Below are 144,179 nucleotides of genomic sequence, written 5' to 3'. Positions count from 1 at the left end.
AAGCAGCTTTGCCCAGAGGTCTGAAATAAAATAGAAACTGAAGGCAATTAAAAAAAAAAAAACAATCTTTGTTTTTTTGTATTTTGTATTACCAAAAATTGTGTTCCTAGGAGAAAAGAGACTTAGTTTACCTAACATGTGGCCCTGAGATTAATTTGCTATATATGCATGATATGTTTTGAATGAAATATTTAAGCACATTGTCTTTTCACTCCATAGAGAGGAGAAAGAAAGTGAAAGTTGCTTGGTCGTGTCCAGCTCTTTGCGACCCCGTAGGCTATACAGTCCATGGAATTCTCCAGGCCAGGATACTGGAAATGGGTAGCTGTTCCCTTCTCCCGGGGATCTTCTCAACCCAGTGACCCTTAAAAGATGTCTGCTTGGCGCTTTGAAAAGACAAAGGATGCTAGGTGTACCAGTTAGCTGCAGGAGATGATGCATGTAGCACTCTGAGTAGTAGCTGCTTAAAGGGGATTTTTAAACTATAATTCATTGTCAGCTGCCTACATTATCCAAAGTTTTAAAGTATATTCATCATCATCCTCTCTTGTCAGAGATTAGGATTTAAGACCAGGCTCTATTACCGAGTGTCAATAAGCAACTCATTAAACAGGAAATTGTGTCATTAGTAATTGAATTGGCATTTTATGATGATATTAAAGAATCAGTATTCTATACCCTACATTCATCTTGAGCGTAAACAAAATTTGACCTGTTCAACAGTGCATGCATGCTCAGTTGCTAAGTTGTGTCTGACTGCGATCCCATGGACTGAAGCCCGCCAGTCTCCTCTGTCCATGGGATTCTCCAGGCAAGAATGCTGGAGTGGGTTGCCATTCCTTTCTCCAGGTGATTTTCCCAGCCCCAAGGATCTCTTGTGTCTCTGGCACTGGTAGGTGGATTCTTTACTACCAAGCCACCTATGGTAACCTGTAGTATTATTCCAGAGATAATTCAATCTTGATTCAATATGTGTGAATCAATATTTATGAAATATTTCAAATAAAATAATTACTTAGATTAGTAAAATAAAGGATATGATTTAATGTATCCAATCATGATTCCTTTATAGTCGAACATTTTTAATGGGGCAAGGCAATTGTCATTTTATTAACCAATATGCATGTAATCAGGTAAGGGGTATAACAGTTGTAGAAATCCTCAGTGATATTTTACACCTGGAGAGATTTCATTCCCCAAATATCTATCTGTTATAATGTGCTACATTATATCAAGAATTGATAGAAAACACTGAGTCTCTCGTTAACCAAGTCTGAAACGAGTTGACCTGGAATGTCCAGGAACTCAAAGAAACTGTTAGTAATAATCCCTCATTATCCCTTATTCATACTTCATAATTCACCCCTCCAGGGCAAGGCTTGGGTAGAATGGTATAGTAAGTTGAGTTGATCAACTCAACTCAAATTCAATTTTTGACTCAATATGGGTGAATTAATGAGTTTCTTTTCTCTACTACCCCTTCTTTCTCAACTTTTTTATTAAGACCAATCATGTCATTTTCAATGCCATAAGTTCATTAAGAAAGGCATAGGATTTAGCCCTCCTTCAGTTTAAAACTTCTGCTATGTCCCCTTTCCTGCTTTCCTCTGACCACGCTTTGTGTCTCTTTTACCTCTCCTCTGCCCTTTCTCCTCCTATTTTTTTGTTTTTGTCTTTTAAGCAGTTCCTTCCTTCCTTTCTATTGTGATACAGTACAGAATTGGAGAGAGACTGATGGAGCTAAACTCCCTGGATATAGTTCCTATCCCTGCCATCTATTAGCTGCATAAATTAGTCTTGAGGATTTCATTTTTCCTTGCTCAAAGTATTCTGTCTTTTTCTCCTTTCCTTTTTCCTGTTCTTCAGCCTTTTTCTCTAAGAGTTCTAGTCTCCCTGAAAGATATTACAAAGATCCAACAATCAGGGATTATCATTGAGTATGGTCACTTGTCGCCCTTTCAGTCAACAGAATTAAAAAAAAGATTGTATCTTTAATCTCAGTTTTATAGGGTTTTTCCTGGTGACTCAGGTGGTAAAGAATCTGCCTGCAATATAGGAGACCCGGGGTTCAATCCCTGCTTTGTGAAGATCTCCTGGAGAAGGGAATGACAACTCACTCCAGTATTCTTGTCTGGAGAATTCCATGGACAGAGGAACCTGGTGAGCTGCAGTGCATGGGGTTGAAAAGAGCCGGATACTACTGTGCAACTAACACACACACACACCCAGTTTCATATATTGTTCAAAAGTCAAAACAATATGAAAGGGATATATTCGGGAAGTCTTAGTCCCATCCTTAACTCCACTACTTGTGTTCAGTTGCGCAGTACTGTTTGACTCTGCAATGCCTTCCTCCACTGTTTACAAGTCATTTAAAACTTAGTTTCTGATTTAATTTTCCTGCATTTTTGTTAGCAAAAGTAAGAAAAATTAGCAGAGATCTATTAGATATACACTAATTTTCTCATTCTTTCTTACAGACTTTTGTACATGTAGTTTTCCTTTTTCATTTGAAAACATATCATGGAAATTACCTCAGGTTATATCACAGAGAACTTCCTTATGATTACAAACACTTCATTGTGTAGATGTCTCATAATTCATAATTCTCTAAAAGCTTGATATTACAAAGAATAATATGGGAGTGAATAACCCAGTGCAAACACTGGCTTTAGATTTGTGGAGGAATCCTTAGTCTAAATTTCTGGAAGTTGAATTGTGGAAATGCACACGTTTTATTAGATGTTACTGAATTCCCCTCGGTGGAGTTATAGCTTTCCTCCTCCTACTATCATTTTATGAATATGCCCTTTTTTTTATAACTTCAAATTTGTGTTCTCAATATTGTTTTATTTTTGCCAAAATGAGAGGTAGGAAAAGATATCACATGATAGTTTAATTGCATTTTTCATTTATGTGAAGTTAAGCATCTTTTTCGTATAGTCAAGGCTATGGTTTTCCCAGTAATAATGTATGGATATGAGAGCTGGACCATAAAGAAAGCTGAACACTGATGAATTGATGCTTTTGAACTGTGGTGCTGGAGAAGACTGTTGAGATTCCCTTGGACAGCAAGGAGATCAAACCAGTTAGCCCTAAAGGAAATCAAGCCTGAATATTCATTGGAAGGACTGGTGCTAAAGCTGAAGCTCCAATCCTTTGGCTGCCTGATGCAAAAAGCCAACTCATTGGAAAAGACCCTGTTGCTGGGAAAGATCAGAGAAGGCAATGGCACCCCACTCCAGTACTCTTGCCTGGAAAATCCCATGGACGGAGGAGCCTGGAAGGCTGCAGTCCATAGGGTCACTGAGGGTCGGACACGACTGAGCGACTTCACTTACACTTTTCACTTTCATGCATTGGAGAAGTAAATGGCAACCCAGTGTTCCAGTGTTCTTGCCTGGATAATCCCAGGGATGGGGGAGCCTGGTGGGCTGCCGTCTATGGGGTTGCACAGAGTCGAACACGACTGAAGTGACTTAGCAGCAGCAGCAGCAGCTGGGAAAGATTGGGGGCATGAGGAGAAGGGAGCGACAGAGGATGAGATGGTTGGATGCTATCATTGACTCAACGGCCATGAGTTTAAGCAAATTCTGGGAGATAGTGAAGGACAGGGAAGCCTGGTGTGCTGCAGTTCATGGAGTCACAAAGAGTTGGACATGACTGAGCAACTGAACAACAAAGCATTAGGACCATTTTGTTTTTCTGTGAATTAATCGTGCCTTTTGCTCATTTTTCTATTGGGTTTGAGTACTTTTTCCTCTCACTGTTAAGGGCTCTTTATATTTTACTGAAAATAATTTTCTATTTGTAATATAAATTGAAAATAGTTTCTCCTAGTTTGTAATTTGTATTTTGACACTAGATTTGGTCTTTTGCCATTGAGGAGTTGCACACACGCACACATACATATGTATTTTATTTATCCAACTTAATAGTTTTATTACTTCTGAATTTGGAAAGATTTTTCTTTTATCTGGATGATAAAGGAGCCAACCAATGTTTTCTTCTAGTATTTTTATGACTTATTTATTTATTTTTTGTATCTTGGATCAATTTGGAATTTATTCTTGTATAGATACGAAGAATGAGTACAACTTTACTTTTTTTCAGATTGCTATCCATTTGGCTCACTGCCACTTACTTAAAATTCCATCTTTATCCGAGTGACCTGAGATGTCACTTTGATCTTATTTTAAGCTTTCCTGTGTACTTGTTATTTTTGGGCATTCCCCTTCCCACCCTACTCATTGTTGTGCATAATCTTGTACCATTACTACACTTTACATGAATTTTATAGTATGTTTTAATATTAGTGGGGTTAATCTCCCCTTTTAACCTATTTTTTCAAAATTTGTATTGTTATTTTTGCATATTTATTTTCCATGTTCCTAGTCCCAGGTATCTGCTGAAAGGAAATAGTCCAGAATGTAAAAAATTGTAATGAAACAAATAGAAACAAGTGCTAGCTCTTTGAGAAATAATCTAGAGCTAAAAACTGACATCTAGTGTTCAGTGCAGTAACTGCATAGTATTAACTAACATCTGACAGTCCTATTCAGTTCAGTTCAGTCACTCAGTCGTTTCCAACTTTTTGTGACCCCATGAACCTCAGCACACCAGGCCTCCCTGTCCATCACCAACTGCTGGAGTCTACCCAAACCCATGTCCATTGAGTCAGTGATGCCATCCTACCATCTCATCCTATGTTATCCCCTTCTCCTGCCTTCAATCTTTCCCAGCATCAGGGTCTTTTCAAATGAGTCAGCTCTTCGCAGCAGGTGGCCAAAGTATTGGAGTTTCAGCTTCAATGTCAGTCTTTCCAATTACACCCAGGACCGATCTCCTTTTGGATGGACTGGTTGGATCTCCTTGCAGTCCGAGGGACTCTCAAGAGGCTTCTCCAACACCACAGTTCAAAAACATCAATTCTTCGGCTCTCAGCTTTCTTTATAGTACAACTCTCACATCCATACATGACCACTGGAAAAGCCATAGCCTTGATTAGACGGACCTTTGTTGGCAAAGAAATGTCTCTGCTTTTTAATATGCTGTCTAGGTTAGTCATAACTTTCCTTCAAAGGAATAAGTGTCTTTTAATTTCATGCTGCAATCTCCAACTGCAGTGATTTTGGAGGCCAGAAAAATAAAGTCAGCCAATGGTTCCACATCTATTTGCCATGAAGTGATGGGACTGGATGCCATGAATGATGAGCTTTAAGCCAATTTTGTCTCTCCTCTTTCACCTTCATCAAGAGGCTCTTTAGTTCTTCTTCACTTTCTGCCATAAGGGTGGTGTCATCTGCATACCTGAGGTCATTGGTAATTCTCCCAGCAATCTTGATTCCTGATTCCAGCTTGTGCTTCCTCCAGCCCAGTGTTTCTCATGATGTACTCTGCATATAACTTAAATAAGCAGGGTGACAATATACAGCCTTGACATACTCCTTTTCCTGTTTGGAACCAATCTGTTCCATGTCCAGTTCTAACTGTTGCTTCCTGACCTGCATACAGATTTCTCAAGAGGCAGGGCAGGTGGTCTGGTATTTCCATCTCTTGAAGAATTTTCCACAGTTTATTGTGATCCACACACTCAAAGGCTTTGGCATAGTCAATAAAGCAGAAATAGATGTTTTTCTGGAACTCTCTTGCTTTTTCCATGATCCAGCAGATGTTGGCAATTTGATCTCTGGTACCTCTGCCTTTTCTAAAACCAGCTTGAACATCTGGAAGTTCACAGTTCACATACTGCTGAAGCCTGGCTTGGAGAATTTTGAGCATTACTTTACTAGCGTGTGAGATGAGTGCAATTGTTCGGTAGTTTGAGCATTCTTTGGCATTGCCTTTCTTTGGGACTGAATGAAAACTGACCTTTCCCAGTCCTGTGGCCACAGCTGAGTTTTCCAAATTTGCTGACATTGACTGCAGCACTTTCACGGGATCAACTTTTGGGATTTGAAATAGCTCAACTGGAATTCCATCACCTCCACTAGGTTTGTTCTTGACGTCACATTCCAGGATGTCTCGCTCTAGGTGAGTGTGAGTGATTACACCATTGTGATTTTCTGGGTTGTGAAGATCTTTTTGGTACAGTTCTGTGTATTCTTGCCACATCTTCTTAATATCTTCTGCTTCTCTTCAGTTCAGTTCAGTTCAGTCGCTCAGTCGTGTCCAGCTCTTTGCGATCCCATGAATTGCAGCATGCCAGGCCTCCCTGTCCATCACCATCTCCCAGAGGTCACTCAAACTCATGTCCATTGAAATGGTGATGCCATCCAGCCATCTCATCCTCTGTTGTCTCCTTTTCCTCCTGCCCCCAATCCCTCCCAGCATCAGAGTCTTTTCCAATGAGTCAAATCTTCGCATGAGGTGGCCAAAGTACTGGAGTTTCAGCTTCAGCATCATTCCTTCCAAAGAACACCCAGGGCTGATCTCCTTTAGAATGGACTGGTTGGATCTTGTAGTCCAAGGGACTCTCAAGAGTCTTCTCCAGCATCACAGTTCAAAAGCATCAATTCTGCTTCTCTTAGGACAGTCCTATTATTGCATTATAAATTAATGCCTTATAACAGTTTTCAATTGAGTACTGTATACTCAAGCAGCCTTGGAAATGCATAGATCTTTTGGAGAGAAAGCTCCACATCAATTAGTAATAAGGGTAACTCAATGTTAGGTATTCTTGTTTGTAACTTTTAAAATCATGAGAGCCTGAATAAGGGGGAGTGAGCAAAAGTTCACTCAAGAAGTGAACAAACTTGGAACAGGGTTGGGAACATACACGCCACCAGCACTGCTGAGGCTGGAGGGGCTAAAGGAAAAAAGGAGAGGCTGGGAGTGGCTTCCATCTCCTTTTCCTCTCATTGCCAGGTACAGTAAGGTCAGAAAAAGCAAAGAGCTATTAGCAATTGGGTTTTATAGTTGGAGCCAATATTTTTACCAGAGATTGAAAAACATGGGTGATTAGAAACCTGGGGAAAGGGAACTAGGCTGTTGATGCTGGCTAGACTGCTTTTTTTTTTTTTTTTTTCTTTTTTTAGGGCTTCCCTGGCAGCTCTGTCCAAAAGAATCCTGCGCTGCAGGGGACCTGGGCTCGATCCCTGGGTTGGGAAGATCCCCTGGGGAAGGGAATGGCTACCCACTCCAGTATTCTTGCCTGGAGAATCCCTATGGACAGAGGAGCCTGGCAGGCTGCAGTCCATGGGGCCATGAAGAGTCAGACAAGACTAAGCACAGCACAGCACAAAATAATTCCAATGCTAATATCCCAGCTAGAAGAGAGAAATCATCTTTGAAGGTGGTGTGGTGTGATTCCATCAGTTGTGTTTTACTTTCAGTTTTAATTTTTCCCTGCTCCTAGTGAGACCAAACAAACTGACACGTGGGAGTTTGTAGGAGAGAAAGGCTTACTGCAGGGCCATGCAGGGTGGTTCATACCTTAAGAAAGTCCCAGCTCCCCAAAGTATTTCAGCAAAGCACTTTGAAAAGCCAGGTGAAGTGGGGTGGGTTGCAGGGTCAGCTCGTGCACAATTCTCTGATTGGTTGATGGTGAGAGAACTGGTGGTATCACGTGGGTTAACATCAGTCCTTAGGCTCCAGGAGGCCTGGAGCTGTGTGCTCACAGTTGTCTGTAGTTAACTTCTTCCATTTGGTGAGGGAGGGGAGTGGTTTCATATTTGCAAAACAACTCAGGAAATGTACAGCAAGTACTATTATCTAGGTACTTCCAAGAGGAGCTAAAGTAGAGGACGTGGGGAAAGCCTTGTTCCCCTCCCCGCAAAGGCCCCATGGGGTCCTGCTCAGTTACATTAGAGTTTAATGCAATAAGGGAAAACTAGGTATTATCACAGACAACTGAAAGACAGGTAATTTATAGTTCTTTCATGTTTTTGTCAAAATTTAAATCACCACACAAAAATTCGTGACAGAATGGCAAAGTGAGTAGAAACAAAGCTTGTGGTGTTGGATGAGATTCTCTTCTAGAGGACGTGTAAATGTCCTCCAAAGTGCCCTGTCTTATCCTGCTCCCAAAGTCTGAGCAGACTGAATTCTCCATTCCTCCTCTGTATTTCTTCTCAGTGGGTCTGATGCAGAGAGAACTCTTGTCCTTACTCAGTGCAAAGATAATTGCAAAACCCAGTCAGCCTCCACCCTGAGCAGACAAGCACACACCTCACTGTAGCTGAGGATGTTGTCTCTACTGAGTCCCCAAAGAGTTCCAAGCTGCTCGAGAGGCCAATAATAATTGAAAGTACAGGCCTCATGGAACTTCCCTGGTGGTCCAATGATTAAGACTCCGTGCTTCCAAAGCAGGGGGCACGGGTTCAATCCCTGGTCGGAAACTAGATCTCACATGCTGCTACTAAAACCTGCCATGGTCGCAAAAAAAAAAAAAAGGACAGGCTTCAGAATCTGACAAACCAGGCTCTGATCATGACTGAATATCTGCATAACTCTTGATAAGTCATTAAACCCCTGAGCCAGATTCCCCATAATAAAATAAAGACATATATTTATTACACATAAGTATATATAAAATTTGGCACAATTATCAGCATGCAGTTACATGTTAAGTAAACAGTAGGTGAATTATCATTAGGAAGAAATAAGGCACAAGTCTGTAATAATGAGACCATGTACCAGGTTGGAGTAACCCTCTGTTCATCAGTGCTATAGATACTGCATGTCCCTGGGGTGGAAATTAGACCACATTCTCCTGAGAGACTTATGGACTCCAGTTCCTTAGAACTCTCCCCTCCGGCCCCAAGGATAAGTCTCTAGGTAACCACTGGCTCAGGATGACCTAAGCATATATTCACTCCCAAGGAATTGTTTTCATTATAACTGAAGCTCTCCTTCAGCCAGTTTACTTTTCTCAGAAAAGTGAAAGTGAAGTCGCTCAATCCTGTCCGACTCTTTGCGACCCCATGGACGGTAGCCTACCAGGCTCCTCCGTCCATGGGATTTTCCAGGCAAGAGTACTGGATTGGGCTGCCATTTTCTTCTCCATTACTTCTCCCAGAATAAACACCTAAAATTTAAATTTCCTCTTATCTTTGTAGTTGAGATTTGTGTGACCTCTGCACAATAAGAAACCATATAAGCCATATATTTTCTATACGGCTAAGTCAACTTTATCCAGACTAGACAAATCCAGCCATTGTTTGCGTCAGCCTTTATTGCAGATAAAAGAACACAGCTTGTGATGTTTAGCTCTTGCTTTACTGTCCTTGAAAGATACACAGACAGAAGCAATTGGAACCCAAATTAAAAAAAAATACTGACAAGAATAAAAGATGAAGAAGATGTTGATTTTATTATTTAATCATTTAAATTTCTTTTACATTTCCTAAAAAGATACATGGTCTAGTGAAAAGAAAACAGTTTAAAATCAACATAACACCATTCTGGCTCAACCTCTAGCACTGGTTATCTATATAATCTTGAAGAAGTCATTTGTTTTCTTTTGTCCACAAATATTCATATGTAATGAGAATAAAGTTTGTTATCTTACCATGATTCTCTGAGTATGTACGTATGCACACAGAAATAAGAAAGAAGTGAAAATATATGTATATGTATGTTTATATTTGCATACCAAATGCGCACGTACATAAACAGGCCTCTTAGTTTTCCATGAGAAAGCTGATAATGAACAAGGGGGCTGGAATAGCTGATAGGCAGTGTCCAGTCTTACGCTGATAGCATCTGCTTCTAGCTTTTTAAAATGCTCCATCCAAGGCAACTGAGAAATGGAAACTTGCTGGAAGTACAAATTTTCAGGCCCGACCTCAGACCCATCCTCAAACTTATTGAATTAGGGGCTGTGCGGAGAGACTCAGCTATCCTTGTTGCAACCTGCCCTCCAGGTGATTCTGAAGTGCACTAAAATGTGAGAACCACTACATTTAAACATTCCCAGGGAAGAACTATAGGCTAGAGGAGAGATAGGAATTAAACGGGGCAGGGGGGAAGGCGGGATAGTCTACAGAGATCCTGAGTTACAGGTGGTAGGAAGAGATCTGGGGAGACAGAGCAGTGGCAGGCGCAGGAGAGTGTTATTTATGGTTGTAGGACACCGGTGTGGTTGTAGAAAAGTGGGCATAAGCCCAAGGGAAATAATAATGCAGTTAGTCCCATGTTAGTCATTTGTTCTCATGCAGTCATTTCTGCTCCTGTGCTAAGACTGATGGCTTTAGAACCTTTTTCCTGCCGTGGATCCTAAAGGAAGATAGTTAGGATAACGATCCTGTTTCTAGTCACAGCTGTTTCTGACCTCTATCGTCACTACCATAGAAATTTGAGACAGGGAGAGTTAGGGCTTCCCAGCCTACACCTGTTTGTCTTCTGGTCTTTTTCAACAATTTAAAGTCCCCCTGATTCTAGTTTTAAGTGTCCCCTCACTGGCAGTCAAGGACTGTGTGTATATTCAGAAAAAGGAAGAGAACTCCTGGAGTTCCAATGGGTTAGAGTTGAACTTGCCTAGAGAAAGCTGGAGGGGTGAGAATCAGCCTATGGAACCGACAAGGCAAGAAGACGCCGTGGACGCGCTTCGCGAGATTAATGAATGCAGTGTTGTCATCCACGATGTTGCCTTGACAGGGGAATCCCCGGCTTTGCAACTTTCTGGCCAACGTGAGGATCACCAGCCGATTATAACCTTTCCTGCGATGCTCAGGCATGGTGTAGCCATGGCACATGGTGGCAAACTGGTCCATCATAGACCAAGACATGGGGTTCCCCTTGTCATCACGGACACACACACTGGGGAAGCAGGAGATGAGGTTGGCGATGTACCGGCGACACTGTTCACTGCCGCCCCGAGACCAAGTCTGGTTGAGTAAGTCAACATCAGCAACACTCAGGTAGGTTAGTTGTAGGGAAGAATTCATTCTTGAGGAAAATGACATGGGAAGAAATATGAACTCGGGATCATACGATGACAAACAAGTATTTATCTCTTTTTTATTCACTTTAAACCTTGGGGAATCTTAGTTCTCCCACCAGGGATCAAACCTGGCCCCAGCACTGAAAGCACCCCGTCCCAACCACCGGACCTCCAGGGAATTCCCCAATTACTTCTCTTTTTACTTTGATTCAAACTGAGAAAGCATCCTGGAGATCAGTTCAGTCCAGTCACTCAGTCATGTCTGACTCTTTGTAACCCCATGAATCGCAGCATGCCAGGCCTCCCTGTCCATTGCCAACTCCCAGAGTTCACTCAGACTCACATCCATAAAGTCAGTGATGCCATCCAGCCATCTCATCCTCTGTAGTCCCCTTCTCCTCCTGCCCCAAATTCAGTCTTAAATTGAAGAAAGTAGGGAAAACTGCTAGACCATTCAGATATGACCTAAATCAAATCCCTTATGATTATACAGTGGAAGTGAGAAATAGATTTAAGGGCCTAGATCTGATAGATAAGAGTGCCTGATGAACTATGGAATGAGGTTCGTGACATTGTACAGGAGACAGGGATCAAGACCATCCCCATGGAAAAGAAATGCAAAAAAGCAAAATGGCTGTCTGAGGATGGCTTACAAATAGCTGTGAAAAGAAGAGAAGTGAAAAGCAAAGGAGAAAAGGAAAGATATAAGCATGTGAATGCAGAGTTCTAAAGAATAGCAAGAAGAGATAAGAAAGCCTTCTTCAGCAATCAATGCAAAGAAATAGAGGAAAACAACAGAATGGGAAAGACTAAGACTAACTTTCTCTTCAAGAAAATTAGAGATACCAAGAGAACATTTCATGCAAAGATGGGCTCGATAAAGGACAGAAATTGTAGAGACCTAACAGAAGCAGAAGATATTAAGAAAAGGTGGCAAGAATACACAGAAAAACTGTACAAAAAAAATCTTCACAACCCAGATAATCACAATGGTGTGATCACTCATCTAGAGTCAGACATCCTGGAATGTGAAGTCAAGTGGGCCTAAGAAAGCATCACTACGAACAAAGCTAGTGGAGGTGATGGAATTCCTATTGAGCTATTTCAAATCCTGAAAGATGATGCTGTGAAAGTGCTGCACTCAATATGCCAGCAAATTTGGAAAACTCAGCAGTGGCCACAGGACTGGAAAAGGTCAGTTTTCATCCCAATCCCAAAGAAAGGCAATGCCAAAGAATGCTCAAACTACCGAACAATTGCACTCATCTCATATGCTAGTAAAGTAATGCTCAAAATTCTCCAAGCCAGGTTTCAGCAATACGTGAACCGTGAACTTCCTGATGTTCAAGTTGGTTTTCAAAAAGGCAGAGGAACCAGAGATCAAATTGCCAACATCCACTGGATCATGGAAAAAGCAAGAGAGTTCCAGAAAAACATCTATTTCTGCTTTATTGACTATGCCAAAGCCTTTGACTGTGTGGATCACAATAAACTGTGGAAAATTCTGAGAGATGGGAATACCAGACCACCTGCCCTGCCTCTTGAGAAATCTGTATGCAGGTCAGGAAGCAACAGTTAGAACTGGACATGGAACAACAGACTGGTTTCAAATAGGAAAAGGAGTACGTCAAGGCTGTATATTGTCACCCATCCTGGAGATAAGTGCCTAGCAAATACTAGAATATTTTCAATAAATAAGAATCTATCACTTACCACTTACAAACATCTTTAGGATTTCATTTTTAACAAGACAAAACACTCATTATATTGAGTCTAAGTCTTTCCTTCAAATTTTATGCCCACTTATTATTGTCCTCAGAATAGATGAAGGCAATTATTTTATTTTTCTGGAAAACAAACCTCAGACTTGTTCTTATTAAGTCCTGAGTCTGCTGACACCCTCTCTGAGGCCTTGAATAAGTCCAGATACTTGGGCCTCTAATCTTTTTCTTCATAATAATAAATGTTTTAGGATAGGACCCCTACATTTATGGAACCATGTCCACAAAAGAAATATAAACTGCTTAATGTTCTAGGCATTTGTAGGTGCTTAAGAAATGCTAGCTCTTTCAGACCTTTCCCTAAACACTCTGGAAAAAGATTTCAAAATCCATGGGTATTAAGATTAACAATAACAACAAAAAAAAGGACAGAAATTGTTGCAGTTTCTAAGAACTGAGACAGGTTACTTAGTTGCAAGTCTCTGGGGGCTGGTTGTGTTTTGAATTTTCTTTCATGCTTGAAGTTATTAATATCCTAAGATCATCCCCAGTTAAGAGGCCACTGATGTCATTCTCACTATGTCCTTTTTGAAAATGTTTGTTTGACTGCCCCAGGTCTTAGTTTCAGCATGTTGGATCTTTTACTTGCAGCTGGTGAGATATAGTTCCCGAGCAGGGATTGAACCTGGACACCCTGAACTGGGGGCGTGAAGTCTTAGCCACTGGACCACCAGGGAGGTCCTGTACCATGTCCTTCTTTATGAAGTAAAAGTTTGTGTTTTCTCATATATATGGAATTTAGAAAGATGGTAATGATAACCCTGTATGCGAGACAGCAAAAGAGACACAGATGTATAGAACAGTCTTTTGGACTCTGTGGGAGAGGGAGAGGGTGGGATGATTTGGGAGAATGGCATTGAAACATGTATAATATCATATAAGAAATGAATCGCCAGTCTAGGTTCGATGCAGGATACAGGATGCTTGGGGCTTGTGCACTAGGATGACCTAGAGAGATGGTATGGGGAGGGAGGTGGGAGGGGGGTTCAGGATTGGGAGCTCATGTACACCCGTGGCAGATTCATAGTGATGTATGGCAAAACTAATACAGTATTGTAAAGTAAAATAAAATAAAATTAAAATTAAAAAAAAAAGAAAACAAGAAGATTCATTAGTTGGCACATAATAACAAAAAAAAAAAGTTTGTGTTTTCTTTTATTAGTGGTTATGCAATGTTAGCTCATATTTCAGGTATTCTGTGGGACCTGGAGCTGGGCCATTCGCCTAACCACTAAGCAGGGGGAAAGAATATAAATAAATGCAAGCAATAACCGGCTTAACAGGATTTTTTCATTTAATTCTCGAAAATAAACTTTCGAACAAAGTCAAAGAAGCTTCAGGTAGTGATGTCACTACAAATGAAAACACTAAACCACGTGTTTCAGGAGGGACATTCGAGACAATGACCTTGTATGTGAAGGGCAGGTATCCAAAATAAAGTGTACAAATTTGGGTAATGATTTAGGTTTTAAAGATAAATTGTCTAACTTCCTATGCAGAAAGGAGCAATTCAAGTAAAAATTTGATTTAAAAAAGTCTGACGGGGGATTGAAGAAAATTTTAAATAACATCTCAGGGATACGATAGCAAACAGACTTGTTGAGTAGCTCAGTCATGAGTGGCTCTTTGCAACCCCATGGACTGCAGCATGTCAGACCTCCTCGTCCTTCACTATCTTCTGGAATTTTCTCAAACTCATGTCTATTTAATTGGACAGACTGTGGGGAAACTCTTAAGGACAAATAGTGTGATTTTTTTCAACCAAAAGTAACATGAGAAATAAAAAAAGATGAAAGGGGTATCTGTCTGTCAAAAGAAACTTAAGAGAGATATTAACCAGTTGCATATAATAACCAGGTGCTTATTCAAAACAAATAAAGTGCTAAAAGTTTTATGATAATTGGGAAAATGTGACTACTAACAGGTCATTTTATATTTAGGAAATAGTGTTCACAAAATTTTAAGGAAAGAGCTAACAAAGAAGGCTCAAGGCCACTGTTTTTAGAGAACCTGCTTGCCAAGCTGGCCTTTGGCTGCTGCTGCTGCTACTAAGTTGCTTCAGAAATGTCCGACTCTGTGCGACCCCACAGACAGCAGCCCACCAGGCTCCTCCACCCATGGGATTTTCCAGGCAACAGTACTGGAGTGGGGTGCTGCTAGGTGTCAGGTAATTTTGATTGCTGGAGGAGTCCTGCCATTCCCAGAACTGGTAAGAGTGGTTAGCTTGGCCTGTTTGTACAATCGATGTAATTTATGCTGAACACCTGTTTTCCTCCTGGGAGTCTAGGAAATTGGTCTAGTCAAGGCTATGGTTTTTCCTGTGGTCATGTATGGATGTGAGAGTTGGACTGTGAAGGCTGAGCACCAAAGAACTGATGCTTTTGAACTGTGGTGTTGGAGAAGACTCTTGAGAGTCCCTTGGACTACAAGGAGATCCAACCAGTCCATTCTGAAGGAGATCAGCCCTGGGATTTCTTTGGAAGGAATGATGCTAAAGCTGAAACTCCAGTACTTTGGCCACCTCATGCGAAGAGTTGACTCATTGGAAAAGACTCTGATGCTGGGAGGGATTGGGGGCAGGAGGAGAAGGGGACGACAGAGGATGAGATGGCAGGATGGCATCACGGACTCGATGAACGTGAGTCTGAGTGAACTCCGGGTGTTGGTGATGGACAGGGAGGCCTGGCGTGCTGCGATTCATGGGGTCGCAGAGTCGGACACGACTGAGCGACTGAACTGAACTGAACTGGCAGAAGGTACCTCCAGTAAAAAAAATCTTATTTGTGTTGTCACAACTCATTGCTGAAAATCAAACGCATACTGCATGACTCTGCTCAGGGAGGCCTCTGGGAAGCTTGTGCCCGGTTTCCTCTGGACTTTGCCAAAGCACCTTTTTCCCCTTGTGCTGATTTTGCTTTATATCTTTTCATTATAATAAGTTATGCTGCTAAGTCACTTCAGTCATGTCCAACTCTGTATGACCCCATAGACGGCAGCCCACCAGGCTCCCCCGTCCCTGGGATTCTCCAGGCAAGAACACTGGAGCGGGTTGCCATTTCCTTCTCCAATGCATGAAAGTGAAAAGTGAAAGGGAAGTTGCTCAGTCATGTCCGACTCTTCACGACCCCATGGACTGTAGCCTACCAGGCTCCTCTGTCCTTGGGATTTTCCAGGCAAGAGTACTGGAGTGGGGTGCTATTGCCTCCTCCCATAATAAGTTATAGCCACGACTAAATATATTGAGTCCTGAGTCCTCTTAGCCAATCACTGAACTTGTGGGTGGTCTGGGGGACCCCTGACACAGAGGTGATGTTACTATAGCACTTAAAAAAAAATTCTTAGGAATTCCCTGAGTGAATTCAATGTGTTCACTTTTGGGGACAGGGTTCGATGCCTGATGGGGGAGCTATTAATAAGATCCCACAAGCCATACTATGCTATACTTAGTTGCTCAGTCATGTCTGATTCTTTGCAACCCCATGGACTGTAGCCCACCAGGCTCCTCTGTCCATGGGGACTCTCCAGGCAAGAATACTGGAGTGGGTTGCCATGCACTCCTCTAGGGGATTTTCCCAACCCAGGGATCGAACCCAGGTCTCCTGCATTGCAGGTGGATTATTTACCATCTGAACCACCAGGGATTAATAAGATGCCACAAGCCGTGAGGCCTGGCTAATAATAATAATAATTCTTTTTTTGGAGGTATAATATTTAAGTGGCTTCCCTGGTGGCTCAGACGGTAAAGTGTCATATAATGGAATAATATATAAGATATTTCCTTCAGAATAAATCAGGGGGTGGGAAAGATAGAGATCTGGATAAAAGATTCCTAACATAATAAATCTTGTACTTTTTGTACATTTTTAAAATATGCATGTATATTTAATGAGCACAAGCTTGGTTATATTTTTAAAATTCAATTAATAGGAAAATGTCTTGTTGAAAAGGTTACAGTTGGATTGAACAACAAACAAACAAAATTGAGAACTGCATTATTTTGTGATTGAAAGAGGCAGGTGTTTAAGATTTTTTTTTTTTTTTAAGTATATTGGTGTTGGAGGTTAATTACACTAGTTTCTCAACTCTTGTGTTTGAAAATTTTCATGACTGAAAAAGTAACAATAAAATCCAGTTGCTTTATGTGACTTAAAATGTCCCTTCTTTTCTAGGTTTAGTCTTGTTTTGCTTAATAATTACTTCAACATACACCACAGAAGTGGAGAAAAGTAACATTCAGTGAAGTGGTTAGCTTCATTTGCTTACAAGAAACATGCAAAGAAGATATTATACATCAGTTTTTAAGAAGAATTGATTGAGGCTCAGAAAGGTAACATGGAGAAGAAACTGGCAACTCTCTCTATTCTTGCTTGGAGAATCCCATGGACAGAGGAGGCTGGGAGGCTAGAGTCCACAGGGTTGCAAAGAGTCAGACACACTGAGCGACTAACACACACACACACACACACACACACACACACAGAAAGGTAAGGCAAAATGGAAAGTAACTAGTGAATGAAAGATCAGGGACCACAAAGTAAAAGAATGCAGATATAAACTAACACACGTTCTGAAGGGCTGGATCCTGGAATTAGGCTTCTTTTGGTTGTTTCTGGCTCTACAGTTTGCCCCTAGGTGTTATTTCAATTCTATTCAAAAAGGGAATAATAATGGTACTGTTTTATAAGGTTGTAGAAAGGATTCAAGAGGCAATGTATTTAAAACTTTAAAACATTTAGTGCCTGGCATAAAAGACACGTAAGTCAGCTAAACACCTTCATCCCTGAAACAACAAAAAACAATTATAACCACCTTGGGCACAGACAACAGAAGTTATTTAGAATTATTTGGAGGAGGAGGATGCCCAAGAAATGATTTTTTTGTGTATTCTGTGAAAAAACTGTCCATAGTTAATTACTATGGAGAGAGACACAGATTTGATTTTGCAGGAAATTATGAGCAGTCAAGCAGAGCAAAAAGGAAAAGAGTAAACACATACACACATTTAGATTCAGTCATCTAGATCCAATATTCCTTAATGGTATTCAGTATTCCAGGCAGTTTGTACTGCCATGGCATACATTCTCCCCCAGAAGAAGCTTGTTTACGTACAAGAAACTGGTGTCTGCAGCTGAAATCGAAGGTAACCAAGCGGCCTTGAAGGAAGCTAGCTTTATATCCACCTGCTTTGAGTCAGCAACAGCTTTGGAAACATCATATAATTCACTCTGCAGCCCTGCATGTGGAAACACACAATGAAAAAAAAAATGTGGATGCTTTATCTGAAAATGCCAAAAGCAAATTTGTTTTAGTATTTCCATACTTGGTATCATCAATACCACCAGCTTCCCACCTTGTATTATCCTAACCACTTTGTATTCATACATATATTATCAGAGCTACTCCTTTGTCTGATTTTCAAGTCTTGTATGAGATTTTCAAATTTCCATGTTGATCATGATCTTCCATGGGAATTTCTGATGGGACTATCCCTTAAGAATTTGTAATGCTTTATGGGAACTTTTTATTTTCTTGACTTCTCAGATTGATCTTAAGCCCCTGAGGGTAAGGGATGTTCTGGAAGTATGAAAGAGCTTCAATTTATTTGGCAGGGCAATCTTACTTTAAAGACTGTCTTTCAGTCTCCTGCCTAAATGCCCATCACGGCAATGTCAATATATAAATTTAGACTGGTGAGGTTTATTCTGAACTTAACTTACCCAGCACTCACTCATTTGTCGTAGCTATACTGTATTCTCTATAAACCCTTATTCAGTACTTTTTGTATGTAAAGTGCTGTGCTGGGCATAGCTTCAGAGTGGGACATAAGAATGGCATGGTCTCTGTTCTGATAGTAATTACAGCATGACAAGGGGCTTGTTTACTTAGAACTGATTGTCCACTTCTCCAAATCCTGATCTGCTCTGTCCTTTCCATTCTGGCTGCCATTGCTTGAATGCTCTGGAAATTGACTTTCCCACTTCTTTTCATTTCTAATTGCTTGCTTCCTTCTCCTAGGAAATCACTTCCTCTTGAAGAAAACATGAACAGCAGGTCCTGGTGAACACAGACTGTGCTCTGAGCCTCGGCTTCTCCATCATGGAATTAAGTCTAAGAAAAGATAAGCAAGTCTTCAAGTTAATGCTATTAAAATTATAGATGCTGTGGCTAGCACTCCATATTAAAACACTGAATTACATCTAAGTGGTAGTGAGCCATGCTGACTCAAGGTGTGGCTGGTAGAAATTAAAAATTCCAACAGAATTTTTTTCTTCTAAGTTAGACTGAGTCAATTCTTTCTAAAGGTCATCCTAACATTAAAACAAAACCTCTTAGACTCATAAGATGTAACAGGTAACAAAAACTGCATAAAAGGGATAGCTTAATTAGAAATAATTTCATACATTTTGACTACTTCTAAAGCCACAGAATAGAATTTGATGAGCTCCCTTCTATGTATCACTCTCCCAATCTTTTAATCACAATTCTTCTCTCTCCTCCAAAAATAATCATTATAATAATTTTAAAGATACCCATTTTCTTGTTTTCTTTACAGTTTTATTATCCAAGTCTGCATCCTTAAACACTATAGTTTGATTTTGCCCACTTTTTGTCTTGTGAGTCTTTTCATCAACAGACCTTTCAATTCCCACTAAAATCCTCTCTCCCCCCTTTAAAAACTTCTTTCGTTGGAGAATCCTGGTGGTTAGGGCCCTCTAATCACCAAACAACAGGATTTGTTGTTTAGATTTTGCCAATCATCTCTCCATGGTGCTGTGGATCATGTCCTTCTATCTGTTGACAGGGTATCATTTTTAACAAATGATATTCTCCTTTCTCAAGGAGAAAGGAATCTCCACTTCTCGTTCTGCTATTGACCACTCCACCTCCTTAGAAGGGAAAGGGTTGCTAACTGAATAAGCCAGAACTTGGGACATTTTTTTGGTTCATAGTTACCAGTGAGCAGGCCTTTGAAACTTTCAGGCTGGTGCTCATGTAGACAAGCTCTCTCGTTCATGCAACTAGCAGTGAGCAACAAGCAGGGCCTGTCTGGGCAATTATGCATGTTTTTGTTTCCTGTGTACAGCAAACACAAGGAGTTTGGCTCCTCTGAGTCCATTAGAGGATTAACCCTGATTTAACATTGTTTATGGATGGTTTGTAGATTAAAAATGACAAAGGCATTCCTATGCAGGGTGTGTTCTTGCTCTAAATACCCAGTACTGAAGCAGCTTCACTGCCTAAATCCTGATCTATCCACCTGCCCAACTAGTAGTTCTGACCTCGCCTGCAGAAAGTAAAAGGCTATTTATATGTAGCTGATAGGCTTTTAGGGAGGCTCATGATTTAGAGATGTTATAGAAATGGCACCTTTTTAGGTTCTCTGAATAAGAATAGTAAAGACCCTGATGACTTCTTAGAAGCTATTCAGTGTCCTAAAGAGATTACAGTTCTTACCACAGAAACCTACAGTTGAGACCACATCAGAAGTCAAGAGCCTGTATGGCTCTTCATGGTAAACGAGGGGTTTTACCATTCCAGCTATACTAGGTGCTATAAATCACATCTCTCCCCACCAAACCCTCAGGAAAGATGACTATCAATTAAAATGAGTATAACTCACAACAAATAGCTCAGCCTTCTGAAAAAAAGTATTGTCAATTAGAGGGATGGTCTCTCCATAATGACGAATTCAGGGGATTTGAGGATATTAACCAATAATACCAAAATCCATCCAGTAACTCCCATGACTTTTCACATCAAGAAGGAGATATACTCATTTCCACATTAAAGTAATCCTGGTGAGATTTTTCTGAATTGTTAATTAGATAAGCAAGTGGTTGAATTATGCCTCACTTCTAACCAGCATAACAGGGGTAAATCTGTAAATGTGTGAGAGAGTTTAGAACTGCCTCTAGAAAGTCTTTTTTGAGCATTTGCAAGGGGATTTTTTATATATATATATATACAACATCCCAAGTTTTTAGGTTATGAATTTACATAAATCATTATAGGTGGACAGAAACTTTTCATGTAGAGGGCTTCAGCTACTTCTGGCTGGTAAAAATTACCAGAATTCATATATCTAACATGGGGGTTCCTACTTTCTTGTCAAATGATCAAGGAACTCATTTCACTAGAAGAGCTACACACAGTAACTTCATTGCCTATATCAACTCCCAATCATTATAAAAAGTTGAGAGAGCAAGTGATACACTGAAGTCAAAGCTATCCATCCAAATAATCAAAAGTCTTAATCTGTTTCAGTCTTGGCCTAACGTTCTTCTAGAAGCGTTGATGGTTATGCAGTTATCTCCTTGGAACCCACATATACTCTTTTCTTATAAAATCATTTCAGTTTATCCTATGCAGACCAGTTGATTATCTTTTTCAAGAATCATTTGCTTTAGAAAGAAGAAAGGCTTACCTATTGGCTTAGACTTAAATTAGATTTCCTTTAAAAGATTATGATAGGAAAGAGTTAGAAGTAATAAGGAGAAATATCCTATGATATTCACTGATACCATTTTTTGAAAGAAAAAAAAAAATCAGTTAAAAACAGCCTAATTTAAATGGCCTCTGCCAACCCCAAAGGCCAAGCCTCATAAAAAAAAAAGTATTGCTATAAGACTGTAATATATAAGCTGTTAATATATAAAATGTATGTAAGTGTATTTGTACATATATGTGCTTATATGTGTGAAAAGTGTGTCATATTTATATATCTGAGAGATATGACAAAAAGAAGAAAGAAAAAAAATGCCTGTCTATTGTCTTGTACTTGACCCACCTTGTATTTGAAAAACTTGGTCCCAGTTGATAACACCATGTTCTTCCAACAGCTGTCGGTAAGCATTGACATCTTTGTAGAACACAGCATAGGCATTAGTATAATGGTCCAGGTTGTCTGTCTCAGCCTAGGATAAAAGACATAACCACAAACACATGAAACACACCACCTTTGATCATGTGAGCCTCTCCTTTGTCTCAGAGGCAGAATGGGGAGGATGCTGTCTTTTTCAATCTTCTTTCATGTTTATCCATATGACCAAAGTCAATGATCATAAGGAATCATCAACCCAGCGGGAAAACTAGTATGTACAAGTGTATCTGCTTCATGCTTCGAGGGGTTATCAAACACTAGAGAAATCATCCTAGAGAACACATTTAGACTGGAGGTTTCCATATGTCTGATACTCCAAAGCTAGTCAAATTAGAAGCTAATAGTGAAGTGGATAGCTTGTTAAGCTATGATGGTTACGATTTCCCCTTTAGTTCATCTTTTCATTTCAGTTGGTACCAATTCTTTTTTGCCTTTTAAAACTGTACCTCTTTCTGCCGCCGTGTGATGATGGCTTTGAAGTCAGGCCATGAATCCAACACCACTTCCTTTTGAAAGGGATTCCCACGATTTATGTTCATCACTGCTCCATAAACCTGAGGCAGAGAACCCAGAGGAATAGCTAGTCATATTATTAACAGTTTGAGATGCTTATTGCTCTTTTCATTTCTTGTACTAGTGCAAAGTTATGGCCATGAGGGGTAATTATAAATATACACACATATATTCACAACCCACACACATATAGACTTCTCCCTTGTTATTTCATCAATGCACATGGAAACTGTTAAAGTGTCTATGACAATCTATGAAAATGCTCCCAAAACTTAGTTTTCTTTTTTAGCACAATGGTGAGAGGTACCAAATCAATAGGCTTACCAGACAGGGACTTGGAACATACGTCAGTAATACTTAATGAATCAGCGTCTGATATCTAGATTTAGAGTTCATATGCCTTTTAAAATTTCTATGGATAATTTTGATGTGCAGCTGCTTTTGAAGTTTACTACACTATCTTAACGGAGAAAGCAATGGCACCCCACTCCAGTACTCTTGCCTGGAAAATCCCATGGACGGAGGAGCCTGGTAGGCTGCAGTCCATGGGGTCGCTGAGAGTTGGACACGACTCAGTGACTTCACTTTCACTTTTCACTTTCATGCATTGGAGAAGGAAATGGCAACCCACTCCAGTGTTTTTGCCTGGAGAATCCCAGGGACGGCGGAGCCTGGTGGGCTGCCGTCTGTGGGGTCACACAGAGCTGGACACGACTGAAGCAACTTAGCAGCAGCACACTATCTTAAAATCATATGTGAAGTACAACTACTCTTTCAACCTTGAATTACAATTAACTATCACTTGAGACTGAGATACTATCCCCCAGAAAAAAGGCCAAAAAGCATATCCTGCATTTTAGATTTGATAGAGCAGGTCTGTATAAGCATTCCCTAAGGGTTGTAACTATGTCTTATTCACTGTTAGATCCATGGAGTCTGACAGAGCTGACCAAATGCTTATTGACTAAGCAATACTGAAGTATCATTAGAATTCTGTTCTGTGACTTTTCACATTTTTTTTCCACTAAGAATCAAAAATTCTGTCCCACAAAGCAACTTCCATAGGTTATCTCTGTGCTTCTAGAGAAAACAAAGTTGTGGTGGTAAGGAGGAGAGCTAAGATATAAGCCAGTGTTCACAGCAGTGTTTTTATAATATAGTAGACAGAAACTAGAAACAATATCCAGCAACAGTGGAATAAGTAAATAAATTGTGGCATATTCCTACCATGGATTACAAAAAGAGCAACATGGTATTGAGCTTGTCTAGCCAAAGAAGCTAAGTTCAAAAAGATACTTACTGTGTGATCCAATTTATATTACATTCAAAGACAAGCAGAATTAAATGATGACTTTAGAAGTTGATAGTGGTTACTATGGGAGAGCAGGGAAAGATATCGACAAGAAAAGAGTATGGAGTGGGGGAAAAACGGTGTTTGATGTACTGTTCTTTCTTGAATGGAATAGAAGTTACATAGATATTCACTTTGAGAAAATTCACTGAGCTATATCATTATGTTTTGTGCACTTTCTAGTGTTATGTGGGTGCGTGCCAAGTTGCTTCAGTCCTATCTGAATCTTTGTGACCCTCTGGACAGAGCTGTCCAGGCTCATCTGTCCATGGGATTCTCCAGGAGTGAAGAAATCCTCCAGGGGATCTTCCCAACCCAGGGTCTCTTATTAAGTCTCCTGCACTGGCAGGCAGTTTCTTTACCACTAGCACCACCTGGCAAACCCCTTCTAGCATTATACTTCAATGAAAAAAGTTAAATTATAAGAGCTTAAGAGCCTACATTTTACCTCCTTTATCACTGTCTTAATTCAAATCACTCACCTCATCTCAATGCCTAGAAGATGATCCAACTCTCTTCTGTCTTACCCAAACTGGGATCTCACTCAGATTTTTGCATAGACAGTATCTTTCTAAATGTAGTCTAATACTAATGTGCAACATGGATCACACTTAGTGAAAATCCACCAACTAAAGTAACCTGGAAGGGTCATGCTTGTTCTCTTCATGATTAAATTCTGGAATTGAAGATCTTACGTGTACAGAATAATACATTTATTAAAATGGTTTCACATGAGGAAAGCATAATCTGTATTCAAGAATGTAACTTAAACATGATTGAAATGTTCACAAGATTGGAAGAAAAAAGAAACCTCTTTACAAATATTCAGATTCTGAAAAAATAACTAGTTTGTAAAAGATCAGAACCAACTGAAAGCTTTGGCATTGGTTGAAACCACAGGGGGAAGGAGAGGGTAGGATAAATTGAGAAACTAGCATTGACATATATATGTTATCATGTGTAAAACAGATAATTAATGGGAAGCTGCAATATAACACAGGGAGCCCAGACTGGTGCTCTGTGACAACCTAGAGGTATGGGATGGGATTGGGGAGGAAGGCTTTACAGGTAGGGCCCCTAAAGAATCAGTCTATATAATATAGAATCAGTCTATATAATATAGAATCAGTCTATATAATATAGAATCAGTCTATATTATCACTGGTTCATGTTGTTGTATGGCAGACACCAACACAACATTGTAAAGCAATTGTCCTCCAATAAGAAAACAAACAAATCCTTTCAATAATTTATTTATCCAAAGAGTGAGTGTTGAGAGGAGATGCAAAGTGGCTAGGAGGGAGTAAAAATGCTAGAGAAATGAGCAGATAGAGCTTGTGAAGGAAATCCGGAAGGTTATTTAAACATTTAAGCCGTAAGATTTTCCTGGTGGCTCAGATAGTAAAGTGTCTGCCTACAGTGTGGGAGACCTGGGTTCGAAACCTGGGTCGGGAAGATCCTCTAGAGAAGGAAAGGGCAACCCACTCCAGTACTCTTGCCTGGAAAATCTGGTGGACACAGGAGCCTGGTAGCCTACAATCCACAGGGTCGCAGAGTCAGACACAACTGAGCGACTAAACTAGATTTTAAGCCTAAAGTGAGATTATAAAAATGCAGCCATAAATTCCAGTTGGTGGAGGAAGAGGAAACAACTGAGACTACCTTTTCTTTATCTTGTTTATTCACTAAAGGACTTAGTGTTTACTGAAAGGGTATTTTGAAACCATGGTCAAAGAACAAAGCCAGGCATTATATAACAAAGAAATCATTAAAGGAGGATAAAGAGATTTAGGGATAAAAAGACTCAGGGTAGGAGAAATAAGAAATTAGGAGCAAAGAGCTAAGCAGCTATTAAAGAGGAGATTTCTCAGAAAGGCATCTATCTGTGCCTATACGGTTCATTTCCTTAATTCTTACTTCAGATGGTGCTGTGAGAGGCAAGCATTTCCAAAAAACACTCAATTTGAAACGTGATAATCTGGATTTAAGTCTGAATTCTAGCACCTGGAAATGGGGAAGTTATTTAGTAATATTACCTGTACAATTATAATATAAATATCTGCCTATTCAGAGATTTTAATATTACAGGGGAATTAATTTTAGAGAGGGATTGATTAGGTGTTTTTGAAGCTCAAATGAGATAATGTGAAAGATATTTCAAAAAAATTATACATACCATTCAGGCCAAGTCAACTAATCTGAATTTAGAAGTCTTTAAAAAATAAAATTTTAACAAGTAAGAAATTACCCTTCTGCCATTTAATAAAATTTAGAACTGAAATTTATTTCATAAATAGTCCAATCTAGCACAGCCTGAATTTTCCTAGCAAGACTGTATCTAGCAAGACTGTCAAAAATATAACTAACTGCATTGTGTCCCCAGTCCATTGAATCAGTTTCTAGAAGGAGAGGATTGGGAAACTGTATGTTTACCAAGTACTCCCGGAGTCTTACCATTAGGAAAATTTGGGAAACAGCTATAAGTCTGATATTATTTCACAGATTAATAAAATAAAGATAGAACTATTCAATGTTTCATACCTTGAGTGATTCAGGAAAGTGACTCTTCAGCATTTTTTCCAGGATCAGTAATTTGGTAGAACAGTTAAGAACCTGCATCTTCTCTGTAGAGTGGAGAGCTAGTAATTCCACCCCTGTTTAAAAACATGAAAGGATGTATTTAATTTTTGTCTGTTAACATTTAAAGCTATCCTGAAAGATCCTTGAAACTTTTTGTTAGTCTTTGCTTGTTTAAACTGGGCTTCATTCACTTTTTCTCATATAATGATATGGTGGCTACAACTGGACCCGAGGTCTTCTGCAGAGAAACTCTGGTGTGGGTCTTAAGATGGTCGGTGAATTTCTAATATGAAGACTTGGTGAATACCATCTCTTTTAGGAGTGAGCTAGCTGTAGGTCTTGGAGATGGCATCAAAAGTTATTTACTGGTTAGAACTCCCTGCTTTCACTGCCAAGGACATGGGTTCAATCTTTGGTAAAGTAAATATGATTCAGCAAGTGCATCCAAAAAAAAAAAAAGGGAAAGTTGCCCATGGAGGCAGTACAGCCCTGGCAGAGGTACAGAAAGTCACCAGTTCAAGATATTGTCAGTAACTTCTTAGACACAGGGCCTGGGATGATGCTAGTGCCACTGGGACAGGGATGTGGTACTCAAGGACAAAGCCAGAGCAGCCAGTCACCTTGCAAGGGTTGATATGGGGCTTGTCAGTCTCCCCAGTAGCCTCACTGCATAGGGATAAGGGTGCAATTCTTTTTAACTGGAGTGTAATTGCTTTACAATGTTGTGTTAGTTTCTGCCATATAATGAGTGAATTAACTATATGTATACATTATCCCCTCCCTCTTGGACCTCCCTCCCACCCCCTCAATCGCACCCATTTAGGTCGTCACACAGCACTGAGCTGAGCTCTCTGTACCCTACCACAGGTTCCCAGTAGCTATCTATTTACATATGGTAGTGTATATATGTTGGGCTTCCCTGGTAGCTCAGCTAGTAAAGAATCCGCCTACAACACAGGAGACCTCAGTTCTATTCCTGGGTCAGGAAGATCTCCTGGAGAAGGGATAGGCTACCCACCCCAGTATTCTTGGGCTTCCTTGGTGGCTCAGATGTTAAAGCATTGGCCTGCAATGCAGGAGACCTGGATTCAATCCCTGGGTTGGGAAGATCCTCTGAAGGAGAGCATGGCAACCCACTCCAGTATTCTTGCCTGGAGAATCCCCGTGGACAGAGGAGCCTAGAGGCCTACAGTCCATGGGGTCGCAAAGAGTCGGACACCACTGAGCAACTAAGCGCAGCACAGTGTATATATGTCAGTCCTAATCTTCCGTATCATCTCATCCTTCTCTTCCCCCCACTGTGTCCCCATGTCTATTTTCTACCTTTGGGTCACTAGTCCTGCCCTGCAAACAGGTTCAACTGTACCATTGTTCTTTTTTAAGATTAATTCTGAATGCCACCTTCATCTGAAGAGGGAAGAAAGAGAGAGAGAAGGAGGCCCTGGGATGTGTCAATCAGAAGCACTGGAAATGGAAAGTTCACAAAACTGGATCCTGGGGAGATGTGAGTGTCTGCACTGGGTTAAGCCTTCGATTATACATGTTCACTGTACTCTGAATTCTTCCTTCAGGACATGCCAGCAGTTATAACTTTACATTTATTTGTGCTTTCTTTGGTATAAGCCTGTCTTAAGTAGCCTGTGAGCTGTATGAAGAAAGACCCACGTCTGCTCTGTGCTCCACTGTATCCCCAGCACCTATCACAGGGGCTGGCATACAGTAAGGGTCGTTGAAAGTAGTTGTTGAATGTATGATATGAAGCTCAGAGGAAAGTCTTAGGTTGAGTAGGGAAACTTCTTTTCACAATGTGGGGCAAAGACCAGAGAAAAACTTGAGTGGGTTAGGTGGCTAAGAGGAGAAAAATACCTAGCTGAAAGATGAATCAGATGTGAGCAAAGTCTGAGGCTCATTTTAATCCAATAAAATTAAGGGCCTAAATGTAATGTATGCAACTCCATGCATTCTTATATAATTGCATTTTGCAGATTTTGGGGGCTCTGTCCCATGGCTTTTTGTTTCCAAGAAAATTTTTTTTCCCCCATATTTCCAATCAGGTCTTGACTGAATTAGAGAAAAAAAAATTTTTTTTAATTTTAATTTTTAAAATTTAAAAATAGTGTAATAGAGCTTATCCAACTTACTCTTGTTCTCTACCCTGAGTAGCCAGGCACTTGGATGCAAAGATAACTAAACGTTGAGAACTTGGGCTTCTGCTGGATTATTTCTTTTTTTTTATTTTTTATTTTTTTTTTATGGATTATTTCTTTACAATACATTTTCCAGACAGAGAAAGCTACTTGACTTCTCTATGTGGCATCTCTGTGTGGCTATGAGACACTCAGAATGTATGACTGTAGATTTATTTAAAATCCATTGTCATAAAACTCTGTCATATAGTTTATGTGGGTCTGAACTTCTAAGAAGCATGTTTCTTATGATCTAGCCCCCTGGGCTCCAGTCCACTGAGGGTATGTCTGAAGTGTTTGCATTCCCAGCAACAGTTGGAAGAGATATGAAGGACTAGACTTCCCTGGTGGCTCAGACGGTAAAGCGTCTGTCTACAATGCAGGAGACCAGGGTTTGATCCCTGGGTTGGGAAGATCCCCTGGAGAAGGAAATGGCAATCCAGTCCAGTACTATTGCCTGGAAAATCCCATGGACAGAGGAGCCTGGTAGGCTACAGTCCACAGGATCACAAAGAGTTGGACACAACTGAGCGACTTCACTTCACTTCAAGGCAGTCAGCAAATCAGTCTTCTGGGCCTTAATGCTCGTAGTCTGAGCCAATATTACAAACTGAAACGAGGAAGTTTTCAGAGTTGAGGTTGAACAGAGAAAGAAGTATAGCCACTATCTCCTTATCCTTGGATCTGCTTGACTTTTCACTCACTCACCTCATCTCTAAATGCAATCTTAACTTCTTAGTAAATCCTTAGGTTAAACACATTCACTAATTCTAATCCAGCATCTTTTGAGAGAAAATGCAATGAAATGATTTTAAAGGGAAGTTGATCATATTTCTCTTACTAGGCTTGATGTTCAGAGATCTTTTTGTATACAAATACGTAGTAAGGTCGCCAGTGCAAAGAAGAGGAATTCTAAATACTTGTAGCTGATTTGATTATTAATTGCGTGGTTTGTTCCCCGAAGGATTCAAAACCACTTATACACACAGGAAAAATACATAAAAAAATAAATTAAAATAAAAATTCAGGCTACCAGAAACACAAAGAAATATGGAGTTACGAGTGAAGTAGGCAGGCAAGGCATATAGAGTACAATCTTGCATGTAGGGTTGATCCTCTTTATTCATGGATTTCATATTTGTGAATTCACCTACTTGTTAAAATTTATTTGTAACTCCAAATCTGTACTGATAGGGATCCTGAAGTCATTTGTGGACATGGACAGAACAGTGAAAAATTGGAGCCTCCCAATGCCACATTTTCAGTCAGTTGAAGCTGAAGAAGCTGACTTCTTGCTCAAGCTCTCCTATTGCAAACAAGTCCTTTACACGTCTAGTTAGTGTCAGGTTTTTTTTTTTTTTTTTGGTTAGTCTTAGTTGGGATTTAGTTCCCGCACCAGGGATGGAACCTGTAACCCCCTGTATTGGAAGCATGGAATCTTAACCATTGGACCACCAGGCAAGTCCCAGTGCCATGTTCTTTTGCATTTTTTTGCTTTTTGTTGGCTATTTCACTGTATAAAGTGGCCCCTGAGCATAGTGCTTAAGTGCTATTTAGTGTTCCTAAGAGCAAAAAGGCTCTCATGTGCCTTTCTAAAGAAAATACATATATTGGATAAGTTTCTTTCATGGGTTTATAATGCTCTTGATTGTAAGTTCAGTGACAATCAACAAGATACATTAAGTAATTTGTCTTTAAATGAAAATACACATATAACAAGGTTATGTATTGATCTGCCGATAAAAACCTTGTGACCAGAGGCTTGCAGGAAACTAATCTTGAATTTTCCTTAGGAGCAATGGTTCAAAAATAATTAAGACAGGTGACTTTTTCAACCTTACCACGAACAATGAAAATCAACTATACTTGCAGGTAAGGGTCCGTACTGTACTCTAAGCTTTCTAGCAGGTAACACAAAGAGAAATAAACATGATTAGTTACATGATTCAGACTGCCCATAAAATTATCCTTATACTTTTTACCAGAGCATTTGCTAAAATTTCACTTATTCATTTCTAAATTAAGTCCAGTTCTCTAACTTCTGTATAATCAAAACCTACCTTGCTCTGGCTTCAGTTTATCTTTCTAGAATACGCAGCTCTTTTGATTCACAAATTTTGCAGGGTCAAAAATTGGTGACATTAAAATCAGAGAGACAGTTCTCCCATGGGTTCACACAAAGAAAACACTGTAATTAATATACAACACTAGACAATATCGTTTAGTGAAAACAGTGATAAATTAAAGATCTTCCTTTTGTTTAAGATGAAGATATAAATTTTAAAGCTCACAAAAAAGAAAACAGAAATTCTCAGAGAATAAGAATGAAAAATTGTCTCATAAAGTATTTTTTAACATTTGGAATCCCATTAGGAAGTCGTAATGACAACTATTAACTCTGAAAACTGTAAGATCAGAATGTTGTATCCTCATAACTCAATTATAAATTCCCTATAATAAGCAAATGTTCTTTAAAAAATTATTTTATTGAAGTATAGTTGATTTATAATTTGCTAAATTCTTCTGTACAGGAAAGTGATTCATAATACATATATGTACATTATTTTTCATTATGGTTTATCACAGGATATTGAATATAGTTCTCTGTGCTATACAGTAGGACCTTTGTTTATCCGTTCTATATACGATAGCTTGCATCTACTAATCCCCAACTCCCAATCCATCCCTCCCCACCGCCACCTCTTGGCAATCACAAGTCTGTTCTCTATGCTGTGAATTTGTTTCTGAATAAACACCTGTTCTTGAATAGGAGAGTAAAGGTTTGTGCCTTCTTTAGCCACAATTTTATCACTAGCAGAGTCACTGTCTCAAGGAAAATAATTAAACTCACATAACTTTTAGGAACTGAGGTTTCTTGAGGCATTTGGGTGCCCATCAGGACACAGCAAGCAGCTAAAATATGTTATTAGTATTAATCAGACAAAGAAGGCATGACACGCTCCTAGAATTCATTCTTATAAATAAATAAAACATAAGGTCTCTGTTTTATGTAATATGCCATTTATGGGCTTCCCTGGTGGCTCAGATGGTAAAGAATCCGCCTGCAATGCGGGAGACTGGGTTCGATCCCTGGGTTTGGGAAGATCTCCTGGAGAAGGCAATGGCAACCCACTCTAGTATTCTTGCCTGGAGAATCCTATGGACAGAGGATCCTGGGATGCTACAGTCCATGGGGTCACAAAGAGTCGGACATGACTGAGAGGCTAGTGCAGCATACACCATTTATAATACAATAGTGAATGTTTGTTAAGGAGGAAATAAAGAACTTTTTACAGTACTTGTAATCCAATAATACTGATTATTTTTCAGATGATAGGTTTTCTGTATAGAGAGATTCTTATCTGTTTCTCTAGTGTGCCCATGTCACAGTCTTACATTTTGTAAGACTTTTTTTTTCTCCATATCAAAACTTAAGAGAGCAAAGAAATAAAAGCACCCCCAAACCCCAAAACAACAGCAAGAAATTATCTTTTCCTGTAAACTTAAATATAGTTTGATCTTCCTATACAACGTTGAATTTCACCTCTCCTCTTTCTGTGTCTCCCATTTCTGCTTGTAATTATAACCAATGACTCAATACTTGCTATTTTAATGAATAAATGCTTACCTAATGTTGAGAGTTCAGTCTGGAACTGAAGTCTTAAACTGTGTGGAAGTGCAGTATTTCCTTCTCTGTCCAAGTCTGGTTAATTCTTTAACCCTACCTTCCCTAATTAGTTCTACACGGAAAGAGGAGGGCAAGAGAAAGACAGGGTAGCCACAACAGGAGGAAGGGAGGAGTTTATGACGTCAGGTGAAAAAAATCACCACGAGTATTTTCATTCCTCCTCTTTCTACCACATTTAGTCTTATGGTGTAAAAGGCACTGAATACTCATCTTGATTGAGAGATGGACGTTCTCTAGACACAAAACCTATCTTTCTGACAGGATACAATGGAAAAGAATAAAAAAGGAATGGGACCCAGACAAACAGGATACAATAGGAAGACAGTACTGACTGTTTATATATTTTTATCTATTCTGAAGAAAATGATTTTGCTGCTCTAAACTTCCAAGTCTGAAAGAGAGTGATCTCTAAGGAGGCCCCTCATGGAACAGTGTTTTTTGAGAATTTTAATTCCTTTACCTTGGTCTTTCAAATGAAAATTTATTCAGAATTTACTTGGCTCCACTGGCTGCAATTTCAAGCACCACGGGCATCTCAGTACACAATACCTGAGCCTTAGGATAATAAGCAGTACGAATGTCTCAGCGGTATAGAGAGAGAACTTCAATGTGGTCACTTGGGAGGATACTGTTTACCATGTTTAAGTCTGACAAAGTCAAGATCAAACCTAGAGATGTTAGGGCATTCTTATTTGAAGACGTTGGTTTAAGTAATACAATGGGTAGTTGGTAGTTGAAAGTGACTGGAGGAAATTGTTTTAGAGGACAATTACTGGATATCAAAGCAAGAGCATTTTTGATTCTGGTATACTGATAATTTTAAAAAATTGATGTTACCCAGGGCAACCTATACCCATGCATGGTCCTAAGGGACCTATATAAATCTAATCTTTCTTGTACATTATTCGAGAAAAATGGATTTTAAAAAATGAACACAAGCTGTTATTTATAGAACAGAAACTGTTTTAGGTATGAAGTATAGTATCAGAGAAAACCTTAAAAAGTCAGGGGCCAAGTTATTTATGGACTTGGAGGACATATACCTGTCAGGAAGCAACAGTTAGAACTGGACATGGAATAACAGACTGGTTCCAAATAGGAAAAGGAGTACGTCAAGGCTGTATATTGTCACCCTGCTTATTTAACTTCTGTGCAGAGTACATCATGAGAAATGCTGGGCTGGAAGAAACACAAGCTGGAATCAAGATTGCCGGGAGAAATATCAATAACCTCACATATGCAGATGACACCACCCTTATGGCAGAAAGTGAAGAGGAACTAAAAAGCCTCTTGATGAAAGTGAAAGAGGAGAGTGAAAAAGTTGGCTTAAAGCTCAACATTCAGAAAACGAAGATCATGGCATCTGGTCCCATCATTTCATGGGAAATAGATGAGGAAACAGTGGAAACAGTGTCAGACTATTTTTTTGGGCTCCAAAATCACTGCAGATGGTGATAACAGACATGAAATTAAAAGACGCTTACTCCTTGGAAAAAAGTTATGACCAACCTAGATAGCATATTCAAAAGTAGAGACATTACTTTGCCAACAAAGGTCTGTTTAGTCAAGGCTATGGTTTTTCCAGTGGTCATGTATGAATGTGACAGTTGGACTGTGAAGAAAGCTGAGCGCCGAAGAATTGATGATTTTGAACTGTGGTGTTGGAGAAGACTCTTGAGAGTCCCTTGGACTGCAAGGAGATCCAACCAGTCCATTTTGAAGATCAGCCCTGGGATTTCTTTGAAAGGACTGATGCTAAAGCTGAAACTCCAGTACTTTGGCCACCTCATGCGAAGAGTTGACTCATTGGAAAAGACTCTGATGCTTGGAGGGATTGGGGGCAGGAGGAGAAGGGGATGACCGAGGATGAGATGGCTGGATGGCATCACCGACTCGATGGACGTGAGTCTGAGTGAACTCCGGGTGTTGGTGATGGACAGGGAGGCCTGGCGTGCTGCGATTCATGGGGTCGCAAAGAGTCGGACACGATTGAGCGACTGAACCGAACTGAACTGAACTGATACCTGTCTTCCCAGGTTTAGAGTACATGTTCCAGAACAGAAACTTCTATACTTTTTACAAAGTTCTTTATGTACCTAGAATAGTAGCTTTTTGCCATAGGAAAAATAGCTAAAAAGGAAAAATATATCTTTCCAGGAAAACTGCATTGGATGAAGATAATTAAACTTGAAATAGGTTCATCAAGTTAACCTAAACTTTTTTTTTTACTTTATTTCTGTACAGTCATTAAGCAAGTAGAAAATTAAAGACAAATTTTAATGCAGGTTATCTGAAGCAGAAGCTAAGTGATGCAAAGAGAAACGAGAATGGGTAGAAGAAAAAAAAATGAAACATTGATCATAAAATCCCACAATATGTGAGAATTTGGGTAAATATATATATATATATATTTGGATGTAAAGAAAATTTTTTCAAATACATTTAATTCTACAGTGGAATGATTACCAAATATCCATTGCCAAGTGAAAGAAAATTTTTAGAATTAATTGGAGGATAATTACTTTACAATATTGTGATGGTTCTGGCCATACATTGACATGAATCAGTCATGGGTGCATGTGTCCCCCCATCCTGAAACCCCGACCTGCCTCTCTCCCCACCCTAACTGAAACTTTTGACTCTTGAAATTAAAAGGAACAAAAGAAAAAAAGGAGGGAGGAAGGTTTCTAATATAAATTTAAGATTTTCTTCTAGAAATCCAACTGAACAAATTCATAATACATATTATCAAATATTTGTACATTGCTGTATTAGGATTCACTCATTAGCTTCAGAACTACCTTTTATTTGTAGCTTATCAGCAAATTCCTAAGAAGTCAAAATTATAATTTTTTTTCACATTCTAGCTCTATCACTTACTATTTGAGTGATCTCAGTTACTTAGCTTCCTTTGCCTCAGATTATGCAGGATGTGAATAATGCTACTACAGGGTTTGATCCCCATAATTCGGATTAAATATTGGTATAAATACATGTATACATGTAATGGGCTTACAACAGTGCCTGGCATGTAGCACAGATCAATAAATATCAGCCACTTTATCACTGTTATTTTTGTTATATAGCTTTCATTCCATTTGAAAATCTGCCTTAATTTTAAAGAACTCCTTAGGGGTGGAAATGATTAAAACTGATTTTAAGGTACATTTGTTTCTATTAGTTAAGAAAAAGTTCATTTAAAAAAAATAATAGTTTTTTTTTTTTTTTTCTTTTTTTGGCCTCACCATGCAGCTTGTGGTAGCTTAAAGCCCTGAGACTTGGGATGGAATCTGGGCCCTTGGCTGTGAAAGCACCAAGTCTTAACCACTGGACTACCAAGGAATTCCCACTTTGTTGTATTTGGAAAATGTCCCTCCTTTATCTTCCTCTTTGTCCAATTTTAACAAATGTAACCAGTGTTTGGATATGGTTTCTACAAGCAGCAGCCACTTTAATGAAAGTGGCAGTGAATGGCAAGAAATACACTCAGCAACTTTTTGATGTTTTAAATTAATTTTTATTGAGGTACAGTTGCTTTGCAATGTTGTGTTAGTTTTTCCTGCTTGATAAACTGAATCAATGAGCTATATGTATACACATATCCCCTCTCTTTTGCATTTCCTTCCTATTTCGGTCACCACAGAGCACACCCCAAAGTTCACTGCATTACTATTTACAATAGCCAGAACATGGAAGCAACCTAAACGTCCATCAACAGAAGAATGGGTAAAGAAGATGTCATACATATTACAAAGGACTGTCACTCAGCCACTAAAAGGAACGAAATTGGGTCATTTGTAAAGACGTGGATGGACCCAGAGACTGTCCTGCAGAGTGAATTTAGTCAGAAAGAAAGCGCAGCAACTCTTAACAAGAAAACTAATTAGGACAGAAAAATATATCAGTCACTTTAGAAAGAATAAAGTGCACACAGGAAACATGAATTTCTCTGTTTTTGCTTTCTTTCTTTCTTCCTTAAAGCTGAATATTTCTCGACAGTGAATGAAATCTGAGAGGATTTAGGAGACTTCTGTTTGGAAACTACGCCAATCTGAATGACTCAAGTATTAATTTTGACAGATGCACCTGTATTTATTTTCAGTAAACAATGCCAAGATATTCTATCCAACCAAATAAAAGAAAGCAAATCCTTTAATTTTAGGTCACTGAGCAGGTGTCTCATATTCAGGCAAAACCTGTTTGTTAAACATATGCCCAACTGAAAGTTGTGAGAATGGATGAATTAATATAAAATAATGACTTTAAATGACTGACAGTAAACCGTGCTTCTGTTAACGTATCTGTACAGGGTGCACTCCCCCCGGCCCCCGCCAAATGACATCATTTGCCCTCCTTCCTTCAGCAGCATTACCAGGTACCCATTTTACTGTATGTTCAGCAACTTTCCTTTTCAGTCCTTTTCAATCTTTTTCAGCCCAATAATTGAAAAAGTTTTGTCTTCATTTGCATTTACATGATTTTTCAGGTTGAAAAATCTTCCAAGTATTGATACTTATTGACTACTTATTTCCTTTGACAATTGCCCATTTTCCTACTGGTATTTAACCTGTTACTGGATTTTACAGCTTTATGAATAAAATACTATGTTTTATATATGTTGCAGATATTTTTCAGTCTGTGTTGTGCCTTTGGCTTATTTTTTTCAAAATTGTATCTTAAAAAGTTCAAAGTCTTATGTAGTGATCTACTGATTTTTTTTCCTTTATGGTTTTATCTTTGTTTATATGCATAATACAGGCATACCTCATAGATTCTGCAGGCTCACTTCCAGATCACTACAATAAAGCAAATCTCACCACAAAGTCACACCAATTTTTTTACTTTACAGCGAACATAAAAGTTCCATTTACATTATAAGTCTATTAACTGTACAACAGTATTATATCTTATGGAGAACAGTGTGGAGATTCCTTCAAATACTAGAAACAGAACTGCCTTATGACCCAGCAATCCCACTGCTGGGCATACACACCAAGGAAACCAGAATTGAAAGAGACATGTGTACCCCAATGTTCATCACAGCACTGTTTATAATAGCCAGGACATGGAAGCAACCTAGATGTCCATCAGCAGATGAATGGATAAGAAAGCTGTGGTACATATACACAATGGAGTATTACTCAGCCATTAAAAAGAATACATTTGAATCAGTTCTAATGAGGTGGATGAAACTGGATCGATTATACAGAGTGAAGTAAGCCAGAAAGAAAAACACCAATACAGTATACTAACGCATATATATGGAATTTAGAAAGATGGTAATGATAACCCTGTATGCGAGACAGCAAAAGAGACACAGATGTATAGAACAGTCTTTTGGACTCTGTGGGAGAGGGAGAGGGTGGGATGATTTGGGAGAATGGCATTAAAACATGTATAATATCTTATATGAAACAAATTGCCAGTCCAGGTTCGATGCCGGATACAGGATGCTTGAGGCTGGTGCACTGGGATGACCCAGAGGGATGGTACAGGGAGGGAAGAGGGAGGGGGGTTCAGGATGGGGAACACGTGTATACCTGTGGTGGATTCATGCTGATGTATGGCAAAACCAATACAATATTGTAAAGTAATGAACCTCCAATTAAAATAAATAAATTTATATATATATAAAAACAATGTAGACACCTTAATTTAAAAATAACAGTGTTCGGAAAATGGCCACAAACGTTTGTAAAAAATGCAGTATCTGCAAAATGCAATAAAGTACTACAAGACGAGTATGTCTGTAGGGGTTTAGACACACTAACATCAGTTATTCATTCATAAATCCTTTTTAGTTTCTATTTTTTCATTTAATTTTATTTACTTTCAATCTATTCTGTCATAAAGTAGGAATATTTACCACCACCACCCCTCTATCCCCTGGGCTTTCCAGGTGATGCTAGTGGTAAAGAATCCCTGGCCCCACATCAATGCAGGAGAGGTAAAGAGACATGGGTTAGATCCCTGGGTCGAGAAGATTCCCTGAAGGAGGGCAAGGCAACCACTTCGGTATTCTTGCCTGAAGAATCCTTTGACAGAGGAGTCTGATGGGCTACAGTCCATATGTTGCACAGTCAGACACAACTCAAGTGACTTAGTACATATGCACCCATGCTCCAGCTCTCTCCCCAGTGGACTTAGCTAGTTTCTTCAAGATCATTTACTGAATAATATATTTTCTCTACATTTTATTTGATATGCTATCTTTATCACAGCCTATATTTTTACACCATATATCCTTTGTTCCAAAATATTTACCTTTTAGAATTTAAAGTTTCTGCCATTGGTACTCATCAATCACTGAAGAGAACGTGTATCATAGTTGGCATAGCCTTTGTATGTGAGAATTTACAGATAAGAATATTTCAAGAGGATGATCATCTGCATTACCGGGACCTTGTGTAGCTGAATTTCAATTTTACTTGGGTCTGTTACTAACTATTTTTCACAAAGAGTACACACCAAAATTCAGCCTTTGAAGAAAATATTGTATATTTTGCCTACCTGCCAGAAGATACTGTAGATATCTCAAAATTAGATCATGTACTTTTTTAAGCTATGCATGCATGCATGCTAAGTCACTTCAGTCATGTCCAGCCCTCTGTGACCCCATAGACAGCAGCCCACCACGCTCCTCTATCCCTGGGATTCTCCAGCAGAGAATACTGGAGTGGGTTGCCATTTACTTCTCCAATGCATGCATGCATGCTAAGTCGCTTCAGTGGTGTCCGACCCTGTCCAATACCATAGACGGCGGCCAACCAGGTTCCTCTGTCCACAGGATTCTCTCTAGGCAAGAATATTGGCGTGAGTTGCCATTTCCTTCTCCATTTCTAAGCTACAAGAGGGTAATCTAGTCAAGGCTATGGTTTTTCCACTAGTCATGTATGGATGTGAGAGTTGGACTGTGAAGAAAGCTAAGTGCCGAAGAATTGATGCTTCTGAACTGTGGTGTTGGAGAAGACTCTTGAGAGTCTCTTGGACTGCAAGGAGATCCAACCAGTCCATTTTGAAGATCAGCCCTGGGATTTCTTTGGAAGGAATGATGCTGAACCTGAAACTGCAGTACTTTGGCCACCTCATGCGAAGAGTTGACTCACTGGAAAAGACTCTGATGCTGGGAGGGATTGGGGGCAGAAGGAGAAGGGGATGACAGAGGATGAGATGGCTGGATGGCATCACCAACTCGATGGACGTGAGTTTGCGTGAACTCCAGGAGATGGTGATGGACAGGGAGGCCTGGCGTGCTGTGATTCATGGGGTCGCAAAGAGTTAGACACAACTGAGTGACTGAATTGAACTGACTGATGGCCAGTTTATGTGTGATAAAGAACTACCCCTTAGCAACAATGGTGAACTGAAATTCTTGTTGACTTTTAGTCACCTGTTAAACAAACGTTCTGACAGGACAGTAGACTTTCACCAAAACTATTATAAACATCATGACTAATGACAGAAATCAGTGAGCTGGGGCTCTCCTAGCATTCTAAGAAACACAAGATTATAAATTTCCCAGATTTTTGAAGTTTTAAGACATTTTGTAAAATCTTTTTCTTTTAGTTGCTTTTCCTAGCACATAGTAGACAGTCCAAAGTATATACAATCATGTTCTCTTTAAATGCTCCACTACAGATTTCCTTTTTTGAAGACCTTTCTTCCCTTAAAATCTATTAATGTCCTTCTTGACCATTATTTCCTAAGAGGATATTGCTTCTGATCCTTTTGTTGAGCTGTCCAAGGTTCCCAATGACTACAGTGAGCACTAAATCCAATTTGTTTAACCCAACCTGTCTTCCCGGTGGTCTCAGTCTGGAGGGCATTACCAGAATTAGTGCACCTTCTAAATTAACTGACTAAACATCCTAGGTTAGACAGAAAAGTAATTAAATGAGTTATTTTATTCTACAAATACTTAAAAACAACCCAGACGATATCTTGTGATTGGTTAAAAATGATTTTTAATGTATTTAAGTGATAATTTCTTCACATGAATATGCATATTATCATGAGGAAAGGTTTAGAAAAAAATGTTTTTTTTTTTGTTGTTGTTTGGCATTTGTTTTAAGGGAATAAATGAGCTTGGGTTTCTTTTTAACAATTTTATGAAGTAAAGGTATGCTCTGATGAGAGTAGAAAATAAATATTTGGCATCTATTCACTAAACTAAAAAAAGAAACAAAACTTTCATGCTGCCTTTAAAGTTAAAGACACCTGGTTAATCATAATGATGCCGCATACAGTCTAGGGTGTTGTGTAAAAGAGCAAGGGCGATTGAGGATGTTGTAAGTTCCACATGACCAGACAGAAAATGCAAGTCATCAGCTAAAGAACAATAAGGAGAGCAAACACTTATGTTTTTATGCGCTAGGCACTATAAACAATTTACATATATTAAATCATAGTATCACACTTGCTTTGCATTAAACAATAAACAAGCTCTATCAGCTATTATAAACCATCAGATTGTGGCTATTCTTACTTTATAGTTATGGGCACATAACTGGAGATACAGTAACATAAATGTGAGTTCCTAGACTTGTGAACTGATAAAAACAGTCTTTAAGGCCTACATTAGATGCTAACGGTAGACCTATAGAAGTTAAAGTGCGTATCTGAAGAAGCCTCAGCCTCTGCAATATCACATAGATTAACATTTTTACAATTCATAAACATTAATATGGGACAATCTACAAAAAAAACCCCAACTCTTTAAGAGGCATCCAGTCTTTTATAGACTTCTTCAATGAAGGTGAACATGCGCTTCATCTGGTATGAATTATGGAGAACTTCCAAGTCCTTCAGAAGACTGTTCTGATTTGGAATTAGCGTCAGAATTTCTCTCTGTGGTCATGAGAGAATAATTCATTTTTAAAATTATTGATATGTAATTGACATGAACATTATATTAGCTTCAGGCATACAACATAATGATTTGATATTTGTATACACTGCAAAATGATCACCACAGTAAGTTTAGTTAACATCTATCACCAAACATGATATAAATTTTTTTTTTCCTTGTGATGAGAACTTTCAGATCTACTTTCTTAGCAACTTCCAAATATACAATACAGTATTAACTCTAGTCACCAGCTTGTACATTACATCCCCATGATATATTTATAAGTAACTAGAAGTGTGTACCTTTTGACTTTACCCATGTAATTAGTTTTTAACCTTTCACTATGAAAAATGTTATATGCATTGATATGTTATTTAGAGAGAATGATATAATAACAATCTTATATAATCACTCAACTGCAATTGTCTATCAACTAATTGCCATTCTTCTTTTAAATCTATATTATTTTGTTTCCTCTCTGCCCATTCCCATTCCTCAGCCTACGTAGATTTTAGATAGGAAAATTTTTGCTACTTTTTGAGAAAACATACAGACTTTCTACCAGGGTAAACAGTGACACTACAGTATCTATTGGGGTCCTTTGAAAAAAGATAAGTTACCAGTGTGCAGCCTACTACAAATAGGACATAGTATACTATTTTAGGAAAAGTTACATGCAATTATTAGAAGCATAAACAAAGCAACTGTCAGAATTTACTTCCAGAAATCTATCCTACAGCCATGAATATACAAATGTGTAATAATGCATATACAAAGGTGTACATAGCATTACCTGTACTAGAAAAATTATTTATTTCCAAAATCTCCACAAATTACATTATGGCACATCTATATAATGGAATGTTATACAGCAACTGACAAGCATGAGATGTTCAAACTCTACCATCATATGAGAAAAATAATTTTCCCTTACAGTTTATACCATAGATTTCATTTGTTTAAAAGAAGAAGTAGCATATAATTTTTTTACCTATATGAAATTTATAACTGGTGATGCAGTTAATATGGTAAATTGTAAGTACTTACCTGAAGGATGGGTGCTCTGAGACTCTTTCGAGAAAGTTCAGGAAGAGAGAGTACCCCACTATCTATATGAAACATCTAAAGTAGAAAAAGAAAGCTATAGATTATTTTGTAAAGTTAGACTGTTTCAAAAAGTTGATTTCTCTTATTATACTCAAAAGCTGTCTGGGTAAAATCTAATAATGAAAAATTATATCCAGATTCTAGTAATAACTTTTTTTTTGGTGGGGGACAATTACCTGTTTTATCTTCTTTTCTTCTTCTTCCACCTCACTTGTCAGAACACGAACTTTGTTCTTTAGGCTGTGAATATCCCCAGTCATTGACTCTATAGTCGCTACCATTTTATCTGTTTCTTTCTACATCAGAAAGAGAAAGCTAATGTTTTAAATTAAATATACTATTAAGTGAAACCCAAACAGTTTTAAAAACATCTTACATATTGAAACACTTCTGGAAGAAACTGGTAATTTTCATTTTTCTTTCAAAAGTCTCCCTAGAGATTGATTTACCAGTGGAACAAAGATGTAAATGAACTTTTTGAAACTTTCCTCAAAAAATTACCAAAGCTGCTGGTATCAGAGATCCTGGAAGACCTATGTGAATTTAGCAGAACCCAAGGATTCACAGCAGCAGGTATAGCAGCATTCCTTAAGCAGCATGTAATAGCAGAGAAACTCTAATTTAGGAACATCTGAGTGCTATTTTCATTTGCCAAAAGAAAAAGTACTGAACATTTGGGCAAAGATAATAACAGAAAATGAGTGGCAGTTTCTCACATAGGAATAACATAAAACGTTCAGAGGAAAACAAAAGAGAAAATAAATGAATGAAATAAATATGGGAATACCAGGGGTGTACTGACTGCAGGCCACACATGGAGTTAGCCAACTTCTGGGTTTTTAAATGGTATTAAGTACTGCATTGCTTTCAAATCAAGTCCTAGCAACAGCAAAGGACAGCGCGGCCTCTGGGGATCAGGGAACAAGTAAATAAGCCATACAGAAGCCACACGAAAGTAATGAAGTAATAACTCTGAAATCCTGATGAGCAATATGGTTGGTATTTACATTTAACATCATTTTCCAAATACTGAAAGCAGAATTGTTACTGTCAATTATAGTAATCTTCCTTAACAAATATATTATGGCTTCTAGAAACCATTAGAAAGGGTACCTACAGAGGTCTGCAACTGCTCATGGGCTGTTTTTGATTGGTTCAAGAGCTATGAATGATTTTTACATTTCTAAAGGATGTTAAAAAAACGAAAAAGACTGTGCAATGAAAACCAATGCGACTCATAAAGAGCAAGATGTTTATCATCTGACCCTTACAGAAAGGTGCTGATTCCTGGAGTACCCAAAACTCTAGGTCTGAGAGCTCCATTTACTAGGCCAAACAAGGTCACAGGATCTAATACAAAACATGGAGAACTTGTTATATAACTGAAATTTGTATTATATAATTGAAAGTAGAACTTAAATGTCCTTACCAAGAAAAAAAAACAAGAGTGAGGTGACAGATGCATTAATGAATAAGATGGGGGGGGGAATCCTTTCACAATGTATATATACATTAAATCACCATGATGTACACTTTAGATATCTTACCACTTTGCTACTTATATCTCAAACAAACCTGAAAAAAAAAAAAAGCCATATTATGCTTCCCAACTGTTCATTAAGCAGGGGAGCTAGTGACAGTACTGAAAATATACTCTTGCAAAGCTACACTGTAATGAAAGTTAAATATAACCTCACGCAATGAAGAAAGTGAGAAAGCCACTAACAACACCACTCTATAAATTTACAGTAGTCATGTATGGATGTGAAAGTGGGCAATAAAGAAGGCAGAGCTTTTCAACTGTGGTGTTGGAGAAGACTCTTGAGAGTCCCTTGGAAACCAAGGAGATCAAACCAGTCAATCTTAAAGGAAATCAACCCTGAACACTCTTTGGAAGGACCGATGCTGAAACTGAAGTTCTAGTATTTGGCCGCCTGATGCAAACAGCTGACTCACTGGAAAAGACTGTGGTGCTGGGAAAGGCTGAAGGCAGAAGGAGAGGAAGGTAACAGTGGATGAGATGCTTGGATGATATCACCGGGGAAATTCAGGGAGATGGTGAGGGACAGGGAAGCCTGGCGTGCTACAGTCCATGAGGTCTCTAACAGTCGGACATGACTTGGTGACTGAACAACAACGTAAATTTACAATATATATAAATTTACAAAATATATTAAGCTTACAATATATTTACAATATATACATTACAAATTTATAAATCTGTAATTTACAGAGCTACAAGTAGATCTGCTGCTTACAAATAAACTGTTCCATTTTTATTCTCAATCACATGGAAAAGCTGGAATGACCTATTTGTGAATGCTGACTCATTGGGGATGCAACCGCTGTTTAAACTACCACCACCTTGTAACAGATTAACAGACTTATTACTTTAGAAAGTTGACCTGCTGACAAAGACCAGATCTACAAACTACTTCAAAACAGCAAAAGTATATACGGTCCAATCTGTTTTAGTTTTAAATTATTTAATAAGCCCCTTAAGATTGATTTTCTTAACTGCTAAAGTATCCACTAATGAAAAGCCTGTTGTTTATCCTAACAGCAAATATTATCTCTCACTACCTTCCACAGGATAAAGATAAAAAACCACATGCCCTAAAGTTGGACTAATAGGACTGCATCACAACTGTGAGCAGTTTGTCTAAGGTTCAGCTAAAAATGCCAATATTTCTCTTTTTCACATTTGTAAAACATGAAATATAGCACAAGCCTCTGCAAGTCATTAAGGGCTATAACTGTAAAGTGCTTAGAACAGTGACTAGAAAAACATAGAAGGCTCTTGTTACAAGTTATCTATAATGATTATAAAAATAATGATGATGATTGTGTTCTTCTTGTCAATAAAGTAGCACTGAAGGACAGAAAAACTAATGTTTTGAAATTCTACAGCATTTAGTGATGAATTCCTATAACTTGCTAATCAAAAATAAGACAGTTCATTATATTTAAAGTCTGATAAAAAAATAAGGCTGCTACTTAATTACAAATATATTAGAAATAGTCAACTTTAGAGGACCAAAACTGAAAGGTTTTGCTTTAAAAAAAAAAAGTTAATAAAAAACCTTGCCCAAGATGTAATACTAGTTACTAGAAGAATAACATAATTTAAAAAACTTAAAATTAAATCTCTTCCCCTTTCCCCTGATAATGAATTCCCTTTTCAAACTTCATACCTGCAAAGATGCCAGACCTTCCTCATTATCTCTGTGCTGTGCCCTTTCCGTTTTCAGTAGACTTGACACATGAGATAAATCTTGCAGCTTTTTGGGAGGGACTTTCAGGGTTTCACACAGTTGCAGCAATCTTTGGGACAGAATAACAACATAACTGCTTATTTTTGAGTACCATTAGTATTGTTTCTGATTTGAAATACTGTAGTCCCCTTTTCCTTTCCCTCATATTTCTAAAGGCTGAAATATTCTTTTATTAACAGCGGCTAATCTTAGCAGTAAGCCTCCCCCCGACCAAAAGCCCTGACAAGTCCTCATTAAGTCTTTCGATTGATTAAGATTTACCACAAATCATGGGGTATCTAGGTTGCTTTATAAAAGGAAAAGTTTCTCTTTTACACATTTAACGATTGATTATTTATACACAGTTTAAAATAAACTAAAAATTTCCTTGTATCTTCTGAATGTGTTTCCTGGACTACTACAGTACATAAGTCTATCATTTAATGTGAATTTCTGGTAAGAGGTGAAACATTATTCTGTTAGTCTTAACTAGGACTCTGAACTTTAAATCTCCGTTGTTTCACAGAATGTGACCAATAATAGAGAATGCCTGTATCAGTTACTCTAAGTTAATGATATTTTTCCTAACTTAAAAAAAAAATCCCCTTCAAATCTTATGACTAACCTCACTTCCAGTAGACAGAAATACAAGTTTCCCAGATTTGATTCTTGAGTTCCATGAGGAAGAAATCAAGAAGCAAAATCTAAATTTGGTTCCTTCTGTCTAACAGCAGTGTGTCTGGATCCTAAAAAATCCTACTACTTGAGATTTGCAGGCAATTAAGTGGAACCCAAGATTTGTCTTCCCGGGATCATACTCAAAATATTAATTTTTATAAAGAAAAAAGTAGGTTGTTTAAACTCTACCAATCATACTTATTAAACTGTCAGGATAAACTTCAGCTATTCCCCATATCATCATTAGCCCATAAGCACAAAACCTGTCTGAATTTTTGGTTTAAGTAAAATAAAGATTCCCTTTATAAACATTTTCTAAAACTTTATCAAACCTGTTCTGCAGAAAGGTCATTCACCATTCCAAATGTTCTAAATTTGTAGGTTATTCTACAAAATCTTACTAAACTAAAAATATAACCAGTGTTTATCATGTTATAATATACATATCATAATACTATGTCAACAACATCTAAGCACATTTACAACATTGTATATCTATAAGTCAGAATTCCCCAAAATATGTTCCTCTAGAAAGTGTAGTGGTTAATTTTTGTTGACTAGCAACTCTATTGTTTCATGACAAGGAAAAGCATATATGATTCAATCTATGTCAATCATATCAGCTCTTGCCACAAAATCAGTACAACAAGAGGCAAATCACCCAAACCAATCAGAATCAATCACCCAGAATATTCTAACTGAAGCTAAGAGGCTAAGAGATTTCTTTTGCCTCTTTCTAAACAGGAAGCTATCTATATATACAGTTCTAATCTACTGAGGACAACTTGTCTAAAAGAATGAAGACAACATGAAGACAGAAGCAAAGACGAGACTAATTGTACAATAAAGAGTTCCTGTGGTAAACACTAACTTGGAAGATGCTGGGTTGGGAAGATCCTCTGGAGAAGGAAATGGCAACCCACTCCAGTATTCTTGTCTGGGAAATCCCATGGACAGAGAAGCCTGGTGGGCTATAGTATATAGGGTCTCAAGAGTTGGACATGACTAAACCTCTACCACCAGGTTAAACAAAATGAAACAGATTTACTTACTGTAGGATTTTAATATGTTAATATACCAGGAAACATAATTTTCTATCACTTTTATTCACAAAGTATCTCTAAGCACAAGTGTTCCAACTATATTTGGAGACATGCTGTGCTGTGCCTACTTGCTCAGTTGTATCCGACTTTCTGTGACCTCATGAACTGTAGCCCCTGCCAGGCTCCTCTGTCCATGGAGATTCTCCGGGCAAGAATACTGGAGTGGGTTGTCATACCCTCCTCCAGAGGATCTTCCCAACCCAGGGCTAGAACTGGGGTCTCCTGCATTGCAGGTGGATTCTTTAGCAGCTGAGCTACCAGGGAAGGCCACAGAAATGGTGCTAGAGGAAAATTTGTTCAGATTCTAATTAGAATCAATTTGCTAAGGCTACATTCTGTCACATCAGTAGAAGGGAAAGTATCCTGAGTATTGGTACTTTGGGAACTAAAAAAAGAGAGCTGTGAAAGCAAAAATGAGGAGACAATAAGCAGTCTTTGAAATATGTCTCTCCATGGCTGCTGTATTGTGAAAAAACAGGTTATCTGTTGAACAGAATTTAATCTTTTCTGATGAAGCAGTGTGATCGCTGTGAAGAAGAGTTATTACATACTAAAATATTCTCATTCATACACACCAAACATGGCTACCTGCCCCCTATTAAAAAGATCATATATAGCTATATTTTATTTATTTTTGCTACACTTTTATTATATATTAGTTTATCTATTAAATTTTTAGTCATTCCTTCTTTACTAACAGGTTGCCATTCCTGTAAACAGTTTACAAGTTCACTACTAGCTGTCTTTCTTTAATCTCTTCAACCTGTCTCCACAAACTCTCACACCCATCCACTTCATCCTATCTTCAGTTCAGGTCAGTTCAGTTCAGTCGCTCAGTCGTGTCCGACTCCCTGCGACCCCATGAATTGCAACACACCAGGCCTTCCTGTCTATCACCAACTCCCGGAGTTCACTTAGACTCACGTCCATCGAGTTGGTGATGCCATCCAGCCATCTCATCCTCTGTCGTCCCCTTCTCCTCCTGCCCCCAATCCCTCCCAGCATCAGAGTCTTTTCCAATGAGTCAACTCTTCGCATGAGGTGGCCAAAGTACTGGAGTTGCAGCTTTAGCATCAGTCCTTCCAAAGAAATCCCAGGGCTGATCTCCTTCAGAATGGACTGATTGGATCTCCTTGCAGTCCAAGGGACTCTCAAGTCTTTTCCAACACCACAGTTCAAAAGCATCAATTCTTCGGCACTTAGCTTTCTTCACAGTCCAACTCTCACATCCATACATGACCACTGGAAAGACCAGAGCCTTGACTAGATGGACCTTTGTTGGCAAAGTAATGTCTCTGCTTTTGAATATGCTATCTAGGTTGGTCATAACTTTTCTTCCAAGGAGTAAGCGTCTTTCAATTTCATGGCTGCGGTCACCATCTGCAGTGATTTTGGAGCCCCCAAAAATAAAGTCTGACACTGTTTCCACTGTTTCCCTACCTACTTCCCATGAAGTGATGGGACCAGATGCCACGATCTTAGTTTTCTGAATGTTGAGCTTTAAGCCAACTTTTTCACTCTACACATTCACTTTCATCAAGAGGCTTTTTAGTTCCTCTTCACTTTCTGCCATAAGGGTGGTGTCATCTGCATATCTGAGGTTATTGATATTTCTCCCAGCAATCTTGATTCCAGCTTGTGCTTCTTCCAGCCCAGCGTTTCACATGATGTACTCTTCATATAAGTTAAATAAGCAGGGTGACAATATACAGCCTTGATGTACTCCTTTTCCTATTTTTCCATCCTATTTTACCCTTTCTATTTTTTTACTATTAATATCATTGAGAATTATGAATTAAAAAAGCAGTATTTGTGCTCATGCTTCCCAAGAATAAAGTACTAGGTCACAAATATTTCCAGGCAAACCTGAGGAAACTAAGATGCAGAACATTCTTCTATAAAAAGAAAGCTGGAAGTAGGTGATTTTGACTTTCAGATTCTTTATAAGTTCTCTTAAGTTTAACTTCAAAACTTCATGCAGCAGCAGCTTAGGGCAGATAGTAGGAAAAAAGAAGTCACTGAAAATTATTGGCAGTGGTGACTTTAAAGAACACTTGGGGGCTTCGCTGGTGCCTCAGTGGTAAAGAATCTGCCTGACAATGCTGGAGATGCAGGTTTGACCCTGATGGGGAAGATCCCACATGTTTCAGAGCAACTCAGCTCCTGTGCCACAACTATTGAGAACGTGCCCTACAGCCTGGGAGCTGCAACTACTAAAGCCTGGGTGCCTTAGAGCTTGAGCTCTGCAACAAGAGAAGCCACCACAATGAGAAGCCCATGTCCTGCAGCTAGAGAGTAGCCCCCGCTTGCCACAGCTAGAGAAAAGACAACACAGCCACGAAGACCCAGTACAGCATATTTATTTATGTAAATAAATAAATAAAATTACCTAAACAAAAAAAAAAAACCAAAAGATACTTGAAAAGAAACCTCCACCTGAGACCTGCCAGAAATAAAGAGCAATAGTATCCTGGAAAATTATACTTGTTACAAATAAGGTTATATAATATGAAGTGAAGAGAAAACAGGGCAATAGGGTTAAGTATCAAATGAGAGTGGTGAACTGTTAACTTGCAGTTGGTCAAAATGAAGTTGAAAGGAGTTAAGAGTTGAAAATTTTTTTTTCAGACCTCAACACAGAAAAGTGAACTTCGGAAGTAGGTGCTTTGATTTTCAGATTCTTTAGAAATTCTCTTAAATTTAACTTACTTCAGAATTCCATGCAGCATCAGTTTAGGGTAGAATACATAATCCCAAACCATTCATCTTCTTAAAACGTCAACAACAAAACAAAACAAACAAACAAACAAAAAGACAACAATAAAAGAATAAAAACCCCAAATAAAAAACTTCTATATTCCATAAATATCTGTTCTGGTAACACAAGAACAGACTGGATTTTTACCAACTGTGTTTCAACTGTTTTTTTAATTGTGTAACTATATTACCTTTTCTTTAGGAAATTCAGATGATATTGAATTTGTTTATTTTCTCTAATACTGTCACTCAGAACTGATCTAGAAAAGAAAAAATAGGGATTGAATAAATACTGGGATTGAATATGTATTAGTTTCAAACATTACATTATATTTAATCTGTTTATTTTTTCTAATTTCTTTCAAGTGCCCCTTCTTACTAACCAGGCAGAATCAATCACTTTATTTTATGTCAAGGACATTTAAAGCAGAGGAATAATCTAAGTGAACTAAGATGGACTGGAATGGATACATTTAACTCAGATGACCATTATATCTACTATTGGGCAGGAATCCCTTAGAAGAAATGGAATAGCCATCATCGTCAACGAAAGAGTCCGAAATGCAGTACTTGGATGCAATCTCAAAAGTGACAGAATGATCTCTGTTCGTTTCCAAGGCAAACATTCAATATCACGGTAATCCAAGTCTATGCCCTGACCGGTGACATTGAAGAAGCTGAAGCTGAACAGTTCTATGAAGACCTACAAGACCTTCTAGAACTAACACCCCCAAAAGATGTCCTTTTCATTATAGGGGACTGGAATGCAAAAGTAGGAAGTCAAGATACACCTGGAGTAACAGGCATATTTGGCCTGGGAGTACAGAATGAAGCAGGGCAAAGGCTAATAGAGTTCTGCCAAGAGAATGCACTGGTCATAGCAAACACCCTCTTCCAACAGCAGAAGAGAAGACACTACACATGGACATCACCAGATGGTCAACACTGAAATCAGACTGATTCTATTCTTTGCAGCCAAAGATGGAGAAGCTCTATACAGTCAGCAAAAACAAGACCAGGAGCTGACTCTGGCTCGGATCATGAATTCATAACCAGACTCAAATTGAAGAAAGTGGAGAAAACCACTAGACCATTCAGGTATGACCTAAATAAAATCCCTTATGATTATACAGTAGAAGTGAGAAATAAATTTAAGGGACTAGATCTGATAGAGTGCCTGATGAACTATTGATGGAGGTTCATGACACTGTACAGGAAACAGGAATCAAGACCATCCCCATGGAAAAGAAATGCAAAAAAGAAAAATGGCTGTCTGAGGAGGCCTTACAAATAGCTGTGAAAAGAAGGGAAGCAAAAAGCAAAGGAGAAGAGGAAAGATATACCCATTTGAATGCAGAGTTCTAAAGAATAGCAAGGAAAGATAAGAAAGCTTTCCTCAAGTGATCAATGCAAAGAAATAGAGGAAAATAATAGAATGGGAAAGACTGGAGATCTCTTCAAGAAAATTAGAGACACCAAGGAAACATTTCATGCAAAGATGGGCACAATAAAGGACAGAAATGGTAGGGACCTAACAGAAACAGAAGATACTAAGAAGAGATGGCAAGAATACACAGAAGAATTATACAAAAAAGATCTTCACGACTCAGATAATCACAATGGTGTGATCACTTGCCTAGAGCCAGAAATCCTGGAATGTGAAGTCAAGTGGGCCTTAGGAAGCATCACTACGAACAAAGCTAGTGGAGGTGATGGAATTCCAGCTGAGCTATTTCAAATCCTGTAAGATGATGCTGTGAAAGTGCTGCACTCAATATGTCAGCAAATTTGGAAAACTCAGCAGTGGTCACAGGACTGGAAAAATCAGTTTTCATCCCAATCCCAAAGAAAGGCAATGCCAAAGAATGCTCAAAGTACCGCACACTTGCACTCATCTCACATGTGAGTAAAGTAATGCTCAAAATTCTCCACACCAGGCTTCAGCAATATGTGAACCGTGAACTTCCTGATGTTCAAGCTGGTTTTACAAAAGGCAGAGGAACCAGAGATCAAATCACCAACATCCACTGGATCATTGAAAAAGCAAGAGAGTTCCAGAAAAACATCTATTTCTGCTTCATTGACTATGCCAAAGCCTTTGACTGTGTGGATCACAATAAACTGTGGGAAATCTGAAAGAGATGGGAATACCAGACCACCTGCCCTGCCTCTTGAGAAATCTGTATGCAGGTCAGGAAGCAACAGTTAGAACTGGACATGGAACAACAGACTGGTTTCAAATAGGAGAAGGAGTACGTCAAGGCTTTATATTGTCACCCTGCTTATTTAAGTGATATGCAGAGTACACCATAAGAAACGCTGGGCTGGAGGAAGCACAAGCTGGAATCAAGATTGCTGGGAGAAATATCAATAACCTCAGATATACAGATGATACAACCCTTATGGCAGAAAGTGAAGAACTAAAGAACCTCTTGATGAAAATGAAAGAGGAGAGGGAAAAGGTGGCTCAAAGCTCAACATTCAGTAAACTACGATCATGTCATCTAGTCCCATCACTTCATGGCAAATAGCTGGGAAACAGTGGCTGACTTTACTTTTTTTGGGCTCTAAAATCACTGCAGATGGTGATTGCAGCCATGAAATTAAAGGATGCTTATTCCTTGGAAGGAAAGTTATGACCAACCTAGACAGCATATTAAAAAGCACAGACATTACTTTGCCAACAAAGGTCCATTTAGTCAAGGCTATGGTTTTCCAGTGATCATGTATGGATTTGAGAGTTGGACTATAAAGAAAGCTGAGCACCGAAGAATTGATGCTTTTGAACTGTGGCATTGGAGAAGCCTCTTCAGAGTCCCTTGGACTGCAAAGAGATCCAACCAGTCCATCCTAAAGGAGATCAGTCCTGGGTGTTCATTGGAAAGACTGATGCTGAAGCTAAAACTCCAATACTTTGACCACCTGCTGCAAAGAGCTGACTCATTTGAAAAGATCCTGATGCTGGGAAAGATTGAGAGCAGGAGAAGAAGGGGACGACAGAGGATTAGATGGTTGGATGGCATCACCAACTCGATGGACTTGGGTTTGGGTGAACTTGAGGAGCTGGTGATGGACAGGGAGGCCTGGCGTGCTGCGGTTCATGGGGTTGCAAAAGTCATACACGACCAAGCGACTGAAATGAACTGAATGATCTAAGTTCTTTTTATCACATTATATCATTGTAACTAATTTATATGCCTCTTCTCATGGATTTCAGCGCCTTGATGGCCGAGTCCTATCTCTGTATTCCTGTTAGCACTGCTTCCATATAAAGTATCAATTTGAGCAAATTTCTTCCTAAAGTATCCCTCTTGACAGAAAAAAGTTTTAAGTTTACAGAGAGCAGATTAGGCCATGTAGATTTCATTTTTATTTCAGCAATAAAATTCCAAGTTTCTGATATTAATAAAGGCTTTTTTTAATTGAAGGTGTAGGCCATCAAAAGACATTAAAAAAACCTTCTTGAGAAAGAGAAAAACACCATATCACCATAAAATAGACAAGAATATTTAAAAGGATACTGTTTGTAGGAAACGTAAGTAGAAATGAAAACAGTGAAATGTAAAATATTTCATACTCACATTGCTACAGATTCCATCATATTTTGCAAATGTTCTCTGCTACTCTTCGAAAGAGGTTGCCAGGTTTTTCTCTTGTTGGATGCTATTTTTACCTGTTTTAGAGTAGTATGCTTTGTTTGTCTTGTCACTGGTCAAAGAAGAGACTGTGGTTAATCTAGAAATGTGTATATTTTTATTTATAAATTCAAGGACAAGTTTATCTAAAAAGAGACAATGGAATTCTCAGAACCACAATACTATAAAGCTGTATTAGCTGTTTAATTTCTTTTTTTATTGCACAGTCATAAAATGCCAGGTGTTGAATATGTTGTTATTGTGTTAACTTAAATACCATTAGCTGATATTGCAGACAGAAACGCAAGACAATTTTAAATGAAGAACCAATTATTGGGATTCAGCATAAAAGTCTGGTTCTCAGAAATGACCTGAACTAAAGGACTTATTGAGAAGACTAGGAAAATGTTTTTTGCCATATGTTGGGTGGCAACTGGAACTAAGGCAATTAACCAAACCAAAAATAGATATTGAGTGTCTGGTAGGTTATTGACATTGTTCTGCTTATAATAAATAAACAAAGGATATACACTATTGGCTTACATGAAAATTCATTTGGAGAGAAGGGAGACTAAATAATTATAGTTACAGGTATGCAAAGCATTACAAAGGAAAAAGCACTGTTCATTATGTAAGTATAAAACCAGAGGACCTAACCGGTTCCTGGGTGAGGAGGTAGAAAATTCTTCCATGATGAAGTGATATTTAAGTAAAGATGATCACTCCAAACTACTTTACTCTAGACAAACTTAGCTCCAATTTAATCTAAACAGTGGTAGCAGAACAGGGTATTTGTCTCAAAGAGAAAACAGTAGGTGTGTCTCTATATCACAAGTCAGAATAAGTCAGACTGTTGTATACTTCGAATTTCTCTAGTTCCTTTCAGTTTAGAAACCCACACAGTATTTTGCTGGTGGTGGTAAGTAAAATTTTAGCTGACCTAGGTATCTGACTAACCAGCACTACATATTCTTGCAAAAATGAGAATGCTACCATTTATTACTATGTTTTGCTTATGCAAAATTCATAAACAAGATGCTGAGAACTTTTTCATAAATAGATATAGCTTGAGAAAGATATGGTGAAACTAAACTTAGAAAAGAAATACCTTCAGAAGACAGACGTTTTGGATGATTTTTATTTTTTTTCACTGTGTTTCTAACCTAGAGAGAAAAACACACAAACATGCACACACAATTAGGCACTAGATAAAAAGATACTGCTTTTGCGATAGATTTGTCATGTATATTGGAGTGAATTCATATACCTTCTGGAAAGATGAAAAAAAAGTATATTGCTACTTCTACAGCAAAAGGTGTGTATTTATCACAAGTGGAGGATATAATAAAGCAACTCCTGAACAATGGTGATAATGTATAAAAGAATTTCATATGGTGCTAAAGAATGTTTTAAAGGAATCATTACTTATTTTGCCTGTGAAATAGTGTTAAATACTTTTCCTGCAAAACAAAAAATATAGGCATTACCTAATACAGAGAAAAAAATGCTGATTATTTCTTTTATAAGAGAGGCATAAAGTTATGGCAGGAAGAAGCTAATTTCTCTCCAACTAATTTTTCTCAATGTTAATAAAAATCTCTTCCACCAACTGACAGATTCTCTTGTCTTTTAATATATGAATGCCATATTCACTTTATTATACTTTATTACCAGTATTCCCATTTGAACACCTTAGCAATGTCCCATAGCATCTTCCCCAAAGAATTCTCTGACTAATATTTTGGAAAAGAATACAAAAATCTTTATCTGCAAGTTTTTATAAATCATGTTGCAGCAGCTCCCACATAACCATATATATGGAATATAAATTACTATAATTTGTAGTAAAGCTGACCTTTAGTCTTCACATACTCCTTTATACAGAACAGATGATATTTTTACCAGAGTCCTGAATGATAAACTCTTTGAATAAGTCCTGAATGATTACCTTTTTCTCTGGTAATTCTGCTTTTTCATCATCAATTTTTCTTTTTGGATTTCTTTTTAACTGTTGAGATTTTTTCTTGGAAGCATGTGCTTTGCTAGACATCTTGATTTAAACAGAACAATTTTAACAGTTTTTCAAATCTGTAAAGATGAAAAGGACACAGAAAAATGCTTAAGACTTGTTTTATTACAAATATTTTGTTAAAAGGACTACCTATAAATGTTCCAAGTTTGCCTTTAAAAAATCAGAATAAAAGTTTTGGGACAGTATTCTGTGTTTTTAAAGCATTTAAACATATTTTAAAATAAATAATGCTGGTTCTCACTAAAGATATCTAATTCAACTTCATTAAAAAATTTCTGCCATTTGTATGGCCTTAAAAAGTCATATAAAACCACTTTCACATTTCTTACTTTATACTCCCCCATATAGTAATATTATCTCCATTCTTAAATCCAAGAAAAGGGAAATATAAAGTGCTGAATTGTTTTCTTCTGGTCACAGATAATGTCAACTCAGAGTAACATTCAGGTCTTCTTATTTTAGGCTTAATCGATTTATCATTCTATGTGACTTAGCACACACACAGACAGATTTATGCCAAAGATGGGAGGAGATAACTTTTAGGATTATACCATGAGTCTACACTGTAGAAATTTATGTGGTAAATTCCCTCTTAAGGATTTAGGCTATAATTCTTGCTAGGTTGCAAGAATTATAACAAAGATTCTTCACACCAAACTCATCTCTGCTAAAAGAAACAGGAATAAAATATTCATTTCTGCATTAGACCATAAGGAGCAGACAGTTTAGAGTCATGTACAGTATGTTGACATGCACACACATACCCCCCTAAATATGTGTGTTATGTACATTACACACATACACACAATTAGCTATAAAGATAAATCAGTCACCATTTCTTTTCTAAAAATTCAAAGTTAATTACATTAATAGTTATATATGCAGATTTAGAGACAGACAGAGAAGGTACTCTGAATAAATCTATTCCCTCAAATTTTAAAAGGAAAAGTTCAAGCTTTCCCCCCCACCCCCAAAATGGTGGGAAAGAATCAACTGAAAGATCATGAACTATACTTAGGGACTACATGTCAAATCAATTACAAAATACAGTTGTTCAGTCGTGTCCGACTCTTTGGGACCCCGATGGACTGCAGAACGCCAGGCTTCCCTGTCCTTCACCATCTCCCAGAGCTTTATGAAACTCACGTCCATTGAGTGGGTGATGCCATCCAAGCATCTAGTCCTCTGTTGTGCCCTTCTCCTCCTGCCTTCAATCTTTCCCAGTATCAGGTCTTATACAATGAGTCAGCTCTTTGCATTAAGTGACCAAAGTATTAGAGCTTCAGACTCAGCATCAGTCTCTCCAATGAATATTCAGGATTGATTTCCTTTAGGATTGACTGGTTTGATCTCCCTGCAGTCCAAGGGACTCTCAAGAGTCTTCTCCAACACCACAGTTCAAAAACATCAACACTTCGGCGCTCAGCCTTCTTTACGGTCCAACTCTCACATTCACAAAACACACTGGAAGCTAAAATACACTTTACTCTGCTCTTGAACAATGTGGTACCTTATACTATACCAGTCTCCTCTGCTTCATTCTTGAAATGTCTAATTCTCTTAACTGAACACTCATGTCCTTTACTTCCCCTACTTAGAAACCAATCCATATGAGAGCTGTGCTTGTGGACCTCTCCTGGAAGGGCTGCCATGTACAGTAGTTCAGGCTGTTCACTGGAGAAAAGCATCCAGGTGAAGGAACCACTGAGGGCTAAGATTTACTCCTCATTCCATTCAGGAGACTAAAAATGGTACAAATTCCTTCTCACTCCTGTTGTTGAGAGGTGTAGTCTATGTCCCCTTGTCTTAAATCTCATAGACCCTGCAGCAGTTTAAGTGGTAGAATATGGTGCAAATGATTCTGTACCAGTTTCCTGGCCAAACAGGAACAGATTAGTAGCTACCACTACTCCTTGCTTGGAATATTTGCTCTTGAAACCCAGCTAACACTCTATGACGAAAGTCAACATGGAGAGGAACTGAGGACCTAGCCAAAAGCCCCAGCTGAATTTCCAACCAATAGCTAGTATCAACTTGCCAGCCTCGTGCATGTACCTGAGCCAACAGGCTGCGGCTGATACTGCATGGAAGTCATCAATCAACCCTACTAGCTGTTTCCAATTCTAAATTCAGGAAGAAAATAAGTGATTTTTTTAAAATTAAAAAATAAAAACCCTTAAATAATACCCAACTCATAATACCCAAACTCTTTACCATGACACTTGCAGTCCTCAACAATCTAGCCTTGCCAAGCTTTCCATACTTCTCTCCCACGACTCCTCAAATGAGTCTCCCTCTCCAGCTAGACTTGATTTTCTGAACACACTGTGAATAATGCACTAGTTCTACCTGAGCTTCACTCTCCTGTCTGTGCTCACCCTCCCCTCAGATTGTGAGCCATCTGCTTCTGAAAACCTTCCTAACCACTTTCCCTCATTGCTCTCTAAAAGTCTGTAGGCTCTTATGGTCTCTCTCATTTGGCACTTATTTACAGTTTGGTTTTGTTAATCATTTTTCTTTATATTCTTTATTCAATAACATGTAATTCAGTGCTACAGTCTTTTTAAGTACAGAAATTAAAAATATTCATTTAGAAACTTTTATAGCAACTTGACAACAATTTTAAGAATGTTAGGTCTGGTCAAAAAATAACTGGCTTTATTATTTTTAAAGTTCAATTTTTCTGGTAATTCATTCAAAAAGAGACTTTTTAAGGTAAGTTTTAGAGAAATTAAGCAGAATTTGAATATAAAATTTGAATATATCCACCTCACCTTCCCTACTATCAACATCCCTTACCAGAGCAAAGCATTTACTACAATCCATGAACCTACAGTGACACATCATATCATCCCAAATTTATGGCTTACACTGGGGTTCTTCCTTGTATATTTCATGGATTTGACTAGTAATTTTTTTTATTGTATTTTACAAAAGTAGCAGTTGTATTGACTGATTAAAAATTAAAGCAACAATAACAAAAAAAAATTGGTCCTTTACCACAGACCATCTGAAAAGCTCTATTTTCATTGATACATACTTGAAGCAATAAGCCATACAGCAAAGAAACTAAAAAGCTTCCTGATGAGGATAAAAGAGGAGACTGAAAAAGTTGGTTTGAAACTCAACATACAAAAAACTAAGATCATGGCTTCCAGTCCCATCACTTTATGGCAAACAGAGGGGAAAAAATGGAAGCAGTGATAGAGTTTATTTTCTTGGGCTCCAAAATCACTGAGGATGATGTCTCCAGCCACGACATTAAAAGATGCTTGCTCCTTGGAAGAAAAGCTATGATAAACCTACACAGCCTATTAAAAAGCAGAGACATCACTTTGCTGACAAAGGTCCGTACAGTCAAGCTATGGTTTTTCCAGTAGTCACATATGGATGTGAGAGTTGGACCATAAAAAAGGTTGAGCACTGAAGAACTGATGTTTTTGAACTGTGGTGTTGGAGAAGACTTTTGAGAGTCCCTTGAACTGCAAGGAGATCAAACCAGTCAATGCTAAAGAAAATCAACCCTAATATTCATTGAAAGGACTGATGCTGAAGCTAAAGCTTCAGTACTTTGGCCACCTGATGTGAAGAGCTGATTCACTGGAAAAGACCCTGATGCAGGGCAAGACTGAAGGCAAAAGAAGAAGGAGGAGGCAGAGGATGAGACAGCTGGATAGCATCACTGACTCAACAGACACGAATTTGAGCAAACTCCAGGAGACAGTGAAGGACAGGGGAGCCTGGTGTGCTGCAGTCCATGGGGTATCAAAGAATCGGATGGTCAGGACTTAGTGACCAAATAACAACCACAAGTGGTAGTAGGCAGAAACAGATATGAAAACAGTTTCCGTGTATAGTCAGTTATACACAGTGCAACAAATGTTAGACGAGTGCATATCTCAAACTGGTGTGTGCATGGGGGGATATAGGGTATTCAGAGAAAAAAGTAGTATATGAATTACATTTTGAAATATTTAGCTAGAAGAAAGGGAAGTAAAGTATCTGAGAGGAAAAAAGGCCCATTGGCAGGACAGCTCAAAAGAAGTCAGTCTGTTCAGGGAAAATTCAGAGAGGCTGTGGACATGTGCAGACGCAACGGACAGAAGAAAGACTCGAACTGTAGTTTGCGGCCAGACTACATACTGCAGTAAAGAATGTATTCTTTACCCTGTAGGAAACAGGGAAGCATTCTAGGTTGTCTTGTTCTTCTTTGTCAGCTTGCTGAAACTCGAGGAAACCACCAATCTAAATCTCTATGTGGGTACAGTAAGTGAACACGACGTCTGCGAAAACTTACAAACACGCAATGTTTACTTTTTGCAACTGATGCCTCGGGGTAGCGTCGCTCCACGACTGACTGCGGGAAAGAGTAAGGAAGCAGGACGAAGACGAGGATGATTCGGGGAAGGGAGGGAGGAAACATGCGTGGCTTCACTCCTTCTTTGCGAATCCTACAGTACTTTGTTTATCCCCGGCTGCGAAAGGCAAACCTGTTCGGATCTCCCACTCTCCTTTTGGAAAACCACTTGAAACTCCTCAAACACAAGCAGCCAAGTTTGCCACAAACGTGTTGGCAGCAAAACTTATCCCCCAAACTGGAGCCACCGGCGAGCGAAGCGCTTTCATTACTCACCAAAAACTGATCCTTGAACCCTTTCAGGAGCTGTGCTCAGAGCATTTCGCGCCCAAACCATCCAAAGCTGAGGAAGCCCGGAAGTGAGCACAGAGAAACCGGAAACGCCTATGGGGAGTGGCGGGCATCTATCCACGCCCCCTAACGTCATCAGGAGCGCGCCCACGAAGGCGTGACGGGATTGGTTGAAACTAGGGCGGTCGGCCGACGCCCCCATCCCGTCCCATCGTTTTGGCCTTTGCGCTTGCTTGGTCCCGGGCCCTGCTTTGGGGACTTCTGACTTGCAGAGCTCGGGGTTCCTAGGTCCAGCCGTCGTCTTCCAAGGCCTCGGTCTGAGACAGGCCGACTCGTAAGACCGTGCACCTTGAGGTACGTCTGGCTTTCAGATCCCTCCATTCTTCAGACTCCTCCCCACCCTTAGTTGTCCCCGGAGAAAGTTGTCCTTTCTCTCTTCCCAACTCCCAACTTCCTCCTTCTTTACTGCTGAGAAGGGATCCCACTCTGCTCTACCTCTTGTTAGGTTTAGATGCTCCACTAGTCTCTGTCTTTCAGTGAGGTCCATGGAAGTTCGGAGGTACTGCAGAAAAGAAGATGCTTTTAATGTCCCAGAGGCCATATTGCCATCTTCCCTGGTTACCCAGGAACCCCGAAGTTCCTCGGACAGAGAGCGATTGTAGGATTCCAGAGGGATATGGTCTCTCCAGAGCTGCCTCCTTCGAGGCCGCGGTGGTTGTGAGGGTTTTTTGTGAGAGGTGGCGAAATTGGAAGTTTCTTTCTGTGTACAGATGAAGGTGATGGTGAGAAGTGGAAAGACAGGTCTAAACGTACTTGAAAGTGTAAATTGCTAACTTGTTCTCGTTTTTATCTGGAAAGAGAGTAATCTTTTATACGCACCAAACTGAGTAATATATTTGTGTGTGTCAAATTTTAAATCACTTGATGATTTTTCTCTCAGTATTTTATGTTTAAAGACTTATTTATGCTGATACTAAATTTAATTTGCATGCTCTGTGTTGTCCTCTCTCACCTAAATTGGACGAACATTGGAGGCGGCTAGCTTTTAAAGTAGAATCACGTGTAAACAAATTTAAAAGGGATTTGATTCAGGACTGTATGTAGGTGTTTTACCCGTATTTTTTTGAGGGTGGGGCAGATGTTGCTTCATCATTAGGGCAAATGTTGCTTCATTGTTGCTCTTTCACACATTTTAATCACTCATAACTTATTATATTTGCTTTGCATATTATTTCTTTGGTTGTTGAAAGTGTCTCTTGATGTATTTTCTGAGAAAAGTTCAGAAATCCTGTTTCCATCAGCCGAAGTTGTGTTCTTATCTAAAAAAGATGCCTATTTCCAGTCTTTACCAATTTGTCATGCGATTTTCAGGAAGTCACCTCTTTCCAATCATTTATCCAGGTTTAGGAAAGCCCTACCTGCATTTTGTAAAGCCCTACCTGCAACATTGTAAAGAGCAATATTGCATAGAAATCTGGAATGTTAGGTCCATGAATCAAGGTAAAGTCAGCTCAGTTCAGTTCAGTCACTCAGTCGTGTCCGACTCCTTGCGACCCCATGAATTGCAGCATGCCAGGCTTCCTTGTCCATCAACAACTCCTGGAGTTTACTTAAACTCTTGTCCATCAAGTTGGTGATGCCATCCAGCCATCTTATCCTCCTTTGTCCCCTTCTCCTCCCACCTTCAATCTTTCCCAGCATCAGGGTCTTTTCCAATGAGTCAACTCTTCCCATGAGGTGGCCAAAGTATTGGAGTTTCAGCTTTAGTATTAGTCCTTCCAATGAACACCCAGGACTGATCTTGTTTAGGATGGACTGGTTGTAAATTGGAAGTGGTCAAAAAGGAGATGGCAAGAGTGAACATCGACGTTTTAGGAATCAGTGAACTAAAATGGACTGGAATGGGTGAATTTAACTCAGATGACCGTTGTATCTACTACTGTGGGCAAGAATCCCTTAGAAGAAATGGAGTAGTCATCATCGTCAACAAGAGAGTCTGAAATGCGGTATTTGGATGCAATCTCAAAAATGACAGAATGATCTCTATTTGTTCCCAAGGCAAACCATTCAGTATCACAGTAATCCAAGTCTATGCCCTAACCATTAGGCTGAAGAAGCTGAAGCTAAACAGTTCTATGAAGACCTACAAGACCTTTTAGAACTAACCCCCCCAAAAGATGTCATTTTCATTATAGGCAACTGGAATGCAAAAGTAAGAAGTCAAGGAATACCTGGAGTAACGGACAAATTTGGCCCTGGAGTACAGAATGAAGCAGGGCAAAGGCTAACAGAGTTTTGCCAAGAGAACACACTGGTCATAGCAAACACCCTCTTCTAACAATACGAGGGAAGACTCTACACATGAACATCACCAGATGGTCAACACTGAAATCAGATTGATTATATTCTTTGCAGCCAAAGATGGAGAAGCTCTTTACAGTCAGCGAAAACAAGACCAGGAGCTGACTGTGGCTCAAATCATGAACTCCTTATTGCCAAATTCAGGCTTAAATTGAAGAAAGTAGGGAAAACCATTAACCATTCAGGTATGACCTAATTCAAATCCCTTACAATGAAAGGGACAAATGGATTCAAGGGATTAGATCTGATAGACAAAGAGTTGCCTGAAGGACTATGGATGGAGGTTTGGAGGTTCGTGACACTGTACAGGAGGCAGTGATCAAGACCACCCCCAAGAAAAAGAAATGCAAAAAGGCAAAATGGTTGTCTGAGGAGGCCTTACAAACAGCTATGAAAAGAAGAGAAGCTAAAGGCAAAGGAGAAAAGGAAAGATATACCCATTTGAATGCAGAGTTCCAAAGAATAGCAAGGAGAGATAAGAAAGTCTTCCTCAAGTGATCAATGCAAAGAAATAGAGGAAAACAATAGAATGGGAGAGACGAGAGATCTCTTCAAGAAAATTAGAGATAACAAGGGAACATTTCATGCAAAGATGGGTACAATAAAGGACAGAAATGGTAGGGACCTAACAGAATCAGAAGATATTAAGAAGAGGTGGCAAGAATACACAGAAGAACTATGCAAAAAAGATCTTCTTGACCCAGATAACCACAATGGTGTGATCACTCACCTAGAGGCAGACATCCTGGAATGTGAAGTCAAGTGGGCCTTAGGAAGCATCACTACAAACAAAGCTAGTGGAGGTGATGGAATTCCAGTTGAGCTATTTAAAATCCTAAAAAATAATGCTAGTGCTGCCCTCAATATGCCAGCAAATTTGGAAAACACAGTAGTGGCCACAGGACTGGAAAAGGTCAGTTTTCACTCCAATCCCAAAGAAAGGGAATGCCAAAGAATGCTCAAACTACCATGCAATTGCACTCATCTCACACGCATGCAAAAGTAATGCTCTAAATTCTCCAAGCCAGGCTTCAACAGTATGTGAGCTATAAACTTCCATGTGTTCAAGCTGGATTGAGAAAAGGCAGAGGAGCCAGGTATCAAATTGCCAACATCTACTGGATCATCAAAAAAGCAAGAGAGTTCCAGAATAACATCTGCCTCTGCTTTATTGACTATGCCAAAGCCTTTGACTGTGTGGATCACAACAAACGGTGGAAAATTCTTCAAGAGATGGGAATAGCAGACCAGCTGACCTGCCTCCTGAGGACAGAAATGAGTACGTCAGGAAAGGAGTACGTCAAGGTTGTATATTGTCACCCTGCTTATTTAACTTATATGCAGAGTACATCATGAGAAACACTGGACTGGATGAAGCACAAGCTGGAATCAAGATTGCTGGGAGAAATATCAATAACATCAGATATGCAGATGATACTACCCTTACGGCAGAAAGTGAAGACGAACTAAAGAGCCTCTTGATGAAAGTGGAAGAGGAGAGTGAAAAAGTTGGCTTAAAGCTCAACATTCAGAAAACGAAGATCATGGCATCCAGTCCCATCACTTCATGGGAAATAGATGGGGCAACAGTGGAAACAGTGTCAGACATTATTTTTGGGGGCTCCAAAATCACTGCAGATGGTGACTTCAGCCATGAAATTAAGAGATGCTTGCTCCTGGGAAGAAAAGTTATGACCAACCTAGACAGCTTTTAAAAAGCAGGACATTGCTTTGCCAACAAAGGTTCGTCTAGTCAAAGCAATGGTTTTTCCATAGTCATGTATGGATGTGAGAGCTGGACTATAAAGAAAGCTGAGCATCAAAGAATTGATGCTTTTGAACTGTGGTGTTGGAGAAGACTCTTGAGAGTTCCTTGGACTTCAAGGAGATCCAACCAGTCCATCCTAGGGGAAATCAGTCCTGAATATTTATTGGAAGGACTGATGTTGAAGCTGAAATTTCAATACTTTGGCCACCTGATGCGAAGAATTGACTCATTTGAAAATACCCTGATGCTGGGAAAGATTGAAGGCAGGAGAAGAAGGAGACGACAGAGGATGAGATGATTGGATGGCATCACTGACTCAATGGACATGAGTTTGAATAAACTCTGGGAGTTGGTGATTGACAGGGAGGCCTGCTGTGCTGCAGTCCATGGGGTTGCAAAGAGTCAGACACGATTAAGTGACTGAACTGAACCTGCATTTTGCATGAAATGATTGTGATATTATCTTCTGCAACGTAGTCTCAGGCAGTTTTCAGATTACTTTTTTAAAAGCGTATTTTTTATTGAAGTATAGTTGAATTACAATGTTATGTTAATTACTGTATACTCTGCATGTGTGCTCAGTCATATCCTACTATTTGGGATGCCATGGACTGTTGTCCACGAGGCTCTTCTGTCCATGGGATATCCCAGGCAAGAATACTGGAGTGAGTTCCATTTCCTTTTCCAGGGATCAAACCCACATTTCTGTGTCTCCCGGATTGGCAGGCAGATTTTTTACCACTAGAGTTAACCTGAGTGTTAATTACTGCTGTACAGTGAAGCCTCTCAGTTACACATACATGTACATTTTTTCATGTTCTTTTCATTATGGTTTATCACAGAATATTGAATATAGTCCCATATGCTATACAGTAGGAGCTTGTTTTCTATCCATTCTATTAGATTACTTTTTATAACATTACTACCCTAGTAGTTCAGTTATAAATTTTTTCTTCTCATCTGCCTTTTAAGCTAGTACATGAAGTTTATGGCTCAGAAGAAGCTGGATGTCTAGGACCCCATGAGTTTAATAGAATAAAAGGCATACTAGTTTAAAGAAATAGGAATCGTTTTTGTTATATTTCTGTTTAGACTTTGTTCTATGCAATTTTTACCTAGGACACTTTTTTTTTTTAATCTTTTAATGCTTCTTGAGCCTATCTCCTTTTTTTAAAGACACTGCGCATAACATTTTAAATTTTAACTTATGTATAATATGTTATGTATGATATAGGTAAGTGCATGTATTATATTTGTAAAATTTGATGAATTTCCACAAACTGAACACATCTATATAATAGGAATTCAGATCAAGACCATCACCCTAGAGCTCCTTTCTTTCTTCCTTTCTCAACTAGTCACCACACAACCACTCTTCTGAATTCTGACATCAAAGATTAGTTTTGCCTAATTCCTAAACATATTTTTACAGCTACATAAAATTCTATAATTTTTAAATACTGAACTTATTTATTTCTTCTTCATTGATGATGTTTCTGAGTTTTCCTAACTATAAGTAAAACTACCAGGGAATGTGTATTTTGTCTAATAATTTTTCCAGGAGTAATGATCCTCAGTGGAATGGGAAGATCATTTCAGAGATTGTTTGTGCATGTTACCAATTTGCTTTTTTAAATAGTTAATCTCAGTTAATACTCCCACCAATTGAATTCCTTTTTGTTTTATAATTCCCTAACAAATGTTGTGTATTCTTAATTTTGTTTAAAATTCACTAAATTGATAGATGAGAAATGGTATGGAAAATAGAATTTTGAACTCACTTTACTTCTCTTATGTATTGTAGGGAATCATGAATATATTAATAAAAATTTCCACTCAAAATCCTTTTAAATACTAGGCTCTACATGTTGAGACTGTATGACTCTGAGAAGCATTAAATAATGCAGAACTTTCAGTACTGCTTTTCTGTGTGGAATTTTGATAAGCTGCTGTATTTCTGTATTTCTTTGGACTTTAATTTCTACATCTGTAAAATGATGAAATTGGACTTAGTTATGTAGTATAAGACTCTGGGTAATTATCAGCAATATATAGCTCTGATATTAGACCAGTTTATGGAATAGAAGAGAATATATATATATGAAATTTTATATGCATATATTTTGTATAAACAAAACATAAAGAAATTATATCTTATATGAAATAAAAAACAGTGTTCTAATCTATTGAAGTATGGGAGATCATAGATTTATAAAGAGGGAAACAGAGCTCTGTGGTATAGAATACTGAAGAGGCCATTTAATCCAGCTTGTAGTTTCAGGGACAGGGTGTGAATGTATTCGTTAAATGCTTTGCTTTCCAGGATTAAATACTAGCTCTTCTGTGCCTGAGTTTCCTCATCTGTAAAATGGGGATAATATTAGTATAAATTCCTATTTCTTGGTGGTGTTTTGAGGTTTAAAATTGCTGCTCTACATAAAGTCCTTAAACAGTACCTGTCACATAGAAAGCCCTGCATACCAGAGGTATGCCTTAGCCAAAGTAGTGCATTCTAGGTCAATGGAAGAGCAAGGGCAAGTCATGGAACTTTGACACATGCAGGGCACTGTAGGTGATCCAGAATTTCTAGAATACAAAATGTGTAGAGGTCAAAGAAGTGAAGTGAAGTCACTCAGTCGTGTCTGACTCTTTGCGGCCCCGTGGACTGTAGCCCGCCAGGCTTCTCCACCCATGGAATTTTCTAGGCAAGAGTACTGGAGTGGGTCAAAGGCAGAGGTAATTCTGAGAGATAAGCAGGATCAGGGCATAGGGGGCTTAAATGTCTGTTTGATTCACCCCTTTTTTCTCCAGCATCCAGTACAATGCCTGTCATAATATAGATGTTAAATAAAAACCTTCTGAGTGAAAAATTAATTAGGAGGCTATGCTGCATCCTCTACGTGATGCATCGCCTTTGAAAAATCTTCACAGTGTGACATGATCATCTCTGCATTGGTGTCAGGGTGCAGAATGGATGAGAGGGGGCTGAAGACTGGTCAGCACAACCTGCTGAGAGGCTCTTGAGGAAGAGGACTAGACTAGAACAATGATAGTAGTTGTGGACACGAGGGACCAAAGTTATAAAATATTATGTGTAGGGAACAGAAAAGGAGAAGTCATAGTTATATACTCTTTTTTCTCTTTTTCTTTCTCACCAGTAAGCTCCTGTTTTGCCAGTCTTGCAAATACATATGCACTGTGCTTCTTTTTCTAGGTCAGTTCTTGTTCTTGTTTGGCGTGTTCCATGTTCCATCATGTTGAGGGCTAAGACTCGGCTTTTTTTGCTTTCACCACATCACCTGAGGCAGCTGAAAGGGTCCTCAGGCTCCAGGCTTATCTGGCAACGACTTCTGCATCAGCAACAGCCCCTTCATCCAGAATGGGCTGCCCTGGCTAAAAAGCAGTTGAAAGGCAAAAACCCAGAAGAGCTAATATGGCACACCCCAGAGGGGATCTCCATAAAGCCCTTATATTCCAGCCGGGATACCAAGGACTTCCCTGAAGAACTTCCAGGCATGAAGCCATTCACGCGCGGACCGTATCCCACCATGTACACTTTCAGGCCCTGGACCATCCGCCAGTATGCTGGTTTTAGTACTGTGGAAGAGAGCAATAAGTTCTATAAGGACAATATTAAGGGTGAGATTTTAATGTGAGACATACTATTTATGATCAAATATAACACTTCCTCATCTTGGCTTTTTGAAGGGAGGCTAGTCAATCTCTATAGAGCTAATAGTCACTTTATAATCTAGTAGTCAAGGCTATACTCTCAAAAAAAAAAAAAGAATGTTTTTCAATTTACATGGTCAAAAAAATAGATAACCCGGAATAAAGTGCTGAATTCTTGAAAGAAAACAATACCTAAATGCACATTGTATAAAAGGAATTAGGTGAAGTTATATGAAGAAAATTCTGAGACATTGGCTTTGCCTTTGAAAAGCTTTTAATTAAAACTGTCAGGATAGGAATGGGAGGGGAAAATGGTTTATGAGACCACCAAAGAAAGGAATAAACAAAAATGTGGTACAGATTTTAGTTTTTTGAGTGTTTTTTATAATTCTATTTCCCATTAAATTTAAATGGCCAAGACAAGAGCAAAAATAAATGAGCATACAAATACTAAATAATGTTAACTGTATATAAACAGCCATACCTTCCCATGAATCTTAAAAATATTTCTATCAAAAATTGTTAAGATAAAAAAATCCTCAGATGGACATGAGATCAATATGTTTTATTCCTTCTAGTCTTTATTATAGTGAAGTCTGGAATTCACTTTGTGCGTTTTTTAGTACATGGGAAACAACAGACTCTTAGGAACTACAGTCTCTTTATGTAAGTTTGTTTTGAGCATAAAGATTGTTTATTATCAAAGTAGACTGTGATGAGATGAATCAGTACTTTTAGTAGTGTTAAAATCAGTTTACTTTGATGCCAGACTGTTTAATCCTACCTTATTTTTCTTTATATATTTAGCTGGTCAACAAGGATTATCAGTTGCCTTTGATCTGGCAACACATCGTGGCTATGATTCAGACAACCCTCGAGTTCGTGGTGATGTTGGAATGGCTGGGGTTGCTATTGACACTGTGGAAGATACCAAAATTCTTTTTGATGGAATTCCTTTAGAAAAAATGTCAGTTTCCATGACCATGAATGGAGCAGTTATTCCAGTTCTTGCAACTTTTATAGTAACTGGAGAAGAGCAAGGTGTACCTAAAGAGAAACTTACTGGTACAATCCAAAATGATATACTAAAGGAATTTATGGTCAGAAATACTTATATTTTTCCTCCAGAACCATCCATGAAAATTATTGCTGACATCTTCCAATATACAGCAAAGGTATCCTTTATTATTATAGGTTTTACTATTGTTCTTAGAATGTAGGAATTTTAATAAAATGCCATAACCTAATTTGAATTTGGTAATTGAGTCTGAGTAGTAGTTATAGCATAGTCAGGATGTGGGATTTGTGTTTGTATGTATATTGTTAGCTTTTATTTTTTAGTCTTTAATGTACTAGTTTTATGGTCTGTCATTACCTATAGGAGTCTGAACAGTAGGCCTTTATTGTATTTTCTTTATTGTTAAAATTTTTATTCTCTGATAATTGTTAGAATCAGGGAGGGCTCATTATTTACACTTCTTTATTTCTCTCCAGATTTCAGAATCAATTGTGAATAGACACTGGTGTCAGATAGATGAGAATCAAAATAGCAACTTTGTTTCTGCAAGAAAACTGGATTAGAAGATATCACTTGTATCTGCAACTACAATAAGATCCTTAATATTTCACCCCTGAAGTAGGTTCATTTTCCCCAGAGTGGTAGGAAAAGAAGGTTCTTATAGTATTTCTATATTAGCAGCAAACCTTCAACAGGGAAACATAAAGCTTCTTCATTTCCTTTAAGTAATTCATTTATACTTTCCCCTGTCATTTGCACTTTACTTTTTGCTGACAATGCTCTTTTCTTATCTACGTTAAAATTAGACCATTATTTCACAGTAAAGGGCAGTCATTCTGTAATCAAAACTTTTTTTAAAAAATCTCTTTACCTCTTATAATTGCCATTCTCTCAGTACCCTTGCTAGTATTGCCTACTCTTCTCATTTGATATTTAACCTTTACACTTTTCCTTTTTTTTTTCATAGATTCCATCTGTCCATGTGAATTGTTTAGAATTATACATTCCTATCACCTTTTTCAATTTCACAAACACGCATAGGAGGATTAGTTGAGCAGTATATGACAAACACACACACAAATAGCAGTATCTTTAAGTAAATGAAGATTCTAAGAGAAGTTCTCTTTCATCTAAGAGAAGTTGGAAGGTAGGCTGTCAAGGTCTTGGTTATATGGAAGCTCCACAGCCATAAGGATTCCTGTGTCCTTTCATTTGGCTTTCTCCTCTATTTTTAGTGTACCAACTCATGATTAAGGAAGTAGGGAGGCAGACTTTGTTTGGGGAGAGGGACTCCACCTCTCTGGTTAAAGGTGAACTTCCAGAAGGAAAAAACCAAACTTTCACTTATATCTCAGTGGACACACAGAGAGGAGGCTGGAAATGTAGAACACATTGGCACTCTGACTGCATGGTTCATATACAAGAGGAGAATGGAGAATGGTTCTTGGGGTAGATAGTAGCAATCTGCTATTATGGACTTGGACTTTTAACCTTGTGAAAGACTCTGATGTCACCTGCAAGTTCAAAATTGCTTTATATAATTCTTCATGTAAGTGATAAATGTGCTAGTTCCATATATTGATGAAATATGTTATATAGAAGTACTTTGTAAACTTTTATGTTATTCCTTTAAAAAAATTTACTTGTGGCAAAACACATATAACATAAAATTTACCATCTGAGTCATTTCCAAATTAACCATTCAGTGGTTTTAAGTCCATTCACTTTGTTGTATAACTATCACCATCATCCATCTCCAGGATTGTTTTCATCTTGCAGAAGTGAATCTCTGTGTCTGTTAAATACTTTCCATTTTCCCCTCCGTTCGGCCCCTGGCAAACACCATTCTACTTTCTGTTTGTACTTATAAGTGGAATCATAGAGTATTTATCTTTTTGTGTCTGGCCTATTTCACTTAGCATACTGTCCTCCAGGTTCATCTGCATTGTAGCTTGTGTCAGAATTTGCTTCCTTTTTAAGACTGAATAATATTCCAGTATTCTAGTATTTCTGTTATTCTTAAAGAAATTCTATTAAACTGCTCTCAGTAGGGAAGCACCTGTTTGCTTCCTTGCTGCTTTCTTTGTAACTGTAAATATACTCAAGTAGTCTGTCAATGCCATGTAATTCAGTCCCCTTATTACTTTGTAATGAACATTTTTCAAGAGCTGTTGTTTATAAAAAGTATTTGCAAGTGTAAAATACAGATAATCCATACCATACCAACAACTAACTTTTTTTGAATACTTTATATATAGGCATAATACTAAGTGGCTTTGGTGAGTCATTTCTGTTAATCCTACAACTCCATGAGGAAGGTAGAATTATGATATCTATTTTATACTTTAGAAAGCCAAGGGATAACAAGGTTGAGAAAATTGCCTACAGTCCTCTGGCTAGTTAAGTGATATGACTATAATTTGAGCACTCTGACTTGAGTTCACATTCTGAACCCACTGTAGTGAGTGTTTTGTGATTTAGTATATATTATTTATTTTTGATTAATTCTTGGAAGGATAATAGTTTTTTTTTTTCTTGGTTCTGCGGGTTCTGTGTGATATGTACCCTACCTAACATGACATTTTAGGGGAATAGTGGATTAGTGATTGTGGGAGAAGGAACCTGTCTGAGATATCCTAAGCATTAAATGTCATAGTAAATCAAACTGAAATCTTTGAATTTTAAGTCATGCGTTTTTCCTGTTTAGTTTTCATATACAGTGCTAGCACTGAATCATTTTCTTTTTTTCCCCCACTGTGTACTTACTCATGTTCAGATAAGATAATTAATAACTAGTTAACAATAGTTAAATTTATACATCTTCAGGACATATGCCCAAAGACTTGAGGTCTTAGGACCTCTTATGAGGTCAGAGGCATCAATTTCTAATTAAAGATGTTATCATTCAGTTCTTGGGCCAGAGGTTACATTCCTAATCTCAGCCAACTAATTCAGTGTTTAACTTTTGGTGCTGATCAATGGTTGATGATTCCTTTTCACTAGGAAATAAAACAGGTACATGTAGTCCTTTGTGGTTCATTGGATGAGCCATTTAAATTGAAAAATGAATGTAACTAAACATTAAATATTTTCAGTTAATGTTATATCTGAATTGAACATCATTTTCAAGTAGTATTATTTCATAGAAAATAAATTTAATAGAACCTTTTTAATATTTTTATTTAAAGTTGTGTTTTTTATTATTTTATATAGCACATGCCAAAATTTAATTCAATTTCAATTAGTGGATACCATATGCAGGAAGCAGGGGCTGATGCCATTCTGGAACTGGCCTATACTATAGCAGATGGTTTGGAGTACTGTAGAACTGGACTCCAAGCTGGCCTGACCATTGATGAATTTGCACCAAGGTGAGTAAATTAAACTCAAATATTACCTCAACATTAAAAAGTTTATAGGACTATTTTATGATTGTACAGCAAAATATATTGATACAGTGAATCTGTGTATATAAATATACCAGATTCTTTTAGGGAATAAGCCAGTACTCTTTATAATTATTAATAAAATTCAGAGTTAAGTTTGACCATACTTCTTTGTAAATTAGAGGAATTTTGTTCTCTGCTATTCTGAAAATAATTAACTGACACATTTTGAAAAATAATTTAAAAATGTAAATATAATTTTCAAGACAGATTTGTTTTTGTTCTTTTAAAAGACAAGTCCTCTATTATAGGTTTAAGGTTATTGAAGTACATATGCTTTGATTTTAATTCAAATTAAGTTATTTGAAATTAAAATCTGAGCTTTTGTGTGTGTGTGTGATGCGTTTAGTTTTATTTTCCATTTTATAATTAGATTTTGGACTTAACATTACTATTTTAGGTTGTCTTTCTTCTGGGGAATTGGAATGAACTTTTATATGGAAATAGCAAAAATGAGAGCTGGGAGAAGACTCTGGGCTCACTTAATAGAGAAAATGTTTCAGCCTAAAAACTCTAAATCTCTTCTCCTAAGAGCACATTGTCAGACATCAGGATGGTCACTTACTGAGCAAGTATGTATGAATTTTAAGAAGTCATTTATTTTCTTCTAAGCAACTTGGCCTAGGCAAGAAATGTATTTAAGAACTTTTCTGCTAATATTTGAAAATCACAATTGTTCTGATGTGAAAGTGAAGTTGCTCAGTCGTGCCTGACTTAGCGACCCCATGAACTGCAGCCCACCAGACTCCTCTGTCCAAGGGATTTTCCAGGCAAGAGTACTGGAGTGGGGTGCCATTGCCTTCTCCATAAGACCCAGTACAGCTAGCTAAATAAATTAAAAAAGTGCAGTAACTAAAAACTGGTCACAATTTGTTAAGTGTCTGACTAAAGTTGAGAAGGTGACAGATACCTCCCTGTGCAGACATCATGCTGCTGCTGCTAAGTGGCTTCAGTCGTGTCCGACTCTGTGCGACCCCACAGATGGCAGCCCATCAGGCTCCCCCGTCCCTGGGATCCTCCAGGCAAGAACACTGGAGTGGGTTGCCATTTCCTTCTCCAGTGCATGAAAGTGAAAAGTGAAAGTGAAGTCTCAGTCGTGTCCGACTCTTCACCACCCCATGGACTGTAGCCTACCAGGCTCCTCTGTCCATGGGATTTTCCAGGCAGGAGTACTGGAGTGGGGTGCCATTGCCTTCTCGGAATTGTTCTGAAGCATAATGCATATTTAATGTTTGTTTTTACACAAATTATAATAAAATTTGCTCCCTCTAGTGGTTAACAATATAAAATCATTTAAATCTTAGCTTACTTTTATGGCTGTGTGTTTTACTTTTTTAACAGTGAAAAATAAGTGATGATGAGGAAAAAGTACAGTTATAATTTAATATCATCTTAAGTAATTTTAATGATTAAAATTCTTAACACAAAACTTCCTCATTAAAGTTGGTGTTATACATACTTTTTATGTACATGTTATATGTTTAAGTAAGCATCTATGCAAATAAACCACTTAAAAACTATTGTCACTTGGATAATCTATTTTCATTTCATTTAATTAAAAAATTATATAGTGGTGATCTTTTTAACATGCATTTTCTTAATGTATTGAATTATGTTGATATATTAAAAATGTTATAACTTTAAAGTTACATTGCTTTTATACATTTAAAAGCAAATAAAAACTAGAAGTATCCATATTACATATGACTTCAGGTACTTATAAATGGAAAAATACAGATTTCAGTGTTGGAAGGAATTTCAGTAATCATTTTTGTCTTAATCCCCTCATTTTTACAGCTAAGTAAACAAAAGTTCCAGAGAAGGCAATGGCAACCCACTCCAGTACTCTTGCCTGGAAAATCCCATGGGTGGGGGAGCCTGGTAGGCTGCAGTCCATGGGGTTGCGAAGAGTCAGACACGACTGAGTGACTTCACTTTTCATGCATTGGAGAAGGAAATGGCAACGCACTCCAGTGTTCTTGCCTGGAGAATCTCAGGGATGGGGGAGCCTGGTGGGCTGCCGTCTATGGGATCACACAGAGTTGGACACAACTGAAGTGACTTAGCAGTAGCAGCAGCAAATTAAAGTTCAGAAAGGTCTAGTGACTTGCCCAGATCACAGTTAGGAACAGAACAAACTAGAAGACATATTTCCTTTCTCATAGTCCATTCTTTATCTGTTTTATTAATAAATCATCACCAGTTTTGGCCACCTCATTAGAGTAGATACTTAAGGTATACAGTAATAAGGAAATAGTGAATTATGAGATGAAGGATAATGTATTACCTTCATGATGCTCGAATAGAAGATTATTTAGGTGATAAAAAATAAGCACAACAAATATTTAGTATTTCAGATGATTATAAGAGGCAATGTTTTATTGCTTAAGCATAGACTAGGCACCTGGGCTCTTAATTAAGTCTAGTTTGTTTCCTAACTTGTTTAAATTTATTTGATATTCTGAAGACTAAGGCAGATTTTGGCAAAGAAAGTATGCATCAGGCACTCCTAATCGTATCATCATTTACAGCTGCAGTATATATCAATTGGCTTGTTTTGCTTTTTACTAATTGTTTTAGGATCCTTACAATAACATCATTCGTACCACAGTAGAAGCAATGGCAGCGGTGTTTGGAGGTACTCAGTCTTTGCACACAAATTCTTTTGATGAAGCCCTGGGTTTGCCAACTGTGAAAAGTGCTCGAATTGCCAGGAACACACAAATCATTATTCAAGAAGAATCTGGGATTCCCAAAGTGGCTGATCCTTGGGGAGGTTCATATATGATGGAATCTCTCACAAATGATATTTATGATGCTGCCTTGAAGGTGAGTTTCTCCTCTTTGAAACTTTGCTTTCAAGATTTACAGATTTATGAAGATTTATAGATTTTTGATTTATAAATGAGATCATTTATAGATTTGTATCAGGATTTATAAAGTGAGAGAAAAGGGGAATTTTAGATTTGACTTTAAAACTGAAATTTAATTTAAAAGTATATTTTTATTTATATTATTTTATTCAAAGAGTTAAAAAGATGACTAAGGTTAAAAGGCTATAATAAAATAAGCAATCCTTTGTCCTCCACTTGCTTGTTTTCATGCTTCCTTGAATTAGCTACATTTTTTGTTTGTTTTTGTCTCCATATTTTAAAATTACATGTGTTACTGTTTGTCCTGACTCAGTCAGTTTTAGACCTTATCTATTGTTTTGCTAGTATGGTGGTGTGGTATTTTAGCTGGATCTTGCCCCTTCTTTCCCATCATACCATAATACTCATGTATTATAATTATATCTCAGTGTAAAACCTTCCTGAAGCCCTCTAAATTCTCGTTTGATTTAGACTGGTTTCTCTCTGGACCATTACTATCCTTGGACTTCCCTTTGTTGTTACTCTGGGAATTCTTTTCACCTCTGCTATGTTGAATCTGTATCCTGAATCCTGTCTCTTTGTTAATTATCCCTTGTTGTTCTGAAGCACATCTTATGAGAACCTCCTAAAAATGGTTCATGGGAAATGAATTATTTGAAACTTTGGATGCTTGAAAATGTCTTTATTCTACTTTCATATTTGATAGCCTGGGTTTGGAATTTTTCATTTGGGAGTTTGTAGGCAAATATGTAAGTTTTCACTTGCTTTTTATTCCAGCTTCCAATATTTCTGTTCAGAAATCTGATGCCATTCTCACCCAGGCTCTTTCTTTCTGAAAGCTTTAGGATCTCTTCTTTATTTTTGTATTGATATATCTTTGGTATGTGTATTTTTCCCTACATTGTCCTTGACCTTTGGTGGACATTTTTTCACCTGGCCACTTTTTCATGTTTTCATGGCTCTGGGAAATAGTCATATATTATTTCTTTGGTAATTTCTTTCCTGTCATTTTTCTATGATTTTTCTTTTTTAGAACTTTAGAAATCTTGTTCTGAAATTATTATAATGCATCTTTGAGGGTTTTTTTTCCTGTTTTTTTTTTTTTTTTGAAGAGTCCTCAGCTTTATCTTTCTACTTAAATACTTTAAAATTCACATATCATGTTTTTAATTTCTAAGAGGTCACTTTTATATTCTACTTTTTCTGCTTGCATGTCATACTGTTTGTTTCATTAATACAGAATCTCTTCTTCCTTTTCTGAGGATGATTATATCTTTTGAAGTTTTCTTATATATCTTACATTGTCACTGTTTCTTCTGTGCACCTTTTTGTTTGTAGTTGTATTCAGAATGCAGGGTTTTGTTTCATATACATCTTATCCTTGCCTCTTCCGGTCCTTGATGTTTCATAGGCCATTGCTTCTATAGTCTAAAGTTTTAGTTTTCCTAACAGAAAGGGAAAAGGTAGTTACAAACTCTCAAGTAGTTTCCATCTTTTTAGCTTCCTAAAAGATTCTCGGCTTCTGTTGAATCTAGTATAGGTTTCTCTTTCTTAAATTCGTCAGGGGAAAGCCAGTTTGACCTTGCTCCTTTCTGAGAAGTCATAATCCCATTCCACCATCCATTTTCCACTATCTCATGTATATATGAGGCTGTGATTGAAGGTTTAGATGTTTCTTGATGTCAGTAATAGAGTTATATCGTTACTCTATACCTCAAATCAAAAATAAAATGGCATTTTGAAATGTTTTTTAGAGTCTTTATTTATGTAACCAAGGAAACTTTATTTATATAACTAAAATTAAAGACTACACAGTTAGTGTTATCTTTAGTTGGCTTCTCAAACAAGTAAGAGCTATTGTGTTTTCCAAAATGGACTTGTTAGTTCTGTTGTTTGTTTTGTTTTGTTTTTTTCTTGTTTTTGTTTTTAAAATTAATTTATTTTAATTGGAGGCTAATTACAATATTATGGTGGTTTTTACCATACATTGACATGAATCAGCCACAGGTGTACATGTGTCCCCCATCCAGAACTCCCCTCCCACCTCCTTCCCCATCCCATCCCTCTGGGTTGTCCCAGTGCACTGGCTTTGAGTACCCTGTTTGACGCATCAAACTCGACTGGTCATCTATTTCACATATGGTAATATACATGTTTCAATGCTATTCTCTCAAATTATCCCACCCTCTCCTTCTCCCAAAAAGTCCAAAAGTCTGTTCTTTATATCTGTGTCTCTTTTGCTATCTCACATATAGGATCATCATTACCATCTTTCTAAATATCATATATATATATATGCATTAATATACTGTATTGGTGTTTTTCTTTCTGACTTACTTCACTCTGTATAATAGGCTCCAGTTTCATCCAACTCATTAGAACTGATTCGAATGCATTCTTTTTTAATAGCTGCGTAATATTCCATTGTTTATATGTACTGCAGATTTCTTACCCATTTGGCTGCCGATGGACATCTAGGTTGCTTCCGTGTCCTAGCTATTGTAAACATTGCTGCAGTGAACACTGGGGTACATGTGTCTCTTTCAATTCTGGTTTCTTCGATGTGTATACCCAGCAGTGGGATTGCTGGGTCGTATGGCAGTTCTATTTCCAGTTTTTTAAGGAATCTCCATGCTGTTCTCCATAGTGGCTGTACTAGTTTGCATTTTCACCAACAGTGTAAGAGGATTGCCCTTTTCTCCACACCCTCTCCAGTGTTTATAGACTTTGATAGCAGCCATTGCTGACTGGCATGAGATGGTACCTCATTGTGGTTTTGATTTGCATTTCACTGATAATGAGTGATATTGAGCATCTTTTCATGTGTTTGTTAGCCATCTATATGTCTTCTTTGGAAAAATATCTGTTTAGTTCTTTGGCCCATGTTTTGATTGGGTCATTTATTTTTCTGGCATTGAGCTGCATGAGCTGCTTGTGTATTTTTACGATTAGTTCTTTGTCAGTTGCTTCATTTGCTATTATTTTCTCCCATTCAGAAGGCTGTCTTTTCACCTTGCTTATAGTTTCCTTCATTTTTCTTCAGTTTTCCTTCAAAAGTGCAAAAGGTTTTAAGTGTAATTAGGTCTCATTTGTTTATTTTTGCTTTTATTTCCATTACTCTGGGGCATGGATCATAGAGGATCTTCCCGTGATTTATGTCAGAGAGTGTTTTATGTCAGAGAGTGTTTTGCCTGTTTTCCTCTAGGAGTTTTATAGTTTCTAGTCTTACATTTAGGTTTTTAATCCATTTTGAGTTAATTTTTGTGTATAGTGTTAGAAAGTGTTCTAGTTTCATTCTTTTACAGGTGGTTGACCAGTTTTCCCAGCACCACTTGTTAAAGAGATTATCTTTTCTCCATTGTATGTTTTTGCCTCCTTTGTCAAAGATAAGGTGTCCATCCTGCTAAGTCACTTCAGTCATGTCCGACTCTGTGCTTACCAGGCTCCCCTGTCCCTGGGATTCTCCAGGCAAGAACACTGGAGTGGGTTGCCATTTCCTTCTCCATAGAGCGTGGATTTATCTCTTGGCTTTCTATTTTGTTCTATGGGTCTATATTTCTGTCTTTGTGCCAGTACCATACTGTTTTGATGACTGTTGCTTTGTAGTATAGCCTGAAGTCAGGCAGGTTGATTCCTCCAGTTCCATTCTTCTTTCTCAAGATTGCTTTGGCTATTTGAGATTTTTTTTGTATTTCCTTACAAATTGTGAAATTATTTGTTCTAGCTCTGTGAAAAATACCATTGGTAGCTTGATAGGGATTACACTGAATCTATAGATTGCTTTGGGTAGTATACTCATTTTCATTATGTTGATTCTTCTGATCCATAAACATGGTATATTTCTCCATCTATTTGTGTCATCTTTGATTTCTTTCACCAGTATTTTATAGTTTTTTATATATAGGTTGTTTGTTTCTTTAGGTAGGTTTATTCCTAAGTATCTTATTCTTTCTATTGCAATGGTGAATGGGATTGTTTCCTTAATTTCTCTTTCTGTTTTCTCATTGTTAGTGTATAGGAGTGCAAGGGATTTCTGTGTATTAATTTCATATTCTGAAACTTTACTATATTCATTGGTTATCTCTAGTAATTTTCTGGTGGTGCCTTTAGGGTTTTCTATGTAGAGGATCATGTCATCTGCAAACAGTGAGAGTTTTACTTTTTTTTTTTTTTCCATCTGAATTCCTTTTATTTCTTTTTCTTCTCTGATTGCTGTAGCTAGGACTTCCAAAACTATGTTGAATAGTAGTGAGAGTGGGCACCCTTGTCTTGTTCTTGACTTTAGGGGAAATGCTTTCAATTTTTTGCCATTGAGGATAATATTTGCTGTGGGTTTATCATATATGGCTTTTATTATGTTGAGGCATGTTCCTTCTGTGCCTTTCTGAAGAGTTTTTATCATAAATGGGTGTTGAATTTTGTCAAAGACTTTCTCTACATCTATTGAGATAATCATATGGTTTTTACCTTTCAATTTGTTAATGTGGTGTATCACATTGATTGATTTGCAAATATTGAAGAAACCTTGCATCCCTGGGATAAAGCCTACTTGGTCATAATGTATGATCTTTTTAATATGTTGTTGGATTCTGTTTGCTAGAATTTTGTTGAGGATTTTTGCATCTATCAGTGATATTGGCCTGTAGTTTTCTTTTTTTGTGGCATCTTTTCTGGTTTTGGTACTAGGGTGATGGTGGCCTCATAGAATGAGTTTGGGAGTTTATCTTTCTCTGCAATTTTCTGAAAGAGTTTGAGTAGGATGGGTGTTAGCGCTTCTCTAAATTTTTGGTAGAATTCACCTGTGAAGCCATCTGGTTCTGGGCTTTTGTTTGTTGGAAGATTTTTGATTAGTTTCAATTTCCATGCTTGTGATGGATCTGTTAAGATTTTCTATTTCTTCCTAGTTCAGTTTTGGAAAGTTATACTTTTCTAAGAATTCGTCCATTTCTTCCAACTTGTCCATTTTGTTGGCATTTAGTTGCTGATAGTAGTCTCTTAGGGTCCTTTGTATTTCTGTGTTGTCTGTTGTGATTTCTCCATTTTCATTTCCAATTTTGTTGATTTGATTCTTCTCCCTTTTATTCTTGATGAGTCTGGCTAATGGTTTGTCATGTCATTTATCTTCTCAAAGAACCAGCTTTTAGTTTTGTTGATTTTTGCTAAAGCTTCCTTGGTTTCTTTTTCATTTATTGCTGCTCTAATTTTTATTATTTCTTTCCTTCTACTAACCCTGGGGTTCTTCATTTCTTCTTTTTCTAGAAGGTGTAAATTTAGGTTATTTATTTGATTTTTCCCTTGTTTCCTGAAGTAAGCTTGTATTGCTACAGACTTTCCTCTTAGCATTGCTTTTACTGAATCCCATAGGTTTTGGGTTGCTGTGTTTTCATTTTTGTTTGTTTCTATGCATATTTTGATTTCCTTTGTGATTTCTTCCGTGATTTGTTGGTTATTCAGAAGCATGTTGTTTAGCTTCCATATGTTTGTATTTTCAGTAGGTTTTTTTTTCCTGTAGTTGACATCTAATCTTACCACATTGTGATCAGAAAAGATGCTTGAAATGATTTCAATTTTTTTGAATTTACCAAGGCTAGATTTATAGGCCAGGATGTGATCTATACTGGAGAATGTTTTGTGTGTGCTTGAGAAAAAGGTGAAATTCATTGTTTTGAGGTGAAATGTCCCATAGATATCAATTAGGTCTAAGTGGCCCATTGTATCATTTAAAGTTTATGTTTCCTTACTAATTTTATGTTTGGTTGATCTATCCTTAAGTGTGAGTGGGATATTGTCTCCCATTATTATTGTGTTACTGTTAATTTCCCCTTTCATACTTGTTAACATTTGCCTTACATATTGAGTTCCTCTTATGTTGGATGCTTATATATTTATAATTATTATGTCTTCCTGGATTGATCCTTTGATCATTATGTAGTGTCCTTCTTTTCATGGCCTTTATTTCAAAGGCTATTTTATCTGATATGAGTATTGCTACTCCTGCTTTCTTTTGGTCTCCATTTGCATGAAATATCTTTTTCCAGCCCTTCCCTTTCAGTCTGTATGTGTCCCTTGGTTTCAGGTGGGTCTCTTGTAAACAGCATATATAGGGGTCTTGTTTTTGTATCCATTCAGCCAGTCTCTGTCTTTTGGTTGGGGCATTAAACCCATTTACATTAAAGGTAATTATTGATAAGTAGATCCCATTGCCATTTACTTTGTTGTTTTGGGTTCGAGTTTATAAACCTTTTCTGTGTTTTCTGTCTAGAGAAGGTCCTTTAGCATTTGTTGAAGAGCTGGTTTGGTGGTGCTGAATTCTCTCAGCTTTTGCTTGTCTGTAAAGCTTTTGATTTCTCCTTTATATTTGAATGAGATCCTTGCTGGGTATAGTAATCTGGGTTGTAGGTTTTGCTCTTTCATCACTTTAAATATGTCCTGCCATTCCCTTATGGCCTGAAGACTTTCTATTGAGAGGTCAGCTGTTATCCTTATGGGGATAACCTTGTGAGTTATTGTGCTCTTCCTTAGCTGCTTTTACTATTTGCTGTTTCTGTTTGATCTTTGTTAGTTTGATTAATGTGAGTATTGGGGTATTTCACCTTGGGTTTATCTTTTTTGGGACTCTATGGGTTTCTTGGACTTAGGTGGCTATTTCCTTCACCATTTTAGGGACATTTTCAACTATTATCTCCCCAAGTATTTTCTCATACCCTTTCTTGTTGTCTATTTCTTCTGGGACTCCTATGGTTCGAATATTGGGGCATTTAATATTGTCCCAGAGGTCTCTGAGGTTGTCCTCACTTCTTTTAATTCTTTTTTCTTTTTTCCTCTCTCCTTCATTTATTTCCAACATTGTATCTTCCACCTCACTTATCCTATCTTCTGCCTCAGTTATTCTACTGTTAGTTCCCTTCAGACTGCTTTTGATCTCAGTTATTGCATTATTCCTAATCAATCGACTCCTCTTTTGTTTCTTCTAGGTCCTTGTTAAACATTTCTTGCATCTTCTCAATCCTTGTTTCTAGTCTATTTCTCTTTAACTCCATTTTCTTTTCAAGATTTTGCATCATCTTTACTATCATTATTCTGAATTATTTTTCAGGTAGACTCCCTGTCTCTTCTTTGGTTTGGTTTGGTGGGCATTTATCATGTTCCTTTACCTGCTGAATATTTCTCTGCCTTTTCATTTCGTTTAGATTGCTGTGTTTGCGGTGCCCTTTCTGTAGGCTGGAAGTGTGTGGTTCCTTTTTATTGTGGAGCCTGCTCCCTGTGGGTGGGGTTGGACCAATGGCTTGTCAAGGTTTGTTGGTTAGGGGAGCTTGTGTCTGTGTTCTGGTGGGTGGAGCTAGATCTCTTCTCTCTGAAGTGAAATGAAGTGTCCAGTAGTGAGTTTTGGAGTGTCTATGGGTTTGGTGTGACTTTCGGCAGCCTGTATATTAATGCTCAGGGCTATGTTCCTGCATTGCTGGAGAATTAGTGTGGCGTGTCTTGCTCTGCAATTGTTGGCTCTTGGGTGGAGTTTGGTTTCAGTGTAGGTATGGAGGTTTTTGGGTGAGTTCTTGTCTATTAGTATTCCCTGGAGTCAGGAGTTCTGTGATGTTCTTAGTTTTGGATTTAAGACTCCTGCCTCTGGCTTTCAGTCTTATTCTTACAGTAGCCTCAAGACGTCTCTATCCATACAGCACATGATAAAACATCCTCGATCATAAAACATCTATGTTGATGGTGAAACAATTTTCTACAGTGAGGGACACCCAGAGAGATTCACAGAGTTACATGGAGAAGAGAAGAGGGAGGGAGGAGATAGAGGTGACCAGGAGGAGAAGAGGGGGAGTCAAAAGGAGAGAGACCAATCTAGCCAGTAAGCAGTTCCCTAAGTGTTCTCCATAGCCCAGAACACCCAGAGAGATTCACGGAGTTAAGTAGAGAAGAGAAGGGGAAGGGAGGAGATGGAGGTGACCTGGGGGAGAAAAGATAGAGTTAAAAGGGGAGAGAGCAATCAAGCCAGTAATCACACCTCTAAATGAAAGTGGGTACTGAAGATTAGATTCTTAAAGGTACAAAATTGATAACAAATACCAAAAAGCAAAGATTAAAAATCTAGAGTAGAGGTTAGATTCTCAAAAATACATATTAAAGATAACAAAACAAAACCAGTCATAAAAATTATAAAATATATGTATATGAAACTTGCTTTAAAAATAGAGTCTTAAGGTAATTATAGTTTATAAAAATGAAAATTAAAGGAGTAATAAATAATTTAAAAAATTAAAAAGTGATCATAGTAAAAATATATCTAGGGATTTCTTTGGAGCTGTTGTGAGCAGTGTGGGTTCAGTTCAGTTTCAGATAGTTCCTTGTTCCAGCTTGTACTTGTTCTCAAGTTCTATAGGCCCCCTCCAATGCTTAGTCAGTGTTAATTACAGGGTTTTAATCTGTTTTACCTGTCACTTCCAGAATGGTTCCCTCGTTTATTTTGGCTTCCTCTGTTTGCAAGTTTCATCAGTGTCTAAATTCCATCCTGACACAAGGGTGCAAAGGTGGTCACTTGTTCGGGCTCACTTGTTCAGTTGTGTTATAGGGAAGGAGGGATACTGCAAAAAAACATTGCTGGCATGTGTGGAGAGTGCTTGGTGTGTATGGACCACACTGGGTTTGCTCCAGCTCAAGGCAGTGTGTGCTTCCCAGGTCTAAATCGCTCAGGTTCTGGGGTACTCTGCAAGTGCACAGACTTGATTGGGCATGTGTTTTGTGCCCTTCCCAGGTCTCAGCAGCTCAGGCAACCAGGTGCTTGGCGAGTGCACTGTCCCAGGTGGCCCGTGCATCTTAATCATCTCCCTGGTCTTGGCTGCTTGGTTTCCTAGGTGTGCCACGAGAGCATTATCTCATGTGTGCTGTGTGTCTCCCCTGGGGAGCTGATCTCAGGCTGTGTCCCTCCTGGCAGATATCAACTGTCCAGGATCCCAGGAAGACCTGGTTAGCAGCTGGGAACCTGCTCACAGTTTGGTGGAGGATGCCGGTCTCTGGGGCAAGATTGCAGCAGCCCCTTGCCTTCTGGTTCAGGCTGTCACATGCCTTTCTGCCTCCGGTGGGGGCTAGGGGCCTGTATGCAGCCGACTAGCTATCTTTTGCTGTGTGAATGGGCCAGTCTTCACATTAGAGCCTTTTGCAGTAAAGTTCTCCTTTTTTTCCTTTCTGGGGATCTCACAGTTTGGGTTGCTATCTCATGTTAGCTCCCTCAGATTGTCCTCAGGGCATTCATGCCCGGTCCTTAACCTAAGCACCAATTATGCAGCCCATGCCTCCCTGTCCAGCCCCTGCTTGCTGGTGGCAGATCCAAGTTTCTGGGCTACTTCTCTGCTGACAGTTGTGGTTAGGTGTGTATTCTGTGGGTTTTTTTTTTTTTTTTTTCTTCTCCCTGTTATGTTGCCTTCTGAGATTCCAAAACTCCCCACAGACCTGCCTGTGAGAGAGTTTCTTACTGTTTGGAAATTTCTCCTTCACGCCACCTCCCCAGGACAGGTCTCCGTCCCTAACTCTTGTCTCACTTTTTGTCCTTTATATTTTGTCCTACCTCCTTTAGAAGAGAATGGGCTGCCTTTCTGGGTGCCTGGTGTCCTCCGCCAGCATTCAGAAGTTGTTTTGTGGAAGTTTTTCAGCATTCAGATGATCTTTTGATGAATTTGTGGGGGAGCAAGTGGCCTCCCCGTCCTATTCCTCCGCCATCTTGGGTCCTCTCTCCCCTTCTGTTGTCTTTTTAAATGATTTTAAACACAGAAGGTCCTTTCTAATTGATGTAATTTGCATATTTACATTGTGTTAGTTTAAAGTGTACAGTGTAAGGATTTAATATTTGTATATATTGTTAAAGAATTATCTGAATAAGTTTGGTTAACATCCATTACTACACGTAGTTACAGATAGTTTTGCTTGTGATGAGAGCTTTTAAGATCTACGCTCTTGTGAAGTGAAGTCGCTCAGTCATGTCCGACTCTTTGAGACACCATGGACGGAGTAGCCGCAGGCTACTCCGTCCATGGGATTTTCTAGGCAAGAGTGGTGGAGTGGATTGCCATTTCCTTCTCCAGGGAATCTTCCTGACCCCAGGATCGAACCCAGGCCTCCCACATTGTAGACAGACTCTCTGCCGTCTGAGCCACCTATCAAACAGTATTGTTATCTCTGCAGAATTTCTAATCAATGCCCTTGTTAACTTCTTTTCTCAAGAAACATTAAATTTATCACTAAAATAATTTATAATTTTATTAACTTCAGTATTTACATAGCATAACATGTTTGTACTATTTATTAAAATATTTTCATATTTTCTTCTAGTTTTCTTCTAGTAATGTGTTTTTCTTATTAGCTCATTAATGAAATTGAAGAGATGGGTGGAATGGCCAAAGCTGTAGCAGAGGGAATACCTAAACTTCGAATTGAAGAATGTGCTGCCCGAAGACAAGCTAGAATAGATTCTGGTAAGACAAAGTAGAAAAGTGAAATGAAGTATTTTAAAACAAATATTAATTTATATTTGAAGATAGCACATATAGTTAATAGAACAAAAGTTATGGATAAGTGAAACTTGGATAAAATGTTTCTCATGAATCTGTATGTATCTATCTCTGTGTTGTATTTTTGCATGCCTGGATACACATGGGAAAACATGTATAAAGTATATTTGGAGGCATTATAAAGCAGAGTTTGTAATTCTAGTTTATTGTTTATAAATTTTATTTTATTTTATTTTTATTTATTTTATTTTTATTTTTATTTTTTATTTTTTTATTAATTTTTTAATTTTTTTTTTAATTTTAAAATCTTTAATTCTTACATGTGTTCCCAAACATGAACCCCCCTCTCCTCCCTCCCCATAACATCTTAGTGGGTCATCCCCATGCACCAACCCAAGTAAGCTGTATCCTGCGTCAGACATGGACTGGCGATTCAATTCTTACATGATAGTATACATGATAGAATGCCATTCTCCAAAATCATCCCACCCTCTCCCTCTCCCTCTGAGTCCAAAAGTCCGTTATACACAGCTGTGTCTTTTTTCCTGTCTTGCATACAGGGTCGTCATTGCCATCTTTCTAAATTCCATATATATGTGTTAGTATACTGTATTGGTGTTTTTCTTTCTGGCTTACTTCACTCTGTATAATCGGCTCCAGTTTCATCCATCTCATCAGAACTGATTCAAATGAATTCTTTTTAACGGCTGAGTAATACTCCATTGTGTATATGTACCACAGCTTTCTTATCCATTCATCTGCTGATGGACATCTAGGTTGTTTCCTTCTCCTGGCTATTATAAACAGTGCTGCGATGAACATTGGGGTACATGTGTCTCTTTCAATTCTGGTTTCCTCGGTGTGTATGCCCAGCAGTGGGATTGCTGGGTCATAAGGTAGTTCTATTTGCAATTTTTTAAGGAATCTCCACACTGTTCTCCATAGTGGCTGTACTAGTTTGCATTCCCATCAACAGTGTAGGAGGGTTCTCTTTTCTCCACACCCTCTCCAGCATTTATTGCTTGCAGATTTTTGGATCGCAGCCATTCTGACTGGTGTGAAGTGGTACCTCATTGTGGTTTTGATTTGCCTTTCTCTGATAATGAGTGATGTTGAGCATCTTTTCATGTGTTTGTTAGCCATCTGTACGTCTTCTTTGGAGAAATGTCTATTTAGTTCTTTGGCCCATTTTTTGATTGGGTCATTTATTTTTCTGGAATTGAGCTGCATAAGTTGCTTGTATATTTTTGAGATTAGTTGTTTGTCAGTTGCTTCATTTGCTATTATTTTCTCCCATTCAGAAGGCTGTCTTTTCACCTTGCTTATAGTTTCCTTTGTTGTGCAGAAGCTTTTAATTTTCATTAGATCCCATTTGTTTATTTTTGCTTTTATTTCCAGAATTCTGGGAGGTGGATCATAGAGGATCCTGCTGTGATTTATGTCTGAGAGTGTTTTGCCTATGTTCTCCTCTAGGAGTTTTATAGTTTCTGGTCTTACATTTAGATCTTTAATCCATTTTGAGTTTATTTTTGTGTGCGGTGTTAGAAAGTGATCTAGTTTCATTCTTTTACAAGTGGTTGACCAGTTTTCCCAGCACCACTTGTTAAAGAGATTGTCTTTACTCCATTGTATATTCTTGCCTCCTTTGTCAAAGATAAGGTGTCCATATGTGTGTGGATTTATCTCTGGGCTTTCTATTTTGTTCCATTGATCTATATGTCTGTCTTTGTGCCAGTACCATACTGTCTTGATGACTGTGGCTTTGTAGTAGAGCCTGAAGTCAGGCAAGTTGATTCCTCCAGTTCCATTCTTCTTTCTCAAGATTGCTTTGGCAATTCGAGGTTTTTTGTATTTCCATACAAATCTTGAAATTATTTGTTCTAGTTCTGTGAAAAATATGGCTGGTAGCTTAATAGGGATTGCGTTGAATTTGTAAATTGCTTTGGGTAGTATACTCATTTTCACTATATTGATTCTTCCAATCCATGAACATGGTATATTTCTCCATCTATTAGTATCCTCTTTGATTTCTTTCATCAGTGTTTTATAGTTTTCTATATATAGGTCTTTAGTTTCTTTGGGTAGATATATTCCTAAGTATTTTATTCTTTTCATTGCAATGGTGAATGGAATTGTTTCCTTAATTTCTTTTTCTACTTTCTCATTATTAGTGTATAGGAATGCAAGGGATTTCTGTGTGTTGATTTTATATTCTGCAACTTTACTATATTTATTGATGAGCTCTAGTAATTTTCTGGTGGAGTCTTTAGGGTTTTCCATGTAGAGGATCATGTCGTCTGCAAACAGTGAGAGTTTTACTTCTTCTTTTCCAATTTGGATTCCTTTTATTTCTTTTTCTGCTCTGATTGCTGTGGCCAAAACTTCCAGAACTATGTTGAATAGTAGCGGTGAAAGTGGACACCCTTGTCTTGTTCCTGACTTTAGGGGAAATGCTTTCAATTTTTCACCATTGAGGATAATGTTTGCTGTGGGTTTGTCATATATAGCTTTTATTATGTTGAGGTATGTTCCTTCTATTCCTGCTTTCTGGAGAGTTTTTATCATAAATGGATGTTGAATTTTGTCAAAGGCCTTCTCTGCGTCTATTGAGATAATCATATGGTTTTTATTTTTCAATTTGTTAATGTGGTGAATTACATTGATTGATTTGCGGATATTGAAGAATCCTTGCATCCCTGGGATAAAGCCCACTTGGTCATGGTGTATGATCTTTTTAATGTGTTGTTGGATTCTGATTGCTAGAATTTTGTTGAGGATTTTTGCATCTATGTTCATCAGTGATATTGGCCTGTAGTTTTCTTTTTTTGTGACATCTTTGTCAGGTTTTGGTATTAGGGTGATGGTGGCCTCATAGAATGAGTTTGGAAGTTTACCTTCCTCTGCAATTTTCTGGAAGAGTTTGAGTAGGATAGGTGTTAGCTCTTCTCGAAATTTTTGGTAGAATTCAGCTGTGAAGCCGTCTGGACCTGGGCTTTTGTTTGCTGGAAGATTTCTGATTACAGTTTCAATTTCCGTGCTTGTGATGGGTCTGTTAAGATTTTCTATTTCTTTCTGGTTCAGTTTTGGAAAATTGTATTTTTCTAAGAATTTGTCCATTTCTTCCACGTTGTCCATTTTATTGGCATACAACTGCTGACAGTAGTCTCTTATGATCCTTTGTATTTCTGTGTTGTCTGTTGTGATCTCTCCATTTTCATTTCTAATTTTATTGATTTGATTTTTCTCTCTTTGCTTCTTGATGAGTCTGGCTAGTGGTCTGTCAGTTTTATTTATCCTTTCAAAGAACCAGCTTTTGGCTTTGTTGATTTTTGCTATGGTCTCTTTTGTTTCTTTAGCATTTATTTCTGCCCTAATTTTTAAGATTTCTTTCCTTCTACTAACTCTGGGGTTCTCCAATTCTTCCTTTTCTAGTTGCTTTAGTTGTAGAGTTAGGTTATTTATTTAACTTTTTTCTTGTTTCTTGAGGTATGCCTGTATTGCTATGAACTTTCCTCTTAGCACTGCTTTTATAGTGTCCCACAGGTTTTGGGTTGCCGTGTTTTCATTTTCATTTGTTCTATGCATATTTTGATTTCTTTTTTGATTTCTTCTGTGATTTGTTGGTTATTCAGAAGTGTGTTGTTCAACCTCCATATGTTGGAATTTTTAGTAGTTTTTCTCCTGTAACTGAGATCTAATCTTAGTGCATTATGGTCAGAAAAGATGCTTGGAATGATTTCGATTTTTTTGAATTTATCAAGTTTAGATTTATGGCCCAGGATGTGATCTATCCTGGAGAAGGTTCCATGAGCACTTGAAAAAAAGGTGAAATTCATTGTTTTGGGGTGAAATGTCCTATAGATATCAATTAGGTCTAACTGATCTAATGTATCATTTAAAGTTTGCATTTCTTTGTTAATTTTCTGTTTAGTTGATCTGTCCATAGGTGTGAGTGGGGTATTATTAAAGTCTCCCACTATTATTGTGTTATTGTTGATTTCCCCTTTCATACTTGTTAGCATTTGTTTTACATATTGCGGTGCTCCTATATTGGGTGCATATATATTTATAATTGTTATATCTTCTTCTTGGATTGATCCTTTGATCATTATGTAGTGGCCTTCTTTGTCTCTTTTCACAGCCTTTGTTTTAAAGTCTATTTTATCGGATATGAGTATTGCCACTCCTGCTTTCTTTTGGTCTCTATTTGCGTGGTATATCTTTTTCCAGCCCTTCACTTTCAGTCTGTATGTGTCCCTTGTTTTGAGGTGGGTCTCTTGTAAGCAGCATATAGAGGGGTCTTGTTTTTGTATCCATTCGGCCATTCTTTGCCTTTTGGTTGGGGCGTTCAACCCATTTACGTTTAAGGTAATTATTGATAAGTATGATCCAGTTACCATTTACTTTATTGTTTTGGGTTCGGGTTTATACACCCTTTTCGTGTTTCCTGTCTAGAGAATATCCTTTAGAATTTGTTGGAGAGCTGGTTTGGTGGTGCTGAATTCTCTCAGCTTTTGCTTGTCTGTAAAGCTTTTGATTTCTCCTTCGTATTTGAATGAGATCCTTGCTGGGTACAGTAATCTGGGCTGTAGGTTATTGTCTTTCATCACTTTAAGTATGTCTTGCCATTCCCTCCTGGCCTGAAGAGTTTCTATTGAAAGATCAGCTGTTATCCTTATGGGAATCCCCTTGTGTGTTATTTGTTGTTTTTCCCTTGCTGCTTTTAATATTTGTTCTTTGTGTTTGATCTTTGTTAATTTGATTAATATGTGTCTTGGGGTGTTTCACCTTGGGTTTATCCTATTTGGAACTCTCTGTGTTTCTTGGACTTGGGTGATTATTTCCTTCCCCATTTTAGGGAAGTTTTCAACTATTATCTCCTCAAGGATTTTCTCATGATCTTTCTTTTTGTCTTCTTCTTCTGGGACTCCTATAATTCGAATGTTGGAGCGTTTCATATTGTCCTGGAGGTCTCTGAGATTGTCCTCATTTCTTTTAATTTGTTTTTCTTGTTTCCTCTCTGATTCATTTATTTCTACCATTCTATCTTCTATTTCACTAATCCTATCTTCTGCCTCCGTTATTCTACTATTTGTTGCCTCCAGAGTGTTTCTGATCTCATTTATTGCGTTATTCATTATATTTTGACTCTTTTATTTCTTCTAGGTCCTTGTTAAACCTTTCTTGCATCTTCTCAACCCTTGTCTCTAGGCTATTTATCTGTGATTCCATTTTGATTTCAAGATTTTGGATCATTTTCACTATCAATGTTCGGAATTCCTTCTCGGGTAGATTCCCTACTTCTTCCTCTTTTGTTTGGTTTGGTGGGCAACTCTCCTGTTCCTTTACCTGCTGAGTATTCCTCTGTCTCTTCATCTTGGTTATTTTGCTGCGTTTGGGGTGGCCTTTTTATATTCTGGTAGTTTGTGGAGTTCCCTTTATTATGGAGCTTCCTCACTGTGGGTGGGGTTCTATCAGTGGCTTGTCAAGGTTTCCTGGTTAGGGAGGCTTGTGTTGGAGTTCTGGTGGGTGGAGCTGGGTTTCTTCTCTCTGGAGTGCAGTGGAGTGACCAGTACTGGGTTATGAGACATCAAAGGTTTTGGAATAATTTTGAGCTGCCTGTATATTCAAGCTCAGGGGAGTGTTCCTGTGTTGCTGGAGAATTTGAGTGATATGTCTTGTTTTGGAACTTGTTGGCCCTTGGGTGGAGCTTGGTTTCAGTGTAGGTATGAAGGCATTTGATGAGCTCCTATTGCTTGATGTTCCCTTATTTCAAGAGTTCTCTAATGTTTTCAGGCTTTGGATTTAAGCCTCCTGCTTCTGGTTTTCAGTTTTATTTTTACAGTAGCCTCTAGACTTCTCCATCTATATAGCACCGATGATAAAACATCTAGGTTAAAGATGAAAAGTTTCTCCGCATTGAGGGACACTCAGAGAGGTTCACTGAGTTTCAAGGAGAAGAGAAGATGGAGGGGGTCGTTAGAGGTAACTGGAATGAGATACGGTGAGATCAAAAGAGGAGAGAGCAAGCTAGCCAGTAGTCAGTTCCTAATGTGCACTCTATAGTCTGGACCGCTCAGAGGTATTTACGGAGTTATACGGGGAAGAGGAGAGGGAGGAAGTAGACAGGGGTGATCAGGAGAATAAGAGAGAGGAATGAGAAGGAGAGAGACAAATCCTGCCAGTAACCAGTTCCTTAGGTGTTCTCCACTGTCTGGAACACACAGAGATTCACAGAGTTGGATAGAGAAGAGATGGGGGAGAAAAGAGACAGAGGCCACCTGGTGGAGAAAAAGGAGAGTCCAAAGGAGAAGAGAGTGGTCAAGCCAGTAATCGCGCTCTCAGGTAAACTTGGGTAGTGAAGTTTGGGTTTTTAAAAGTACAAAATTGACAACAAAAACCCTAAGAGCAAAGATTAAAAATCTAGAGTAGAGGTTGGATTTTCAAAAATACAATATTAAAGAAAAGAAGCAGAAGGAAAAAGGAGGAAAGAAAGAAAAAAAAAACAAGAATTATTAAAAAACAAACAAACAAAAAAACAAAACAAAACAAAACAAAAACCAAAAACCAAAAAACCAACAACCATCCAAAGGCTATATATTGTTTGCCTTAAAAAAAAAAAAAAATCTTTTTTTTTTTTAAATAGTAATAGTAGGTTATAGTAATAAAAATTAGAGGAGAAATGACTTAACAATTTTAAAAAAAAGTTAGAAAAAAAAAAGAAAAAAAAAAGAAAAAAGAAAAAAAAAAGGAATGATTTTAAAAATAGTAAAAATATATCTGGCCCTTCTCTGATGTTTTGGGCCGTGTGGGATCACTTCCAAGGTGTTTCCCTCTGTTTAACTTCTTCCGTTTGCTGGTTTTTTAGGCTCACTAGTTCAGTCGCGCTGTGGGGAGGGGGGAGGGGGGATGCTGCAAACAAATAGCACTGTCGTGCGCACACAGTGTCTCCGCCCCGCTTGACCTGTCCCTTCTCGTGGCGCACAAACCGCTCCGGCTCTACGATGCTCAGCCGGGAACCGTCTGGGGCTGGCCCTAGGCTGCGTGCACTTCCCCGGTCCAAGCCACTCAGGTTCGGCGCTCAGGCAGCCCTCAGAGGCACAGATTCGGCTGGGACTGTGCTTTGTGCCCTTCCCAGGTCCGAGTAGCTCAGGAGTTTGGCGAGCGCGATCGCCGCGGCTTGTCACCTTTTCTGCTGCTGCTGCTCAGCTTTCTGGGTGGACCGCTGGCGTCCCCAGTGGGGCAGATTGTGACTGTCCAGCACCCCCAGAAGTCTTAGCAAAGAAGCCTGCTTGCAGTTAGGTAAGTAAAGTCTCTCCGGGTCTGCAATTGCCCCTTTCCAGCCCTTACGGCTCTGGGTGCCTGTCCCCGGCGGGGGATGGTCTGCAGCCGGCTTTTTCCGTTCTGTCCTTTGTTCTGCGCTCGGTCCTGGCGGTGTCTTATGTTCGAGTTTTTTGCGTGGTAGCTATCCCACAGTCTGGTTTGCTAGCCCAAGTTAGATCGTTCTGCTTGCGTGTGGGGCGTTCCTGCCCGATTCTTACAAAGCACTGCAGCCCGCGCCTCCCGCGCGTCCCTGCCCTACCCCCACTTCCCAGTGGCGGATGCAGGCGTCTGTGCTGCTTTTCCGCTGGGGGAGTTACTGTTGGGCTTGTAATCTCTTGGTTTTAATTATTTCTTTATTTTTCCTTCCTGTTATGTTCCCCTCTGTGTTTCCAAGGCTCTCCACAGACTCGGCAGGGAGAGTGTTTCTTGGTGTTTGGAAACCTCTCTTCTTAAAATTCCCTTCCCGGGACGGGCTTCCCTTCCCGGGACGGAGCTCCCTCCCCACCTCCTTTGTCTCCTTTTCTGTCTTTTATATTTTTTCCTACCTGTTTTTGAAGACAATGGTCTGCTTTTCTGGTTGCCTGATGTCCTCTGCCAGCCTACATAAGTTGTTTTGTGGAGTTTGCCCAGCGTTGAAATGTTCTTTTGAGGAATTTGTGAGGGAGAAAGTGGTCTTCCCGTTCTATTCCTCCGCCATCTTTATGCTCCTCTGTTTATAAATTTTAAAGGTTTTTTTTTTTGTTGTTGTTTTTGTTGTTGAAAAGTGGTTGGCTGTAAGGGAATTAAACTACTAGAAAAGCTCTTGCACATTTATCTTCTACCTTATAAATCTTAGATGGTAGCTGCTACCACTGTCTTAATTTTGTAGTGTTAGAAGAGAGTTTATCAGAAGCTCTGGGAAAGTTTGAGAGAATAATAAAAGCCCTCCCTTACAGATATTCTGATATATACTTGTCTTTTCCCCTTCTACCCCTAATCCGTATTGGTATTTGCTATTCTTTATTGATGTCTATTAAGAGTTAAAAATACTACTTAAAAATATCAAACTTATAAAGAAAAGTATGTGGTGATCAGAGCATTACTGTTAGACAATTTTGTGAATAGAATCTACATATTATTTTCCTCTGGGAAATTGACAGGTTCTGAAGTAATTGTTGGAGTAAATAAGTACCAGTTGGAAAAAGAAGAATCTGTGGATGTTTTGGCAATTGATAATACTTCCGTGCGCAATAAGCAGATTGAAAAACTTAAGAAGGTAATACCAGCTGTCGTATTTTGAGTGGTTTGTTTGGTATGTGGGGCACTGTCCAAGCCCTCAGATGTCCTGCTCTGTTGTTACAACCACCATGTGAGGTGTGTCTTACTTCCCAACATTTTAGAGATAAAGAAACTAAAGATAAGGGAGATTGAGAAACTTGCTCAGGATAAATAATTAAGCAAGACTCAAATCTAGGTCTGTTGATATTAAACATTCACCTTTTTAATCATAATATCTGCCTCTGTGAAACTTGTATGTTCTTATTAAAAACTGCTCCATAATAAAAATAAATCAATAATTTATTGATTTGAAGTAAGGCTTAGATGGTTATACAGCTCAAAGTTAAAAACAAGATTAAATTCAGAGTCCATATTTAAACCCAGGTCTTCTCACTGTAATTTATTTTTGTGTTCCTGATACTACTATGAAAGAATTATTTGCTTTCATTTTTTTTAAAAACATTCAAATATATTTGAATAGTGTTTCAGTAAGATATAATTTAGAATGAAAGATATTTATTTTGATTGGAACTAGAGTACTGGTATAATTTTTTATTTCCAGTTTCTTACTGAGATGAACCAAAGTATACAAAGTACTAAAATAAAATAGATAAAACATATTAATTCTTATTGTTGTAACCTATATATTTCTATTATATGAAGCTACTTTGTCTCATAATCTCTGGCTTTAGTAATTACTGCTATTTCTAAGGCAGGAAAGTTGAAGTTCCTTAATTATTTTCTCTGTTTACTATCCTTGTGATTAAGATAGGACTTTCCTCCCCTCAGTTTAAGTATTCTTTTAAGAATCTAATAGACTTTGTCCAGTTAGACTATATGCACAACATTCATCTTCCATTTGTTTTTCTATTAGAGTTAATGGCATATGTTTAATGATATTATTTCTTTTTACACCCTCATTCAGGAGTTAATTGTTCCTCTCCCACATTTTACCTTTTTTTAAAAAGAGTTTTATTTAGGATGTAGAATTATATTTCCAGTGACTACAAAAGTCTCAATATTTATTATATTTGGAAAACTCCTTGTTTCCTCTCTTATAATTAAACTTTCTTAAACTTACAGCTTAAGGGCATGCAGTTAACATAAATGATAATATAACTTATTTTTAGATAAGAGTGAGAAATTCAGTAATGATAATGGATGTGGTTCGTTCTTTGCCTTTAATATAAATTTCCTAATCCCCCTCTGCTTATAAATATGATAAAATTTTAGTGGCATCTTAAGCAGTATCATATTTTAGACTCATACAGAGGTGAAAACTTGTAAAAAGTTGAACTTTAGGTAACTTTGTTTAGGTATGTATTTGGGTCCAGCGCTAATAAAGTATTATATAACTAATAAAGTATTATATAACTAAGATATTTCTAAGTTTGATCTCTTAAGTACTTGGGAGGGTCAGCACTATTATTTATTATTGCCCTGCTTATTTATGAATGATCAGTGTTATATAGAATTTGGCATTACTTTCAGTTCAGTTCAGTTCAGTCACTCAGTCGTGTCTGACTCTTTGTGACCCCATGAATCGCAGCACACCAGGCCTCCCTGTCCATCACCAACTCCCGGAGTTCACTCAGACTCATGTCCATTGAGTCAGTGATGCCATCCAGCCATCTCATCAAGTCAGTGATGCCATCCAGCCATCTCATCCTCTGTTGTCTCCTTCTCCTCCTGTCCCCAACCCCTCCCAGCCTCAGAGTCTTTTCCAATGAGTCAACTCTTCGCATGAGGTGGCCAAAGTACTGGAGTTTCAGCTTCAGCATCATTCCCTCCAAAGAAATCCCAGGGCTGATCTCCTTCAAAATGGACTGGTTGGATCTCCTTGCAGTCCAAGGGACTCTCAGGAGTCTTCAACATCACAGTTCAAAAGCATCAATTCTTCGGCACTCAGCCTTCTTCACAATCCAACTCTCACATCCATACATGACCACAGGAAAAACCATAGCCTTGACTAGACAGACCTTAGTCAGCAAAGTAATGTCTCTGCTTTTGAATATGCTGTCTAGGTTGGTCGTAACTTTTCTTCCAAGGAGTAAGTGTCTTTTAATTTCATGCCTGCAATCACCATTTTTAGGAAGTTTTTAAATGTTGAGGGAGTGAATAAATGAACAAAATACCAAATGTAGGATATATGTTATCTCTCTTTTTTTTTTTTTCTTTTGCTTTTAAAGTTAGGATTTTGGAACAGTTTCCATATGAAACGTGTGTATGTATATGTGTATCTATGTGTGTGTGTATTTATATATGTATGTATAATCTGATCTCTATTTTTATTTTCTAATCACACAAACTGTCCCTTTCCTTACCTGTTTCTGTAAGGTCAAATCCACTAGGGATCAGGCTTTGGCTGAACAGTGTCTCGATGCTCTGACTGCATGTGCTGCCAGTGGAGATGGGAATATTCTCGCTCTTGCTGTAGATGCAACTCGAGCAAGGTAAAGGATATGTAAGTTTGAAGTTTTCCAAATTCTAAAAGTTGACCAGTTGAGCTTTTCAGAATCAGTCTTAAATAAGTGATTGATTCTATAAACCATGTGAACCTAAAAGAAAATAATTGGAAACCAAAATAAAATTGATTCTTGTTTTTTTTTTTTAAATATCTGTGCTTTAAAAACATTCATCCATTTTGCATGGAGTGTATTAATAGCTGTATTTCCCTATGGCTCAGGACATTTGAAGCTCTTGTAATGTCACTGATTTACGGGTTCAAATTTGATGTTCTTTCAAGTATAGGAAGACATTATTATGCTCACAGTAAGCAAACCTGCCTTTTGTCAAAGGTGGACAGTATCTCTTTCTTCCTGAGCTGTGTACTACGTAGACATCTTTGAAAAAATAGTCTAGAATAAAGGCAGTTAGTCCTTTGCCTTACAGAACGTGCAGAAAAGCAAGTAACCCGCAAAATCTTTTCTCCCAATATATGATAATGTCACTAAAGAAATTGGTTTTGCTTTTATTGTTTATTGCTTAATATAATTAGTATAATGAACTTTTAAGTTGTTTCAGCTGCTTAAGGGATAGAATGAATAGTATGTTACTTTTTTGTTTGTTTTCCAGTTTTAATTTCTTAAAAGAAATAAGATGACTTATCTGCTTAAAATCCTTCAGTGGTCTCCCATTTCTTTTAAATTAAAACCTAATCTTACTATGGTTTGTAAGTTAGCTGAATGTAACTCTTGCCTACTTCTCTGACCTTGTCTTATCCTGCTTCCTTTGTTAATGTCCCCAATTTCCTTCTTTCTATTTTTAGCACATAAAATATATTTTCCTACTTCTCAGAGTCATTGCATTTGGCATTTCCTTTTTTAAACACTTCTTTCTCTTAAGTTCCCTTGAGTTTCTCTTTCTCATCATTTAGATCTTAGTTCAAAAGCTGTATCTTCATGTCTTCAGCTGCTTTAAAACAGCTTTCCCAAGCACCTCATTCTATTTTGCCTATTTTAATGTCTTCATAGTACTTATTACCATATGAAATTAATTTGTTTGTTAGTGTACTGTGTATACTCTGACTAGATAATATGCTCTGCAAGAGTAGGTTTTTTGGTTTGTTTGTTTTTTTGTTTTGGTTTTATTTATCACTATATCTCTAGCACTTACCAGTTCTTGCCCCATATTAGGTACTCAGTACATGTTGAATGAATTAATAAACAAAAATGTAATATGCTATTAATAAAAGATTTACTTTTTATCAAAAAGATCTTACTGGGAATATTGCTGTTTGCCCATTTATATTGCTAAGCAGTGAATTGCTCAGTAATCTTTAGATACTTGTCTTAGTAGTTTTTAGGTCATTCAGTCATTTTTCAGTCGACAAATGGTAAAAAGAGATCACATTGTATAAAGGCATCCAGAGTATTTTTTTTCATAATTATTCTGAGGAAAGATGCAGTCGTGAATGCAGTAAAGAACATTCAGATTTAGGTTTTTGACAGCCTATTTTTGACAGAGGTAATAAAATATGTCTAAGTATATTGAATATTAAGATAAATATTATATCCAAAATAGTGATATTATCAGAACCTCCATTTAATATTTTAGATGTACAGTTGGAGAAATCACAGATGCCATGAAAAAGGTATTTGGTGAACATAAAGCTAATGATCGTATGGTGAGTGGAGCCTACCGCCAGGAATTTGGAGAAAGTAAAGAGATAGCATTTGCTATCAAAAGGTAATGTGTGAGATTTCTTAAACCAGAATGTCATCTTTTCTGTTAACACAATCCTTATGTATCTACTATGGGCTTAATTTTCTCACATACAACTGGAAAATATTGATATTTGACTTATACTTTCCTCCTTAATCTGTAGTTTCACTATAATAATATTTTGAACTTTGACCATAGTCCCCTTTAGGAGTTTCTCATTTAAAGCAAATGTTTGTTTAACTAATGTTGATATTGCTTCACATCCTCCAGGGACTTAGATTTCAATCTCCTTAAATGGTACACTTTTTTTTTTTTTTCTGTTTTATTTTTTATTTTTTTAAATTTTAAAATCTTTAATTCTTACATGTGTTCCCAACATGAACCCCCCTCCTACCTCCCTCCCCATAACATCTCAGTGGGTCACTGAGTGTACCTTAAATGGTACACTTTTATATTAGCTTAAATTTTATTTACATTGTTTAATCACTCACACAATTATAAAATCTTTACTTTTCCTATTTGAAAGTAAACATTTGGTTGCCATCTATGAATAAGTTAAAAGCAGTCATTACTGAACTGATAGTAAGTGACACTGATAGTAAGTGATAGTAAGTGAAATATGAATTAATATAAATTGATCATGTTTCTGTAGTGTGAGTAGTACCTTCCTGATGATTGGTTTTCTCAACCTCTGTAATAAATTTGCCACAATTATATCACTACTTATATATGAGATAAGTATCAAAACAACCAAGGTGAAAGTCATCAAAATGGCACATGTTTTTTTCTTTTAACAAAAGCAAATTTGTTTCTTAGTGCTTTTTCATCTGGGGTGTACATTTATTGACTTAAGCAAGAAACTATTTTGATTATACATTATCATAAGATATCACATTGAGGCCACTTGGAGGAGTTCACACTTGTGAATGGTAAGTGAGATACGGACAGTCCAGAACAGCTAGTGAGTCAAGTATATATACAAATAATTCTGAAGGCATTTTTAAGTTAATATTTTACTATTTCTGCATATTGTACTATGGAGACTGTCTTAAGAAGTTGTAAAGTTGTTGTTTTCTCATCTTCTTGCTTCACTGTGATGTTCTCAGTGTTACAGGCTTACAGTCTTTCAAATTTTCTTCTAGGGTAGGAGATGGTAAACATATTCAGGCTTTAATTGAGTTCTTGATGTAAAACAAAGATACTAATAAAATATGAATAAACAGATTAGGTGTTTTTATATAAATTTGAAAGATTTGCTGCAAGTAAGTTATAGTTTTATATCTTAACTTTGGGCAATTATTATATAACTGTTATATTTTATTTTATTTTATTTTTGGTGTCTAATGCCTTTATTCTCATTTTTATTTGCTAGCCCCTTAAATATAACTCTTCTACAACATCATAATCTTGAAGGTCTGTGATGTTATTTCTTTACTGACTTCCTGTCCTGAAGGTTTATTTCTAGATTTATTTCACCTGCTAACACTAAACTGTCTTTTCTTTTTTTTTAGGACTCTTAAGCCTTAAAATATATTTTAAAATGTTCCTTAGGGTTGAGAAGTTCATGGAACGTGAAGGTCGCAGGCCTCGTCTTCTTGTGGCAAAAATGGGACAAGATGGACATGACAGAGGAGCAAAAGTTATTGCTACAGGATTTGCTGATCTTGGTTTTGATGTGGATATTGGTCCTCTTTTTCAGGTATTGAAAACTGTTAGGAGGAATTTCAAGTCCTGTTGTTATATGCTGCAGATAGGTCAACTGAAATGAAGACTAAAGAGTATTCATTGAATTTTTACTGGGAAAGAAGTACACCTTACTCAAGAGGCCCAGCCTTTATAGAGTCTCCCATTAGAGTTTTCCCATTTGGGATTTTAAGATATTGCTCAGAAAAGCTAGAGAAAATTCTTATGATAAAGAGTTAGCCCAGACTTCTGGATATGTGTTCTTAAACTGTACTGGTAGATAAATATGTAAATGTGTTTAGAGTCTCATACATTTAAGGTGAGTTTTATTAAGAATCTCAAATATATTTAAGATTAAATAAATTGTATACAATGTATTTAGTTTGCTTTCAGTCTTCTAAGTTGAATACTTTTCCATTCTACTTTCTTACTCACACTTTGCTATCCCTTTGCTTTAGTTTGTTTGCTTATTTTAAATAGTGATCAAATATAATGCAAATATTTAGTGGTTAGCTTTTGGGAAACGTTTTTTTCATAAAATAAAAAGAATTTTAAAAAATTGTTCGAAAAATTTAAAAAAATTGGAATCTAAAGGAATCTTAGAAATAACTGAAAGTTAATTTGCCCATTAAATACCATCTCTAAAAGTTTAATATGTCTTTTAGTAGCATCAGCTTTGTTACCATAATTCTGTATCATTAAAAAAAATAGTTATCTGTGGCTGAAGGTACAATCATGTAGTACTCTGATGACTGATTTAATAAAAATAATCGATTTAATGTTTTTAAAATCGCAACATTTGATAATTTCCACTTTGACTTATATAAACATAAGGCATGGAACTGAATTATTCAACTGGAGTTTTAATCTAATAAATTTTGGTAGCATGGATGATATGAATAACAAATCATGCTTAAATTAAATGCCTTATCTTTAAGAAATCAATAGCAAGAATATGCACAATTTTAAACGGTTTTAATTTCATGTTAATATTTTTTGCAGACTCAAGGTTTTACCAATATGTTATATGACTTTCCTCAGGATCTTCTTAAATGTAGTTCCATTAATGAGTATGAATCCTTTGTTTTTGCACTAAAATTATGAGTCTTAAAATCTTGCCAAACTCCAAGAAAATTCACAAATTTTATAGTATTTTTTCTGCTTATAATTATGCAGTGGTTTCTCAGATGGCCTTATCCTTCCCAATTGTCTTGATTTACATTATATGTACCATTAGAGACGTGTAGGTACTTTTTTTTAAAATATGAAATGATTTAAATTCATGTATATTATCTAAGCAGTGTCATGAACTCATAACAGAGGAGATATGATCTTTGTTAATTCATAATTGAGTGTTTGAAAACATCCTTTATAATTTTATATCCCAGTAGTAAACTAACATTGGAGAAGGCAATGGCACCCCTCTCCAGCACTCTTGCCTGGAAAATCCCATGGATGGAGGAGCCTGGTAGGCTGCCGTCCACGGGGTCACGAAGAGTCAGACACAACTGAGCAACTTCCCTTTCACGTTTCACTTTCATGCATTGGAGAAGGAAATGGCAACCCACTCCAGTGTTCTTGCCTGGAGAATCCTGGGGACGGGGGAGCCTGGTGGGCTGCCATCTATGGGGTCACACAGAGTCAGACACGACTGAAGTGACTTAGCAGCAGCAGCGGTAAACTCAGATGATAAATGAGAGACATGGCCTCACCTGAATCATTCCTTCTCTGTTTATGCACTTCCCTGGATGCTATAGCCCCTTAACTACTTTCTACAGTTCTCCTGTTATTTTGCTCCATGAAGTGAAAGTGAGACTCAGTTGCTCAGATGTGTCTGACTCTTTTTGACCCCATGGACTGTAGCTTGCCTGGCTCCTCTGTCCATGGAATTCTCCAGGCAACAATACTAGAGTGAGTAGCCATTCCCTTCTCCAAGAGATCTTCCTGACCCAGGGATTGAATGTGCATCTCCTGCATTGCAGGCAGATTCTTTTACTCTCTGAGCCACCAGGGAAGCCCTATTTTGCGCCATGTATTACTGTTAATTTCATATTTCCACGGGAGAACAAGGTCCTAGTGCTTCGTAGTCCACACCATCTTCTGTCTTCTCATTCAATTTTTAATCCTAAAATTCACTTTTTTAATGTTGCATTTTAAATTCAGTCTTTAATTCTTTAGATCCTATCACATGTTACCTCTCAGTTAATGTTGGTAATGAAAACAACAGACGTATTTCTTTAAAAATTATAATGAAGAGATAATATATTTTGCCTATATCTCCCCTTTATCTTAAAGATTTTGCAGGGAACTTCATCTTGATATAACTTAATTGATAAATGCTAGAGCTAGAAGCAGACATAGCACTGGTGTTTATTACAACAGTTGGATGAGGTGGTATTTGAGAATGGTGAAATATTAAGTTACATTCACATCAAGATTTTTAATGAGGACAATTTTGGAATGTCCACTGAAGTAGTTATAACACTTTAGAAACACTTTTTGGGATTAATAATGATTTGCGTCTTTAATTTATAACTGTTCAGACTCCCCGGGAGGTGGCCCAGCAGGCTGTGGATGCAGATGTGCACACTGTGGGTGTGAGCACCCTGGCTGCTGGGCACAAGACCCTCGTTCCTGAGCTCATCAAGGAACTCAACGCCCTTGGACGGCCAGATATTCTTGTCATGTGTGGGGGAGTGATACCGCCACAGGTATTTTCATCTCCTGCATTTTCTAGTACTGTACTGGGACTGCTGAGTAACAGTAGTTTGTATGTAATTATTTAATTTACTGTATATTTTCTCTAAAAATGTGTTGCAGAGTTAGAGCCAAATTAGAACCAGATTATTTCTTAGTGCTTCTACTAAGTAAATTCTACAAAAGTGGTCAATGTTGTTTTCTCTTTAGACTGTATTGTAATTCAGTGTGCATGCATGCATGCTAAGTTTCTTCGGTTGTGTCCAACTCTTTGCGACCCCATGGACTGTAGTCCGTCCTCTGTCTATGGGATTCTCTAGGCAAGAACACTGGAGTGGTTGCCATTATCTCCTTCAGGGAATCTTTCCGACCTAGGGATTGAACCTGTGTCTTAGGTCTACCTGCATTGGCAGGCGTGTTCTTCACCACTAGCATCACCTGGGAAGCCCTCAGTATGCATAATTTAATACTATATAACGCTTCTACGAGAGAGTTGCCTCCCTAAAATTAGTCACCTAGATAGAGATCTGTCTTTGTCATATTCAGTAAGCACTGATGGAAAAGGAACAGGCTGAAAGTAATACAGTCTCACAACTAGAATAGAGAAGAATGGTGAACACACAGTGAGGATATCAGCCCTCCCCAGGGAAAGAGTGAACACCCCTCATCCTGGCAGTGGAGTCAGTCCTTTAGTTGCTCAGTCCTCTCAGCACTTGCTTCTGTTGTTTCAGAGTTGCTACCTTGTTCATTTCCTCTATATCCCCATCCCTGAATGCTGCCCTAACTTAGCACTGTATCAGTTACATGGTCCTATAAAACCCCCATTTTCATGAAGCTAATTCAATTGGGATATAGTTTTCTGAGAGCCCAAAACACCTAATTCAGACATAAATGGAATCAGCCTGTCCTGAAAATTATGGCTGAATGGAGAATATGTGGATTCTAGAACAAGAATGTGGATCCTCTTAGGAAAAGATAAATGGATGCTAGATAACAGTAATATTAATTAATTTATTAAGGAGACAGGGACGCTGTCTGTATGTGACCTTGTGCTGTGTGTGCTTAGTTGCTTAGTCATGTCCGACTCTTTGTGACCCTATGGACTGTAGCCCACCAGACTCCTCTGTCCATGGGGATTCTCCAGGCAGGAATACTGGAGTGAGTTGTCATGCCCTCCTTCCCAGGATCTTCCCAACCCGGGGATCAAACCCAGGTCTCCCGCATTGCAGGTAGATTTCTTCACCATCTGAGTCACCAGGGAAGCCTGTGAATACTGGAGTGGGTAGCCTATCCCTTTTCCAGGGGATGTTCCCGACCCAATATATGACCTTACCAATCAGTTAAAATAGTTAAGGTATAACCTGGGTCTATTTCCAATCCCGTTTTTAATAATATCAAATTGTGTTTTTACTGAGAATGTAAAAAATATTGAGTTACAAGAACTGTATATGAGATTGCTCCTAAGTAAATGACCGTATGTAGTACAAAGACCCCCACCACTATATAGCAGGAATCTGTCAGTGAAATGTGACCCTGTGCCCATGTTTTCAGTTTTTCTCCTTCTGTTACAACTCAGAATATAAAATAATGAATGTGTACACTACTTATGAAATGAGAAGATACATATGTATGAGCTTGTGAGGTTGGTTATAATGGACTGGCAACCAAGTTGTATATTACTTCTTTCTAACAATGCAATGCTTAATGTGGTATAGTCAACACAAAAGTGGTTTTGTTCCCTGGTGGCTCAGATGGTAAAGAATCTGCCTGCAGTGCAGGAGACCCAGGTTTAGTCCCTGGGTGGGGAAGATCCCCTGGAAAAGAGAATGCCTATCCACTCTAGTATTTCTGGAGAAGAGAATGCCTACCCACTCTAGTATTCTTGGCTGGAGAATTCCATGGACAGACGAGCCTGGTGGGCACAGTCCATGGGGTCACAGAGTCAGATATGACTGAGTGACTATTTAATTTTTATTTATTAGTCAACACGAAACTATTTTTATTAGCACCTTTGCCTCTTATTTTGATAAGTATAGTTTATTATTTGAGAATATAAAGGGCTTTAATTCTTTATTACTGTCTGACTATGGAACACTTCTATCTGTATTGCAGTTTTAGAGCCCATAATATTAATACGTAAGCTCTTAGGCATGATATTAAAATGTAAGATTCAAAATAATTAGGCAGTACAAGGTAGTGGCATTGAAATACAAACTGATGCCAGCCTGGATGGTAGGGGGTTTGGGAGAGAATGGATATATGTATATGCATGGCTGAATCCCTTTGCTGTTCATCTGAAACTACCACAACATTCTTAATTGGTTATACCCCAATACAAAATGTTTTTGGTGTTAAAAAAAAAAAAATTGAGAAGAAATGCAGGCCTGTAATACAAGGGGCTGACATTTTCAAGCTGTATATATCATAGAAGTCTCTGGATATTTAAATTACCTAGAACATCTGTGGAGAAGGCAATGGTACCCCACTCCAGTACTCTTGCCTGGAAAATCCCATGGACAGAAGAGCCTGGTAGGCTGCAGTCCATGGGGCCGCTAAGAGTCGGGCATGACTGAGCGACTTCCCTTTCACTTTTCACTTTCGTGCATTAGAGAAGGAAATGGCAACCCACTCCAGTATTCTTGACTGGAGAATCCCATGGACAGAGGAGCCTAGTGGGCTGCCGTCTATGGGGTCACACAGAGTTGGACACGACTGAAGTGACTTACCAGCAGCAGCAGCAGAACATCTGTAGGTGTTTGCCGTGCTTTTTCCTCTTGAGTTTAAAGACAAAGGATCACTTTTTATAATGACACATTTGTGTGTTAATATTGGCATTTTTTTTAATATAATGATGTCATTTAACACCCATGCATTTTTCTCATTACTTGTTTTCAGTAAATATATAAAATGTTGTTATTCAGCTGAAAGTCTCTTAGCTTTTAAATTAGAGAGCACTAATGTATGGCTGTTAATCAAAATGATTTAACCATTGCCATTGTGGAGCTTATAGCAATAAGACATGTAAAGTGCCACTGCAGAATTATGGTATTATAAGAATATTACAAGGAAATAATAGAGACAGAAAAGAAGTAGTTGGGGGATAATTAGCATGACCATGTGATTTATCATCTCATGATCAATTTTGAGAATGAAAAATGGATACTACTAAAAAGGGTGTTGCAAAAACAGACAATTCAATTAAGAACTGGGCAGAGGATCTGAATAGACATTTTTTCAAAGAAGACAAATGGTCAACAGGTACATGAAAAGATGCTCAACATTACCCATTAATAAGGATGTGCAAATCAAAACCACAATGAGATATCACCTCATATCTGTTAGAATAGCTGTCATCAAAAAGACAAGAAATAACAGGTGTTGTCGAGGATATGTAGAAAAGGGAGCTTTCATGCACTGTTGGTGGGAATGTAAATTGGTGCAGCCACTATGGTGAACAGTACAGGGATTTTTCAAAAAGTTAAAAATAGAGCTACATATGATCCAGCAATCCTAATGCTGGATATTTATCTGAAGAAAACAAAAACACTAGCTTGATATATGTTCACCCCCTCCCATGTTCATAGCAGCATTATTTACAGTAGCCAAGACATGGAAATAACCTAAATGTCCATCAGTGGGTGAATGAATAAAGAAAATGTGACACACACACATACACAGAGGAATATTATTCAGCCATAAAAAAAATTTTGCCATTTATGACAACATGGGTGGACCTTGAGGGCTTTATACTAAGTGAAATAAGTCAGACAGAGAAATACAAATAGGGCATGATCTTACTTATATGTGAAAGAACAGATTGGTGGTTGCTAGAAGCAGCGGGTAGAGGGTAGGTGAAACGAGCAAAGGGAGCCGAAAGGTACAGACTTTCAGTTATAAAATAAATAAGTTCTGGGAATATATGTACAGTGTGGTGACCATGGGTAATAGTACTGTACTGCATATTTGAAAGTTACTAAGAGTAGTATGTAACTAAGTAACTAGGTAGTAACTTAGAGACCAAGGACTAAGGACATTGTTGTTGTTTGGTTGCTAGGTAATGTCTGGTTCTTTTGCAACCCCTTGACTGTAGACTTCCAGGCTCCTCCGTCCATGAGATTTCTCAGGCAGGAATACTGGAGTGGGTTGCCATTTCCTCTTCCAGGAGATCTTCCCAACCCAGGGACTGAACCCACGTCTCCTGCATTGGCAGAGGGATTCTTTACCACTGAGCCACCAGGGAAACCCTCAAGGACATAGTACTAAGAAACTAAGATAGTCACCAAGAGCTCACAGTGTTGCACAGTTTTCAGGATATCTTAAAAGTTCTAAACTCATATGTGAACGTGAACGTGAAGTCGCTCAGTCGTGTCCAACTCTTTGTGACCCCATGGACTGTAGCCTGCCAGGCTCCTCTGTCCATGGGATTTTCCAGGCAATAGTACTGGAGTAGATTGCCATTTCCTTCTCCAAGAAATCTTCACAACCCAGGGATTGAACCTGAGTCTCCCACATCGTAGACAGACGCTTTACTGTCTGCGATCTCAGCCAAAAGGCTGAGAAGCAAAACTCATATGTGCACACACAAAATTTTTTTACTTACTTATGGTAATAGATGTTAACTAGATCTACCATGGTGATCATCTTACAGTGTATACACATATTGAATCATTAGGTTATATACCTGAAACTAATGTCAATTAAAGCTAAAAAAAAACACCCAAACCTCATGGAAAAAAAGGTGTTGCAATAGAAAGCACAAGCCAGGATGTCCTAGAAATATGATCACTAGTGAATGGAAAAGACCCTGATGCTGGGAGGGATTGGGGGCAGGAGCAGAAGGGGACGATAGAGGATGAGATGGCTGGATGGCATCACCGCCTCGATGGACATGAGTTTGAGTAGACTCCGGGAGCTGGTGATGGACAGGGAGGCCTGGCGTGCTGGGATTCATGGGATCTCAAAGAGTAGGACATGACCGAGCGACTGAACTGAACTGACTGACTGACTGAATGAGGATTAGAGCTTTAAAGCATCTCCTAAACTTGATATTATAGCTCCAAATACTCTAATGTTAAAACAGTCTAAAGCCTGGAACAGTATTTGTGCCCTGGGAATCTTTTCACTTAAACTTTCTTTAAAACAAACTAATAAATAGCAGCAACAACAACAGAGAATTTTTTTCAAATGAGTTAACATGAATTTGAACAAACTCTAGGAGATAGTGAAGGATAGGGAAGCCTGACGTGCTGCAGCCCATGGGGTTACAAAGAGTTGGACACAGCTGAGTGAACAACAACAACAATTTTCATTTATAGAAAATCTAATTCCAGCATGAAGCCAAATTCAAAGTACTGCCATTCACTAGCGGCAGGCAAAGCACCTGGAGGAAATAAATAGCCTTGTAAATCTGAACCTATAATGTGATACTAAATTTAACACAAATAATGGCAAATAGTAAAAATTTAGGTAAGGTAATATGGTGTAGGGTCCAGAAGTTCTCAGCTGGTGGACCATACAGCTTCCCACCAAAAACAATACACTAAGGTATTTGGAAAATTGGCAGAATGTCTTTTATTCTTTTAATATCTTGGAGTGTAAAAGGGTAGGGTTAGGGCAGCTCCAGTCATAGAGGATTTTTTTCAGCCTCAAATGCCAGTAGTGTATCAGATGAGAAAGTTTGCGGCACTGAGGATAAAGAAGAAGGGACAGCATTCATTGTCCTTTTGTTTCACTTTCTTGAAATATAAATTTGTCTCTTCTATTAATAAAATAAATTCTTTCAACAGGATTATGAATTTCTGTTTGAAGTTGGTGTTTCCAATGTATTTGGTCCTGGGACTCGAATTCCAAAGGCTGCCGTTCAAGTGCTTGATGATATTGAAAAGTGTTTGGAAAAGAAGCAACAGTCTATGTAACATCCTGTTTTGGGGTTAGCTTTTTTCTAATCTATTCTTTCAGTAATGATCAAAGAGGCCATGTCTTCAAATTATTCAACACCTAATATGTGCTTTCCTCAAAGCTTTACGTTAAAATACCTGACTTATGAGAATGCTGTCATGCTATGTGTGTGTGTATAGTTTCACTTTAATTTTAATTTTAAAAATTAAAATTATCCTTAAAAACTCTCTATAATACATGCTGAGTACTTTGTCAGAAACTGGAGAGAAAGGTATTATTTTTAACAATTGTGATATTTCTTTGAAATAGTTCTTATAAATCTGTTTACTTTCTATTTTAAGAATTAAACAATACCTAAAGCAATCTGACTAAGCCTGTTCTTTCAGTTTAGTACAGTTTAGTTGCTCAGTCGTGTCCGACTCTTTGTGACCCTGTGAACCGCACGCAGCACGCCAGGCCTCCCTGTCCATCACCAACTCCTGGAGTCCACCGAAACTCGTGTCCATTGAGTCGATGATGCCATCCAACCATCTTATCCTCTGTTGTCCCCTTCTCTTCCCACCTTCAATCTTTCCCAGCATCAGGGTCTTTTCCAATGAGTCAGCTGTTCGCAGCAAGTGGCCAAAGTATTGGAGTTTCAACTTCAACATCAGTCCTTCCAGTGAACACCCAGGACTGATCTACTTTAGGATGGACTGGTTGGATCTCCTTGCAGTCCAAGGGACTCTCAAGAGTCTTCTCCAGCACCACAGTTCAGAAACATCAATTCTTCAGGACCTAGCTTTCTTTATAGTCCAACTCTCACATCCATACATGACTACTGGAAAAACCATAGCCTTAACTAGTCCTATTCTTTAATTTAGTTTTAATTGACTTAAACACCAGAAGATATAATCCATAGGTAAATAAAATAATTATACCTATATTGGAAAAAATAGTAGGAATATTTATGAAAGGAATATATTGTGATTGTGGTCCTCAGCCAAATTCTACCAGAATTACTTTGATGCAAGTATTAAGTCACACCTGAAGTTGGAATGGGGAGGCAGGAAAGAAATGGCAGAAATTCTTCAAGTGACTTTGCTTTCATCTTAGACATGAACATGTGACCCTGTTATTTCTGGGCTTGGCTTAAGACCCAGGAGAGTGGATCTTCATGAGTAGTCCCTAAAATGAAAGTCCTTAGGCTCTTAGCATGGCTTAGAATGATGATATGAGCTAGGAGTGTAGAAGGGCCACTGTGTATGTATCTGGAAAGACAGTGATATTCAGTCTGAGTCTGAAGGCTTGAGAACCAAGGGAGCGCATGGTTTAAATCTCAGTCCAAGGGCCAGAGAAGATGCAATATCTCAGCTCAGATTAGTGAGATGGGAAAAAAGTGGTGAATTCCTTCTTTCTCTACCTTTTGTTTTTTCAGGCCCTCAGCAGATTTCATGGTGCTCACTCACATTGGGGAGGGCAGTCTACGTTGCCAAGTCTGCTAATTCAAATGCTGATCTTATCTAGAAAAGCACTCACAGACACATCTAGAAATAATGGTTAATCTGGGTACCCCATTGAGTTAACATGTAAAATTAACTATCACAGAGTCCTTTGACACTGCCGGTAGAGATGCACAATTATGCAGCTACTATGGAGGAGAAAATGGCAAATCACTCCAGTATTTTTGCCTGGAGAATCCCATGGACAGAGAAGCCTGTTGGGCCACAGTCCATGGGGTTGCTAAGAGTTAGACACAATTTAGCAACTAACCACCACCATTGAAGATGACAGTGCTCAAAAAAATTAAACAATTACCATATCACCCAGCAATTCTACTTCTGGGTATATATCCAAAAAAATTCAGAGCAGGGACTCAAATAGATACTTGTACATTAATATGTGTATTAATGTTCATGGCAGCATTATTTACCGTAGCCAAAGGGTGGAAGCAACCCAAGTGACCACTGACAGATGAATGAATAAGCAAAATGTAATAAACACATAGAATACTATTCAGTGCCCATGGATGGAGGAGCCTGGTGGGCTGCGGTCCATGGGGTCTCGAAGAGTCGGACACGACTGAGTGACTTCACTTTCACTTTTCATTTTTATGCACTGGAGAAGGAAATGGCTGCTCCAGTGTTCTTGCCTGGAGAATCCCAGGGACAGGGGAGCCTGGTGGGCTGCCGTCTATGGGGTCACACAGAGTCGGACATGACTGAAGTGACTTAGCAGCATTCAGCCTTAGAAAGGAAATTCTGACACGTAACAGATGAATCTTGAAAACATTATGCTAAATACTTCAGTCACAAAAGGTCAAATATTGAATGATTTGTATTCATGCATGCTAAATCACTTCAGTCATGTCCAAATCTTTGCGACTCTATGGACTATAGCCTGCCAGGCTCCCCTGTCTGTGGAATTCTCCAGGCAAGGATACTGGAGTGGGTTGCCATGCCCTCTTTCAAGGGATCTCCCGACCCAGGGATTGAACCTGTGTCTCATATCTCCTGCATTGGCAGGCAGGCTCTTTACCACTAGTGCCACCTGGGAAGCCCAATTTCACTTACATGAGGTATTATACCTAGAATAGTCAAATACATAGAGCCAGAAAGTAGAATGGTGCTTGCTAGGGCCTGGAGAGAACAGGGAATGGGGAATTAATATTTAATGGGTATAGAGGTTCAGTTAGGGAAGATAAGTTCCAGAGATGAATTATGGTGATAATTGCACAATATAAATGTATTTAAAGCCACAGAAATATATGCTTAACAATGGTTAACATGGTAAACTTTATATTGGGTATGTGTGCTGCATGCTAAGTTGCTTCAGTCATGTCCAACTCTTTGTGACCCCATGGACTGTAGCCCACCAGGCTCCTCTCTCCATGGGATTCTCCAGGCAGGAATACTGGAGTGGGTTGCCATGCCCTCCTCCAGGGGATCTTCCCAGCCCAGGGACCAAACCCACATTGACAGGTGGGATCTTTACCGCTAGTGCCACCTGGGAAGTGCTTATGTGGTATGTTTTTACCACCATTAAAAATATTTAGGACAGCCCTGGCATATGGCATCTGTTTTATAAATGTTCGGGTTATTATTTTAAAAGGAATGAATGCTAAGGCATGAAACTGGGAAGGTAGGTAGGCAGGGGCTGATCTCATACAGAGGCTTGTACAGTTAAGGGATTCAGACTTTATCCTGAAGATAAAGATAATCATATAAGGATTTTTACCAGGGAAATAATCTGATGAGATTTGAGTTTTAGCATAGCAGCTGTGTGAAAGATGTCTTTTAATGGAGGCAAGACTGGAGATAAGAATTAAGAGACTGTTACAATAATATACCAGAGAAATTCTAAGTATCTAAGCTTATTTGCTTAGGTGCTGTTCAGAGATGGAAAAGATGGAAAGGCTATGATCTTATATTGGAATATTGAATTGACAGAATCTGACTTTTATCTAAAAAAAAAGTAGGCTCTTGATCCTTAGGTATTTGCTGTGTGGAATCTGCTGTTCCATCACTCATTTTAGTTGTTCTTTTGTGGACTCTTTTAATGTGCAGTGATTTCACAACTGGATACATAGACCTAATGTCAACATTAGGAAAAGGTTGAATTATAGGATTTGTTTTCTAATGATTATTTGGGTCAATATCAGAGCTTTAGAAGCTTTTCTTTCTTTGGAAGTGTGTCAGGCTTTAGAATGATGTCTAAATTCTTTCCCTGCAATTTAATGGAAATTTGTGTTATATAAATATTATAATAGTAATATCAGAAGTGGAGGAGAGGTTTGAAGAAGCATACTTTCTGAGCAAAACCTGCATGGAAGCAGGAGAGATAAAGTAACATGAAAAAAGGATGAATTCCCCTTCTAATTTCTGTTTCAGGGAGTTTTGTAATGGAGGTAGGGGGGAGGGTTGTTAACAGTTCTATATTCACAGACAAGATTATGTCAGATGTAACTGCCACCCTCCACTAGTATCTGCAAATTCCTATTCACTTTATACTGTTAAGCAATCCTTTTTTAAAAACAGGTCCTGGTGGCTGGTGGTTTAGTTGGTAAGTCATATCCAACTCTGCGATCCCATGAACTGTTGCCCACCAGACTCCTCTCCATGGGATTTCCCAGGCAAGAATACTGGAGTGGGTTGCCTTTTCCTTCTCCAGAGAATTTTCCCAACCCAGGGACTGAACCCGTGTCTCCTGCATTGCAGGTGGATTCTTTACTGACTGAGCCACCAGGGAAGCCTATGTTAAGGCATAAATGTGCCAGCATAGACCATGTTTGTTCTACCAGAATTATTTTTATTTTAAATAAGGGGAAAAAACTTACCAAAGTGATGAATACCTAAATAAACTTGTTGCTATTTGATAGACACTCAGTAAAAATGAAGATGATGATGATGATGAATGACAGCAACTAATGTTATTTCTACCAATCAATAAATCCTGACCCATTTCCAACAATTATGGATCACGCTTTAGACCATTTGACAAAGTTTGATTTTTATAACTAGCCTGAAGTTGAAAGATAATATATATATATATATATATATATATATATACATTTGTTACTAAGATATTCTTGTCTAATTTGTGCTTATAAAAAGTTCTCAGCATTCAAAAGTATTTTCAAAGAAGATTATTTCGGTTTTCCTGATTAAATATTGTTTTCTGACTCTCAGATCCTCCTTTTTATTTTATCAACTGTGCCTGTAGGTGTCTCCCTAAGTTCAGGATTATTCTGTTTCTCTGAAACAATATTTGAAATGATGCCCATTCTGGCAACCCATAGGTGCTATAAACACTCTCAGAAAATCTCTTTGATAATCTATTTAGATACACCTAATGTCATCCTTGGTGACTGAGATCTGTGATAAAACTAAATGTTGGTGATCATTCATGAGCTGTGCTGCATTTGTGCTAACGTGATTCGTTCATTAGTAGAAGCTAGAATATGACCTTGAAAAGGAGATTATTATTGAATTCTATTCAGTAAATCCATCCCTAATTCACACTAACTCATTTTAAGTTACTAATTCTTCATGACCTGTTTCCTCCCTCTGCATTCAAACCTCTTATTGTTATATTGACCTTCTCTTACTATTTACCATGAGATAGGAGAGTGATGATAATAACAGCATTCACACACAACAGAGCATACAAATTCCTTTAAAAAAGAGAAATGCAGACTTTAATAACTTCTCAGGATTATTCAGATATCCTTTTGATTCTGAGATCATGGACAAAATATCAATTTGGATAAATGCTGTGAATTTATGTAATATATGGTTCTATTGGTTGACTCTCAACTGTTAAGTTCTAACATGGTATTACTTTTAGAAAACAAAAACATGCAAGATTTTCTGTGAAATAATCAAGCACTAAAATAGCCTCGAGCTTGTAGTAGAGTGACAGTGGTGACATTCTTGGATTTTCTGGTCTATCTTTACTTCAAGCAGCCTGTCCTATTAGTCTCCTTTAGTTTTCTCATCCTCATTAGACCATGTGGTCATCAGAGCAAGGCTAGTGGCAGTTTTCTGTCAGATTAAATGGTTACCTGAACAATAAATTTTGAAGGACACTAAGCAGATGGCTGTCTTTGCCTATAACATGTTCTTTGGTTCAAGGCATCAAGACCTCTAAAAATATTCTTCAAAATTGCCAATACATCTGATAAAAGCCTACTATTCATTTTATCGTGACTGCACCCCTCCTATTGTCTTGTGGCTTCTTCTTCGTCTTCGGACGTAGGGTATCTTTTTTGGTAGGTTCCAGCAAATTTTTGTTGTTTGTTGATGGTTGTTCAGCAGTTAGTTGTGATTTTGGTGTTTTTGTAAGGAGTCAGCTCACGTCTTTCTACTCTGCCATCTTGTGGTCAATCCTCAAAAGCCTAATATTCAGTTGAACATTATATTTGTTTCTGAAAGCATTGACTGAGAAGACCCCACTAATTCTGCATGGGTTGTGGCACTGCCCAACTCCAGGGAGAGGCTTCTACTTTGTAGCCTTGAGTTTTCATAGCCCTGCGCACTTGGTATTGCTGTTTTCCACCTTGAAGGGGTGATAATGGCAGAGCCCATGTCAAATGTTTGTCTTAAGGATTAAATGGGAAAATGCATGTAACGTGCTTTGAACTGTACAGCTTGCAGTGAAAGACCAATGAGTGTTTTTCTATAGTAATTATTATGCTTTATGCTAGCCTCACTTCTAGCTCTTAGAAATAAAAATAATGTATACATATGACGTGGCTCTTCTCAAGGAGCTGGTAGCCAGTTTGCAGGAGACAAACTCGAAGATTGTAACTGCATGATGTCAAGGAGGTCTCACATCATTTGTCTGAGAACACAAAATTTCTGACTCTCATCAAAGTCACTATTCAGTTGGATAATTACTTTGTAGACCAAGAGAAGAAATAATCAACTAGTATGATTTCACAGATGCCACTCCCAAATACACTTTCTTGCATGCTTAGTAGTACTAAAAATGCTTATAAAAGTGGGCCACATCTTTGATTCTAGTTAGAACTGAGAATAACTGTAAATAACTCTGGGAGACATGTTGACAATTCATATTAGATGTTTTTACACACATGCGTTTTGATCTGGGAGAGATTATAAAGAAACTAAGAGAGTAAAATGAGTATTTGTGTGAGTAGTAGAATGCAGGGGGTGGACAGAGAAGAAGGGAAAATTGAGGCACATCCTTTTTTTTTTTTTTCTTCCAAATTCAATCTCAGTTTCCACCAGAGAACAAACTCAGGCTTGGAGCAGTGAAAGCGCAGTCTTAATCACTGGACCACCAGGTCCAATTCCCAAGCCACATTCTTGCAATTGGTTGCCCTAAACAATGGGAAATTGGCAAAAAAGTTTTTTGTTTTGTTTTTTTTCAGTTACCTGTGTATAACTTATGCTCTCATCCACTCTGCTATCCCACTATTCCCAGTGGGTTTGCTGAGGCCAAATTTGATTCAAGAACCAGGAGACCCCAACATATATATGTCCAAAAGGACACTTTCCTAAAGAGAATGTCAACAAGAAATGTGTGCTCCATAGAGAACCAAGGATGGAAAGAAAATATGTATGCTAGAGAATGCTGTATGTACATCTCCTCTATATAGACACATTTCCTCTGTCAAACTCTTTATTTGCATTAACTAGTTTATTTGTAACATGTATGTGGTCATACATATGTGTGTGTGTGTGTGCGCACACAAAGGTGAAAAACACCTCTTTTACTTCTTATCTTTGCTGAGGGTCCACTAAATGGTATTGAAGACATACGTGCAGGTGATGTGGAAGCAAACTAATTTTGGGTACTGATGGGTATAAAGTTTTCTATTTAAATTTTTTTTTAAAAATTCAGTAGTACACATTTATTGAGCAGCTGGGTGTGCCTGCAACCTCTTCAGGGTCCCTGGGAAATGGATGATGATGAGAGAACAGAATCTAAGCTCCCTTGGCCTGTGTGTCCCGGGACGTTAGGTCAGGGCCATTTGGGTCCCCGCTGGGCCCCTAAGTAGGGCTCTCCAAGTCGTTCTGGAAAAAACACGGGATTCGAAGTGCCACACCCCGCCAGGTGGAAACAGACCCGACGTGGCCAAGGCGTCTCAGGGCTTCCGGGATCCCCACCTGCGGCGCGGGAGGCCTGGCGGAGACTAAAACAGGCTGTACCCATGTCCTGGTGTTCTCCCCGGGGCCATCGCAGCTCAAAAGACTGATTGAGGAGAGTGAGCCGGGTTGGGGTCCCTGCCACTAGCCCCGAAGCTGTCTCACCCCGCCCCTGCGCCTTCCACGCTTTTGGCTCCGACTTCTGGCACCCTCCAGATTCCACCTGCCTGCCGGGTCTCCCATCTTCTCCATCTTCGATTCCCGCTGCCTTTTGGAGCCTTTAGCTCGCCTTCCCATATCTGGGCGCTCTGTCCTAGGCGGGCCGGCGGGGACTTCTGAATCCTTGTAGTCTATCCCGCGAACCTGGAGCATCCCTCCCTGTGTTGCCCAAACCTTTCCAGATTCCTGGATGGTAGAAATGAGTATCTTCCACAAGACTCTTATACAAGCACAGAATTTTATTAGAAGAGATAGCCTATGCACAAGGGAGAAGAAAGCAGGGGAAAGAAAAGTGCCAGCTCCTTGGGGCAAGTTGCTTTTATAACACATGGAAGGATTTGTCTCATAGTCACTGGTAATTTCCAGAAATCGTCATACTTCTTTGATCAGCCTCAAGGGGCTCCAGGGTGGCTATCAGGAATGGGGAGTGCTTCTGTGAGGGGAAAGAAATGCAGGAGAATTTTCTGCAAGAAAGCACAGGAAGAGATAAGGTTAAAATCTATAGTTGAGCTTTTTGTCTTGGGGCAGCTAGGAATACTCATTAGTGTAACAGAGATAACGTTAATCTTTTAAGCCTGTTTTTCCCTCCTCTGCTATTCAAGCCCCCCAGGGTCTTTATTCTTTAGCTTACAAGGCCTGTTTGGCCACAATCTTTTCTGGTGCTTTCCGCAAATATCTGCTTTTGTCTTCCTGTCTCAGATGCAGTCAGTAACTCCACTAGAGCCTGGGAAAGCACTCGCGAACCCCACTCTGGGGACTTGGGCTGGGGAGGGGTGGCACCAGGGCAGAGGTCACTCTCTGGGGTCCTCTGTTTCTAAGATTCAAATTCCAATATGAAAATGCATTTCTTTTTTTCTTTTCCTTCTGTTGACCAAAAGGCTTCTCTAGATGTGTGGCATTAAAAAAAAAAAAAAAATGATTTACTTTTTTTTGAACTGTAGTTGACAGACAATGTTGTGTTAGTTTCTGGTATACAGTAAACTGATTATATATATATATATATATATATATATATACGCACACACACATATATATATGCACATATATTCTTTTTCAGATTTTTTTCCATTATAGGTTACTGAAAGAAACTGAAAGTGAAAGTTGTTCAGTTGTGTCCGACTTTTTGCAACCCCATGGACTATACAGTCCATGGAATTCTCTAGGCCAGATTACTGGAGTGGGTAGCCTTTTCCTTTTCTAGGGGATCTTCCCAACCCAGAGATCAAACCCAGGTTTCCCGTATTGCAGGTGGATTCTTTACCAGCTGAGCCACAAGGGAAGCCCTAGAATACTGGAGTGGGTAGCCTATCCATTCTCCAGCAGATCTGTCCAACCCAGGAATCAAACCAGGGTCTCCTGCACTGCAGGCAGATTCTTTACCAACTGAGTTATCAGGGAAGCCCTTTAGTTCCTGTGTTACACAGTAGGTCCTTAAGAGTTTATTTACTTTATATATAGTAGTGCTTGTGCTTAGTCACTCAGTTGTGTCCGATTCTTTGTGATCTCATGAACAGTAGCCCACTAGGCTCCGCTGTCTGTGGAATTCTTCAGGCAAGAATACTGGAATGGGTTGCCATTTCCTTCTCCAATATATAGTAGTATGTGTATATTAATCCCAAATTTCTAATTTATCCCTCCCCTCATCCCCTTTGGTAATCACAAGTTAATTTTCTATGTCTGTTAGTCTATTTCTGTTTCGTAAATAAGTTCATTTGTATAATTTTTTTAGATTCCACATATAAGTGGTATCATATGATATTTGTATTTCTCTGTCTGACTTACTGCACTTCATATGGTCACCTTTAGATCCATCCATGTTGCAGCAAATGGCATTATTTCATTCCTTTTTAAATGACTGAGTAATATTCCATCACACACACACACACACACACACACACACACACACACACACTCTCTCTCTCTCTTGAGGCTTTTATGATTGTGTACCCAGGAGGTAGAGTCTCAGATCACCCTCAGTTAATCATGTCCAGCTGTGGAAAGAACATGGACTGGCATTAGACTGACCCAGGTTCTAGTTTATTGTCTTTCCAGATGTTGAGTGGTAGGTAACTTCATCTACTTGTCCTGCTGAGCCTCAGTTTTCTGTATACCTTAATGCCCTTTTTGAATGTTTTGTATATGAACACAGGTCTCAGAGTAAACACTGAAGAATGTCAGTTTTACTTTCTTCAGGGAGAGGGAGAAAACACAGTGTGGGTTGTCCAAGAAGACAATGGAAGCAATTTTTCATTCATTAAGACTGGAAGGAAAAAAATCAGATTTTCTACTTCACCTTGACTACTAAAGATATCAAAGGACACTGGTACATAAGATATGATATTTATTTAGTTTGCTTCCAAGCTGTGGATTTGTGATATATAGAAATCTACAGCAACTAAACTGAAGTAGGTTCTAAAATTGGATTTGATTTGTCACCTTTTCAGTTTAGAAACAATGTTATGAATATAAGTGACAAAGTTTGAAGGAAAGGCAACAACATGCCACTATGCCAGCTTTCACAAAACCTAATTTTCCATGCAATCTCTAGTGCATTAAAAAATGAAATGTAACATCAGTGTTGAAGGGTGTCTCCAGATGGCCTTTTATTAGCTTCTGAGAAGGCTGCTTTTATTCTCCATGAACTGTACATGTTGCTCAACAATTCTCACCTTTATATACAATAAGCCATCACTGTTGTACAAAATACTAAATGCCAGTTGGAGGGCTGGTCCCTGAAATATTTTTTGAAAGGCCATGTGCAAGGTAGAGTTTGCATGATCCCAAATCTGGATTTGCTTTATTTATTTGAAGGTCAGATAATGTTGGTTTGCAACCTTGGGAACTTGGTGAGTGAAATCTGAAATTGGCTGTTATACACATAGGGCAAAGAGAGAATGCAGAAAGAGGTAGATCACTTCAGATTGGTAGGTGGCAGTTTTAATAAGTTAAGGAACTTACACATGAGACTTGTCTTGGAAGAATACAAGATAAGTAGATCTTCACACGCATCCATCAGAGTCTTCCAAATTTACAGAGGCCTTGATTAAGGAGGAGAGTGAAAAAGTTGGCTTAAACTCACCATTCAGAAAACTAAGATCATGGCATCTGGTCCAATCACTTCATGGGAAATAGATGGGGAGAAGTGGAAATAGTGTCAGACTTTATTTTTGGGGGCTCCAAAATCACTGCAGATGGTGATTGCAGCCATGAAATTAAAAGACGCTTACTCCTTGGAAGGAAAGATATGACTAACCTAGATAGCATATTGAAAACAGAGACATTACTTTGCCAATAAAGGTCTGTCTAGTCAAGGCTATGGTTTTTCCAGTGGTCATGTATGGATGTGAGAGTTGGACTGTGAAGAAAGCTGAGTGCCGAAGAACTGATGCTTTTGAACTGGTGTTGGAGAACACTCTTGAGAGTCCCTTGGACTGCAAGGAGATCCAACCAGTTCATTCTAAAGGAGATCAGCCCTGGGATTTCTTTGGAAGGAATGATGCTGAAGCTGAAACTCCAATACTTTGGCCACCTCATGCGAAGAGTTAACTCATTGGAAAAGACCCTAATGCTGGGAGGGACTGAGGGCAGGAGGAGAAGGGGATGACCGAGGATGAGATGGCTGGATGGCATCACCGACTCAATGGACATGGGTTTGGGTAGTTGGTAATGGACAGGGAGGTCTGGCGTGCTGCGATTCATGGGGATGCAAAGAGTCAGACACGACTGAGTGACTGAACTGAACTGAACTGAACTGAACTGATTGGGTTCAGTCGTGTATTCAGTCCAGATGATCTCAATAACACAATGCTCTCTCAAGAAATGTCCTTGAAATATCTCCTGAGCACATCACAACAGCTTAGGAGTAGAAGTTCCTTTGTGAGGGCAAGTCAATTTTTAAAGAACACTGAAGGTAGAAAAAATGTTTAACTTCACTTTATATTAGTTTATAGAAAATCTTTGTCCACTTTTCATGAGCTTTCCAGCACATTTTCTCAGCACTTTGCAGCACTTTCCATGTTTCTAATTATATCACTTTCATAAGGATCTGCAGAGAGCAAATATATCCAGGGTTTCCTAGTGGTACAGATTTAAGGAAAAAACAAAACAAAATAAAACTAGAAAGATGTTGAAAACTTAGGGCTAAATAACTATATTTTAGGTCAAATTTTGGATAGAACCTAGATCTTGACAATGTGTTGATTTACATGGTTATTAAGGATTTGAAAGCCAGGTCCATAAGCACTTGATCTCAGTAGGAGAAATTGAGGATCACAAAGAACAAAATATGTAATGAAATGGAGACCAAGGACTCTTCTGACCAGCTCATTACAGTCCTCCAAGGGGGTCTGCATGAACCATGGGATATGTCTCTCCACTCATACTCGGATCAAATGTGCACAGGTCTTTAAGAATATGGCACCTTGGCCCATATCCATCCTGGCTGGTTGGTGTTCATGTCAAATGATCTGGGAACAAAAATTCATTCTGTAGGAAGAAAACGAATTCTCATTAACAATGAACGTCTCATGTGGAGGGAGAAGAGAGCTAAATAAGAGATTGTGGTGTCTTACTCTGTAAAATCTGCCTACTTTTCTTTTATCTTCCCTCAAATGTGCATGAGATATTGAGCTTCATGTTTCTAGCAGAGCATTTACTAATTGGTGCTCCATTAGACTCTGCTCTCAGATCACAGAGACTAAGTCTAATTCACATTGATTTTCTCCACAGTCTAACTTTACACGAACAGTAAGTGCCCAACAAATATGTAGAATTAAACTTCTCCATTGGTGTTGCCTTCATGATCCCTGTCTGAAAATTAACCCTTTCATTGGCTACTCACTTTTGCGTGTCTGCTCATTCCCTCTCCTAGACTATTTGCTAATTTTGGGGGGTGATATGCCTACATGGTTCTGATTTCCCTGCCTCAGTCTCTGGCTTTCATATCTTCATTCCAATTCTGTATAAATCCCCATGATTTATAACTTTGTATACTAATAGACTTAAAAGGTTGAAGGAGGCTTAATTTGTACTATATTGCTAACCTTTTTCCATATTGAGATTCAGTTTCCTCCTTAAAAATATGGAAAGTGTAATTTAATCTATTTTGCAGGGTCATGTGATGATTAAATGAGGTAATTTATTCTAAAGGGTTTTTTGAACTGTCAATCACCATACAAAACGGTATTATTGTTAATAGTCAGTTGTAAGCTCTTTGAGAGTGAAATGCTCCTGGTCTTGTGTGGCAGGTTGTGTGGACTGCTCACGTGTATTGTGGGCTTTCTGTTTCTTTGCTGTCAGAATCCTTCTCCTGCTGTCAAGACTGAAAATTCCTAAATACTCTCTTCGATGCATCTCTGGCAGCTAGAACTTGGTCAGGGGGCCTAATTCTAGTCTGTAACACCTGAGTGGAGATCAGCTCTGTGGTTCCTGGGCAATATTTAACTCTCTGATTGCAAGAAATTCATGGAAATAAAATTTCCGGTTTTCTGCCTGGAGCTCTGACGGTCATCCTGCCACTCCAAGGAGAAATGCCAAAAATGAGAGCCAGTAATTTAAGGGTGGCAGAGTGGAAAGCTGTATGGAACACAGATCTCTCATACTGTCGAGTGGCCACACCGACCCTGGAACTTCCTGGCCTCCAGGACTTTCATTATGGGGAGAAATAACTGTTCTGACCTGTTAAACCAGTTTTAGCTGCATATTCTGTTTCTTGCACCCAACACATTCCACGGAAGATATATTTCTCTTGTATCTTTGATGGTGCCAAGACCAAGTTTAGGTTCTTTTTCAAAAACTTTTTTATTGAGGTATAATTGATGTATAATGTTATATAAATTTCAAGTGTATAACATTGTGATTCACAATTTTTGAAGATTATATTCCATTTATAGTTATTATAAAGTATTGGCGATAATCCTTGTACTGTACAATATATCCTTGGTGGCTTATTTTATTTTTTAAAAAAATATTTATTAATTTGGCTGCAACGGGTCTTAGTGCAGCACTTGAGATCTAGTTTCTGCCCTAGGGATTAAATCCACACCCCTGTCTCAGCCACTGAACCACCAGGGAAGTCTCCTCGGCAGCTTATTTATACATAATTGTACTTCTGAATTCTCTATCCTGTATTGCCCCTCCTGCTCCCCACTGGTAACCACTAGTTTATTCTCTATATCTGTGAAAGTTTAGGTTCTTAAATACTTCCCGTTTGATTATAATTATATTTCTCTTTATCGCATGTTTTTGCATAATGGGTACTTGTGTTCCCAGACTCCTTGCAAAGGCAAAGAAATTGCACCCCAGGAAAACAAAGATTGTTCAGATTTTACAACCCTGTCATTAGCAGGACTCCACAGGCCCGAGGCCTGAAATAAACTAGACTTAAATTGAAAGCAGACATGCTGTAGGCAAGATACAAAGATTCAGTGGAAATGGAAACCATGATTGAGGACAGTGCTTCCGACTGTGACTCTGCAGACTGGAAACACAAAGCTTCACAGCTTCTTGCTGGAACAGCCCCGCACTTGCTTTGTTATGGTGATGGATGTTTCTTCTCCACTTCTCCCTTCTCCCCTTTCTCACTCCTGGGGTGAAGTGTTTGTCGTTTAATGGGCTCTATCACAATTTAAATTCAGAAAGACTGGCCATAAATTTACTCAGGAATGCTCAAAAATTGTGTACACGCTTTCTAAGGAAGCGACCCTTAGAAAATCCCAAGGCGATCACGGAATATCTGTGCTACCTAAAATAATCCATCCAAAATTGTTTGTCAGGCTATGACCGTAATATAAATGGCATCAGATGCATTTTACCAGTTAGTTGGATAGTTTTCATTGTTAAAGCTTTGCTTTCTAATTCTATCTTAGCCGGCTATTAACTCAGCATGAAGAGAAAATATTGGTGGTCTGACTGACAAATGCCCTCATCAAGTGATTGTATTGGCCTGGTTGTGTTGCTGGCAAGAAAGCTGGCTGGCCATTAGTGGCTACAATAGTGTTAGGACCCATGGAATTGCTTGGTAGTGGAGTGATGTCCGTAAGGACTGACCAAAGCAAGGTTCTGTTTCCCACCACAGCTGGAGACCTTTGGAGCCTCCTTTTAGATGTTAGGACACAGCCCCCTTACACTGAGAGCTCCCTGGAGTGACAGATGGAATTTCAGTCATCCAAGGGCCCAGCCTTCCTTCTCTCATAACTGATATTGCTGCCAAATTCATCTGGTGTGGAGACTCATAATGATCAAAGCCAGTTGTGTTGTTCAGTTAGGCGGAAAGGGGACACAGATGAGAACAGAAAGGCACAAAACCAGGGAACACAAATGAGAGTGAGAAAATTCAACTCAGTAATGGAAACCCTGTCTTGAAAAAAACTCCCTGAGTGTAAAAATGTCCACAGCGGAGAAGTCTCCAGTGACCACAGCTAGGTGATGAACGAGCTCTTGAGAATTTGTACAGTGGCAAGACTGACACTAAGGACATTGAGGATTATTGGTAGTGGGTCTCTAGCAGCGTTAGCCTCTCAGGCATCTCTGGTCGTCTCAGTTCATCTGCATCATGTGAAGAGACAACAAGTTGATTGATTGCTGTCTCAACGAAAAAGTGTCTCCATTGGAAGAGCTGCAATATCAGAAATGGCCAGAAGAGGTCAGCATTCAGGAAGCTATAGGAGGATCTGGCTATTTGGAGAAGCCAGAGGCAATTCAAAAGCGATGGGAATCTCTGACCCAGAAAAGAAAGGTTTGGCTTTCTCAAGGACTTGAGCACACAATAGATTTTTGGTAAGTATCGCACGATAGCACTGCATGGCTCCAGGAGTTTCAAGGCCCAAGACTGGAGCTATCTATTGTCTTTACAATTGCCTACCTCCTGCTTCTCCTATTTCTTCTCAAAATGTATACTCTTTTCCCTCCTTATCTTTCTGCTATTAATGTTTAGCACTTTATATCTGTCTAATACATAACACATATATAAAGACACACATACATGTCTATATGTTGCACAAATGGATTTGTTTCTGACTGTTTATTCTGAAATTTTCAATTAATATTGTCATGTCATTAAATACTTTTGAAAACATAGCTGTTGATGACTGCTTCCTGTTCCATTGACTGCATGTAAATAGTTCATGTAACTATTTCTTTAACTATTGAGTTTTTATGTTGTTTAGTGTGGGTTCTACTTGACCTCAGTGCCATTCTCCTTAGGGAGAGGCAAGCTGACACACTTCCTGTGCTTTGAGGACAGAAAATCAAGGAAACAGCTTATTATAGTAGAACTTGCTCAGGATCCATGCTAAGCAGATCTAGATTTCCATCTGAGGTCTATCCTCTCTTAGACAATCATTTAACTTCTTTGAACTCAGATGGTAAAGAATCTGCCTGTAATGCAGGACGCCCAGATTTGATTCCTGGGTCAGGAAGATGCTATGGAAAAGGGAAAGGCTGCTCACTCCAGTATTCTTGCCTGGAGAATTCCATGGACAGAGGAGCCTAGTGGGCTACAGTTCATGAGTTTGCACAGAATCAGACATGGCTGAGTGACTAACACTTTTATCACATATAAAAATGGGATTAATAATATGTGCCTTCTAAAGTTATTATTAAGTTACATGGTTAAATTGTGAAGATGAATTAAACATTGGGAGAGCAATAGCACTTAGAAATGGTTAAAAATATGTATATATTTTAGGAATTATAAAGGCTTTTCCTTTCCTAAGCAAAAATCATTAGGAGAGGAGGAAAACTAAGCAGCAATAATACCAGTACAGCAATAATACCAATGCAGTCAGGATTCTTGGTTTTCAAAAATAGACACCAATTCCACTTAAATGGGATTTACTTAGAGGGTAATAGAGATCACTGGATTTAAGGGAGGGCTGAGGAAATAGACTGAGAAACTGGACCAAAATTTGAAGCTATGTCAAAACCAAAATTTCATCCTGTGCATAGGAGCATCTTTTGTTCTGTTGTCACTGGACTGACCTCTAGGATGTCAATAACCTCAGATATGCAGATGACATCACCGTTATGGCAGAAAGTGAAGAACTAAAAAACCTTTGGATGAAAGTGAAAGAGGAGAGTGAAAAAGCTGGCTTAAAACTCAACATTCCAAAATCTAAGATCTGGTACCATCGCTTCATGGCAAATAGGAGAAAAGTGGAAGCAGTGACAGATTTTCTTTTCTTGGGCTCCAAAATCTTTGGGATTGGTGACCACAGTCATGAGATTAAAAGATGCTTGCTCCTTGGAAGGAAAGCTATGACAAACCAGGACAACACATTAAAAAACAAAGATATCGACTTGCTGACAAAGATCTGCATAGACAAAGCTATGGTTGTTCCGGTAGTTATATGTGGATGTGAGAGGTGAACCATAAAGAATGCTGAGTGCTGAAGAACTGATGCTTTCAAATTGTCATGCTGGAGAGTCCCTTGGACTGCAAGGAGGTCAAGCCAGTCAGTCCTAAAGGAAATCAACCCTGAGTATTCACTGAAAGGACTGATGCTGAAGCTGAAGCTTCAATACTTTGGCCACATGATGGGAAGAGCTGACTCATTAGAAAAGACCCTGATGCTGGGAAAGATAGAAGAGAAAAGGAGAAGAGGCGGCAGAGGATGAGATGGTTAGATAGCATCACCAACTCAATGGGCATGCGTTTGAGCAAACTCTGGGAGATAGTGGAGAACAGAGGAGCCCAGTGGGCTGCAATCCACAGGGTTGCAAAGAGTTAGACCCTGCTTAGCCGCTGAACAACATATGCAATATCATGTTATTTGAAAGGGGGACAGTTTTGCTTGTGTTTTTTTTTTTCCCAATCTTGTTCCGCTATATTTAATTTTTCTTGCCTACTTACCATGGCTACAATCTCAGTATGATGTTGAACAGAAGAGGCAAGAGTGCACATTTTCATCTTATTCCTGATCCTTAGGGGAAAGGAATTAAGTCTTTCAAGGTTAGGTCCATTTTTTCCATTCCATTTATCAGCTTGATATAGTTTCCTTCCATTCCTAGTTTGTAAGTATTTTTTTTTAATGAGGTGATATTGGATTTTGTGAAATACTCCTATTATGCAACTGTTGGGATGATCATGTGGCTTTTGTCCTTTATTGTACTGATATGGTGTATTACACTGATTGATTTTCAGATGTTAGGCTAGTTGGTCATGGTGTACAATTCTTCTCATATATTGTAGATTCTCTTTTCCAGTGTCTTATTGAGATCTTAATTTCCTCTGAAGTTTTTTGTATTACTTTCTCAAGGTTCAAAAATTCAGTTGGGACTTGTACTGCCTAAGTTTATGTCTGACATCCATGCCCAACTTCCAGAGGGCTGGGAAGGACAGTGTTTTCCTTTTTTTTAGATAATTAGAGATGGAATCCCACCTCTACTTTGAGATCCCCCTCAAACAGAAAAAAAGTTTGCATATTAGATATCTCCAAAATGACAAACATTCTTTTTAACATTCCATAAAACAACCACATTTTGGAAGTCATTATTCTGTGCTGTGTATTCACATTTATAAGTGTATATAGAATTATACTATGAAAGAGGAAAGGTTTTTGATTTCATAAGGTGAACTGAATCACACCCTATCTTGCATTTTCACTTTGACGTACAGCCTCTTCAGTGCCTTTGGACTAATGATGTAGGCATGAAGACAGGTTTACGGCCTAAATTATGGGATGCCAATGTTAGCACTGAGGGTGACTTTTGGTGGCATGAATATATTTCTAGTGCTAAAGAGCTTCTCTTCTCTTTTCTACTTTTCTTTTCAAAGCCATTGCCTACTGCTGGGTGAGGATAGTTAGAATCCATCTCAGAAAAGTCAGAGGTCACCCTTTTATCCCCACTGAGTTTCCATGCTTCTGTATTAATTCTTCCTCTTTACAGTATCTTTCCACTCTCAATCCACATACCCACGTGGAGTGGGGAAGGGAGTGTGGAAACCCTCGTTAGCTCCAGTGAGAGATTTGGAAGGCAAGTCAGAGGGAGGTACAAACTTAAGCTCTTCCAGCACAAGGAGAAATCAGCAATCGAGGTGTCAGTGCATGCCTGTGAATGGATTGCCTTTAAGCATCATGATTTAACACAGTGAAGCCTTCCGGGAGCAATAGCAAGAAAGCTGGATATCTTATATTGGGCTGAGCAGAATTTGCTCTTGAGTTTTAGGTCACAAAACCCTGGCCCTGGAGCTAAGGAGCTCTCGTCTGTTACCTTTCAGTTTATACTCTACTGAGGGCAAGGTGCCACTGATAATTGGACACATTCATCTTTTGGTGACAGGATGATGCTATTTAACATCCAGCCTGACTCCTGGTGTGCTGTTCAGAATGAATGAGCTCATTCTCTGATTACAGAGGAATGTAGGATAATCATGTCTCATATTTTAAACCAAGCCCTGCATTTGTTTTTCTTGGAAATTTAAAATGATTGAATATGTGTTCATTTAACAGAGGAAATATGTCTGATTCTTGCTGGAAAAGAATTGAATGAGGATTCCATTATTAAGATGGAACAGGGGGATCTTGAACTGGTCCAGGAAGCTGCTAGTGAGAGCTGGGAGATGTTGATCAAAACACCCTCAGAGGACAAATGCCAGCATTTATGGGTACCATCACATTTTGACGTGAAGAATAGGGAAGCAGGAGACTGTGACAAAAATCTCCTAAGGTCATTTACAGTTTTTTTTTTTTTCTTTTACAAAGAGAGCCATTTATGTTCAGGCCAATAGGAGGAGCCTGTTTATGGAATGGAATTTGAGAAAAGATAAAAGTGGTTTGTGAACTCTGTGAAACCGCATTAGCGTATCAGGCATAACTCTTCAGTGATACTCTTTTCAGTTCAAATATTCCTGGGAAAGGAAACATGTGAAAGCTTAGTTAGCTGTTGTCCACTTCACTTGAGACAGTTTCCTTTTTCCCTCCTCATTTATTTAAGAGATATTATTTGACATCAACTGCATAGGATTTCTTGGTGTGTGTGTGTGTGTGTGTGTGTGTGTGTGTGTGTGTGTGTGTGAGGGTACACAAAAAAATGTAGAAGTTTTCCTCTTTAGGGTATAAAGTCTAGTTACACAATAACACATATGATAAATAACTTTCATATAACCACATGGTGACATATACCTTGAACAAAGTAAAGGTAAATTTTAGAAAGGAGAAAATTTCCTTTATTCTTATATGCATTTATTAAATTTAAAACTTCATTCAGTTGATATGTATTAAGCTGTATTATGTACCAGGCTGTGGAAACTGGTGAGACAATGCTAGAACACTCTTAACACCTGTATGTGCTTTGCACGTCATCTCCTGTCACCCATGGGGTAAGAAAAAGAATGGTGAAATTGATTCAATAAAACCTCAGGAAGCTTCAATATCAGGTATGGTGCAGAGGGACTGCTGCTCTGATTCTGTAAGAAAAAGATGCACATACAAGTTACCATATGCTACAGCCAAGGTTACTGGAGCGAAAGTGTTCTCTAGGTTATATATGCAAGCATTCCTGACTGAAAATATTTTCAGAATGAAAACCCTGTTTGTCAGCAGGTGGACCTGGGTATTTCTCCCTGAGGGCGCCGGGGGTAGTGCAATCTGGAGCAGAAGCGTGGGAGTTCACCAGATACACTCTGTGGTTGATCATTTCCATACTTCAGAGCATTCGGTCTCTAGAGAGGAAAGACAGTGCCTCCTCAGGGTTGAAATGTCACTTTCGATCAATGTCAGGAGTGCTCTTTGGAGATGTTCAATTTGTAAGTCTGTCAAGGGATTGGGTATTTATTTGAGCCTGCTGTTGTTGCCAGTTTGCAAGTCAGGAACTTGAGTTTTATGTTGGGTTCTGCCTTTAATTAGCTGGTTATCTGGACTCCCTGGGTCTTCCTTCATCACTAACTAGTTACAGTTCCTTGGATAAATTTTGAAACTTCTTTGGTTTACTTTTTGTGAAAAAATATAATAAAAATGTATCACAGAGATGTTGTGAGGATTGAATGAGTAGTATATTTAGGACAGTGTGTGGAATACACACAAAAAATCTCAAGTGAGTCTACACAGTACCCCCTTAAGGTATGATTTTGGGGTAAGAAAAATATATGTGAACATTTCTTATTATGAGACTTCTTACTAGTGAAGAATCCAAAATCTAATGATCGTCAGCCTCTGTGATGTCACCCCCAAGGATGAACCAGGTGCCATTGTGAAGTAAGATTTAATTGGATTATCTTCCTAAGAAGGAGGTAGCAGTCAGTATTCACAGCACCAGAGTCTAGGCTGAGCAGTGAGAGATTGGGACATCTGTGGAAAGAATATTTGAATATAGGAATGGTGCATTTCATCATATATGATTCTGATTTATCTGTATTTTGTGTGTGCATTGTGGTGTCTTTGGAGCTTTCTGTATCTTGTAACTGAACACAAATGTGAGATATCTGGAGGGATGAAAAAATGCTACGAATGTAATAAAATCATTATTTCTTAAAAAAGCTAGAGAACAAGAGCAAATGTCAAGTCATAATTATTACCCCTGAAACTAACATGATATTGTACATGAACTATATTTCAATATAAATAAATAAGTAAATAAAAGAAATTCAGGTTTGGTAATACCACTTTGGCTTCTCAGGGGGTGCTAGTGGTAAAGAACCTGCCTGCCAAGACAGGTAGGTATCAGAGACACAGGTTTGATCCCTGGGTGAGGAAGACCCCCTGGAGGAGGTGATGGCAACCCATACCAGTATTTTTGCCTGGAGAATCCCATGGACAGAGGAGCCTGGTGGGCTGTAGTCCATAGGTTTGCATAGACTTAGACACAACTGAAGTGACTTAGCATGCACAGTACCACTTGATTGCTTTAAACCTTTCAGCAACTCCCCAAGGATTTGAAATTAAAATATGCTTGCTCCTTGGAAGAAAAACTATGACAAACCTAAATAGCATATTAAAAAGTGGAGACATTACTTTGCCAACAAAGGTCTATATAGTCAAAGCTAAGGTTTTTCCAGTAGTCATGTATGGATATGAGAGTTGGACCATAAAGAAGGCTGAACACTAAAGAACTGATGCTTTTGAACTGTGGTGTTGGAGAAGATTCTTGAGAGTCCCTTGGACTGCAAGGAGATCAAACCAGTCAGTCCTAAAGGAAATCAATCATGAATATTCTTTGGAAGAACTGATGCTAAAGCTGAATCTCCAGTATTTTGGCCACCTGATACAAAGAGCTGATTCATTAGAAAAGACCCTAATGCTGGGAAAGATTGAAGGCAAGAGGAGAAGGGGACTACAGAAGATGAGATTGTTGAATGGCATCACTGACTCAATGAACATGAGTTTGAGCAAGCTCTGAAAGATGGTGTTGGACAGGGAGGCCTGGTGTGCTGCAGTCCCTAGGGTCTCAAAGAGTTAGACATTACTGAGTGACTGAATAACAACAACTCCCCAAGGATTAACTCATTCATGTACCAATATTCTCTTCTATCGTCTGACTGTATCCTCTTCATATCTCCTTTCTCTGCTCTATAATTTATTGTCTGTCATTTTAAAGTTTTTCATAGTTTTTCATAGTTCACCACTGCATTTTCTCATTGTTTTGTTTTCATTCATATAACCCCTTCTTTCCAGCATGTATTTCCCGCCTCTCTACACTCACCCCTTTGCTTCATTAAAACCTATAGAACTTGATCTCAGCTCCAGTAGATACTCAGGAAGCCCTTCCAGTACCCCAGTATCCTGAGTTAACAGTCACCTCCTGCTGAACATAGAATACATGTGCATATCTACATCAGCATACCTATCTCAAAATTTTATTTTTGTCTGTTATGGTTTGCATTCTCCATAGACAATAGGTTCCTCTGAGAAGAAGCTATTTATTATCTTTGATACCCTGAGCCCAGCAGAGTGCTTAGAATATCAGTTTAGTTTGTGCTTTATTACTGTCTTACAAAAAAAGATTTCTTAGGAGAAATCACCTCTCTTTGTCTCATTCTGGTAGACCTTTTTGATCTTGTGTGTTTTCTCAGAAGCTCAGTCAATGTCATGTCTCAAGCTCAATCAGTGTCTGACTCTTTATGACCCTATGGACTGTAGCCTGCCAGGTTCCTCTGTCCTTGGGATTCTCCAGGCAAGACTACTGGAGTGGGGTCCCATTTCCTTCTCCAGGGGATCTTCCTGACCCCAGGGATAGAACTTGATATTTATCAAGTTCTACCAGACACATTTATTTTGTGCTGTTGTAAGGATTAAAGCTTTTGAAGATATAGATAAGAAATGAGAGATTTGGTAAAAAATAAAAGAAGTGAAAAGGTGTACTCTTTTGTGTAGATACATATCATAAGAATCCAAGATATTTGTTTCTGGAATGTCTGTCGTGACATCATGCCATTTCCATAAGGCAGAGGAACCAGAGATCAAATTGCCAACATCCGCTGGATCATGGAAAAAGCAAGAGAGTTCCAGAAAAACATCTATTTGTGCTTTAATGACTATGCCAAAGCCTTTGACTGTGTGGATCACAATAAACTGTGGAAAATTCTGAAAGAGATGGGAATACCAGACCACCTGACCTGCCTCTTGAGAAATTTGTATGCAAGTCAGGAAGTGACAGTTAGAACTGTACATGGAACAACAGACTGGTTCCAAATAGGAAAAGGAATACGTCAAGGCTGTATATTGTCACCCTGCTTATTTAACTTCTATGTAGAGTACATCATGAGAAACACTGGACTGGAAGAAACACAAGCTGGAATCAAGCTTGCCAGGAGAAATATCAATAACCTCAGACATGCAGATGACACCACCCTTATGGCAGAAAGTGAAGAGGAACTAAAAAGCCTCTTGATGAAAGTGAAAGAGGAGAGTGAAAAAGTTGGCTTAAAGCTCACCATTCAGAAAACGAAGATCATGGTATCTGGTCCCATCACTCCATGGGAAATAGTTGGGGAAACAGTGGAAACAGTGTCAGATTTTATTTTTTTGGTTTCCAAAATCACTGCAGATGGTGACTGCAGCCATGAAATTAAAAGAGGCTTACTCCTTGGAAGAAAAGTTATGACCAACCTAGATAGCATATTCAAAAGCAGAGACATTACTTTGCCGACTAAGGTCCGTCTAGTCAAGGCTATGGTTTTTCCAGTGGTCATGTATGGATGTGAGAGTTGGACTGTGAAGAAAGCTGAGGGCCGAAGAATTGATGCTTTTGAACTGTGGTGTTGGAGAAGACTCTTGAGAGTCCCTTGGACTGCAAGGAGATCCAACCAGTCCATTCTGAAGGAGATCAGCCCTGGAATTTCTTTGGAGGGAATGATGCTAAAGCTGAAACTCCAATACTTTGGCCACCTCATGCGAAGAGTTGACCCATTGGAAAAGACTCTGATGCTGGGAGGGATTGGGGGCAAGAGGAGAAGGGGACGACCGAGGATGAGATGGCTGGATGGCATCACTGACTCGATGGACGTGAGTCTGAGTGAACTCCGGGAGTTGGTGACGGACAGGGAGGCCTGGCGTGCCGCAATTCATGGGGTCACAAAGAGTTGGACATGACTGAGCAACTGAACTGAACTGAACTGAATAGGTGGTACTTCTAATGTCACTGTCCATGAAATTCATGATGTAGGAAAAAATTTCAAGTTCCTTTCTTTGAATGGAACAGTTTTTTTTATCCTGTACTCAAAAAACATTCAGGGAATGAATAACCTGGATTCTCTCACTTTTCATCCCAACCTTCATAATTTATGACTTATTTCAAAGTCAGTGCAGGGACTCCCCTGGTGGTCCAATGGTTAGACTCCAAGCTTCCACTGCAGAGGGCATGGGTTCAATACCTGGTTGGGGAACTAGGATTCTACATGGTGCACAGTGTGACCAAAAAATATAATGAAGAGCCATAAATTAAAAAAATACAAACTTGAAGCCAGGCTTCCTCGCTTAGAATCCTAGGATGCTAATGTATCAGTTCAGTTCAGTTCAGTTGCTCAGTCATGTCTGACTCTTTGCAACCCCATGGATGGCAGCACACCAGGCTTCCCTGTTCATCACCAACTCCCTGGAGCTTGCTCAAACTCATGTCCATTGAGTCAGTGATGCCATCCTATCGTCTCATCCTCTGTAATCTCCTCCTCCTGCCTTAAATCTTTCCCAGCATATGAGTCTTTCCCAATGAGTCAATTCGTCGAATTAGGGGGCCAAAGTATTCGAGTTTCAGCTTCAGCTGAAACTGAAGTCCTTCCAATGAATATTCAGAACTAATTTCCTTTAGAATTGACTGGCTTGATCTCCTTGCAGTCCAAGGGACTCTCAAGAGTCTTCCCCATCACCAAAGTTCAAAAGCATCAATTCTTTGACGCTCAGCTTTCTTTATGGTCCAACTCTCACATCCATACGTGACTACTGGATAAACCGTATCTTTGACTAGACGGACCTTTGTTGGCAAAATAATGTCTCTGCTTTTTCTAGGCTCTCTAGGTTGGTCATAGCTTTTCTTCCAAGGATCAAGTGTCTTAATTTCATGGCTGCAGTCACCATCTTGCAGTGATTTTGGAGCCCCCCAAAATGAAGTCTCTCACTGTTTCCATTGTTTCTCCATCTATTTGCCATGAAGTGATGGGACTGGGTGCTATGCTCTTCGTTTTTTGAATGTTGAGTTTTAAGCCAATTTTTTTTCACTCTCCTCTTTCACTTTCATCAAGAAGTTCTTTAGTTCTTCTTCTGTTTGTGCCATAAAAGTGGTGTCATCTGCGTGTCTGAGGTTATTGATATTTCTCCCAACAATCTTGATTCCAGCTTGTGCTTTGTCCAGCCCGGCATTTCACATGAGGTACTCTGCATATAAGTTAAATAAGCAGGGTGACAATATATAGCGTTGACATACTCCTTTCCCAATTTGGAACCCATCTGTTGTTCTATGTCCAGTTCTAATTTTTGCTTCTTGACCTGCATACAGATTTCTTAGGAGGCAGGTCAGGTGGTCTGGTATTCCCATCTCTTTAAGAATTTTCCAAAGTTTGTTGTGATCCACATAGTCAAAGGCTTTGGCGTAGTCAACAAAGTGAAGTAGATGTTTTTCTGGAACTCTCACTTTTTCAATGATCCAAAGGATGTTGGCAGTTTGATCTCTGATTCCTCTGTCTTTTCTAAATCTGCTTGAACATCTGGAAGTTCACAGTTCACGTACTGTTGAAGCCTGGCTTGGAGAATTTTGAGCATTACTTTGCTAGTGTGTGAGATGAGTGCAGTTCTGTGGTAGTTTGAACATTCTTTGTATACCCTTGCACAAATTATGAAATCTCCTTGTCTTGGATTTCTCATCTGTAAAATGGGCATAATACAACATCTTCCACAATCCCTCATCCAGAAAAGAAGAGCCGACTTCCAGTGAAAATCAGATTCTATCGTCAGCCAAGACATGTTGGTCAAAGACAAAAAAAAAGTCAGGGCATATTTAGGACTATCTGCTTAGATTGTAGGAAGCTGTAAATTGCAATATGGTTAGAGCTCTTTAATTCATAGCCACATTCTTGAGCAATATGGTAACTGGTATTATAAAATTATTCTAAGTCCCAAAGAGAAAATCAACTACTTCATCTATGCTTTTGGATAACCTTAGCCTGACCTACTTTCTGAGTATATGCCAGCATTTACGTATGGGTGTATCTTTTTTGATTAAAGCTATCATAAAATTCAGGCATAATGCCAGAGAGATAACACTAATGGAATAACTTTGAATTATTAGGAAACTCCAGAAAACCTGGGGGACTGCTCTACATCCATGATTTTTTCTAATGCATTGAAACAAAGGGCCTGTCTCTTGTGATTCATTAGAATCATTGTGAATCTCCTCTGATTGCTGTTTCTTTCATGTACCACCGGGGTGCATTGCTGCCAAATGAAAGAGAACGTAAGATGAAAGAAAGAGGTTTCTGTCCCTAAAAAATCATCTGGGACCTTCATTAAAAAATTGAGATACTAACCTTAATAAAATACAGGGGAACCAAGATGAATAAGCCTGGATATTACCTAAAAGTATCTTCCCTTAGGACAGCAATCTCTATGACAGTTTTCTTTAGTGGTAATAATTCAGTTCCCACCTGGATATATCAGCCAGGGAGAACATTCTTGCTCATAAGATGCATATTTTATATACATATTTTAAACCCTCGCTTATTGTGTATTTTATATTATCTTCTTTTTATTTGCTTTACATTAGTAACTTTAAACTTCCAGGACTACCTGGCTTACACCTTTCCCTTTTTCTCTTCCGTTTAGCAGGTTTGAAATTGTAACACCAACATGAGTTCCGGATCAGACAGATGTGCACCTGAATCTTGTGCTCTTAACTGAAGAACATGAACCGTGCTACTTGACATCTTTAAGCTTCAATTTCTCATCTGTAAAATCGGGGAGAGTGACAATTATGGAGTTGTTATAAGAATTAAGCTTGATTACTACTTCCATGTTTAAGACATACACTTCTTTATTTAGAATTGGGTACCCAGAAGTATCTGACCTCTCTACCTGACCTCAAGTTGCTCAGAGTTGACTGAGGAGAAGAGGTAAGAAGCATTGACTGGTGTAATGCTGTGTGTTACTAGAGCTGTGCGCCGTGCAAGCCTTTATGTCCATGTGCTAGTTCATCAGCCTATCCATAATTGTTTAAACGCAACTTCGAAAATTTCAAAAGTTCTATCTATATTTATATATCATGCTGCTGCTGCTGCTGCTGCTGCTAAGTCACTTCAGTTGTGTCCGACTCTGTGTGACCTCACAGACGGCAGCACACCAGGCTCCGCTGTCCCTGGGATTCTCCAGACCAGAACACTGGAGTGGGTTGCCATTTCCTTCTCCAATACATGAAAGTGAAAAGTGAAAGTGAAGTCACTCAGTCATGTCCGACCCTCAGCGACCCCATGGACTGCAGCCTTCCAGGCTCCTCTGCCCATGGGATTTTCCAAGCAAGAGTACTGGAGTGGAGTGCCATTGCCTTCTCTGATTAAAGATAATCAGAAAGAGGGAAAAGATAATCAAGTTCTTCTCAAAGCACTATTTTGTATTTATTTTCAGACTTTTCTTCTGTGTGTTATATTTATATATATATATATTCCTAGGTATTATATATCTGTAAATAAATGGGTTCACATTAAATATTGCATTTTGTGAACTTGCTTTACCCCTCAAGAATGGACTTGCTTTCCAGTACCACAATTTTTTTTAATTAAAAATAATTTATTAGTTTATTTATTTTTGGCTATGCTGGGTCTTCTCTGCTGTGCGGGCTTTTCTCTAGTTGTGGCAAATGGGGGCTGCCCTCTAGCTATGGTGTGCAGGCTTCTCATTGCTGTGGCTTCTCTTGCTGTGGGGCACGGGCTCTAGGGAGTGTGGGCTTCAGTAGTTGCAGCTCCTGGGCTCTAGAGCACAGGTTCAATAGTTGTGATGTATGGGTCTGGTTGCTCCGCAGCATGTGGGATCTTCCTGGGTCAGGGATCCAACCCATGTTTCTGGTATTGGCAGATGGATTCTTTACCACTGAGCCACCAGGGAAGCTCCCAGAGCCACAATTTTTAAATGCCCTTTATTTGGCATTTAAATGCTATCTTGTGGATAACTCTCGTCCTCTACTTTACTGTTTCCTTTTTCAAGGTTTCCCAGGAGGAATTCAATGATCTCTCTACAAAGGTAATTGCTGCCAGGGCTTGGTTATAGCAGATTGCTTTGGCATTGTACTGGTGAAGTTTGATTCCCAGATTTCTAAATGTTACTTTTAATCTCTGCTCTGTGGTTGGACCTTTGCCAAAAAGGATTAAATACTGGACCAGGTTGCTCTTCATCATCCCCCCTTATTCTCTTCAACACTGTAGCACTTAGAACACAGTGAAGAAAAATTTCAGCTCTACAGTTTTATAAAATCTAACTGACTTCACTGGCTTGTGTTCCAAACTAATTCAGAAACAAGGCTGAAATTTTCTTTTTCATAGTCTATGCAAAAATGTTTTTTACACAGAATACTAAGTAATAGATTCTTGAAAACAAAATTATTTTCATGTCTTCTGGGTGCATTATTTTGGAGAAGGCAATGGCACCCCTCTCCAGTCCTCTTGCCTGGAAAATCCCATGGACGGGGGAGCCTGGTAGGCTGCAGTCCATGGGGTTGCGAAGAGTCGGACACGACTGAGTGACTTCACTTTCGCTTTTCACTTTCATGCATTGGAGAAGGAAATGGCAACACACTCCAGTGTTCTTGCCTGGAGAATCCCCGGGATGGGGGAGCCTGGTGGGCTGCCGTCTATGGGGTCACACAGAGTCGGACACGACTGAAGTGACTTAGCAGTAGCAGCAGGGTGCATTATTTAGTCACAAATATCATTTATATACACATATTTTGGACACTCCAGCTTCCCACTTCATGTGTCTACTTTCAGGAAATTCTCTCTGATTCCCATTTAGAGTGAGCTGGAAAAACGAGTGTCTAGATCTGTGCAACTTGGTGTCTAGGTCTTTGTTTTTCCCTCCACCTATAGCTGTGGAAAAGTAAGGACTAGTTTTTACATGTTATCTGCAGAGCTGGTTAGCAAGATTGGTTCTTAAAATAGTAAAAGAAGTTCTTTAAATGGGTAGTGTTTTGGGTGTGCCTTTGGTTATTTACTTCAAGTTGGAAGAGAGCTTGAGGAACAAATTTACAGTGATTCAAGGGCAGAAACTAATAGGTTGGTCAAATGGTCATGGAAAGAATAGGTTGTAAAATTGACAACAGTGTTTGGATGCAGGGTTTATAGTAGGGGTACAGAGTATGATGAGAGCCATATCTCATAAAAGTGTTTCCCAGAAGTCTTCAACTGATGACAAGGTCTCAGAGGTGCATTGTCCAGTTCCTCCTTCAAGTCAATATACTCATGCCCCTGATTAAGGCGAGTGTTGGCTGCTTCTTTTCCTCAGAATTACCATGGGTGTGTGAGTGCTAAGTCCCTTCAGTCATGTCCAACTCTTTGTGACTCTATGCTCCTCTGTCCATGGGATTCTGCAGGCAAGAATACTGGAGTGGGTTGCCAACCCCTGGGATCTTCCCAACCCAGGGAATGAACCTGAGTCTCCTGCATTGCAGGCAGATTCTTTACCTTCTGAGCCACCAGGAAAACCCCAGAATTATCATAGTTGATGGCAAACGACTCATTCAAGAATAGTTTCCCTCTTCAAGGGCAACCCACTTTCAATTACTATTAATAATTATTAATAATAGAAATGTATTGGTAAAGCTTTACTCTACCTCAATTTAAAAAAATTTGAAGGTCTCCAAATACAGAAATCCCTGCATAGTTGGCTGAGACCTCCATTTAAACTGTGCTGTTTCTTTCTTTAGAATTTTCTAAGCAAAAACCTACAGATAAAATGACTCAAATTGTTCCTAAGTTCATTTGGTATTTTAATTGATTATATGAATATGTACATCTCTGAGTTTGGGTAAGGCTGACTTAACGGTTCAAAAGAGATGTGCCTACCTATAAATGGTTAAGTTTCTGTTTATGAAGTGAAACAGTTTCTAAGCATCGACTTTGCAGAACTGACAGAATTAGGGAAGTTTTAAAAAAGGCTTAAAGGAGGTTGTTTGTAAACGCAGTTAAGATTTGTCAATTCCAATCCAGCTGAGAAATAGAGCTCGTAACAGATCCATCTGACTATTTGGAAAGTTGAGCTACTTTCTCTAGAGCTGTCATCAACTATGACCATTCCTAGAACTTTCAAGAAACACGTGTATTATTGATGTTAGGACAGACTTTCAGAGCTTCTGAGATACAGATGGTTGTCATGTGTTTGTTGAAAAGGAGTAATATAATTAACTGAAGGGTCATTTTATGAAAAAGAAGGGGAGGAAGGTAAGTCAAGATCATTTAAGATGCTTCATCAGGAAGTCTCTACTTTGTAGCAAATGTGTCTTAGGCACTGGCTGAGTGACATTTTAAATTTTACATTCACTTATCCTATTTTATTTATTGCATAATAGATTCTCTCACATTCTGTACAGAAATCAGAGGAGAATACCATTTCAGAAGCTCATAATTTTCTTAGGTGTAGTTTTCTTCTACCAGTATCACTTAAGACTCATGATAAATGCTCAAATAAATAGCTGCCCTCATTCAAGAAGTTTGTTACAATATTTTTTTGGTGGCTACATTATCTAAGATTGTGCACTAAGGATTGCATTTGGCATGGTGTAACAGAAACCTGACTGCCATTGTTGTTGTTGTTCAGTCGCTCAGTTGTGTCTGACTCTTTGAGACCCCATGGACTGCAGCACTTCAGGCTTCCCTGTCCTTCACTATCTCCTGGAGTTTGTAAAACTCATGTCCATTGAGTTGGTCATGCTATCTACCCGTCTCATTCTCTGCTGCCCTCTTTTCATTTTACCTTCACTCTTTCCCATCATCAGGGTCTTTTCCAGTTAATTAGATCTTTGAATCAGGTGGCCAGAATATTGGAACTTCAGGATCAGTCCTTCCAATGAATATTCAGGGTTGATTTCCTTTAAGATTGACTGGTTTGATCTCCTTGCTGTCCGAGGGACTCTCAAGAAGCTTCTCCAGTAACGCAGTTCAAAACCATCAAATTTTCAGCACGCAGCCTTCTTTATGGTCCAACTCTCACATCTGTATGTGACTACTGGAAAAGCCATAGCTTTGACTGTATGGACCTTGGTCAGCAAAGTGATGTCTCTGCTTTTTAATATGCTTTCTACATTTGTCATAACTTTCCTTCCAAAGAACAATCATCCTTTAATTTCATGGCTGCAGTCACTGTCTGCAGTGATTTTGGAACCCCCAAAAGTAAAATCTGTCACTGATTCTACTTTCCCCCTTCTGTTTGCCATGGAGTCATGGGACCAGATGCTAGTGGCTTAGCCAAAAAGGGATGAATTTTTTGTATAATATAAAAAGTATTGAGGCTAGTGGTTATTGAGGTTTGAGGTAGCAGTCCCTTGAGATCACTCATGTATGTCTCAGTCATCCCTTATTTTTATGCCCCATCATCTTGGGTGTGTGTGGCCCTTCTACTTTTGGTTCCATGATGTGTGTGTGAGTGCACATGTTCAGTCATGTTCGACTCTTTGCGGCCCCATGGACTGTAGCCAGCCAGGCTCCTTTGTCAATGGAATTTTCTAGGCAAGAATACTGGAATAGGTTGCCATTTTCTGCTCTGAGGGGATCTTCCCAACCCAGGGGTCAACTTTCCGTCTCTTGCATATCCTGTGTTGGCAGGCTGATTCTTTACTACTAGTGTCACCTGGGATAGCTGCTTCAGGTTCAGACCACATTACAAGCATAAAAAGAAAGGAACAAAAAATTGCTTATCTCAGTAATACAAAGCATTTCTAGAAGCCTCTGGCAGAGTATGGCTTATATATTATTGTCCAGAAATGTGTCACCATCATTGCTGCAAGGCAGGCTGAAAAATATTGATTTTAGTTGGCAAATTGCCCGTACAACATCCATCAGAATGAGAGGGAGAATGGATTCTAGATAGGTAAACAGTGGTTCTAACAAAATGGACTTCTACTGTATTTTACCTTTCTTCCTTAAACTCTGCCTGCCATGGCTAGCTTTTATTGACTTACAGCATTGTCTACTCCAACACTGAAAAGTTAGTGATATATTTCTCTAGAGTAATTATTTGCATATAAATGAAATTTGAATATGCATAAAAATCTTATGAGGTTTTCATGAGAGTCATTTTCAGTGAAGAGGTCACCAAATTATCCTCTTAATTGTACTACCAAACATATAATAATATTTCACTGCTAAGAAAATTATTCTTTAAGCATGATTCCTTATTAACTAACTTTGAAAACTCACCTTTTGATGAGTGCCATGTAAATGAAATTTTTCCTTGGACCCGAGAAATCATCTTTACCCTATATGATTGTATGCCTATTTAAAAAAGTGGATAAAGTGGGTTTTTCTTGCACCTGATAATCCTCAGATTGCTAAGGGCAATTTAATTTTCCTGTGGCTCAGTCACAAAAGTGATATCTCTAGCTTTGTTGGCAATAGAATGACTTGCTTCCTTAAGGGAAGACTTAATTCCTACCTAAATTTCACTGGTGCGCTCTTCCAAAGGAGGAAGGCTTCAAAGGACAAACTTTCTAGATTGCTAAATTTCATTAAAAAAAAAAAATAGAGTCCTTTGGGAAGGAGACACTTGAAAAGAAGTTCAATATTTGCTTACTGCCATCATCAACTCTGTCACAGGTGGAATTGTTAAAAAAAAATCAAACAGAAGCTCAAAGCCTTTCAGATCCAAAGATGAGAGCATGGTTGATTTGTTATTTGTCAAAGGAAAAAAATATAGGGCCAAAATGTTGCAACTGAAATAATAGAGCTTTTAAATTGGTTTGTCATTATTAATTCAGTGGTAAAGTTTTGGATGAGTCCTGAGGGACATTTTAGCTGTAGAATGTTGATGTTTTTTCTTAAAGAAAGGCATTAGAACTGTTGTTAAGTAAAGTGGTATTTAAAAGTACAGAGGAATAGTAGACATAAGAAATGTAGCAGGAGATAAAGGCAGAAGAAAAAAGACATCCTAAGTAAATTTTGATTTGATTTGTGTTTAATAAGCTATATAAATTCACTCAGCTTCCTTTTTTTCCTCTCACCGTTATTTCTTGATAGTGAATAGCTATATATTTAACTGAGGAGAAAGACTGATATTTAAGTTTAGCATATTGTTCTCAGTATGGAAAAAAAAATTAAGGGATAACCTAGAAAGTCACATTTCCTAGGGAACGAAGAATTAACATGGATAATTAAATAAAATTAACCATTTATTTATTATCTTCTCTCAACAGCTATTTAATTCGTTTCTGGTCCAATAGAGCTTTAATTAAGGGCATTAAAGTAACTTGTCAATTAAGAGTTTTTGGAGGTCTTGCTGGAGGTACAGTGTTTATTGTAAAAAAAAAAAATGTAAGTAATTGAAATAGCTCTTGAGACAATTAACACAGACACACAGACAGTAACGGCTGAACACGTTCCCAGCCTCTTCATGTGAGCACCCGTGACTTCTTGGAGCAGGGGTAGACTGCTGTGCACTCAGGCTACCAGGCTGGGAGTTCTGGGCAGCAAGGCCCCTAGAAGCAGCCTTCCTCAATGATGATGGGAAAGAGAGGATAAAAACCTTGGGTTCCTTGGGTGGGATAAATATGAGGTGATTTCATAGCTTCTCCCAGAGGTCCCTAGTGTAATTGACACCCAGCCACCAAGAGCACTAGCTGGTTCATTGGCACATCCTTTATTGTCTGCCTCTCCTTCCTGGTTTCACTTTGCCTTGCCTATACTGGGGCCTCCTAAGGTCACCTTACAAATAAACTACTTACCCTCAAGTTCTTGTTACAGGGCCTGCTTGTGGGACGATCTCTCTTAAGATACCTCATTTCTAATGAAATTACTTGGCTTTCATAGGAAAAATAGTGAGTTTTAAAACTTTTTTCTAATTGCCATGCTTATATTTGTTTTTACAAGAATTACTTAGTTATATTAATTATTTGCTTTTCTTTTAGACTCCCAAAGTGCAATATTTGTTTTTATATTCCTTTTCTACTCAGTGGGGGAAAAAAAGAGAGTTTCATAGCTTCAAATGTCTATGAAGAAGCAAAACAAAATGAGAAATCTGTACTATTTTTGTTTTTTTCTATTTGCCATTCTAAGAATTTTACTAGCGATAGCTACAAAAATGTTATTGTGAAATAAATTGATGTGATTATGTTCACTTAAGAGATATAAATATTCCCACTTAATGGTTTATCACTCAGTTTTCTGCCATGCAAATTAGGTGATTAGAATAAGAATTTTTCCTTACAAAGTCAAACGTTTTATGAAGTTTGGCTTCAGTGCTTCTCTTATGCTTTTATTTTCTAAATTAATACCGCTATATTCAAGAAAGTGTGGAGAAAAGAGAAACCCGTGCACTGTTAATGGGAATGTAATTTGGTGTAGCCACTATGGAAAGAAGGTTGGAGATTCCTGAAAAAGTAAAACTAGAGTTGCCATGTGATGCAGCAATCCCACCTCTGGGCATATATCTGGAGAAGACTAATTCAAAAAGATCCATGCACCTTTATGTTCATAACAGCATTATTTATACTAGCCAAGATGTGGAAGCAACATAAATGTCCAGTGACAGATGAATGGATAAAGAACATGTGGTATAAATACACAGTGGAATACTATGAATATTATTCAGCCATAAAAAAAGAATGAAATAGTGCCATTTGCGGCAAAATGAAGGGACCTAGAGATTATCACACCAAGTGGAGTCAGACAAATACCATATGATATCAATTATCTGTGGAATCAAAAAATATGACAGTTCAGTTCAGTCAATTCAGTCACTCAGTCGTGTCCAATTTTTTGCAGCCCCATGGACTGCAGCACACCAGGCCTCCCTGTCCATCACCAATTCCCGGAGTTTACTCAAACTCACGTCCATTGAGTCGGTGATGCCATCCAACCATCTCATCCTCTGTCATCCCCATTCTTTTCCTGCTTTCAGTCTTTCCAAGCAATCACTTTATGAAACAGAAACAGATTTACGGGCATAGAAAATAAAAGTATGGTTACCAAAGGGAAAAGGAGTGGAGGGGGAATAAATTAGGAATTTGGGATTAGCAGATACAAACTACTGTATATATAATAGATAAACAGCACAGGGAACAATATTTGGTATCCTATAATAAACCATAATGGGAAAGAATATTAAAAATATGTATATATATACACACACACACATGCGCACACGTATAAATGAATC

The 144,179-nt window shown here is 38.4% G+C and overlaps 3 protein-coding genes across 4 annotated transcripts; 1 reads left to right on the top strand and 2 right to left on the bottom strand.

Moving 5' to 3' along the window:
- Positions 1-10,463: 10,463 nt before the first annotated feature.
- On the bottom strand, positions 10,464-26,030 carry GLYATL3 (glycine-N-acyltransferase like 3). Its single transcript, XM_068994154.1, has 5 exons — positions 25,953-26,030; positions 21,994-22,101; positions 21,455-21,581; positions 17,776-17,899; positions 10,464-10,890 (listed from the first exon to the last, which is right to left on the bottom strand). The coding sequence occupies exons 1-5, from the start codon at positions 26,028-26,030 to the stop codon at positions 10,464-10,466; spliced, it is 864 nt and encodes a 287-aa protein (XP_068850255.1).
- Positions 26,031-39,933: 13,903 nt separating this feature from the next.
- Positions 39,934-59,984, bottom strand: CENPQ (centromere protein Q). 2 transcript variants are annotated; one of them, XM_068960919.1, is made up of 9 exons: positions 59,913-59,984; positions 55,196-55,335; positions 54,356-54,410; positions 53,194-53,320; positions 49,804-49,872; positions 45,015-45,168; positions 41,997-42,116; positions 41,761-41,835; positions 39,934-40,712 (listed from the first exon to the last, which is right to left on the bottom strand). In XM_068960919.1, exons 2-9 carry the CDS (start codon positions 55,295-55,297, stop codon positions 40,581-40,583), a joined length of 834 nt encoding a protein of 277 aa, XP_068817020.1. In that variant the 5' UTR covers positions 55,298-55,335; positions 59,913-59,984; the 3' UTR covers positions 39,934-40,580. The 2 variants fall into 2 exon arrangements, with proteins under 2 accessions (XP_068817020.1, XP_068817021.1); XM_068960920.1 differs by having other exon boundaries at positions 45,015-45,144.
- Positions 59,985-60,174: 190 nt separating this feature from the next.
- Positions 60,175-108,941, top strand: MMUT (methylmalonyl-CoA mutase). The gene is made up of 13 exons (XM_068994233.1): positions 60,175-60,281; positions 67,271-67,695; positions 68,536-68,903; positions 71,960-72,117; positions 72,593-72,764; positions 74,773-75,021; positions 85,426-85,537; positions 94,036-94,151; positions 96,491-96,606; positions 98,210-98,341; positions 99,869-100,016; positions 102,544-102,711; positions 108,484-108,941. Exons 2-13 carry the CDS (start codon positions 67,311-67,313, stop codon positions 108,610-108,612), a joined length of 2,253 nt encoding a protein of 750 aa, XP_068850334.1. The 5' UTR covers positions 60,175-60,281; positions 67,271-67,310; the 3' UTR covers positions 108,613-108,941.
- Positions 108,942-144,179: the final 35,238 nt, after the last annotated feature.

Source organism: Capricornis sumatraensis, chromosome 22, assembly GCF_032405125.1.
Source record: "Capricornis sumatraensis isolate serow.1 chromosome 22, serow.2, whole genome shotgun sequence".
In the NCBI taxonomy this organism is placed as follows: Eukaryota; Metazoa; Chordata; class Mammalia; order Artiodactyla; family Bovidae; genus Capricornis; species Capricornis sumatraensis.
This window is presented reverse-complemented; position numbering and strand designations above follow the sequence as displayed.

Bases quoted from the DNA above. Each gene is read 5' to 3' on its own strand.
- GLYATL3 (XM_068994154.1), bottom strand. From the start codon at position 26,030: ATGCAGGTTCTTAACTGTTCTACCAAATTACTGATCCTGGAAAAAATG. The intron at 21,582-21,993 runs GTACAGTTTTAA...CTTTTATCCTAG, and splicing joins TCACACGGCGGCAGAAAGAG to GCTGAGACAGACAACCTGGA. The intron at 10,891-17,775 runs GTACGTAAACAA...ATTTTCCTCAAG, and splicing joins GCTGCAGACACCAGTTTCTT to AATGAATTCTTCCCTACAAC.
- CENPQ (XM_068960919.1), bottom strand. From the start codon at position 55,297: ATGTCTAGCAAAGCACATGCTTCCAAGAAAAAATCTCAACAGTTAAAA. The intron at 54,411-55,195 runs GTAATCATTCAG...TTTTCTCTCTAG, and splicing joins CAGAATTACCAGAGAAAAAG to GTTAGAAACACAGTGAAAAA. The intron at 53,321-54,355 runs GTATTTCTTTTC...TTCTTTGACCAG, and splicing joins AAAACGTCTGTCTTCTGAAG to TGACAAGACAAACAAAGCAT.
- MMUT (XM_068994233.1), top strand. From the start codon at position 67,311: ATGTTGAGGGCTAAGACTCGGCTTTTTTTGCTTTCACCACATCACCTG. The intron at 72,118-72,592 runs GTGAGTAAATTA...TTACTATTTTAG, and splicing joins ATTGATGAATTTGCACCAAG to GTTGTCTTTCTTCTGGGGAA. The intron at 102,712-108,483 runs GTATTTTCATCT...TTCTTTCAACAG, and splicing joins GGGGAGTGATACCGCCACAG to GATTATGAATTTCTGTTTGA.